We start from the raw sequence: 142,529 nt of genomic DNA on the forward strand, positions 1-142,529 counted from the left end.
TGAACTCACACCTAACCCCATGACCACACTGGGCAGACTAGAAATTGCCAACTGCTACTGCCTACCACATCTTATTGCTTTAGAAAGTGAGCCCCTGTAGCCAGCAGTTGTGCTCTAGTTACAGCTCAGCTGAAGTTTTCAAAGTTTTCTGGAAGAAAGCTTGGTTGCATTTGGCAGGCTCTGATAATAATAGATTGATCTCCAAGACCTCCCATATGCTTTCTAAAGAAGACACCTAAGCTGTCGAGTAGCTGCTGACAGGGCATTTCTAGGACATCTTACCCAATCTGGAGACAAAAATGTGCAATACAGACAGCTAATCCTGAACATTCAGTATGCATCCACCCAGCAACTACAAAAATGAGGAAAACAAGAGCATCTCTTGGAAGTGGCGAAAGGGTGTGGGAAGAGCAGCATCTGCAGCAATAAAGACAAGCTCTACAAAAGTAGGTAATTTAGTGGTTTTTCTAAGAACAGTCAGTCATTCTGGGACTCAGAAGAAGTGCTGCACCTTTGCCTGTACACATGCAAAAAGTGAGAACAAGATTTGCTCACCTCACAGCATCTACCTTCCTATCAGTCTGACACTGGCAACAGCATGTCCAGCAGACTGGAACTCAAAGAACAGAGTGAAAAGACAGAAGGCAATACAGTACAACTGCAGAAATTCAAGTAGAGGAATGAGATTGTGTTCAGAAACCCACAGCAGCAACAGCAGTATTCAAGATCAGTGGCAATAAGGAATGTTTCTGTAATGCGGGCTCTCTCTTTTTCTGCAGACCAAAGCACCAGGTCACAACGACAGCTCCTGGGTGGAACAGTTGCTTCCTCAGTCATGCTTCCCTGACTTCTCCCCACATCACTTTGTCTCACTGGTGCTGATGATCTGTCTGTCCTGTTGCTATCAGATAAAATGGTGTGTCCCTTTGGGGGAAACAAACACCAGTAGCTCCTCAGGAGTGGCTAAGAAAAACATAACACTGTAGTGAGATGGAACCAAGTTTATTAAGGACAGTAAGTTATAACTGCTTTCAAAGGCTTTAAAAAAAAAAAAATTACTCTGAGTCATGGCTGGCCTTTAACAGCAGATACCAAAGGATATGGAGGCTGCCTGATTCAGAGCCTGTCAGTGGGAGTTATCCAGAAGAGGATGAGGTAATGCTCAAAGACAGGAGGACAACAGGACAGTCTGAGGCAGCTGTGCAGCACCGGTGTGCCTACCACCAGCCTTCAGAGGAGAAAAACAAACAAACAAACCATGGCCAGCTAAAGCACAGAAAGGCAAAATGTGCAAGGGTTTATATATGCTCATAAGAGGCAAAGGACCTTAACAGGTCATCAGACCAGCTTTCTATCCATTTCCCAGAAGAAGGCAGCTTTGAAAGCAATGCATTCATCTTTCCTAGTCCATATCATTTTAAGAAACTCATCTGAGAAAGATGCTAGGATCTCAGAAAGAGATGCTACACACCCTCTGCCACTGTCTGACCAAAGCAGGAGCCAAGAGCTCGTAGCTTTCAGGACTGGTCCTGCAGATACTGAGAAAGGTCACATGACAAGCTATATTTATACAAAGTGCATAAAACTACCCAAGCCATGGTCAGGTTTGTAAGTTCACTATTATTAGTGAAGAAGAATTAATCAAAAATTCTAAGCTGGATGGAATCTGATTTAATTCTTCTTCCACTATTTGTGCTTTATTCCAAATTCTGCTCTCTTTTGTTCAGGTCAAAAGAGTCCATCTCGACTGATCCCAACACACACTTCTATTTTAAAACTTTTATTCCGTTGCTTCAAGAAAGCTTTGTGTTGCATGTAGAGCAACAAAGGGAGATGCATCTTTGTAGTAAGGATTTGTTCACTGGGGGTAAGCATTTACTCTGGAAAGTGTTCTCTCCAACTCTGAAGGGAATGGGACACGATCTTTCCATAATCACATGCATTTACCAATAAATAAGTTTGGATTAGACTGTATTAAAATGTATGCACAGATTTAAAGCACGGGAGTGTCACAGATTCTTACTCCACAGCTCATGCAAGTAAAAAGAATTAAAAGAAAACAAGAAAGAACAAAGCTTTAGGTAGGAATGGACCAAGAAGAATTATCTTAAAAGAAGTTTTGCACAAGTATACCAAAGCATTAATATTAGTGAGATCCCTAAATACGTTAGGTTACACTAAATTCCAGAGAAACAAAAGATTTAGCCACATCAGATATATGTTTTGATATTTTAAGTTAATATATAATTCATTCTTTGAATAATATTACTCACTTGGACCCAACATCCACACTGCTTTCATACATTTATACAGTTACACTCCATCCTTGCCTTAAGAGACTGATGTCCTAAGGTATGGCAGCGACCAAAGGCTCTACAACCCTTGTTTGTCAAATATAAAACTCCTTTCCCTTCAACACAAGGGTGGACAAGGAAGAAAGATGTTGGTAAAATACAGCAGCTCTCCCTGTGAGCTTGCTGATTCCAACCTCAAAGCAATGCAGGGAGATGGCTGAAAGCTTGCATAAAAAAAAAAAAATCCCTTGTTTTAAAAACAATTTCTTTTACTGTACAACAGATGCATAGAAAGTTGCCTCCTGCTTGATGGGTTTAGGCCTGTAGCTATATTTAGCTATGAAAATAAAGGAGATTGTTCTTGAGTGATGAGGAGAGAAAGACCATCTCAGGAATATTTGGCAGCTATTGAAGAGCTCATGACACGAAGAATAAACAGCATATCCACAGACTACAACGATGCAACTTTGTCCCATTGAATACACCAAGTTAAAAAAGTGTCCACTTGTTACTCAGGATCAAGAATACAGTAGAGATTCACAGCTCAACAGCTTTCAAACAGGTGGTTTAAAAGAAAACAGTCAGTGAGCAGCAGATTAAGTAGCCCACTCTTCTCTCCCCTTTCCCAAAGAAACACGAGTTCACTGCAATATCACAAACTTAGACTTGAGACTGCTTGGGAGAGAAGGCTTCCCTGTCACCCACGTCCATACAGCTTGGTGTCAGAGTGACACACTGGAGGTTTCAGAGGGTTTCATTTATCCAGTGTCTTCTTGTGGTTACTTCAGCAGTTTTACCAGCTGGCTCTGACAGCTTCAATGTCACTAACCAAATTCTGGGCTAAGCATATCCCAAATATCTGGAAGAGACAAGAGTTTATTCACCCGGAGCATCACACAACTCTTTTCACATAGGCAAACTCCTTAGGTTAGACAGAAATTTGGCAAGAAACGAAACAGAAAGCTAGAAATCAAATTAAGTGTTGGAAGAAGGAATAACATGGAAAAAATCCTATAATCCCAGGACTTTTATAGTACCACTGGGTTCCAAGGAAATTGAACAGTTCTTGCTTCACAATTGAACAGACTTGCTTCACAAAAGCAACTATAAAAGCTTTTCACTGCTCATTTAAGCACTACCAGAAACAGTAGCTCTCTACAGGCTTAAAAACCTCTATTTCATCTTTATCCAACACTCTGTTACTTTTGAACTGTAGATAGTTGAAAAGACACAGAAAACAAACAAAATCCCTACAGATAAAAAAATAAATATTCCCCTCACTAAAACCTACAAAGTTTGTATTTCTTAGTGCAACTGACACTGCATTTCTAGATCCTACACACAGTTCCCCCCCTCATGCAGCCTATTTATCTGCTGTTCTGTGTGACTAATGACAGAGAGCACAATGTTTACCTGCAGTAATGCTATCCCAATGAATATACCAGCAACTATGGTAAGATTGTCCTGCAACCATTTCTCAAACTGAGGGACACAGCCTTTAGTGTAGATAACAATCTGCTGATCAACTTCCTGCCAAGAAGAAGAGGGAAGAAAACAGATACAATTACATTTGATTTATCCCTTCAGTAGAAGAACCTGCTCTTGCAAGAGATTTGGATCCTTAAGATACCACATTAAATAAACAAGACAGCTTACTGGTTTTTGCCTTGCATCGTAGCCACACTGAGTATTAATAACATCTTCCTAGGAGAAAGAGAGACAGAAGAGAGGCAGTCAGTCAAGTGTCACCCAAACACCCTTGCCCAGCTCCCCAGCTTTGTCCTGTATATGATAACAATCCCCCTAACTTTGGTTACTATATTGCTTTTAAAAAACCCTTCCTTTTCCATTCACTATTTTTAATTGTTTGAAAGAAACAAAAGCAGTGTCACAAAACATCATCTGCCCTCAGGACAGCAAATTGGGAAAACTGGTCTTCCACCTGGGTGAACCCCACGTTTCATAGGCAAACATCCAGGGATTAGGGAACATCTATTTTAGAGTGAAAGAACCTTCTGCTGAAAAGGTTTTGTCTATACTGCAAACCATGCCAAGACTACTGTTAACATTTCCAGGGGTCAGTCTGTGCAGTATGAAGAGGCAAGAAGGGGCAATTTTGTTGCAGAAGGTGCAAGTTCCCACCAAGGATATCTCTAGAAATATACACAATATAATACCTAGAGTTCCTTTATAAAAGGTAGGGAGGAAAAAGAAGAAACAGAAATGTGTTCTTACTGCCTAGCCTTTCTTACAGCAGCTTTATAGCAATGGGAAAGGAGGGTTCCTTTGTGCTGCCTCTGCTTTAGTACTCCAGGAGCACAGGTAATAAAATAAGCTACGGCAGAATTTGGAAGCTGAAGATGCATTTATTCTGTATACTGAGTTATTTCAAGGCAATAAAATGAAGCAACTACTTCTGGTGTCAGCCACAATGGCAGCAAAATATTAAGTTACTGGCTCATATCGTAACAGTGAGCAGGAGGAGGAACTTACTCAAGGAAGTGAGAAAACCAGCTTATCCTTGCCAGGTGTACTGAACACCACAATTTAATCAAATTGTGGAAAGTGAGAAAGGCAGTAAGCAGAGAAATAGATTTTTAAAAACAGCAATACAAAGATATCTCCTGTCAGCAGTTAAAGCTCCTCCAAAGGCTTAATCACTTTGCAAAAAGTGCATCAACAGGTCGTATCCTGTCATTTGCCCAAATTGGATTCCTTCAACAGGCCTTTAAGATTTGAGCAATTTGCATCTTTAACTGAGATGAATGTTTCAGTTCCAGGATCTAAAAATAACAGTGCCATGTACTTCAAGGCTGTGAAAGTAGAAAAGATTCCGACAGAAGGATTTTAAGCTTTCTTCTAGGTGCTGAATGCCTGCTTGCTTTATCAGCACTGTCTCATGCCTTTAGTCTTGGAATTTGTCAACTGAAAGAAAGCAATAAGAATTACATAGAAATAAATCAACTTTTCTAGGCCTTGCCTATAAAGGAATTTGGAACATTTCAACCTGCTAAACTGTGGCAAAGTGAACTATAGGAGTTCAAATTAATTTTAAAGACTTAAATTTTGGCCTACCTTAAACTTACTGCTTCCTGGTTCAAGCCACACTAAAAGCTTAACAGTAAGTCCTGTTCAAAGCATCCAGTCAATCCAACACTGCATCCTAATTCCAAAAGGAACAACTTTGCTTTCCCACAGAATAAATCTGTGTTTATCACTCTGAGCCACTCACAGTTTGGTTACTATTATATCCATTACATGCATATTTCTAAAAATAATATTTTTAGAAATATTATTTTCAGTCTTTATTTTAAAGGCTTTCCTACAACAAATAGGAATTAGACTCATCTTGACATTTCTGGTTGCTGCATGAACCCTAAAAAACTGCATAACCATAAACACACAGAGAGATAACTTTAGCATGGATTATGTATTTATAGGATTACCTTGTACTGCTGTCACTGGTTTGGTTTTATAACATCAGTATTTTTAAAACTGGGTTGTGATGACCTCCCTGCGTGGGTAGGTGGGTAGACAGGCAAACAGTACGGGGAATCCTAAGCATAATATAACACTTGAGCCTAATTTACATTTTAATATTTCATTAAAACATTTTTCAGCACCGTTTGTGAGAAAGGTTCAAAGTACTGTGAAACCGTGTTCAGGGGGAGCGGAAGGCAGCTTGTGCAAGTGGCAGGAAGGAGGGAGAGAGCAGCACTGTGACTGGATGCCAGGAGCAGTGATTGCTGGTATATTAGCAAGGCAGGAAGCACCTGAGGTGCCTGTGGCAACTTGCCTAACTTTAGTCCATGCTACAGACTCATACATTCAGGGAACCGTAAGTCACTCCAGGTGGAGAAAAAGCCACAGCTGAACTGCTAGATGATGCAAGCACTCACAGGCTGATTCTTTTAAGCTCCATGAAAGTCATATGTATGCAGTGTTAGCCATGTAAGTTTCCAGGCATATCTATCCCTGTTCCAAGCCTTTCACTCTCAGTGAACTGCTTCCTTACACTTTACCCTTCATTCCTGATCACGTCCGTACTAGTAACGCATGGCTCCAACATTTTCTGCGTGATGATCCAGAACTGTAACTATTTAAAAAGACATGAAAATTTACCAAACAGCTGCTCCCTCAAACGACTCCTCAATTTTCAGTCTGATCTCAGGTGCCAGGAAGTTGAAGGGAATAAAACAGTGCATAAAGATGTCCATACCTAACTCAAGATTCTAATGAAAACATATGCCATTTCTTCAGGGCACAAACCATCATTCACTACTGTCCCCAGCACAAAATGGGTCACACTGGCCGCAGCCTCTGGACACTGCATTAAATAATGAGTAGTACCTGCTTCAGAGCATCTGATCTTAGAGCTGTTGTTCTTTCAGGCAGTGACAATATTAAATTGAAAGCTCATATCCTTCAACTCATTAAGAGCTTCTGCTTTTTTATCCTTGCTAAAATTAATATGCATGTTCAGCCAAGCCAATGGTTCTGTCATTCTAATGAAAAGCATCAAAAAACATAAAATGAAGACCTAAGTTGGCTCAGGATTTTTGCTGACTGCAGAAAAGTTAGAGCTGCAAGTGTGAAAAAATACAGGTTGGTGCAAAGGTAATGATGATGCACAATTTCCAGGGGGGAAAAAAAAAAAAAGAAAATCATCTAGAATAACTTAAAATTGGAATAGCAGAGTCATCCTAGCTCCTACTTACAGCAGGGTCTTTTGTGCAACAAGAGAATGGCACACCACAGCGCTCTCGGCTTGCATTGGAGTCTGTGCAGTTGAAGTAAATATTGAGGTTCCAGTCATCAGCTCCAAAAGCCCCACAGCACTGCCACTAGAACAGAGAAAGGAGAGCCTCCTGACTTTTAGAACAAACAAATGTCAGCATCAGTAATGTGTATCACTTTACCAGTTTCCCTCCAGCTTTCAAATCAAAAATCTGAAATTCCCCTTGGTTTCATTGAAGCTGGTGTGGTATGATGGTTGTGTTGTTTGGGGTGGATCGTTTTGTTTTGGGGTTGTTTGTTGTTGTGTGGTGGTTTTTTGTGGGGTTTTGTTTGGTTGTTTGGGGGGGGTGGCTTTTGGTTGTTTTGTTGTTTTGGTTTGTTTTTTTTTTTTTTAAAAAAAGGACTATTCCAAACCTGCAAGTTGTTCTGAAATTATCACGTGATTAAAGTTACATTCACACCCTGCAACACTGCTCTCTGCAGAGAAAGCCATGGAACAGACTGCTAAGCCTACACAACACCACCAAGCTGCAACAGGCCTGCAAGATGAAGCCCCAGAGAGAACAGAGCCAAGAACACAAATTTCTATCCAGTCTAACCTGCCCTGGGTTTTGAATAAAACTACTCAGCTCCGGCGGCTACACTGCTACAGCTACTCCTTTTGCCAGCTTGAGGGAATCTTTGTCAACTTAAAAATAAATTTTAAAACCCCCTACCTTTTTACAAGTGTCAGAACACAATTCTCTCTCTATAAATGTAGCACAGATCCATTTGTAATACCTGATTATGTTGCCTTCAAGTATTGTTTCTACTAGCTTAAAAAGTAGCTTGCTCTCCAGGCTCTGCTGTCCCTAACTTATCTGCTAACATTGCTAATCCAGTCAGAAAAGCAAGTTTCATGTAGTGCCTGCAAAACTGGACTGAAGCCTTTCATTTACATGCAAGCAGACCACTGCTTTCAGACTGTGGTGACCTCTGATCTTCCCTCAGCTGAACAAGATTCTAACCACTGGAAGGATCCACATCTGTAACTTACTTGTCATTCTTCCTCCAAGGCATATAGAAGCAAATGAAACACTGAATGAAATGATTGTAATTGCAGACTATACAAAAACTAGCAAACGTGATTTCAGCCAACACTCAACCATGTCATAGCTACACAGAGCCAAATTGTAAGAGGAGTTCATCAAAAAAGGCCTGAATTGAGTACTGGAGCAAGAAGGTACTCGCAAAATAACTCGTGTGCCCAAATCAATGCTAGACTGCTTTTCACACACTGTAAAACAACAGAGCTGGACTTGTACAAGTGTGTACCCTTCACCCTTTCCCTCCCAAGTGCAGATGTAGCCTTGTTTAGAGACTTCCTATGAGAACTTTGAGCTACCCATTTGATTAGGCTAATTGCATTCAGTCTACTTACAAAGAAGTAACATTATAGTTTCACTGCCACTGCAGTGTGGTGCAGCACCTCTAATGTTGATACAGCTACAGCAACATCCATCTCAGAATGAAATTAATCTTAGAAAAGGAGATGTGATCGCTTCTACAAAAAACACTTTGAACATCCCTCCCCCTGCCAAGAGCCCTGAAGTATCTTCATACACAGATGCAGTATGCTCCAAAAAGCTGAAAGCAGGACACTGCTGCTTTGCTTAACTTGGAGATCTGACATGCTAAGTCTTCAGGAATACGTCACCCCAGCTCTACACCTTGTTTTAGTCATACATCAATGAATAACCCACTTGTCACAGGTGCTGTGTGTTTGTAGAAGTTGTGTAAAGAGAAATATGCATGCATATATATATACACACACACAGACAAAAGTATTATATGCTATTATATTTCTGTTGTTCCTGGAAGAAACCAAACAGATGGGAAGTAAAAAAAGTAGAGTAGATTTTTCTTTAAAGTACACTCTAGAAAAAGAAATAAACATAGTCCAACTTACATATTCCTGTGTGAAGTCTATGAGGTTTTGCAAATCAATGTCATCTCGGTATGCTCTGATGTTGTTGTTTATAAAGAAATACAGCTGGTCCTTTATCCAGTCTTTGAAAACAAATGCTAGAACACCAGCAGTGAGCTCCAGGAAGAAAATAATTCCAAGAAACACAGAAAACTGGGGGGAGTGAAGAAAAAAGAAAAAAAAAATTAAAATTATACTGTTTGGTGACCTTATTTCTCAAGGCTCACAGTTATGTCCAGTGTTAGGACTTCATCTGTTTCAGTGCAAGTGCAAGCTATTCCAGCTCACAGGAAATTTTAAATTAAAAATACACCATTTCATTTGGGCTGTACAAGAATCTGAGTTCTATTCGAACAAATAATAAAAATGGGAACAAATTCAAACTTCGAACATCCCTTTAAATAAAAAATTGTATTTAAGAAAGACAAAGAAGTGTCAGAGTGTGTTCACAGAAGAGCAATGAGGTTTGTGAAAAGCCTGGAGCACATGGCCTATGAGGAACACCTGAGAGAGCTGGGGTTGTTCAGTCTAGAGAAGAGGAGGCTGAGGGGAGACCTCATCACTCTTCACGACTACCTTAAGGGATGCTGGAGTGAGGAGGCAGGCAACCTCTTCTTCCTTGTGGCAACCAACAGGATTAGAAGAAATGGTTTCAAGCTGTGCCACGGGAGGTTTACACTGGATATTCGGAAATACTTCTTCACAGAGAGGGGTTCTCAAACCCTGGAATGGTCTGCCCAGGGTGGTGGTGGAGCCACCAGCCCTGAAGGTGTTTAAGCACTGTGTGGACTTGGCACTCAGGGACATGGTTTAGTGGTGACCTTGCAGTGCTGGGTCAAAGATTGCACTGAATGATCTTGAAGGTCTCTTACAACCATAGATATTCTGAGATTAGGATTCTCAAAAACATCCATGAGAATTCACTAAATTTCAAGAGAGATGACTACTCACTACCTGTAGGGCCCTCTGAAAATTCACACTTCTGTGTAGGCACTTACACTTTCAAACAACAAACAGGCAATAGTGCCAGGGAAATGCTATATAAGTGACTTTTTCTTTAGACACTTTCCTTGGTAAAGCTTTGCCTAAGCAGACAAAGCAAAAATTGGTAACAGCAGAAATTAATTAGTGACTAAGTCAGAGCAGAATGTCTACTGAATGACTCACATCCACATTAAAACCAAATGAGGCCACTATGATTAATGCAAAGGCAATGGATGCCAAAAGCATTACTAATGATCTGCCACTTTATCTAAGCATCTCCACTGAGCCTACACTGCTATTAAAACACACAGGGGTCCTCATATACTGGAATTCCATCCCTTTTGCAAACATGCCTTTGAGTTTCAGTTTAATAAGCTCTCTGTTTGTTTGGATGCATTTAAAAAATTCTCCTACAGTTACTGCATAAGAAGCTATTTCTGGTACAGCAGATGGGCTCATTTTAGGCTAACTAAGGGAAGCAAGGAAGAAAAAGTGTAACAATAGCTCCATCTTCCCTCCTCCTCCTCCCCCCCCTTTTTTTTAAGCAAGACAAGGGCAAGCTAGAACTATCCCAAGCTGCTTGAATGCCTCAAGAATTGTAACTCTCAGCTGCCTCCTCCTCTTACACAACATGTTTGTGGGAGCTAAGTATGTCACTTGAAGAAAGTTGCTTCACTATAAGCCTTTTCATGTATGCATTAATAGTTAATACCTATGAAGACACAACTACTACTCCAGGCTGTGTTCTCCTCAGGTAGTTAGGGTGGTTGAGAAAAGAACCTTGGATTTTAATTATAAATCTTAAATTTATCTGAAATGGACATGATATTGTGATCCTCATCTTCAAAGCTCATAAGAGGAAGCCTTTCAAAAATCAGAACCATGCTACTTAGCTGAAGAAATTTTTAGTACTAAGGTATATTTTTATATCAGCAGCTGCTTCCTCAACCAGCAGTCCAGCCTAGAGTTCAAGACGAGAGTTCAAGTATTTTCTTTACTCGCCCTGGGCACATTTTCCTCTCTTGCTGACAGTAATTAACAAAGCCTATTCAGATTAACTAAATGGTACAGAATTGAGGATATCAGCGAGCAGCACCTCATAACAGCTCTACCTTCTTTGTACCATGTGAGACGCTTGCACATCAGAAATCACAGGTATGAGATTGAGCAGTGTATCTACACTCCCTGTGTTTCATAGGCAGCTTGTATGCACTCAAAGTACAACACGCAGAGTCTCAACAATTTCCTCTTTTTGTGACAGGAAAGCAAAATGTTAGGTTAAATCCATATGGAAAGCAATAGTTCCATGAGCTCCATGTTATAATTCTTACCATAAGAAAAAAAATTAAAACCCAAATTAAAAAAACAAATCAGTAAGCACCAGAGACTGAAGAACAGTAAAGCATTAACATTTAGCAGAAGCAATTCACAGACTATTACTCTCACAGCAGATAACAGGTTTTACAATCTTTATACAGTTCAGCAGGAACAGAGAACATGACTTATGCCAAGTAACTAATTAATGCCACAGTTGCAAAGGCTACTTACAAATTTGAGAAGAAAGGTATTTTCTCTCAAAGCTCCAATGCATCCTGCAAATCCCAAAATGAACATAACTCCTCCCACCACTAGGAAGAGCCAAACTGGATCAAAGCCTCCCAGGTCCGTGATTGAGGAGATATTGGACAACACTCCCTTGGAAAGAAAAAATGCCAAGAGATAATTATGTTCATCTTTCTGTTGTACAAATTCTGATTGCATTTTTCTTTTTTTAAAAGGTAGAAGACTACAGCAAATAAATGTTCTGCAGTACAGCAAGAAAATACAATTAAGAAAATCTTTGCACTCAAAAAGAGATAAAAAGGGCCATTATATACAATATTTCTGAATCAACATGTAGAATGAACAACAATAATATGCGCTTCTGGAGTCCTCTGTGAGAAATCCACAGGACATTTTGCTGCTTCTGTAGCTATGAGAATTAGTCTGCCAAAAAAAAAAAATCAGAATAGATATTTGAACTAAATTTAATTCAATCTTTTATTTCCCATGCTGAGATACATTTTAGCTATCATATACTTTGTTTATGTAAGCATACAGTTAGAAATCTTATGAGAGAGAGCAGTCAATAGCAAGAACATTGCCTTGAATTTAGCATTTATATTCACTATTTACAAGAATTGACAGAAAATACAAGTGACTCTCTTGGTTGAGCTATCTTCACAGAAACATTCAGGTTGGAAAAGACTCTCAGGATCACCAAGTCCAACCCACAACCTTAGTCTACAAGGTTTACCCCTAAACCATATCCCCAAGCACCACCTTTAAACACATTCAGGGTTGGTGACTCAACCACCTTCCTGGACAGCACATGACTCCTCTTTCCCTGAAAAAATTCTTCCTAATGTCCAGTCTAAACCTATCTAGTCATAGCTTGTAGCTATTCCCTCTTGTTCTGTCACTAATTACCTCTGAGAAGAGACCAGCACCAGCCCCTCCACAATGTCGTTTCAGGTAGTTGTAGACAGCAGTGAGGTCTCCCTTCAGCCTCCTCCTCTTCAAATTAAGCAGCCCCAGCAACAAGATATTTTATACCAATTTTGACAACCTTGATACCTGGCCAATTCAACTTCAGGCATCTCCAGTGTCAAAAAATTATTATATGAATAATCAATGGGGTGGGGGGGAGGGATAAAAACAATGTTAAGTCTCTTAGCAGGACATAAGGCAGTTGAAGGACTTGCCTTGGGAGATGGTTTACACTAACTTAGGTTAGACCTATCACATAGTAAAGAACATATGCTATGTTTTAGATATGACAGTCAGCAGTCTGCTTGCAATGCCGTTACCCTCTTAGAAGTAGAGCTTGAGTTGTGACGCCAGTAATCCTGAGGGGAGCTATTTTAACACATTTTAACCAGAGTTTGGCTGATGTTGAACAGATGGGTCATATCAAGAAGCCAGTACAAAGTCTTCCTTATTCCTGTGAGTTTGCACAGAAGTAGTTAGTTTCCTAAAACCTTTTGGAAGCAAAACAGCTGAGGCATCAGTATTTCTCCATTCACCTCCCCAGTGCTGTAGGTCAATGCAAAGCATGCTGCTGTAGCAGATATTTCTCCATGTATTTCTTCAAAGAATCCTGAATACAGGCCAAGCACTTGAGACTACTGCTTTTTCTACTAACTCTCGAATGACATTGCGGCTTGAAAAGCAGCAACACAGATCTTACTTGTAGAATTTTTAAGTTCTTAATCCTGTTCCTTTTTCCTGTTCATATCCCCTTTGTTTCTCTGAGACATTCCCATAAAAGTAATAATTTTGAAAGAAGTTATCAGAACTTCATTTCCCCTACTGTGGGTTTAGACTTGGGATTTTCTGGTTTTATGTACTCGATTTGGAGCACTCAGAACACACAGTCAACTAACCAGTATCTTTTAATACAGTAGTGTGTATAGTCTGCAACTACTTCCAGTTTCCCAAGCAAAACTGAATTGATTTTTTAAGAACTCCCCGCATTCATCACTTGCCTCCTACATTCCATAGAGTACCAGCCTCATTGTCATTCATTAAAAAGAGAAAAATAGACACAAGGCATGATATAAGACAAGGTTGCTCAGAGCTAGTATAGCTATCAAAGCAGACCAGTTGGCACATCCCTTTTTTGAACCAACTAGTTATGAGATGCTACGAGCCAGGATGAAATGAACACTTTCCTATCATTAACACTTGAATCAACTTGTGCATAAGCTTTCCACTACTTTTGCTTCATTACATATGTCTTTGGTTTCTTTTCTATGACAAAACTTTCTGGCTAAAAATGACATGCAAAACAAACAGCATAATCCAATAACACAAAAACCTTTGAAGAAGTCATGGCCTTGGCAATACACAAGTCAGGAAACATGAGCTCTACCCCAAGGGAAAAAGGCTGCTAAGATTACTTCTTCACAAAGTTTCTAAGTCCTTTCTATGTTTCCTTTCTGTGCCTATATAGCTAGCATAACATGAGAAGAAATTCTGCCTTAAAGCAAACACTACTTCTCATTTCTTTCAACATTTGCTGATTTTGGAATTAATGGACTGTAGTGCGGTGCAGGGAGAAAACAAGTCAGTGGAGAAAAAATGTTGCCTTTGTATTACAATTATTTTACTTAAAACAAAAACCAAGAAGGATGAACAGTCATTTAAGTCTTTCTTCATAAGACACTTTATCTTCCTTTAAAAAAAGAACAAAACACACCCAAACAACACAAACACACCACGCCACTAAACCAACACAACCAAAGCAACCCAACACAACCAAACCAAAGATACCCACTCCAAACACACTCCAAATTACTATGTTTAATCAAGTTCTTTCCATATGAAAGTAGGAAAATTCAAATGCAAGAAGAGATCCAAACGCAACTCAGCTTGCATTTGTGGACAGTGCTCTTGGAGAAGCTCACCAAAATCAAGAAATGTTGTTAGTGAGAAGAAATACCTCACTTGACATTTTGTCCCAAAGTAGATGACAATAGAATTTAGTGAATTGATTCTAAATTACTTTTCTGATCATGTCCTTTTCCACCTGACCTGATTCTTCTAGCATTGCCAGGCTCTTAGCACCCTAACATGCAACATACTGGCCAGCCACTAAACAAAAGTCAGTCCTGCAACTTCTGGTGTCCTCCAGACTCCAACTCCTCAGGATAACTATGATCTGACATGTACTGAAATAAAAGATCACAAGCTTTATCTGCCATTATTTACTGTCCTTGGAAAACACCTTTACACTCATCTTTTGCTAGTCCACATATGGCAATCATAAGACTAGCTTGGACCAACCCCAAATAATACATCCTGTCAGCACAAAGCACGTACTGCAAAATTCATGCTTGTACCCTGCGTGCTCTCTGCCCACGAATCCTCAGTTATCAGTATTCTGGAGAGACAGCTCAGGATATCCACTCTTCAGAATGGCTTTGGCAATAAAACAATCGCTAGCAGCAGAAATGACAAATAGGCAACGCTCCATGGTTACAGCTACAGATGCACAGAAGTAGTCTGATAGAAGATTGTTACTTACTGCTGAAATACGGTTTTCCAGTCTTGTTTTTCTGGACACTTAAACTCTCTTAAGAGACAGCAGTGTAATACTTTAAAGATAAGCATATTTTGCTTCAAGCAATAGGGCAATGGCTGGGGAATATTATCTCAATTTAGTATTATCTCTCTACTGTTAAGAAGCAGTAAACGTGCAGTCCTACAGACACACACTTTTCCTATCCCCTGCAAGTTTCTATAATGTCTGCTCTACCACAATATTCAGTATTTTTTGGCTGTAATGGCTGCTCCTGGGCAAACTTTGGCAGAGATGTACAAACACCTGGTAGTGATCAATCCTGATTTCATCCCATCTTTAGCCAAAACCAGAAGGGAATGTTTCCAGAGGTGCTTGAGAAAAGCATCAATAATCTTGTACTTGAACACTGCATCCTCCAGAGACACGCTCTGAATTCTCAGGGTGACCAGTCAGTCATATATTCTGTTTGTCAAGTGATCTCTTGCATCAGCACTAGACCTAAACAAGCCACCTGCAAATTCTTTAAAGTCAGCCTTTCTACAAATGCAAAGTATTTTTCTCAGCAGCACTGCTGCAGTAGTCTACTCCAATCTTTACTCCTGAATAGTTGCAAGTACTACTGATGCTTCAGCATGCGAAAAGAGGGAATGATTCTTTTTTCCTAAACCCACATTCTCATTTTGGAAGGATGGTTATTTTACTAGGGTACACACATATCACTTCCTTGATAATTTAGGCATGTGTGCAACCTTTATTTGGTAGTATACACTTTGTGCAAAGCTGTAGCCTCTAACGTTTTTCTTCTCATGACAGTGTTAATCCAGGCCTCTGTTGTAGTCTCACAAGGACAGCCAGGAGGACATGTTCCCTGGCTCATCTCCAGTTCATCTCTTTGTTCTGTTCCCCCACCCTTAGTTGCCTGTTATTCATAACAGTGTCCTATGTTATTACTTAACCTTTTAATCCACAAGTAGAATTTTATTTGGAGTAGTGAAGCAACAAAAGCATCATCCATAACTGAACTAAAATCACTAATGGAAAAGTTATGAAAAAATTCTGTGAAATGTACCCTACTTCCATCATTAGGATAGAATGATGCAGGCATGGAACAGAACAATTCTTACCCCATCCCAAATTCAGGAGGGGTAGTAAAGCAGAACAGTTGGACCTGCTCTTTAAAAGGATGGGGAGAAGAGGCAGTGATGGCGATTTGTGTCATACCAAGAAATGTGAGATAACTAAGACAGGTCTGCCAGAAGCTCCTGCAGAACTGGAATCATCCCTTAAGGAGCACAGGCAGTAAACCAGTCTTTGAGAGATACCTGAATCCAGAGACAGATCCTCTGTTGCCATGCCATTTTCTTCCCACGGCCAGACCCCTCTATGATGATACAACCTGAATTTCACACACAGATCAAAGGAAATCAAGGAAAAGGAAAAATGCTAGTCTTGAAGACAGCAACCTGAGAAGGCCTCTTCTGATATTACAGCTGCACAATTGTTTTCTTTATCCCATCAACAGAGAATAAGGAAGTAACAGTCACTTAGAGGTGAGAATGCACCCCTCACCCCTTCTCCATCTTGTATTCTTTAAGATTGTTAGGACAATTTGTACTACATGCAGGGACAAGCTCCCAACTCCAGCTCCCCTTTGGTGTGCATCCACATAAACATTTCAGAAGTCCATTTAAAGGGGTCACACACAAGTCATGCTTCAGTTCACACCAGCAAACAGTATCAGAGCACACAGACTAGGTGAGTTACAAATGAAGATGTCCCCTGGAACATAACTTCTGCTCTAACCACTAGCAGGACTTTTTCTCAGACCATGAGATTACACCAGTATGAGGCTGAAGAAAACTTAAACCTTTCACAATCTGTAGAGTGTGCAAGTTGGACCAACACCCTTTCCTTTCCTATTTGTCCACACTACTTGCATTTAGCAGAACCCAAAAATGTTCATTTCCCCAGAACGTACATATGCCAACACAGACATCTTGGTTGGCACAGTGTCCCAGTGTTGCCACACCTACATGATCTGATTGTGTTCCTGGCCAAACAGAAGGGAGTCATAAGTGCATTAACAAACTAGCAAGATTTCCAGATCATCTGTGGTTATGGTCAGTGTAGAGAATCTACTGCCACATTCAAGATTCAGAAGTGTTCCTCAAAGTTTGGTAGATCATTGCTTCTCTTCAGAGCAGCTGATTTCACAGGCACAGTAGCATACTGAAGGGCAAGAGAGAACAGCTTCAAGGGAGAACACTCTAGGCAGCAGCAATTTTTTAAAAGCTGCTCCAGTAATGAAAATTCAGGAGTCAAAGACAGCTTAGGAGAATCATTATCTGAGGGAACAAAGAGGTGATATGCTTTGAACATACATGGAATTTAGTCCTTGAGAGTGTGTGTAAAAGAAAAGGACTCAGCACAGCAGTTCTATTATAAACAATACTCCAGAGGGCCATAAAAAAGTAAAAAGAACTCGTCAACAGCAGTAGGATGGGAGAAATCAGATTTATTTTTCCATTTCCACCAAGACTTGGTGGGGAGTAATAATTTAAAAAAAAAAAAAAAAAAAAAAAAAAAACAACCACCAGAAAAAACAATCTTCTGTGCTGCAGAATCCCACTACTGGGGGGGCAGAGGGGGGGAATTCAAAGAAAAAGGAGACAGTCATAAAAAAAAAATCAACAGTACAAGATCTTCTGAAACAGAAGATTAGCCTTTCACAAGCTCGTCTGCAGGACTTAAAATCATTGGCAAACATGACGATGAGGGTGATGGGAATTAAAAGTATTTCCAAATGCGTGACTAAAGCACAAAAATGTCTCTCTACTTTGTAAGTCATGAAATCCCAGTTTCTCCATGCCATGAGCCTGAATGAACATGGGGAACAGAACAATAATCATTGAAACACACCAAATTTTGTCTCTGTCAACAAGAAACTATGTGGGGGATGTTTGCAAATCTTATTTCCTTAATTTTTGTTGGTTTTGCATTTCCCACAACAAACAGCAGCAGCAGCACCACTTTATTTTTCAAGTACCTAGTAAAGAAGAACTAGTCTAGCTTCCTTGTCTTGACAAAGCAGAGTTCAGTATGTGAATAACTGGCAGAAATACATGCAAGATACAGATTTTCAGATAGGTCAGGGTGTTGGAATGCTAGTAAAATGATTTAAGAGTCTGTTTAGATAATGCATGTTATGGACTAAAATTCAATTAAATGTAACAGCAAATATTGGCATCCCTGTCTCTTCCCCAATCCTCCAAAACACACACCCAGTTCTGCCTCAGCAGCAAGACACATGCTTTTCCTTTAGCCCATGAGGACCCACAGGATATGAACACAATTTCTTTGTCAGCAACTGTTTTGCAGAGAACCACACGACAGACACGTATGTACAAAAATGATGAATTACTAATGTATCACTCACACTGGGATGGTAAAACAAATGAGAATTTTTTCCTAAAACAGCTGTAGTTCTTCATTTCAGGGCAAGGAGAGACAGACTTGGTCTGGCAAACTGTGATTGTTTCCATGCAGGAACTTAAGCCTGTCCCAGAACATCAAAGCAGGCCTAACTCACCTTATGTCAATCTGTTAAGTCTAGCTTAAGCTTGAGCTCTAGATGTCGATCTCCTGCTTGCTAATACTGTGCTGGCACACATACTGGTGCTCTAACTGTGCACAACTTGATTTCTAGCTACACTGATTTAACAAACAAAGCCTAGAAACTAAACTTATGCACATAATCAACCTCTTTCTCTTCTCCCTCTTCACTTCAGTCAATCTCAGACATAAACTAAGTGTAACCAACAAATTTTGCAAGGATCTGCAGACTTTTTTCAACTCTTGATTGCTACCTTTACTATCTCCTACTTAAGGTATACCCCAAAACCACAGCTCTTTCATTCCAAAACTCCCTCACCATGGATAGTCTTACAAGGTCTCAGAAGACAACAGCAATTTATCACTTAGGCTCACTCTCTTTAATATACATCTCCTGCAGGTGGTGAGAGAGCCAGCAAGCTTATTTTCCCAAGTACCTACTGACATCATACCATGAACACTCCCATGCCTTAAGACCGCATTTTCTGATATATCCAAGGAGGAAGAGGGAGATTTTGTACAAGTCTAGCTTATTTTTTAAAAAAGTCAGCAGAAGAAATTACTGAACTGGTTTAAAAAAGCCAGTCAGGCATAAACATTTTTCCCCTGCTGCTGAGCAAAGGTAGCATTGCTTGGGCTTAGTAGACTACTTAGTACAGACTCTTTATGTAAACAATGTTCAAGTCACTGTTGGGGGTGGAGGGGTGGAAATCATCTGCCACACATTAACTTTTTTGTGGTGCAAGCCCAAGTCTAGTGTGCCTGAAAACACTGTGAGATTGTGAGCAATATAGTGCATCCATGTATAGCTAGCTTTATTCATTCCCCAAGTCTATTGCCCCACCTCGCCCACCAGCTCTCTTTCAGGTTCATGTCTCAGAATGCTAATTGCCCAGTTTTTGTTTAGGGCTGGCTGACTGGCTGTCAAGCCAATTCTATTGCCTATTTGACAAATGAGCTCTTTTACCTCCCTGCAAAGGCTGTAAAGGAAGGTCACGAGACTGTATAGTGTGATTTTTTTTTCTTCTTTACAATAAAGATTAAAGGGGACAATTCAAGGCAACTTAGCAAAAAAATAAAAAAAAAAAAAAGAAACAAGCCAGCATACCCACAAACTTACCCCAAACTTTTTTAGCTGGCAGCAAATGAGACTTCAATAAAATATGGATTGTTTCTTTACGTTCTGCATTTCTAATGTGGCATAGCATGCTACCTACTTACCTTAAAAAGATACTGCAAAGCAGCAAAAGTATATATAAGTTGATGGCCAGGTTATAAAACAACACAGCCAAATATAAAGTTAGATTCAAGACAGAAGTAAATCAAAAATCTCCCTCACCACCAAATCAATTTACAGTAGTGTCCTCCTGAAAACCCAGTCTTTTCATTTAGGAAGCTGCACCAGACCTGGTGGGTGCAGGGCTCAGAAACACCATGACCTTAGTGGATACATCACTCCCTGGTTGAGCTGGCCAAGCTTCAGTACTGTCCCTGCACAAACTGCCATGCCACGTTGTGACTGACACACCACACTGCCTGCCTGCTCTCCAGTCCCCTGGTGTTTCCCTGCCAAAGCAAAACCTCAGGAAATCCCCTGTGTAGAGACATCTCTGATGCTGACCAGAATGGTTCTGAAGCAGCTACTATCAGCTACTGGTTGGTACTTCCAGTTACAGTGTGTTTAAACCCTGTCACCTGCCCCACAAGAGCTGCTGGCTCCTGCCACGTCTCTCCATGCCCCTGGCATTTCCCTACCAAAGGAAAACCTGTGCATGCTCAGAGTATTAAATAATGTGGTTTTATAACTTTGCTGAATAGAAAAAAAATCTCACCATCTCTTTCCAAGCCTATTCAAACCATCCAACATGTGGTACATAAATACACCTCTACACGTGGATATATACAGTGTGAGTTGGATAATATCTCGTTACTGTTTGTACTTATCTACATCCAAGGCACACACACAGAGCAATTAGAATCTCAGTTAACAACTCACTTCTGAACTAGCAAAATTTGTCCTGTGCTTTTATGTGTCAAAACTCCAGTGTTTCCAACGTGCCACTTGTTCTGCTGCAAGCACCAGTCATTATGCCTTAGGTGAACATCAATTTCTAACTCACTCAATGTTTTCCATTAAAGAAGAAAAAAACCCAAACATTATGTAATTGAGTGTCATAACACTATTGTTACCAGATAGGTTTTGTTATTTTCAATCTTTTAAACAATAAAAGGAAGCTAGCTTTAATTTTAGCTGCTGTCTTCATGCAGTAATCCAACACATACTGACTTGGCTTTTTATACTGTGTCTTGATATTTAGCCTTTTCCCAGCTTTTGCAGCAAGCAAACTAAAACTTAGGGTCTGGTTCACAATTCTGTCACTCTCCTTCACCTCCCTTTCTTCCCATTTCCAAGCTGATTTCATAGTCTTGCAACAGAGAGCATCAGTGATTAGGTTTACTTGCACAAGAAAAAACAACAGCTATTTTCTGTCTCAGATTTGGCTTTGTTTTTGGGGTTCAGTTGGGTTTGGGCTTGTGAGGTTTGTTTTGTTTTGCTTGTTTAAGAGAAACAATAATCAGCATGCTATGCTACAGCAAAGCCAGGGCAGCTTATTTTCAGGAAGCTGCCCTCTGAGACTTGTAGGCTCCCTCTCCATTCCTGGGGCCACATGCTGCAAACACACTGCCAATACTTCTTTCAGTGGAGTCTTCTAGTATCTGAGCTGCAGTGTGAGTGTGTATGGATTGAAACAGTTATTTTACATGCAAGTGTCAGCCATGATTTCTTGCCAAGGCATTCTCGGGAAAGATGCCAAGGATCTTCCTCTAGGTGAGCCGAGCCAAGGTTTTGTTTGACAGAGTAACTCGATTTTGTTTCAGTAGAAACTGTGTGTGGACACATGAAATGTGCAGCATATTACTATTCAAATATTTCACTAGAAGAGAAAGAAACAGGAAAAACATGGAGTTTGGTGTTATTTCAACTTACCTTTTCATTCCATGCCCATAATCCAATCCCAAGAAATGCTATGCCAAGGAACTAAAGGGAAAAGAAAATACTATCAGAACAGGAACTATAAATTTATGCATTTATTTTTTTTAATATACATATTGATTCATCTTCTCTGCTGGATCATCAATTTCATCAGGGCTGTTGGGGCTTCCCAGGAGTTTTAAAATATGTATGTAGTTGTTTATTTTACAACTCCATCATTGTAACTGGACGAACAGAGCACAGAGCATTCAGGGCTACTCCACGTGGGAATAGTAGGTGCTGCAAATGTCATTTTCTCCGTATCAAGTAAGGTTCTTTTTGAGTTGGTCAGACTCAATGAAAACTCCACAGTCAAGCAACACATTATTTTACTGTTTTATTACTGCCACCTACACAAAGCGACTGTCCTCACAGCTCCTTCCCAGTGAAAGTGACTAAACTGGAATCCTAAATACACATGTACTATCAGTTTTAGCAATGCTGTCCACGGAAACTTATTATATTTAAACAGCTTTCTATAGCTCATTATTTCTGGGGAAAAAAAATACTGGTCTTAAAGACTGAGTTTTAAGAAACTGCAAAACTAGTATAATATAACCTTTCTGATTTGGAATGTTTTTGTACTTCATAAAGGTCCCTTCCTCCTCCAAGGAACTTTAAAGCACCAAAATCAAAAGATAAGCATTTTTTCCCCCACAATGGGAAAAAGAGCAGTCCCTGTGATTTGGTTTTATTCCTGTACTCTCTGTTCCACTAAATAATTGAGAGCACATAGTTTCTTCAAGTACTACAGAGTTTCCATACAAATCCCACACTGAGGACCAGTGAAATAAGCAGAACAAGCACTCTCTCCCCCCTCAACATCCCCACAGCACATTTTGCATGAGACAGTACCAATTACGTAGAATGTTTAAAAAAACAGAGTGGGTGTCTGAGCACATCTCTAAATGTCCATCTGTCCAATACTCCTCTCTGGTTTTTGAAACCTAAGTGATAGCTAAAAAGAAAAGTATATTCACTCTGCTTTTAGAGCATGTAACAGGACATTGTTCAAGTATCAAACTGGTTTTGTTTTTCCACACTGCAGGGCACAAATTTATTTTGGCATGTAGTACACTTTCTCATAAGATCTGTGTAAACAGTTAAGTATTCTAATGATTTTTCTTTTGCAAAACAGGACAAAAGTGTTTTTCTGTTCAGAAGTGGGAGGAGGAAGGAATATCAACTTAAAAGGCTTTCCCAGAAGTGATCTCAACAGCGTCAAAGCATGATTCCTTCTTCCTTATCTTCTTTTTTTTCCCCAAAGTGACAATTTTAGCTTTATAATACAGGAATATCTGTAAAGCCTGATCTCTGTATCGACTGGAATACTCTCATTGCAATACCCTGAAGTTCCCTAACGCTTGTTGCATCTTTGTGACTCTCTCCTCCAAGTGTCCTTTGCCAGCTGCCTAAAGGATCATGTGTGCTACCATCCAGCAAGCACACCCAGAAGCCCATTTGTACTAACTGGGAATGAAACTCTTGTTTTTGGCTTGAAAAGTCATGACTGTGAATTTAAACAATAGCACAAACCAGTAGTCTTCAGATGAAACTGTGGCAGGCTTGGCTATATTTTAATACAAGATAAATGGAGTTTTTTCCTAGATGGAAAAACAGAACTGCTAGTCAAGAAAGTCTATTCTTTCAGCAGCCTGACTGCCTTATAAAGTACAAGAAATGGATTAGAGAATGTCAGTACAGCCCCTGTCATACACCACGTAAACCTCTCTTAGAGGTCATCTTACTTGTACTGAGACTGCTCTTTCTCTATGGTTATAAAGCTTGCCGGAAGATAATCCTCCTGACTGCAGTGATTATTTGAAACTCGAGATAAAGCTGTACAAGTTTTCAAATCACTTTCAGACAAATACAGCAAAGTTCTTTTTTGCTGTAATAGGCTTTATTCCCTCTTTCTCACACAACCAAAAGTACCCATGTTGAAGGAACGGAAGGGGAAAAAAGCTATATTATAAAAATCCTTAAACTGCACTTGGAAGCAGCAAATTGTTATTTGCAGAGAGGTTCAAAATATTGTTTTGCAAATAGTTTATTATGGTTTTGAACAGAATAAACATGAAAAACTAAAACGAAGGAGTCTGAATGCATCCAAATGTAACTGAACAGCCATACACATCAGCTGCAAGTGTGGCTCAGATGTACTAGTTTTATAAATTTAATCCTGTCAAGCGTTCTCATCCCTCACCAGAATTCGAGACTTAAGGGTAAGATTACCTCATGGGTTTGCAAACGTGACTTAGAGTAGACTATACAGGTCTCAAGCCAGGTCAAACTCAGCTCAGTTTATGGACTGGTAATGAGACTATACTAATACTAAGCTGAAGCACCTAAAAAACCCAAGACTGGCAAGCTACTGGCAAGCCAGTTAAGAAAAAACAGGAAACTGAGTTGTCAGAGTTCTCAAGGGGATCAAAGAACTACATGCTGCTCTGTCTGCTCAATATCCCAAACCAGAAATTTCTGTTCAGCTGCCTTCCGAAGCAGCTGATGAAACAAGAGCAATGTACAAGATCCATTAGAAGAAAAAGGATCAGGATGGAATCACAAACTCTTTATCACAGGATGCCATGGAAACCAAAAGTGTAAAGCATTTGGAAGAAAAGATTAGATGAATTAATGGAGAATCTATAGCTCCCAAAAAGTGATTATGATACAACTTCTGGCTCAGGAAATTTTTACACTGCTGCTCACTGGGAAAAGATCACTGTATGCATGCTTTGTTGCTTAAATGACTCTTGCCTTGGATAAATGCCACTTGCATTACTTGAGATAAAATACTGAGCTAGGCAGACCACCGACCTTACTCCTTACAATCAAGGCCTCTAAAGGCCCACAGCTGCACAAAGACAACCTGCCACAGGAATGAAGCACACAGGAATCCTCACAGTAATCCCTGCTGGCAGAAATGTTCACAAGGAGACTTATGGGATCCTCTCACCAGGATTAACTTTGGATTTTACAGACAATTATGAAAGAAACTCCTGCATAATAAAAAAAAAAAAGCAAACCAACACAAACAGCTGAATGTGCTAAGCAAATCCTCCTCTGTATTTTGGCTGTTAGAACACATATCCTACTTAATCTTGCAGCCATTCTGCAGAAGTCTCCAAGGTAGTCTTCTTCTCCTTGCTTGTAACCAGAAAGAAAAATCTCTTCACATCTGAAGCATGTGGGGAGCCAGTGAGATGGCACACCCATCTCAGTTAAGTCTGGAAAATTTCATTTACATCCATTAAGTTATTTCAATGAGTAATAAAAAGGTGGCAGTTTGCCTCATTATCTGCAAAACACTCTACAGAGAATAACAACCTTAATTCTCCACAGACTTCTAGTAAGACTATTTAGTCTGAGTATAAATGGTCACCGGATCTGGAGCAGAGTTTGCAAACATGCTGATACTTCATTTTTTTAAACAGTAATGTCCAAGAGAGTATTTTAAACCAGTCCTCTGGAGTAGTACTTTCTCAGCCATCAGTTTTCTGTTCACAAATATCAAACAAGATGTGTTCAAGTTTTTCTTCTATAAGGATTATATGTAATTATGAGTAGAACACGTAGCAGTACTTGTATGGTCACCCTACTTGTAGAGCTCATATGCAGTTTTCAGATCAATAAAGTGTTTCAATTTGCATGTCTCTCATTCCCGGTTTTGCCTGCATGGTGGAAAATCATTCTTTGTTGCTAGGGATACAGCACATCATTTAGAGGGTGCTGGAGTAAATCTAACGCAAATACTAGAAAAAGTTTGAGAGAGATGAGCTTAATCGTGGAGTGATCAGATGCTACTTGACATCCTGAATTTTCCATCTCAGCTGACATTCATAAATAACTTGGCACCAGTTTTCAACCAAAAGGAGAGCCACAGGCCAAGCAGCAAAAGGCTGACAAACATGCCACATGCAAGAACCTGCGCATGTCCCTATGCGGATACCTTACAGACTTGTGTGAGATGGAACTACAGTGCAGCCACATAACTTCACCTTCACCACAACAATACAAACACACTGGCAGAGCTTGCTATTAGAGTTCAGAACCAGAGCTTCTTCATGAGAACTTTAGTTTTCTCTGGAGCCCTGTATTTAGCCAGCACAGCACCAGGAATGTAAGGTACAGTATTCTACTGACAAGCACATCAGTGATCAGAACAACATGAAGTGTAGTATTAGATATCCTGAAATACAATCAGGAAAACACAGGAGTTCTGAGCTTTGCACATACATAAAGCAGTGCTGACAAGTCCCTAAGTGACCCTAAAACCCCAGATGAACAGTTTTTCCCTAAGCAAAGCACTCTGCTCAGCCTCAAAGATACTCCAAAAATCAGAATTCTCACTGCTTTCCTTGAAGCATTTTATGCCTAATCAGTCTTTTTGCTTTTTAAGCCAGAGCAAAAAGGAGCTTAATGTCTGTGTCAGAGCACAAGGGATTTTGTTGGGGTTTTTTTTGTTTGGTTGGCTGGATTTTTTGCTTATTTTTAAGTAGCACTGACAGAGAAAGGGCACCAAACCAGAAATTAAAATGAAGCTTTACAGATATTTCTTCTTCCTTTCCAGCCACTGATGTGTACTCTGTTTTAAACACGTCAGTTAGCATTATTTCAAACAAAGTAAGTAGGACATCTTCTCAACCCTCCATCTTTTGTCTGGACCAGTATCACAGGGAAGGAAGGTAGCAGGAGTCTGCCCTGTTCCTTCCTCTATTCACCCTGGTTCCAATAACTTTTCTATTCTCAGCACAAACTGTTATAGCATTACATTTTCATGTGGCTAAACATACATGGTGACCATGGGAATTGGAAACTGCTCAAAGCATAAAACCCACATGTACATATTTGTGCTAATGCCTACACAAAGAATGAATTCTCCTAAAGCCCATTTCTTGTTTGCCCGGGGACATTATCAGCAGGAAAACGCCATGTACTACAGTCAGTGACTGAAGATGTTGCGTAGGTGACTAATTACCATTTTGGTTCACAGCAACATTCAGATATAGACTGAATATAGACCAAAAGACGTCAAATCTATTTCTACTTTATGTGCAGCTTCTAAAAAAACCCATTTCATTACATTTCACAGATAACTGCCTCAGTAATACCTTTTCCTTCTGGATACAAAACACACACATGTAGAAGAAAAAAAGATCCCAGTTACCACACATTTTGCTCAGCTGAATCAGAGATAACTCATTTTATAGAATCATCCAAAGGAGAAAAACAGACCTCAGTATACAACAAGAAAATATGTCTGCTCCATCTTGCAGGACTCTTAGTATGATGCTTTCTAATGATAAATTAAGCACATCTGACCCCAATTTTCAAAGCAAGATGCTGTGGCTGTGAATGTATTTTTCATTTTCACCAGTATGGGGCTTTCCTTTTTGTGTGACAAGTAAGCGAGATCTACACGCTCCCCACACCCACCCCAAAAGCACAGTCCGTTCCCATATTTTTCTTACTGCCTTCTCCAATTCTTTAATTGCAAAAGCATGACATCTGCTTTCTGTTACAGTTGCTTTGTATATTTATCTTATTGCATTCTGATGATGCAAAGTAAGCACTGCCAATCAGCTTGGAGCAAGAGTCCCTAAATACTGAAGTCACTCTCAATTTGTCCACAGAGACTGATTTACTGAAAAAGCAGGATGAATTAGACTCTATTTCCCCTGCTTCAACTTTTGAACAACTCCCTTCAGGCCTAGATAAATTTATCTCTTTCCAAGTTCACAATGAGACTTCTCCAAACTCGGGTCCTGCTGTCTAAAGAAAATACTCTATTTGAAGCTTCTTTTCTAAATTGTTTTTTAAACCACACAAAACTAAGACACAGCAGTCCCTTTGTAAAATTCTTCAATAAAAACTTTTAGGAGCCTAAAAAGTTCTTGTTTGTATGAGATCTAGCTGACTTCCAAAAACCAGTACCCTTTTCTCATGAAACTAAATAAATAAAAAATCCAAGACCGTTACGGTAAACACTGTACCACTACCACACAGAGACGTTTAAAAAGTCTACGAAGTTGAAGTAACATCTCTGTTCACTGTCACTTTAGTGCACCCCTCTTGCAAGGACCTTATCCCTTCTACTCTTCCTTGCACTCTCTGCTGTGTCTTTGTTTCACCACCTGCTCTCTCTGCTCTCCCTGAGCTCTGTGTGAAGACTAACAAATTCAGCTGTGCACATCTCTCCATGGGCTTCTTCCCTGCCTTCACTCTGAACTACATTAAGTACTTCACATCCCTCTCCTTTTCCTAACCAGCCTTGCTCTCTTCATCAATACCATTTCATCTCTGGCTCAGTCCTCCCCACTGCAGCTTCTCTGTCTGAAGTCAGTTTCTATTTTTAAAGCCATCAAAAAATTATGTAAGTAGTATGTAGCAGTATTGAAAACAGTATGGGCTTAAAACACAGCCACAAGCAGCAACAAAGTGCAAAATGAAACTAAGAGAATTAAAAAAACAAAACCCACCCGATGCCCAAGTTCCACATCCTGTATCAGTATGCTAAGCATTTCTCTTAGCCAATTTGACACTGCAAAGACACAAGCCTTCTCACTCTGGTTTATAGGTAAGAAAAAAGTATGACAGCAAAGCAAGCGTATTCTGCTTCAGGGCGAGGTGAAGCAAAGCATCTAGAAGCAATATTGCAAGTGGGTCACTTTACAGGTCAGCCTTGCTGCCCAGGGCTAGCAGCTTCTTACCCCAGAGGACACCAAGACCTCCCTCCAGTTGTTCTGTTTCTGCCACTGCTATCTCCTTCAGCCCAAACAACCCTACCTAGCTACAGGCTATTTTGGTGCAGCCCCAACATGACTGTTCCTCATTCTTTTTCTGAAGCTACAGTTCTATTTACATCTGACGTTTAAAATAAAAACCACAAAGCAAAAAACACCATGCAAAAAAACAACCCACCATGAAACACAGTATACATTAAATTCTCATTAGGAAACTGATACACAAGTGCTCACTTATTTTAGCTACAAGCAATGAAGTTGTAACATCCAATTCAGGCAATTAATACAGCAAACAGAAAGGACCTACACTAGTCTTTCTTTTCCCTTAGTAATGAACAGGCAATTACATTGCCTGTACAATTGATTTCAGTAGCTGAGAACATAAAGAGTGCAGAGGCAGGAAACACAAACAGGTAGGCTTGTCAACACAGCAGGATATTCTGAATGCTCAGCATTTCCTTTTGGGAAAGCAGTCTCAGCAACTAGCTGTGCTTGTATCCTACACAGAGGGAGCCCCGAAAATCTATCCCAGCTACACAAGCTGCCACATCCCAGGCTGTTTCAATGAACTACACTCAGAGATCCACTCTCTTGCTTCTCAGAGAAGCACACCCACGTGGAGAATAAGGAAGGGGTGAAAAGACTAAATGAGTCTGGATGACAGGTACACAGAGTGAACACAACCAGTTTTTACAAACTTGGGCCAAATTATTTAATCTTACTTTCCTTTTACTACAAAAAACAAGCACAGGAAAGAGTGAACTCCAAGCTAACAGTGAACATAAAACAAACCTGCAAATGAACACAGAACTTTTTCTGGGAAATTCTACAGAAGCTTTCTTGCCTTTTACCTTCACCAAATGCTAATTCCTGGTTCTTTTTTAAGAGTCACCCAGTCAGATGTCCAAAATAATTTACAAAGATACTAGTAGCACATATATGAAGAAATCATAGCTTGAAAAGGTACAAGCAATTCAGTGCAATTTAATAACATGCCAGAAACCAAACTAAGGTACCCAAAATCCTGGCCACAACATAATGTGATCGTATAGCCTGTCACACAAAGACCAAACACAACTCAGAACTATAAACTCTGTAACAGCAAATGCACATATATATGGCATGTGTTAACACATGAAATGAATCAACTTCTAACAGTCACAGTAGTGAGTGTTGAGGGGATAGAGGATAGAAAGGGACACAAGAAGGGCTGCAGTAGGTTTATTAAGAGTTATTTGACAGCCTAGTAAGTCTTCATTTTACAAAGGTGAAGCTGAGAGCATACAGAGACCAGTACTACTTTGTCAACACAAAAGCCTAACCTCAAAAGTCACACCAGCTGTGTCTATGCGTGCCTGCACAGATCTCCATTTTCCAGAGAGATGTGGGGGAAAGAAGCCAAACCACTAATTAGGCATCACATTTATTTTCCAATAAACACACACAATTACAATCAGCAATCCTGATGCACAAAGCCAAATCACAAAGGATGTGTCCCATAAATACTGAGCAAAACTCTTGCTTTGCATCTTATAGTCATTGCAGTAGAGGAAAACACCTCTAAAAGCAGTGTTTGCAGCCACAGCCAACCCTCAACATTTCCAGTGTACTATACAGTAACTACTGAGAACCAAAACTTTGAGATTATCAGTTAAAAATGATTCTGTGGATGAATCAGTGCAGCTTCCAGAAGCACTAGAAGATCTGCTAACCAGAGCTTTGAAAAATTCTGTTCTAGACAGTAGGTTCTGAATTGTGCCTTGCAATGTGTTGCTTCTGACTCTACAAGCTACTGTATTTGTTCCTGATGTAGCTTATTCATAAAATCAATCCCAATTTTTGCTCATGTCAGCATTAACTAATGCTTTGTTAGCTATTTTTATACTACAAGGTTCTTTCTAATTTCTAATAGAAGCAGAACTAGCAGAAGTTGACAGCAATCTCTCATTTCTACAAGACTTGGCAGGGGGCAAAGCAAACAAAACCCAGGACTGCCTTTTTTTAACAGAGGTGACAGAACAAACCAGAGACAACAAATGGTCACAAAGCTGTTTTCCTGAAGGTTTGATTCCTAGGCAAAAGTTACACGATCTAGCAGTAACAATAAGTAAATAAATAGGCAACCAGAAACCAGCTGTTTGTCTAAATGAAAGAGACTGCTGACCCCTTGTCTACTTTACAGACAGCATCAAAAGCACCTCTATTATTTGTCATTCTCAAAAGAGGCATCAGGGGCTTGACTAAATATGTAGGCAAAATACTCTTCACTTTTGTAAAAGTGCTCCTTCAAATCACAGTTGTTTAACATGATACAGCAGTCAGGGGAGGTTCTGCTGACACCACCTTTGCTGGAGACATATACAATGCTACTGCTCCAATTTCATTTGAGATTGTTAAACTCATTTTAAGAATAAACGCATTGGAAACAACACAACTAAGACTTCCAGTTCGTTATGACCAACAGTATCAGCAATATCACCTAGAACATGTAAAACACTGATTTGTTAATTGAAAAATTTCATCCCTCTTTTTACTGACACTTTGAACTGCATTATTTCTGTAAACTGCAGTTCCTGATGAATCCATTACCCTTTGCTTGTTACACTTCTCCGGTTTGCATAAACACTAGTAGTTGATCCCTCCTGCCATCCCTTACCAGGAAAACAAGGACTAGAAAATTACTTTTAAGGCATATGGAAATGTGGCTGTAGTACATACAGATGGCTCCATGAGAAAAAAGCTATAAAAATCAAGTGATGTTGCCTCACCAAGATCCTTCTGCTGCATAGCTGTGCTCTTGCAGTTAGTCATTCTTTGCTTACTGCTCTTCCAGGATGAAGGAGTTTTGGTACTGCAAAGATGACTTTTGGTATTGCAAGAGAGTGTATGTGCCAGCCAGATAATCTCATTTTCTCCCTTACTCATAAAAGCAGAGCAGCTGTTCTTCAGATCCCACCTTATTTACTTATATATAGTCATTACCCAGAAGAACAGTACCTCAACATCACTTTTAAAAAAGCCTTGGAAACACTGAAATGATCTTAAAAGTCTTGGTTTCACGCTTCAGTTTCCAGAGTCCCACCAAAAAAGGCCATAAACACACTATATATCACAAAAACTCCCCAATCAAAAACAAACCAAACCCACACACTCACACCACAAAAACAAAACAACAAAAACCACCACCGCCACAAAACACTAAATCATGCCACCAATCAATAACACACACTACAAAACCCCCAAAAAACTCACATAGAATTTGATTTGGTTTGACCTTCTGTATTTGCCCATCATTCTTAAGTTGGTCCAAAAACTGCAACAACTCCCTACGTAGGAAAAGTGTTTTCTTCAATTCTGCTCAGCCCCAGAAGGGTTTCAAGGCACAAAGTTTACAAGGAGCACAAAGTAGCAATTTAGTCATAAAAATTTGAATACTGGATAAGTTTTCTATGGCCAGCTGGACATTGTTTCCACTACTGAGTGCTAACAGTAAAACTTTGGCTGTTTCCCCATGGAACAGTCACCCTGCATAGAATCTCAAAAGGGACCCCTCCAATCCAGACTCAACTCCAGCCTTCCAGACAAAACCTACTACATTTGACTTGATAAGCTGGAAGGTAACACGACTGTGGAGAACTCTGCCTTTAAAGTCACTCAAGATCTTGTTGGAATAGTGTTACCTTGGGTATGTTACACAATAGCAACGCATTAGAGCGCACACTGAATGAAGCAGTTCTCCACGAGGCTGAGGGGCTCAGGAAGCTTCCTGACCATCCCTGATAGCAGACTTCTCATCAGCAATAATAAAGTAAAAGATAGAAGGAGATGAAGAAATGTTTGTTCTAACAAACCTGTGACAGAAACAAAGGGAAAAGCATAAAAAGGAAACTCTCAAAATTGCTTAAAAGGCTTCATCTTCCTTTAGAAGTTAAGAGTTGATTCTCATGATGCGTTTATTCAGCAAAGAAAGTGCATCTCAATTATCAAAGATGATTAATTCCTTTCAAAAACACCAGTGTAAAAAAAAAAGTATCCTGGTAGAACAGAGGTAAAAACTTGAGCCTAAGTGTAAAAAGAGAACATATGCAGCATCAAACTGCTAAAAAAAGTTCAATACCTCCCCTGCCTGCACTGGAATTTGAATCCAAGCTAGCAGAGAAAATAAATATTTTGCAGCACAGAAGTGCAAGCATAACACTTTGTAGGAAAAACAACTTATCTGGAAAACATTACCAAAGTTTTTTCCTTATCTGAAAAAACATTGCATAAGTTCTACACAAAGGCAAATGTCACAGTTTCGCTTTCCAGTCACTAACAAACAGGCAACAGGAGAAGATTATTTGGGAGGCAAAGGGATGCTTCCCAAGAGGAGGATTTGGAAAGGAAATCACTCATAATATAGCTTCTCCAACTTTTAGTCCCGCTTTTAAGAGCAAGTATACCTGAAAGTCACTTCTAGACTCAAGAAGTAAATGCAAACAAAACCAAGAACAACTAATTGAACAAGGAAAAACAGTATCAAACATCTTTTCTTCTTTTTCAATAATTTCATCTACTGATCTCTTTTTAAAACAACTGAAGTTATTTGTATCTTGACCAATATGCCCCAGAAAATCCAGAAGGCTCCACTTGCCTTCCCTTCCATTTCAAAACACTTCAGCCTGGGAAATTTCTCCATTGACCTGTGCTGTAGTTCATCCACTACAAGGACACAAGGAAACTTTTAAAGCATTACTTGTTTTTCTTTAATACTATTTGTATAATTTTACATTTTTCTTCGTTTGAGCTGAAACATTGGGAGAGAGAAAGAGTCCTTAAAATCTGGTTCTTCCCTGCTGCATGAACACTGCAATTAATTCTTCATTGAGCTACCCAGAGAAAGAGTGAAATAAAAGGTCTTCAGTAACACACAACTGTAAAAACTGTCACCATGCCTGTGGAGCTATCAACAAGAACCCTTCCCTAATACCTCATGTCCTTTCCTTCACATAGTGAAGAAAGGTGACCATAACAAACTGGAACAGTAGGAGGGTTGAACATATGGGAAATACAGATGGAATGGAATTTAACAATCCAAACACAGTATCATATACTTAAGGACTACAAAAATATCTGCTATAAACTGAAAATTTATTCACTGGAAGCATAAGAGAAGACAGCCTTGGAACTGCATGCATCAGTCTGCAAGCTAGTAAGCTGATGGAATATGCAGAAAGGCAAAGTAATATTTTTGTGACATTTAATGAAATATTCTCAGAAAAAGATGTAATTCCTTTCTCTAAGATTCCCACAATTCCATCTCTCTACAAAGGTTTAAAATGGCCAGCACCACTGGTATGGCTACAGCCCACTATATGATTGCAGGATCTTCATTCAAATGTCACATCAACACTGACAGCAACTGTGTGAGTTATTGCATGTATTGCAACTCCTGTACAAGACGTTGCTGCGCCCCATCAATACTCAGCAATGAAACTGGGCTCTTAGGATTTTTGTCCACAGACCCATAACAATCAGTACACAGCCAGACCTGCTCACATAAATCTATAGGTTCATTAACTAGACTTCACTCCCAAAGATGCTAGGGAGATGAGGTATTCCGGTTAGAATACACAATCACAGAATATGAGGGGCTGGAACGGATCTGGAGTGATTATCTAGTCCAACCCCCCTGCCAAAGCAGGATCACCTAGACCAGGTCACACAGGAAGTCATCCAGGAGGGTCTTGAATATCTCCAGAGAGGGAGACTCCACAACCCCCCTGGGCAGCCTGTTCCAGTGTTCTGTCACCCACACAGTAAAATAATTCTTCCTCCTGTTTCCATGGAATTTCCTATGCCTCAACTTCCACCCATTGTTCCTTATGTTGTCATTGGGCATTACCAAGAAGAGCCTGGCTCCCTCCTCTTGGCACTCACCTTTTTCGTATGGAGAAACCTATAAGATGACACCCCTAGGTCCTAAGGTTGTCAAGGTTTTTTAATAGGGAACATGTCTTCAACAGATCCTATTGTGACTGTTAAACTTCAGTTTCCCTGCTAGATCAATGCAAACAGCAAGTACAGGATTTTCTAGGATCAGGCCCACAATTGCTTTGCTCCAAATAAAGTCACTCTCCCCAATGCTCTTTCATTCCAACCATCATTCAACCATCCGTGGTCAGCCCTTCCCACCTGCCCTGAAAGCACTGTTCCACTTACACATGGGGTTTCTGTGTACCATTCAGATGTGTGTCCATAAAAATCACAAATTAATTCCATGACATTTGGTACAGCACTGACCCCTATTCACACAGATGCATGAAAGGAGCCCAGTGTAATGCAACTGCATTCCTGGCACTGTTGTGCTCCTCTGGCTGCACTCACACGACCTCTGCCTGGTTTCTGCCACTGTCAAACAGGCAGACAAGCAAGTGCAGGGTGGCGCGTCAGATCCGCTCTCCCCATGCACCGAATCAAGCAATTATGCTCCACAGCAGTCACCCTCAGGGCGTAAGAAGAGAAAAAGGGGAACAGTGTGCATGAAGGCCTAGGCACATCACCAATAGCTTTTCGCCTTTCTCTCAGCTGATACAGTAATTAGCACCACCAGCTCTTGCCTCAGGCAGAGCAGAAGAAAAAAAAAAAAAAAAACAGCTAATGTTGAAGTGATATGCCCCAAATTAAGGAGAGGGGTCGTCTCCCTGCCCTGCCATTGCAGTCAGTATGTATGGTGTTTATGTAACAGTGCAGGACAACAAATCTATCCCAACACTTTCTACATTTTCAGTGTAGTCTATCACCGACTTGTTCAGTGCTCCTACTCTTGCCTCTCCTACACAACTCCTGACAAGATGTGGATCTCTGAGAATGTGCTACAGGAACTTACAAGCCCCATTTTGTAAAATGAGCCCCTGCACTCTCAACTAACATAATTACATATATGCACAAACAAAAAGCTTCTGATCAGCCATGAGGCCGTGTGGAGGTTGGAGCTGTAAAAGAAGCAGCAGAAGGAAAAAACCCACACTCCACAATGTTTCCAGTGACTAAGAGAGATTGATTTTGGCTGCTGGCTGAGCCAACTGTCTGTCTCCATAAGACACTGCATCTATTATCAATCTAGAGGTATAAAACAAAATTTTAAAAAAGGTTGCAAAAATTATTTTTTTATAATATAGGAAAAAAATCTGGGATTATTCATTTTCCAGGAAAGGATGCACAACAATTTGGGTACACAAACATACTAAACTGTGGCATAATTCTTTCTGATTTCTCTTTTGACTTGAACAGCAGCTGAGAACTACTGGAAGCTTTTGAAAATTCTTACCCTAATTATTGCCAACGTCCACAGTAGCCAACTTAAGAGAATCGATTTCTTACCATAATGAGAAGTGGAAAAAAAGCCCAAAACATTAAACCACTAAGCTTTCCTTAATTCAGATGTCTTCCAATCATATCACAGAATCAGTAGGCTAAAATTAGTACCAACGTATTGGAAGCCAGCTGCTGCATCTCCTCTTTTAAAATAATTTTTAATAGGAAAGCTAAATTTTACTGAAAATACCTACCACCCTTAGCAGATTATCTGCTTTGTCACTTCAAAATGCAAGAAAATAGCCTTGTGACCGAGTTTCAGCTCTCTATCCACGAATAGGTACCTGTATTGTTGTACTCTCATAGAGTGCATCAGTCCAGTTAACTTTCTATCACACCTATCCCACTTGCAAAATACAGGCATCTTACAGATCTGCTTTCCTGGAGAAGGATGTATCATGTATATAGATTACCTTCTTTTCATCAGTTCAAGGATTGCCTCAATTCTTAGGCCCCAGCAAACATGAAACATACTTATCCAGTTTCAATCATAAGAAAATACTCATATATGCTTGTTAAACACAAATTTCCTTCTCAAATTCACTGACCAATGTAACACAAAGACCCTAGCGCTCTGCATGCTTCTGCCCTATGAACCAGCAATAACTGTAGGAGTGAAACCAAAGACCCCAAGCTCCTCACATGTGTCCTCCATACTCTAGTATAAAGAGAAAGAAGATTTTTTGCTACTTTGTTATACTGCTATGCAGCCTTTGCACAAGTCATGGCTGAAAACGATGGAAGATTGTACCCCAGGTAAGATCACAGTTACTCCGTGGGTCAGTCTCAACAGACAGAAGCAATACAATTAAGAGATCAACTTAAGCTCCGGCATATACTTTCTACTTAATTCACTCTTCCAAATCCTGTCACCAAGGGCTTTCTGAGTAATCCAGCTATCCCATTATTCCAGATATAGACAAGAATGGCAATAATACAGTTAATAAAATCATAATGCATAACTACATACTTATACAGGCATGTACATAGAACTTTGTACAAAAGTTCTCCTCCCCAGGATACAGTCTAAGTTAGGGAGAGGTGAATAAATGCAAAATAAGAAATATGGTACAATGAGATTTTTCATGCTCATGAGAGTATTTCTCTGGCTCTAAAAGACAAAATACAAAGACTAAAAAATACACTATTGCTACCTCAGACTCTTCTACTCCTTTCTTCCTCTTTTTTTTTTCTCTTTACAGTGTGCAGCTCTGAGTTAAACTCACAAATTGGGATTTTTTCTTCCTATGCTCAAAACTCACAAACTGGGATTTTATTTCCTGTGTTCAATGACCTTGAAAATTGCCCATCTGAAGAAGTCCCTGTGGAATTACACTAAACTACTGCTATTCTTAGCACATACAACACATGGTATGTAAGCTGCATGATAAGCATCCAGGTAAATTCTCATTAGCAAGGTACTTCATTTCATAATACAAGTTAGTATATAAGCCTGTCACAACTTGCCAAATGGAAACAAAAATACCTCAAAAAAAGGCAGTATTTGTTTGTAAAAGCTGAAAAGGTGATCTGTGTTCAGTGAGTGATTTCTACATTAAGACAGACTCAGAGCTTGGCCCTGTTCCTCACAAAACGATGTGCTTCCATTTTCTCACGGCTACGGTAGCGCTGTCAATGTCCGTCGCATGTGCTGCTCAAGACCAGTATGATGTGCTTCAAGTCCTGCACAACATCTGCCAGTTCTGAAGCAGTAACTTGAACGGCCTTTGTTTTTTTGCTTATAAGCAAGTCAAGTCAGGAAGGCACTGACTGCAGCACAGTCATCTCACGATTTACAATTTTTATTTTTATTTTAAAAGCACCCTTGTTGTGTCACAATTTCTACTTCCAGATTTTGATCCTGAATTTGCACATTAGAAAACTCTTTCATTCAATATTACAAGAATAAAAATCCAGAAACACTATCATGTTCTCAAACCCAATAGAGTTTAATCAGCAGTCCTTCCCCTAGCCTTTCCATGACTTTAAGAGGCACTGAGGAACACCTTATAGCCAAACTACCTGAATTGTTACCATTCAAATTGCAGAAAGAAAGCCATTTTTAATACTTTTGAATACTGATACCAGTGTTCATTTTGTACAGAAAAAAACCAAATTCCTTATGGAAGCAACTTTTTTTCAATCCAAGAACCAACATCAGTTAGGGTCTTCTACTGAAAAAGAAGCGCCATGAACGTTTATACAGAAGACTCAAGTTCTTGTCACCTTCACACAAAAGCAAGTTTTGCCAGAAGCATGTGTACAAGCTCAGTCACCAAAATGTTCTACACAAGACAAATTATCCCTGATCCACTCTTCAGTGACTACCCTTTGAACAACCTGTGTGTCACACAGCACAGATAAACTCATTTCCATTGCCATTTCCTAGCAATTGCTCAGTTCCAGTCCACAAAAGGAATGCTGCAACTTGGACAATACCCAAACATCATGTAATGTTTGAATTAGCAAAGGAAATTAATTATCTACTGAATTATTGAGTGAAGAGAACACATCCTTACATCAAATTATGAAAAATAAGACATACTTCAGTGAAATTATATGGGGTTTTAATCCCATAGACTTTCCACATAAAGAGGGGTTCCATTTCAGAGGAGAGAAAAAAATATCTTATGGTAATCAGATTTTAACTATTTCACAGTCTCACAGTATATCAGAGGTTGGAAGGGACCTTAATAGATCATCAGGTCCAACCCCCCTGCCAGAGCAGGATCACTTAGGATAGTCTGAACAGGAACACATCCAGGTGGGTTTTGAAAGTCTCCAGAGAAGGATACTCTGCAAACCCCCTGGGGAGCCTGTTCCAGGGCTCTGTCACCCTCACTGTAAAGAAGTTTCTCCTCGTGTTGAGGTGAAATCTTCTCTGTTCTAGTTTGAACCCATTGTTCCTTGGCTTACCACTGAGAACCACCGAAAAGAGCCTGGCCCCCTCCGCTTGACACTCAGAAGTCATACAAAAACACCTAAGTGTATTATTTGTTCTGAACAGTGACATGAAGCATAGCACTTAATAGATATATATTTCATTATGTACCACTTTTTTTATTCTATCACTGATTTTGTAACTCTGATGAGCCCTCTTTCAAAGTTACAGCCAAGGTTCTGATAAAACTGATGTGAAAGACAAAAATCACTATAACACAGAGCAGAGTTATCTAACCTATGTTTGGCTGAATGAAGAACAGAACTAAAAATGAGCCTATTTTGTATTCCCATGTTCCACTGAGAATGCTTTATGCAATATTAAGAAGTATTATCTATTGCTAGCAACTGGTAATCCTTTTCCATCATTAAAATTTTATCTGTCTACCAAAATTCAACTAACTGGGGATCAGGCCAATCAGTTGTAAACACTTCCCTTCAAAATAAGGGTAGAAGAGGCAACTCGGCACTTGCAACACATTTATACAACATGAGAAAAACTAAGCTTCCAGCTATTACTAATTTCTCCTGTAAATCCTGAGAGAATACTTAATACAAAAGGAGCACATTCAGTTCTGTTTGGTACGTTTTCTTTTCATGGGCAGTCACAGATATCTAGAAGCAAGGCTGTAGCTTTTTCTTTATGAGAGTTGTTTCCAACTATTTCTTTCAGTTTTCACTGTGGTATGCAAACCAGAATATGGCAGCCTCATAAGAACAAAAGACTGACATTGCAACTCCAGGGGATCTGTGGGTAAGTGTGGCTATCTGTATTTCTAATCTGCACCCAAACTACTTCGCTTCATGCAAAATCTAGGAGCTCCTTTCAGTTCTAAATTGAGTATCACAATCTACCTTATTCCCAAAGCACTGAGCTTAGCAGAAAATATCTGGTTTTAGAGAAGGTCTCTTAAGTTTCTCCAGTATAGGTGCTCTCATACTTTTAACTGGGAGAGCAGTTGAGCAGAAGGCATTTTGGTTTGATGTATAGATGAGGATTCTCTATTTTTATCTAAAACCACCTAACATATTACAAACCAAGAGCTACTCAGTTTTACACATACAAAGATGTACGCAGTTAAACTGCAACTTCTGTACAGTGCTTACACTGTACATAAAAAAAGTGTAACAGTTCACCACCACTAAACAAATGCTTGAGACTACACTCACACCGTTTAAATCCTTTTGTCAAAGGAACTTGGAACAGCATTGGAAGATGAAATCATCAAAAATGTATAGAAGCTGTTGCATGAATAGCAAAATTGAGTATTTGCAGCTGTGCAATGCTGTAGTTGTTGAAAAAAAGCCTTGGGCTTTAACTCTGAGGTACTGTTTTCTTCACCTTTCACTGACTTTACAATAAAAACAACTGCAAAACCACAAACTTTTTTTTTCTTTTTTAACAGTAGTAACCCAAACCAGGAACTTTTACTAGTGTTTCCTAAGGCCATGAACTTTTATTGACATACTAGACTGCTTGCCATGTAGTGTCAATAATCTGCTGATTAAAGGCCTCTGAAGTCCCGTAGACACTATAGACCATGACAGTTTAATTACCTGCTTATTACAGGCTGGTGTACAACACTTCTACAAATTAACATTTTCTCATTCACAATTAGTTGTCAAATTCATTAAGACATTTAGAAACAAGACTGAAAGACCTGAAGCTATATATTAGATGATGGACTGAAAGAAGAGATGAGAGCATCACCACCACAAAGCTGACAAGAAGCATGACCTTCAGAACACGTCTCAAGTTGATTATCTAGAGCACCTGGGAACTAACAGCCCACAGTCAGCGCTGTCTGACCAGGCAATGAGATAGCAGATACAACACCCAAGTTCTTACCATGGTTTTGCCACTGACCTGCAACAAGACCCCATACAGGTCATGTCCCTTCTGTGCCTCAGTTTTTCCCCATTCTCTTTTGTCTTGTCTAAATGGATTGAATTCTTCAGAACAAGGCCTGTCACAAAGCTGACAGGCCAGTACAATACCATCCCTATTGTATAGGCAAAAAACAGAGTAGTTTCTCAGGCTCAGCAAGGGTAAAAGTGTTGGTGAAACACTGGTTTCTTACTGTTCAACTAAACAAAGTTTCAAAGACTGGATCTGGGATTTTACAACAGATTATTGCTGGTTCACTTCCACTTCAACATACTGATCGTACAAGAAAGATGATTGTATGCAAAAAGGGATTTAGCTAAGGTTTTATTTTAAACAACACTAACACTCATTTGGGTTTAGCCATGTTATTACAATGGGTGACAAATCCATTGTTTGATAGATTTTAAGAAGTCTGAAAGACAATACTGAAGAAGGGAAAAAGGGAGATAAATGCAGCTGCAATGGAGGGGCACTGCTGTCATATGATAAAAATATCTAGAAAATATCCACAGCACATGCAAGAGACATGCAAAGGCTCATCTTTTCTAGTGGTCTGTCTTAAACCATTCACATCTGACAAACTTTCATCAGCATCAGGACATTAAAGGCTGTTTTGATACCTTTTAGGCACAGCAGATGGCTATACTTTAAAAGATGCAATTACCTTTTCTGACAAAAGCAGACTGGGTTTTTTTTCCCCTTAATAAAAGCCTGAGAGTCAAAGAACAGAAGCAAGAAAACTAAAGCAAAGAACATTAAAAGCAGGATAGAATGGGTTCGTGTGACTTGATGTCCAGTTCCTTTTCTCCTTGCCTGTCCCAATTAATGTACATTTGGGATCAACGCAATTAAGTCTAATAATGCCACAGATGATCCTGAGAGAGCAAGGGCACTAAGCTTGTTTGCTGCAAGCTGCATGCCCCTGCCCTTGCCTGAGTAATCTGAAGTGCTGACTAGACCTAGAGCTGCCCTTTGTGATATTTTCGTCACCATCAAACATTACAAATAAAAATCAGGGAACTCCAAGCATTTCTGGGAATCCATAGGAATAGTGGGGGGGGGGGGGGGGGGGAGGGGGGGTAAGGAAAGCTGCTGCTGCTGGTTTTCAGCTTACAGGAATAGACCAGAATCAACACGGGCTCCTCATGACCAGCTCTGTCATGTTTGCCATGTACCAAGGCATACCTTTGGTAAGCTATGCTTCACTTGAAAAAGAATCAGAATAACCTTTATCTCACATACTTATCAAGTTTCCAAAACCAATAATGATCTAAAGAAAACAAACCTCAAATAATCAATAGTAGCTTCTTTTCTTCCTTTCAGAGAACGACTAACATAACTAGCAAAACAAATAAATACAGACATGCATACATACGTCAGCTGCCATTTTTTCCTTATAAAATAGGCTTACTAAGATCTGTCAATTTTATTTTTATTATTTCATGCCCCAAGACTTCACTTCAGGTGCTCTTACAAGACTCCCACCACATTTTGATCAAAGACATTCCCCTGAGGACACAGGCACTGCAGCTGTGCAATGTGCAGTTGAAAGTATTTTGATTGAAGTCAACATACAAAGCAAAAATCTTACTCCTACAGCAATATCTGCCCATAATATCTTATTCCTACAGCAATATCTCAGCCCCATTACCCAGTCTGCAGTAAGACTACCTAGTTTTCAGCATTCTGCAGGAATTCGAACTAAGACACTCTATAATCGAGTTTGGGTTAAGTAATTTTAGTGACTCTACTAGGATGGCAGTGAAATGAAAAAGCTAAATAAGACAGCAATTACCAGTACTTAGACATGAAAATTTAGGACATGACAAATAAGCTTTCAGTTCCTATGTCTAGTATCATTCAGTATTTTTGTTAATGAACAGAATAAAGAAACACAGCACATTTATTAAGCCTTTCCATAACAGTTCAAATGAGACAAATCTGTTTTAACTGAGTACAAAAATCTAGAGAGAACAAAATAATCCGTTCAGTGGAAACAACATACAAGGAACTACTCAGAAGCTGACAGAGTCAAGTGCAAAGTGCAGTGCAAAGAACAGCTCAGTACATGGCAATTCCTCACAGAAAATGATCCAATACAGGATTACTCAAATAGTTTATCCTTTGTAAGATTCTCATGACAAGTAAATTCTGCCCAGACTTCAACCTCCCAGATATATACATATACACTTAAGCCATTCTCAGGAGGATGCCTCACTTTCCAAGGTTTTCCCCACTCCAGGACAGCAGCAGCAAAACACTGCTGCAACTTCTGCCACAACAATTATGTGCCTCTGTGACAAATCCAGAGTCAAAGAATCACAGAAAACATCCAGTTGGAAGAGACCTCAAAAGATCATCCAAGTCCAACCTTCAACCCAGCACTGAAGGATCAACACTTAACCATGCCCCTAAGAGCCAGGCCCACATGCTGCTTAAACACCTTCAGGAATGGTGACTCCACCACTGCCCTGGGCAGACTATTCCAATGTTTGAGAACCCTCTCTGTGAAGAAATATTTCATAGCATCCAGCCTGAACATTCCCTGATGCAGCTTGAAACCATACTATGCAATACTTCCTTACAAAGAGGGCATAATTTGAAAGTTCAAGATTAAAAATAATATGAAGTGTTTGTGAAGACTTGTGATAAATGGTAAGTTGAATGAACCAACACTGAAAAAGCTATTACACAACAAACCCACAAGCTTCATACAGGAGCAATATGAAGCACTATAGTCTGCAAAATACAGAGAGTAATCCTGCCTCTATATTTAGTCCCTGGAAGGCTTAGCCAGGTGTTACAGGTAGTTTTAGGCATTTAACTTCTACAAAGATATGAATCTTTTAGAGTATCTAAGAAAGCAAAGAAATGACTGCTGCCCTGAATAGAATGAAGAGGCTTAGGATATTTACAAACACCAAGGACAGCAGACTGGTAATAGCCCTTACCTGCTGCATAAACAAACTGGAATAATCTGTAATTTGTATTCACAACACAAATGGCAATAGGCTGGTATTTAATCAAGGAAGATTCAGATATCAAGTAAAACATTCAATTGAGGACAGTAAAATACTTCAGCTTCTCTGCTGAGTTCCTGTCCTATTGCCTTCCTCAGGCAGAAACTACACCCAGTGTTCAGTCTTCTCCCTATGAGCCGTTACTAAGTTGCCTCCCTCCTTATTCAACCACAGACCGGTATTTTCACTGAGCTTTCTTTTGCTACTGGTAAACTTCTAGGGGCCTTTCTTGTTAACCATTGTGTCCCCACCTAGCTTGCACTGCCCAAAAGCTGCACCTTCTGTCTTGCCTGTCCTTCCTTCTATTTCTTCCATACTCTTTTTAAGCCCATTCAAACGCCTTGCTTAGTTAAACATTCCTTTCCCTGAAATTCTTAGTCCTCCTCCTGCACAGTGGGATGACTTGTTCTCAACCTCACAATGAATTTTCTTTATGGACCTCAATCAAATCAAAATTCTACAGAATATAAGAAGTTGATTTGACTTAAAAAAAAAAAACTTTCTTATATTTTTTTAAGACGAAGTGACAAGCTACAAGATGGGGTTAAAAATTTTAAAAGGCAAATAGTACAGAAACTTGTAATGATAAGTTATAAGTGAAGCTACTACAGACCAGCTTACGAGCTGTCATTGTAATTATTTTGCCATTTCTCACTTTATCTCCCACGCCTTCAATGAATATTAATTCTTTGCTTTTGAGCTGAAAGCTTTTCTGTGTGGCAAGAACAAGTTGAATGTATTGGAAGGTTTTGTGAGTGAGACAAAATCATGCAAGGTGAAGACTGATGTAAGACCCCGAATTCAGCAGTATGCACTAAGGATAACAGTCCCTTACACCTCAACATTTCCAGTATTATAAAGGTTGCATAGCTCTTCCTCACTATCAAAGAAATTAAGTTCTACCATACCGTAAATGATCACTTTGAGAAACCTGGTGATACCGTTTTTGTTCCCAGGTTGGAATGGGAGCTAGTTCACCCCTCAATACTGGCATCCTCCTGATGATGCAAGTGTCTGTCATCCAACTGTGACAGACAAGAATCATGAGCACTGAAGGCCTAATATTGTTAAACAGATTTTCATGGTGTATAAATTCACATCCCAACTACTCGCCACTTACAAACTTTTCCTCATGAACCTTGTACCTTCCATACAATACCATAGTCTAGAATAAAAAAAAAAGTGCAGTTTGCTTTATAATAGCACTTATTTAATTTTAAAAATAAAGGAATAAACATCTAATTCCTACTGCTAAAGAGGCAAAGAAGTTGCACCAATGGGAAATTTGAGCGAATGCTATTGCAAAAGGCTGGCAACTGTCTCAGCACTAGAATATGAAAATCATCAAAACAGAGAGGCATCAACTCTTGAAGGTGTTTTATGGATCTCATAATAACTATGTTTTTCCACAAAGCTCTAGTGACTCATTATTGTTGGCTCTAGCTAATTTGTTATTCATTAGTTGAGATTCTCAGTTTTCCTTGGCTCATTAGCTTTTATAGACAAAGGAAAAAAAATAGTAGTCAAAAACTCTTATAATAACTCTTAAATTATGACTAAAAAAATACTAAAATCTCTTATCTTGGGGTGTCACTATTTTTCAAGGCTTGCCCTGACAACATCAGGTATCACCTTGCTGTGACTGTATTTTATCACTCCATCTTACTGTTGGTATTAACAGATAAGAAAACAATCTTCTCTTGAATGTGTATAGCTCATCTTAGGAAGGGAAAACAATTGCCACCAAAAAGGCCTGCCTCAGCATCACAAAGCTCTTTACAGGAATGAACAATAAACTAAATAATTAATAAGCATGCAATTACTGTTAAGCAGCAAGGGAACATGTGCAACTTCCATTTTGTGTTAAAAGGTCATTGACAAAAGCTATAACAGTAGAGATGTTCTGGGAAGTGGTTTCCTGGTTGCTGGATCCTAGTGATCCTCCTATTGCACTCTCAGGTCTTGCTGCATGGTCTGTAAAGTGACTCAGAAGAATAACAACAATTTCTGCTGATCAGGTGTCCTACTTCCAGCCCCCTGTCTCTCAGAGCAAACAAACTGCAACACATGACACTAAGACACTGAACAGTAATTTTGGAATTCTTTAGGGTGAAGAACCAAAACAAGTGTTTCAGCTGTTTCCAAAACCAAATAAGTCAACAAGCATTTGTGTAGTCTCACAAAGATAAACATTGTGCCTTTGCAACTTAAGTTATATGCAAATAGGAATTAAACAAGTTATAGAATGACCAACTGATCAAATCCAGAACAAAATACATCTCATTCCTAAATGAACCTCACATAAGATGTGCAGCAAACAAACGAGGACTGAGATTTCAATGCAAAATTTGTGTACTCATTCATCCAATGACAAGCCAGATCTCCGTATAAAAGGAGTAGACTTGAGAACACTGAAGTAATTTTAATAGGCTGAAATGAGGTAGTACATGAAAAAAAAGATCAAAAGCTGTTCTCCATTATAAAGGGAACGCAGTTATTCATAGCATTAGTTTAGAAATAATGATTTTGATCTTCCTGGAATACCACTAAACAGATGTTCAATAAAAATCTCTCAGTCCTAACAATCAACTGAGGGGAGAGAAAAAAAAAACAAAAAAAAACAAAAACAACAAACCACCAAAAAGCCCACCATACACACCAAAATCCAGGGAAAAAAAAAATTACATACAAAGTAATTGAGGCCTGAGACTGAAATCTCAATGTATTTCCACAGAAGAATGTTTTTAATCCTGCAGCAAGTGTATTAAACACCCAATACTGCTCACACTGTTTTTATTTGCATCTACTAAAAACAATTGACACAACAAACCATACAGAGTACTGAGAGCAAGGAAAGTCAGAGGGGGTTGAAGAACAGAGAAACTGAGACCTACCATGAGAAAATGCAATTTTATGGCCAGGAGCTCTCAAGCAAGAAGCTACTCTGTGCCAAGCTAGCATTTAGGGGGCTTCAAAGGCTTCCATTGTTCAACTGCGCTAAAATCAGCTATGGTGTTACACAGGTGAGCAAAGACAGCACCCTGCTTCTCTCTCAAGAGTAGCTAACTTTGCTGGTGCAGAATGATTCTACAGTTAACATTCAGGTTGTACACTGATAGAAAAAGACTGTTTAGAAATGAAGTCCTAGCAACTTTAAAAAAGTTTCCCATCCAGCTCAAGAAAGCAACATGCTTCTTTGATGGATGAGTTGTCACCACAGTAATGAAGAGTCTAGTTGCTTGGAAACTTGCTTAGGATGCTAGAGATCCTGTTCTGTTTAATTATTCAATTTAAGCTAAAGGCTGCATTTGATCTGAATCTCTTACACAAGACAGAGCAAGAAAACTAACCATGTTACTAACCAAGCAAAGTATTCTATATTGGAACAACAAGGAATTTAGGGAAATGCTTGCCCCTAAAAATAAATGAAAAGTAAAAATTAGACACTTTCTTGGTAAACTTCAACCAAAAGGCATTTTTTAATAGGTTGTCAATAAGTGGTTGACCTTAGAAAGACAAAATTTCTTTTATTACTACTAAAATTATTTAATTTGGTAATCTACAAACGTTATCAAAGAGCCTCTTTGCTTCCCCACACCAAAACCCCAGAGTACTCTCCCCATCTATGCTTTCACAGGTGGATGAACAGTTTCCAGGACCCTTGCCTGGACTGATACAGCCGCAGCAAGCAGAAGCTTTTGATCAGCTTCCAGCTGACTGTTGGAGAGCATTTGTTCAGTGCTCACGCTGTTGTGAAAAGCATGAAAGTCACTCTGTGTGCAGGGTCACATGAGACACTCGTTTTCAGAGTAATGACCTGGCTAACACAAGCTTCCCCTAGTACTCTGCAGTCTTGAGCTGCTCTTGCTGTAAGGAGCTTTCTTGTAACTTAACTCAAGTAAAACTGTCAAGGGCCAGACTGACTCATTCACCACAGAGCAAGTGTGGTGTCCCAAAGGAACTCAGTACTTCTACAGCTGAGAAACTGTAGTGGCATTTGCTGAAGTACTTTTGCTGCTCTATTTCCTATAATTACTTCTTCAAACTCTAATCTGTTTTGATTGGTATAGGTCCATAGCTAGCAAGGAAGCTATCAATGCTTCCTTTGGGGAAAGCCGGGATACAGCTTCACACAAAGAGGCTTTTAAGTAAGAAGTACACTTTCCAGACAAATTGGCTGGTGCTCAATATATGCTTCTATTTTTTGTTAGCACCACTTAAAATACTGTGTTAGCAGGATTCTGTCCCTCCCCACTTTAACATCTCCTTAATCTTGGCCAGGCTACTTAACATCATCTGTATCTGAAACCCTGCCCTGCATATTACTTTCACTAGAAAATGCAGGAATCAGCATGAACATGACGCAAGTAAAATGCTAGGAAAAAAGCTTCTCTCTGTCCCTTCCCCTTAGGATTATGCTAGTCAAGGAGCAACCTGTGGCTTGTATGGACCTGGCAAATTGCCCTTTGGACACAGAAAGCAGATGGGTTATAAGCTACAGGATACTGAAAGGCTTAGATAGAGAGGGAAGAAAGGACATTATTAAATCCACCCCTGAAAATCTTCAAAAGGCAACTGTCCTTGCTAGCAGGCAGTTCATTTTGATATTGAATCAATGACAGCCACTGGTGGTTCAAAGGCTGCTGCACTGATGCCTCATTACTTGTACCACTAATTTGCGGCCCTAAAAACTATCTTCCAGCAATTTGCACAACTTCCTAATTCACTCAAAAGTCATGTGAGTAACAGCCAAATGACAGCTGAAGAAATAGGGGTAAAATCATGGATGGAAGCCAGCAGTTCTTCCAAGGCAGACTACAGGGTAACATGCAGCAGCAAATTTCTTAGGGCAATATTAATCCCTTCAGACAGAGATTGAAGGAGTAAAACACAGGGAGTCTGTGGAAGCAAAGAAAATAAACCTGAAAGAGGCAGATGTAAGGGAGAGATGGCATTTTCAGCTTTATCTCACTTGATTGGACAGAAGCACACATCACTTGGACCTTTTGTCAAGAGTGAGGGAAGACTGAAGATGACAAGGCAAGTGAAAAAAGAAGAAGAAATTCACTCGAGAAATTGAGGCTAAACTAAATCCCTGCATTATTTCTGAAACAGAAAAAAGACATAAATGACTGGCTACTTATGAGTAATTATCACAGCTATTTTAAAAAGATTTGTTAAGAGAATTTTGGCTGTTATATAATTATCCTATGGGTCACCATCTGTCTAAGTCTTCACAAAATTAAACATATGCTGTTTTCACCAACTGCTATAGGAGATCCACATTCGCATCCTGCATACATGCTGCAACATAAGAAATCTATTCATATCATCTGGAATATGGCAGAGGCAAATATCAAGCAGTCCTCCACCAGCACTTTCTTTTGAAAGCCAGATCACCACCTCCCATGTTTGACTAATAACTCAAGGGTGTAAATCTCTCACTAACTTATACATAGCCTTGCCTGTTGCTTTGCCGCAGCTTTCTTTTGACAACAGAGTTATGTTCTGCAATATTAAGGGATGCTTTGGTTATTCTTAGCTTTCCCCTCCCCCCCTCTGTTTTTCAAGTTCTGTAAGAGGACAAAACTCAGAACTTTAACTGTTCAAAGAGCTTCTGTGTACAGAACAAGATTCTCTGTGACAGGTTCCTATTCCATTGCTTTGTACAAGGTGTTACTAGGGAGAACTCCCAACACTGCTCATAGTCAAAGGCATAGATTCATTTCCCACCCAATAAATATTGCAGATGAGAGCCAAAGGGTTTCAGAATTACTGGCAAAGAAGGAAAGGACAGCACATCTAGCACTTTGTCTTGTATTCATCAAGGAGGTCAGCAAAAGTTTGAAGATTACTGTTTGAGCAGTGGTACAAGAACCGTCACTCAAAAATGTCATCTTTCAGCCCACTGGGGGATAGAACATGACCAAGATTCTACACAATTCAATACATCCTTCCTCCCCCACAAAAAAGCCCTCACAACTTACGCTTGCTATTTACAGATGCTTTGCTATTTTGGAGGGGGAAGAGAAAAAAGCCAACCCAAAATTAGTGGTTCAATTGAAAACGATGCATGGAAGGCTTGGCTGAATTCTCCAGAAGCAGGATCACATACAATAAAAACATGAGATAGAATCCTTTACCCATATCTGCGTGTAGGTTTCAGCACAGAAGCCCTTAAAAACAGACTGCATCCAAGCATCAACTAACAGCGCTGCTGACAACTGCAAGTTAAAACCAAACCACATTTTACCAAATAAAGCCAGACCTTTGCAGCCGGTTTATATTAGTATTTCACTTTCCCCCCCTCTAAGTGAAGGGGAGTCAATACAATTTGTCATAGCCACAAGGACAGTGACAACGCAGTTAGCTGAAGTGGGCTGTGCCGCTTTTGACCTGCTTACAGAAGGAGCAATAACCTCAAACTGTACAACCAAAGTCGGCAGAGTGACCATTTTTTGAACTGATGACTGCCAATTAGAAAAACCTGCCAGATATAAAATAATCTTAATTAAAAATTGAATGAACTGTTGATTGGGCATGATACTTGAATCAATGTTAGAACTCCATACAGGTCCTCCAAATTTAAGTCTCAAAATTTGCTATCAGCTCTTAAACAAAAATGTGCACTAAAATGCACCAAAATTACATAAATTAGAAGAAACAGCAGCAACAACTGCAACACTAAAATTTTTAGGCAAGAATTACAGAATGTGTCTTATAAAGAGCCACATGCACTGACCAATACAGGGGGAAAATGATCTCCACCAGCCACCAGCTTCAGCTCTAAGAATTACGCTTTGTGTAGCCACATATGCGATTAAAGTAGCATTCTGCTCAACTGGGAACGAAGAACACATTGTCTGTAGCAACAGCAGTTTGGTCTTGTTTTGAAGGACCAGAAGGAAATTACAGGTGAAAAACTCAAAAATGGAACAGGAGGTGTCTGGGTACTGACCCTCTCCAGCTGCCTGTAGTGCTTTCCATCCAACACCAGTCACATCAAAATTCTAGCCTCCACTGGAGTTTCTATAACTGGCTCCAGGTGGCCTAATACGACACCATCTTTCCCACTGCAATCCAGCAAGTCTTGCCACATCAAATACAGAGCTCAGTGGTAAAGGGACCTACAGAGTGGCTCTTTTATCCTCCCCCACCTCTAAGATGTGGAGATGTGCTCCTTAATGGTAATTCCCAGACATAAGCCTGATTAAATCAGTCTGAGCTTCAGTGCTAGAACACTTGACCTCAGGTGACACTTTATTCAATGTAGCGTTGGGCAGCATGGAAAGGAACAACTGATCAGTCTGCTATCAGGAAATCTATTAAGATATACTTCTGGAAAATCTCAACCTATTCCTTCTTTCTTCTCAGATTGAAACAAGTTTGCAACTGGTTGGCATTTCACCACTCCAAGAGTGAGATAAACGGAAGGCAGCAGTTGTGGAAGATGTTTTTCAAACCCTCTCCAACCTTCAGCATTCCCTGGTTAGAGCTCTTCAGTATCTAATGGCAAAGTAGCCAGGTAGGATTTCAACATCCAAACTGATGACATATTATGTGCTTATGGTTCTCTCAATAGTAATGTGGCTGTGGAAGCAGGGGCAGTCAGAACAGATGTACATTCAGTGCACCCACAAACTCCTTCACAGCATCACAAGAACTCAGACACAAAGTAGACATTTTCAATGCTTTAAAATACTGTAGCATAAACTACTAAAATAATTCCACTTGCAAACGGGCTGCCTACTGACAAGGCAGGGGAAAAACAAAATCAACCAAAAAAAACCAAAAAACCAAGGTACACACACACACACAAAACCCCAGAGACAAAAGACAAAATCATCTGCAAACTGACACACCTTTGCTGTTAATGCTAAGCTTCCCCATGCTAATAGCTTTCTGAAAAGGCATCATTTCTAAGATACTCCTCTTTGGTTACTAGCCAAAATAAGAACCACAGCAGTAGACACCACCCAGAGCAAGAGCTATCTCTACTGAGAGCATCACATGCATTGTAATACCATTGAAGAAGTTTTTAAATTATTGAATGATTATCATAAACTTCTTGAACAACAGTTTTGCAAACCACATTCCTTGCAGGCCTCATTCTCAGTTACAATCACACATGAAGCAAAGCCTCTGGAACTGAAACTCTTAGGAAACTGAACAGAAACTATGATGAGAGGAGTTCAGGGAAGCCTATTCCCCTGCCTGCTGCTGCTACCTCTTCCAAGCCAAGGAGTCACCCTGGTAAAGCAAAGCAGCAGCACAGCAGTCCCGGGAGTGCCAGCTTGGGGCAGCTCCCGTCACAGCAGTCAGGATATGGGCACTGCATGACTTCTGCATTAAAAGCTCTGTCTTCAGTGTCAATACATAGAACTCTATCAATAAGCAAAGGACTGGGGCACAAAAGTGGTTTCAATGTGCAAATAAAATAATCTCAAATAAATGAATACCAGGGAACAACACTTAGACTCAGCAACAAATCCACTGTTAGAAAGAAATTATTTCTTTATCACTAGCTGCTATATTTTGATCAGCACCTGTTTGTTGATCTTCAGATTGCTTTGCTTCCCTACAGATTATTCAAAGTGGAAAACAATTTCTTTGAAATACAACCCAAGAAAAAAACCAACACATTACAACATTGAATCTCAGCTCCTGTGAACAGTTTTTAAACCACTCACCTAAATTCACTATTAAACTGTCATGTAAAATAGGCTTTCAACAGCCTCAGTGCCAGTACATCTCAAACAATGAAGTAATTTCTAGCAGACTCAGAAGTACAGCTTCTAGGAGAAAATATTAAGATAAGGTCTCACACACTCCAGCTGATCAGAACAACCCACTCACTATAAAAGCAAGAGTGCTGGCCTTTTCACATACAGGTAGTTCTGCTGCTCTTTTAAATGAAAAATGAGTTCTACCATATCAACTCCTCCCAACATTGCTGCTTCATTCCCTGAGATCTGCCAAAACCATGAGTGGAGCAGTAACAGTGGTTAGTGAGGGTGACAGCACAGCTTTGCGGGTAAAGAAAAGTACATCTAACCATATCTGAAGAGGAACTCAAGATTATGAACTAGAAACAAAAGAACCTTTGCAACAACAAGTTTTTAATCTACTCCTTCAAGAGCATAGGGTCATATTTCATTGCAGGCAGAGCACATGGCTAAGAGGAATGCAGTATTTGAAACTAGTCCAGGAACACTGGTGAGTGAGCACAAATATTAACCACCCTATGCTCAACATACAGGCAGAACTCAAAGATTGCACATTATCACCAGTAGGTTTGGGTGCCCCCATCCCATTCAAAGAGTTAACAGAAGTGCACGGGCTGTGTACCAGCTATGTAGAGTTTCTCTTGGTAATACATGTGCATTTAATAAATGTATTGCATACTTTCTCAGAACTGGTGATGAGGCAAACATTGGTACTGCTCAAGAATCAGCATTAACCTTCCGAGTTACTAGTAGACAACCATATTGCCACACTTAAATGTTGAAAACTGCCACCTAAACATCATACAGGTACATCTAGATTTCCAAACCCATCTTCTATTTGCTTCTTTCAGGGTGTGTGATCTCACAATTTGCAAGAGAATTCAAGGTAGGTTATTCTCAACTACTACATCTCTTTCTTTGCTACTATTGCAAAGCTATTGTTTATCATTAAGGGTAAGGAGACACTGGAGAAGGCTGTCCAGAGAAGCTGTGAATGCCTCATCGTTGGAAGGTGTCATTGCTCATGTCGGGGAGCGTTAAGCTAGATGGTCTTTAAAGGTCTCTTCAAAACTAAGCCATTCTTTGACTCTGTGATCATGGCTATGTGCCAACAATGTCATCTACACTGCAACAAATTCATAACACAAATTCTCTCTTGCCAAAGTTAATCTGGTATAGAGGTAGGAGGACCATCCTGCCCTATCCCACTCAGCATACATGCAGTAGTCACTGTGCAAGCTAAAGAAAAATCAAACAGTAATGAAATCCTAAAAAGAATGCCCCAGAAGTTTCAGGTCAAAGGCAACCCAAACCACATGCTACCCTGCAGGTCAATCACTCAACTCTATTTCTAAGCTATAAAGTAAAAATGCAGGTCACACTTGGCAAAAGTTCAAAGCTGGATGCAAAATAATGCTGAAGTGCAGAGATTTACAGGCTATGGAGAACTGCTGATGTACTGAAATGAAGCAACAAAATAAAAGCTCATTGTATAATTACACTAATACACAGCAATTTACTTAATAGAAAGGAACTATTATGTAGTCCTGCAGCAAGCAACTTGCATTAAAGAGAGGAAAACACAGCAGAGGACAAGCTGGAACTACAGGTAGCTAAAAAGCAGCTAAAGCAAAGTAGATTGGGTACTCCTGTTAAAAAACCACAATCTTCAATAAACTTGTCAAGCATACACCAGTTATCACATCTGCATGCAAAAGTGGTTGCTTTGAGTTTTTTGTTGGTTGTTCTTTGTTTTTCGTTGTTCTTTTGTTTGTTTTGGTTGTTTCTACCATTTCAAATTCATTGCACCACTGCATTGAGCTAGTAAGCAGAACACGGTGACAACAGAGCAACACTAAATTACCTGACATCGGATCAATCAATCCTGATTTTCCTTTCAGACATCACGTATGTGCACATACTGACGTCCTCTCTGGGTGGGATTTAAGCGGTGCTTTTGCAAATATTTTTTCACCAGCAACAAATCTTAGATCTCAGATGTTCCTTCCATTTCTCATTCCTGTTTCACCCCAGGGACAGAGGCTGCTTTTTCCTCAAGACACTAGCAGTACACTTTCCTCAGCTGTTCTCTAAACTGGAACTAGAAATGATGTCATTTTAAAAGGAAATTAATAAAGATATAAAAGCAAAAAAAGCTTTCTGTAGTTTTGCAACCTGTATAATTTCACCATTTCAGTTCAGAAAGCTGTCAAACCAACATTTGTGCCAGCACAATTAATAGTGTCACCTACCAGCAGATGGTGATTTTGCCACCAAGACAGTCAGTCACTTCTTATTACACCTAGCCAAGAGTCATTGAAATTTTTCTGAAAGTAAGGATTATCCTCAAACTAAATAGCCATCATTAAGGTGGACAGGATTTTCTATTTTGCTCTTCAAAGAGTTACTGAATGTGATTGGAAGCACTGGAAAAAACAGTATTACTATACAAAGATTTGTCCTAATACCAGAGCACTTCGAATTAAAGCAGCAGACATATTCACACCTCATAGCTGTCTTGTGCATCTATTCTGCAAAAGGCTAGAACACACTTGACAATGATCAGGATGCAACATGTAAGCATTCATTTTGCATACACAGCACTCTGCTCAATTAAAGTTCTGACCAACAGATTACAGTCATCAACACTAAAGAAAACAAAAAGAACTTGAGAAGGATCCTTATTTTCTACTCCTTACGCCACCACCATGTCTCAAAGTCCTTCAAGACCCCAGAGAGAAACTCATCAAGGAAAGTAATTTTTCCTAGTAGGCACCGCTACACACAACTCACTCCCTGCCATGGGACTCAACTGACACCAACAGCTATTGTGAGAATACATTCCCACATTGTCAGTGCCAGTTTACATCAATCTGGGTCAGCAGCAGCCATTACTTGACACTGCTCTTTTAGTTGGCCACCAGTTTCATTCCCTCAGAACACCAGGTTTCCAAAACCTTGGAGAAAAGCTAATTTTAACAGTGACGAGATACCTGTTAAGATTTCAGTATCTCCCTGTGATTAGGCTACAGTCCCATTTTCCAAAGTGCCCAGCTGGCTTCTCCATAGTATTTTCTCCACAGTCCCTATGGATGTAGGCTAAGAATACAGCTCATGGAAACAATCTGCAAAGTCTGTTTTGGTCTCCTTATCAAGCTACAGCAGATAACAAGCAGAAGGGGAAGTAAAGGGAAATCATCCTGCAATATCATCACCAAAGTAGAATGACATTTGGAGTGACTGCTTCTTTATGTACACATCTACTCCTCCTACTCAGAGACACAGCCAAGATCCTCAAAGCTGAACTTCTTTTAAAAAGGGGAGGAAGAAACCAGATAAAATTTCCTGTGCTCCTGTCATTAAATATGTAATGAAGAGCTGAGGAAAACTAAGTTTAACGATAAGTTTCATATAAGCCAGAAGTGTTCTAACACTGCATGAGAGCTGCTCTGGTATTTACACTGTGCCAGGAAACAGGATGATTCCAACATACAAGGGCAACTCTTCAAGTGTTTTTGGCTTTTATTCCAAGAACTGATTTGAATAACAATAACCAGATGCTCTAGTTATGTAATGAACTCTTAAAATATTCCCACATGCATTTTCTACAACAGTTGAGATCTGGCTCTAAGTGACACATTTGGCTGTCCCACAGCAGAGAGCGCCTTTACTTTGCATTCACATACACAATCAAATATTGCTTTACAGAAGCACCTCCAATACACCATACTTGGGAGTGTTTATAGTTGCATACAAATGCTCTGAGAGCATTAAAGGATGTGCATAACATACTACTCAGAAAGAAAACACAAAATATTAAAGATCCAACAGACAGGAATGCTTAATGCAGAGTCAGAAGTTACAGCCCAGTTTGCAATTGTCACTTTGGTCACCAGAACCTCCTTCTACTTTCTCTCAAAAAGTGACCAGGACAAAAGCAATAGAGTTTAGGGAGAGGAAAGTGTTAAGCACTTCTAGAGAAAGCAACTTTTAACAGCATTAACTCATTTACTTAAGGAATAGAGACTCTTCTTGTTGACAAGGTATGCTGCAAAATTTTCCACAGTCACTGTTCACAGGCCTAGTTCAATCCCAGCTGGAACAGCAAGAAAGATCTTCCCTGTCAGATGCTTGGCCTTTCCCATTTTTGCAGTTTTATCTGCTGCATCCATGGGTGTTAATAACTGAATAGCGAAGGCGGAGAGCTCTTCCCAGTAGTCTCCCACAGTGCATAAGGGAACAGCAAGTTAATCAGCAGTCCCTCATGAACAGTTTGTGCATTTGCATGTCAGGTATTTATCATACAAACGAAGGGTTCATTAGTAGATAACTGGTTTGGGCTATATAATCCACATGTTTACTAATTCAAGACATCTGTGACATCAAGATTTACTTTTTATCTCCCTCTCTCCAGTCCTTACAGTTGAAAAATTACTTTACATGTCTTAACTATGTGATAACTAGGGCTTTTAATATTTTGTGTTGAAACCTAAAGTTGTTTGCCTATTACAGAGTCTAGCTGTTAAGACTAGCTGATGTGCACAAACTCAGCCAATAAGATCAACAGTTCCACTAGCACACAGCTCTTGCAAGAGGTTGAGATCATATTAAGTACAGCTCCTTTTATAAGGATCTGAACCAGCTACTTGGAGGAATTCTATAGATAATGCTTATGTCTTTAAATCTGGTTTCATTTTGACCATGGTTCACTGGTAAGCAGAGGTCCAATGGCATAAAATACACTCAATTTAGAAAAGCTGCCATGTGAAGAGCTCAAAGACTTGTAAAGTCTTACATAATGAGCAGTCAGCTATCTTCATCAAGTACAAACAGGAACTCATGAGCAGCAGGGGATGGTGGTATTGAACATCCAGAGCAATGTCAGTTACCTACTTTGTTTCCACTCAGTAAAACCACTTCGTAAGTCACACAACCACCACCTGATTCATTTGCAGAACTCACCACACAGAATGTGACCTTCCCCTTAACCTCAAGAAGAGTTTTTTCTTAAGAAAAACAATAATTGTTTCCTTCAAAAATATGCTCTGTCTTAAGAGCCCACATGAAAGGACAGTCTAGATGTGGCACTTAGGGATATGGCTTAGTCTTGGATATGTCAGCATTAGGTTTATGGCTGGACTCAATGATATTAAATATCTTTTCTGACTTCATTGACTCCACGATTCTGTTACAATCTTGAATACCTTAGCTTTGTAAGGCAGTATGAAGATGCCTATATTCCTGTTTTCTCAACACCAACACTGTACTTGCTCAGAGCTAGACCAAAAGCACCTGCATACTCTGCATGACTGTGATAACCAGTAATAGGTGAGGCAGCAGCCACCACAGAGCAACTCCTTCCCTTGGCAAAGCTATGAAGAGCTCTCTACAGTGTCCAGTAGTCCCACATCACAGATTCATGGCTTTATGATCTAGAAGGCCTTGCCACTGCCAGAAGGATGGATGTGCTTCTAGACTGTTGGAGATGTACTTTGTTAGGACCTCAACTCTGCTCCACGCTCCCTTCACCTTCAGTTTTTACACTGAAGACAAGAGTCTTACTTTGAAAACTCCACAAGTTTATTAAAAACAAACAAAAAAACAACAAACAAAACCAACCAAACAAAACCCAAACTGCCACACTTCAGCAAGAGCTTTCCCTATAGTTTAGTTTCAGAAGGTGTTTAGCCTTTTGCAAGTTCTAACTCTTGGGGAAGGCAGTAAATATGCATTATACCTGCACCACTGGTAAACATGGACAAAGAATTACTTCTGCTGGATCCCAAACCCAAAAATAATAACAGATGAACTCAGCTTCATTCCCTAGCACATCTGCTTATTTGCTCATCTTTCTAGAAGACTCACAGTAATACACTGCTTCTGTTAGCTACCTGTCCTTTCCTCAGGAAGAAGCTAGATAAAGTCATGCAAATAAGGTTGAACACAGAAGTTTTCACCTCAACATGAGAAGAAGCTTCTTTACAGTGAGGGTGACAGAACACTGGAGCAGGCTGCCCAGAGAGGTTGTGGAGTCTCCTTCTCTGGAGACTTTCAAAACCTGCTTGGATGCATTCCTGTGTGGACTACCCTGGGTGATCCTGCTTTGGCAGGGGGTTGGACCCAATGATCTCTGGAGGTCCCTGCCAACCTCTTATGTACTGTAATATCTCACCCTGCCACTACTCACTTCTCATTGCACTGTGGAGTAAGAGAAAAAATGATCAGAAGAACAGCTATCAAGACCTGAAACAACATCAAGAAAGAAATGAAGCATCAAATTACGAAGATGCAACAAACCTTCATCTCCTTAAGCAACATGGGGGCAGGATCACCCACCCACAGCAAGCCCCACCCCAGAGCCACACAAGCCACACAGCTTGCACCACAACTCAGACATCAGTGACGTATGTACTCAAGAGACTGACACCACATGCTACACACTCAGTTCACATGATTTAGAAACAGAACAAATCATAACAGATACAGCTTTAAGTTACCTGCATCATTGATCATTGGTCCCTACATGACAGTTTTTGAAGGTCATGTAGGAGCCAAAGGGGAACTACACAGCACTTTGAAAGACACTCAGGTGTCTTCATCACACTACCAAATGCTCTCACATCCCCCTTGTTCTTTCTCCTCCTATTTGGTCAGTGTTCTCAAACATCAACATTACTCTTCCCAGCTTTCTCATTAGTTAACCAGACAGTTCAACCAGTGAGCCAGTTTCCGTGGAGTTTTATTTCACAATTCAGTAAGATTCAGCATTGCCAATCCCAAAACCACTCCCACTGCTGCAGCTTCAAAATTAACATTGCAACAATTAGACCTTTTAATGTTGCAACAACAAAAGAAACCCAAACCAGCTAAAACAAAAAAAACCACCAGACAACCACACAAAAAAAACCCACAACAGCATGACAAATGGAAAACAACTTCTACACCTAAAAAAAAAAGTTTTCCACTCCTGTCTTGACCTGCTCGACTAACAAATGCCGTTTCTTGAAGTTGACTTTAACCCCCAAGTCTGCATCACTGTTTCCATTTCAGATAATTAAAACACACTTAGAAATATGAGTCTGCATGGCGCTCTGCAAGGATGACATAATTATTTATTGATCATTCAGTTTCTTTTGGCCTTGAATGGGAGTATATATAGAAGTTTTAACAGATAAGCTATTACAACACAGATACTCCTACTGAGGAAAATATAAATACATTGAGGAGTTACACAGCAGTGTGAAACACAACCTTGTGCTATTTTGGTTAATAAAGATATTTTTGAGAACTCCAGCTCTTTCCCCTTTAAAGCCTTTCATCTACAAAAGAACAATGCTTCAGACAGGCAGCAGTCTCCATATAATAGCCTGTTCTGTACTATACCAGGGCATTTGTCTCCTAGGAAACAAGAAAAAAAAAGACAAAAAAGTATCCAGTACATTAAATATGCAAATAAACTAGGTCACACCAGTCATATTTCACTCAATGAAGCAAAGAATCCACAATTCATTATAATTTGGAATACAGGGCTAGTTTTTCAGTAACTGCTCTAAACTAAGTGATGTTTTTTCACAGGCACCTGTGAAGCAGACTGATTTTTATGAACAAATGCAACCTTCATGAAAACACACATTTTATTGCCCCCAAAAATACTCTTAATGCAAATGTATTCTAACCAGCTATCTGCACAGCCTAACAAATTCTGAGCAAAGCACTGCCAATAGTAAGTCACACTATTGTTCTAGTCCAAAACCTTACTAAATTCTAGGCAGGTTTCCACTGTGCTTGTCTATAGCCTGTAAGAGAGCTCCAGTCCCAGAGTAACTGGCTTCTTAACATACAGCCCAAGCCAAGCCCCACTGCAGTAGGAAGTAGAGGAAACAAAACAGAATAAACTATCCTTTTGAACAATACTTTTCAGTGTTCCTGAAGGCAATATATCATCAGTTGCTTCCCAAGCTCCATGAAAAAAAATGGAAAGGGTCCAAGGGAAGGGTGAACAGGTCAGTCTTAAAAAAAAAAAGAAAAACAAAAACCAAACAACAGTCAAAACCCCCAACAATTGCATGCCCCATTCTTTCTTAAATAGTCCCCCAATTCCCACTGGCTTCCAGGGAATTCTTATTTCACAGATGAAAAGCAAGGTGCATGAGCATAATGTAATATTGTTACTAACTTCCTCTTCATTAGTACACTTGGAATGACATTTTAAGAATATAGAATCATAGAATTGTCTGGGTTGGAAGCAACCTCAAAGACCATCATGTTCCAACCCCCCTGCCATGGGCAGGGACACCTCACACTACAGCAGGTTGCTCACAGCCACATCCAGCTTGGCTTTAAAAACCTCCCGGGATGAGGCTTCTACCACCTCTCTGGGCAACCTGTTCCAGTGCCTCACCACCCTCATGGTGAAAAACTCTTCCTAACAGCCAATCTGAATCTACCCATTTCTATTTTCTTTCCATTCCCCCTAGCCCTATCACTCCCTGACACCCTAAAAAGTCCCTCCCCAGATGTCTCTTCAGACACTGGAGACAGTAAGGTCTCTTTGGAGCCTTCCCCAGACTGGACAACCCCAACTCTCTCAGTCTATCTTCATAGGAGAGGTGCTCCAGCCCTCTTATCATCCTCATGGCTCTTCTGTGGACATGTTCCAGCCCCTCCATATCTTTCTTGTAATAGGGGCTCCAGAACCAGACACAGTATACTTGATCAGAAGTATAATTATTTCTGTTACTACAGCACTTGCACTAGCACCCACAGGAAATATAGGCCAGTGCAATCAGCCCAAGCGAAGCTTCACAAACTCAAAAATCTCATAATCAGCCTGTTTGAAAGCATGGCAATCACCTAGCACAATATTAGATGAACAAAGCAGCTTATGTCATGAAAGGGCCATGCTAGCAAGCTGAAAAACTGTCAGCTGAGTCATACCGATATCAGTTCACAGAATAATGAATTCTACACTGGTAGCTACGCATTCCCTCTCTGATACTGAGCTACTGCTAAGAGACTCTTCAGCTCACAGATAGGGATCTCTAACAGAAGTGCATTGATCATAACTAAGGGTGGAAAGAATATTGAATGAAAAAACACCAATGCTATTTATATTGCTTGTAGAGTCTTTGCAAATCACAGTGTAACAGCGGGCAATTACAGTCTGCCAAGTACTTCAGGTACTGTTCCTGTTTGCTGACTATCCAGCCCGCAGAACAGACTACCACGATCATCAAAGGTGCCCTCATGAACTCTTGGTATCTGTTTTGTTAGTTATGGTATTAAGTAGGAAGAGGATGTAGATATGCTGCTCAGTCCTCTTCCTCACCTTTAAAGGTTAACATAAACAAAGGTACGGCAGAAGTTCAGAGAAGTATTAATCAGCCAGGGAAAGACAGGGATGAGCTTCACACAAAAGCCCATCCTCCGAACCCACAGGCAAGTCAAGCAACAGAGGCTCACAAAAACACATTCAAGGATGACAATTTCAGAACTAAAAGAAGTGAGCGCTGACACAGCTGACAGGAATGCAACAACTCTTGCAACTAAATCAATGAGTTCTTAGCAACGTTTTTGGGTATGTCAACCTAGACTCGTTCTACCAAAATCATCTCAGACTGATCAGAATTAATCAAATATTTATATTCCTCCACATCACCACAACAGCAAAACAGCACACAGAGTACTTCTCATTTTGTCTGTAGAGGCTTACTGTGTAAAAAAAAAAAAAAATTAAAAAAATAGCAGGGGTGGGGAGGAATGGGGTGAATCAGACTGTTACAAAAGCAATTCTCCAAGAAGAACAGCCAACAAAGAAAAGATCATCTTAATTCAAGCACTAGTTGGTAAATTCACATCACAGACCTGCTGTAGTTTGTACCAGTTGGGGTGGGGTTACCAGGAAATTGCTATCAACAGCTACAGAAGTACCCTGCCACTGCTTCTCAGCAAGGATGCTGCGTGGACACTTGCTTTCCCACTCATCCTGCTGTAGGTGACAAATACAAGATGCCAGCTTACAGCACTGATTCAACTGGCACCTGCTAATAGCACTAAATTTACTGATGGAAAAAAAAAAACCACAAAACACAATCATTCACAATGTTTGCATTTGCTTTCTTTCACCTAACAGTTTACTTGTAGAATGTTGTCCTCCTGCCCCATCAACAAAGTAGCTTTCAGTTGCCTAATTAGTATGATAAAATGAGCAGCATGCACAAGCCCTTCTCTTTCCCTCTCCCCAAGTCTATAAAGTCAATTACATAAATCAAAACATTTTACTGTAACACAACTGTGAATATAAAGGTTCTAAGCTTAGGCATATTTTGGTTTTAGGTTTCCACAGTGTGGAATATTAAGTATGACAAAATGGGATAGCCTAAGTATTCATTCAAGAGAGTTTATTTGAACTACCATTTACATTTGTTCATTGATTGCAGATTTGGGGAATTAAACAAAGAAACACAGTTAACAGCTTGATCCTGAACACCATTCCGATCCCTCTGGTAAATATTCCCACACGCCCTGTAAGCAAAGTCCCATTATAGTCCTCACCTAACCCAACAACAGGGTAATTCTATTATGATCAATAGTTATTGAATATAAATTTTCATTACATAATAAGCAAAAACCACTGTAAGAGTAACTCATTGGTTAAAGGCTAAAGAAGAACTTTTTTCAGGGTGATTTTTTTTTTTAATTAGTAAGACAGTTCCCTGGGCAAGGAGGGGGCAGAAGGGAAGGAACAATTTTCCCACTGATTCTGGAAAAATATTCACCTGAATGTCAAGTTTGAAGAAGGGGACCTCTTGATCCTCTCTGTAACTATATAAGCACCACACATAAAAATGGCAATTAAAGATATGGGAACATTAGCCCTGATCCTTTTGCATCTCATTAGTGCATGCAATTGCATTAGGCATTACTGAAGATGGTCCAGATACTAAACACAGAGGGAAGAAAAAAAACAAGCCCCATGAAGTAGCTATCCCATTAGCATGCAGTCAGGCAAGGCCACAGTTTCATTAAGCAGCAAGGAAGCAGTTAAAGCACCTAGCAGCCAATTCCAGAGGTATTTCAATCAAAGACATTAAAATAAGTTTGATTATGAAGGTAGTAATGGCTTTCTGTTCTTAAGTCCATTGGTAGACAGAACAAGAATTTCATGGTTGGTCCCATGACTATTTCAAAACATTACCATATGCTGATACAGCTTCCATAATCACTATGATACTAACAAAAAAAAAACAACAAAAAAACCCAACTTAAACTGGGCAAGTTTTTAAAGAACATTTATGATTTAGAAACTTCTGATTAACATTCAACATGAACTTCAGTGTGCTGTATTAGCAATGAGCAATTCTTATCAGCCTTCATCAGTATGAAGTCACTTTTGATGACGGCCACGGCTTGCACTACTTCTGAAAGCTTTCTCAAATTCTCTTCCCTTTGCACTAAGCCTCTGCAAATTAGGATCCCTTTTTCACAGTACACAAAGGCAGTGTGCCACTGATTTCAAGTAAGACTCTAAGTGTTTGAAGTCTATCCTTGTTCAGCTAAAGTCTAAGTAGCTCATTACAAAAAAAAAAAAAATAGTTTGATGCTCACACTTAGGTTAATTAAAGAGTTCTGGAAAAACGCTGAGACTGTTCCCTCCAGAACCCACTCAGAAGATGCAGATAGTCAGATCAATACACTTATTAAATGCCCCAATGGCCCTGTGAGAACTTAGGACAGGGGAGAAAAAATCCATTCAACTTGAAAAGACTTCAGTTCTGAAGAAAGAAAATGAAACAGCTGCAAAAGCCTTCATGGCCTAACATGCTCTCCTGAAATTTAAGAGGATGCAAAATTCACATACAAAGGTACCAATACATTCACACTCAAATTATGATTTTTTTCAAAGAAATTTCCAAGACTAAACCAGATTAAACTGATTAAATCAGAAAGATGTTTCCATTGCTGCATAGGCTTGCATTTAAAGTCCAAACATATCTTTGTTAAAGAGATACTATTGAGAAATCATGGAGAAGCTCCATTATCCCTAATGTAGAGAGCAGTGGAACAGATAATTAGAGGATCAGACTAAAGCTGCATTGAGAAGTAGCTGACAAGTACATAAATAGCAATGCAAAGAAAGTTTCTCATGCCTTAATGGTTTTCAGGGACCAAAGATTAACTGTTTACTGAAATGCTTTTCCTAAGGCCTGTCTTCCAATTCTGACAATGCCCAGAAAAGAAATCCATGATAGAAGGCACAGCACAAGGGGATGAAAGTATAACACATTTTTCTATTCCATGGGGGACAAAAACAAAGAAAAGAAATAATTTAAAATAAAACTTTCAAGACAGATTTTAAAAGGGCAAACAACAAATGCTTAAAAGAATTCCTACAAGGACGCTGGAATTCAGCCTCTGGCAAAAAAAGTAAGCTAGAGAACAAGACTATCAAAAAAAACATGAGCAGTCTTCCTTACAGAAGGACATTCAACACCACTGGCATGAGCCAAAAGCTGCTAAACAATGTAAACCAAGTCAGGAAGAAGTAGAGAAGTAGCGAGCATAGTTGCTTTAATAAAAAGAATAATCGTAATCTTCATCACTACCACACATCACCTGTAAGGAGGGGGCCTCATATTCTTTGTCTCGATGTACTTATCTGCTATATCAGAGTCACACAGTGTAAGAACAAAACAACTTCCTCAAAAAAAGCACATACACAGTTGTGTCAGGAAACCTGCACAGCCCTAAACCTTCAGCAACCATAAAAAGCAAAAAAAGAAAATAGTCCCTCTTGAACCTCTGATGAAACCCACATTGCTAATTCTTTTCTCTGCAAACTGCTCCAGTCACTCAAGAACATAAAATATACAGAGTTATTGGACTGCTTCTTCCATTCAGCCAGTGGTAAAAGATTGTGACTGATACAAAAGCAGAACAAATTCTTGAGAAAAAGAAGAAAGTCAAGTGAAGATGATGTACGAAGGGTCTGCTCTGCCATTACACTGTCAGCCAAGAGTGGCCACAGGAGACTTTTGTATGTTAATTTATGCTCTCTCAGGCAGGCTGAGGAGCAGCAGCTGCTGCAGTAAGACCAGAGAAGGCATGGCTGTCAGCAGAGCACACAGGAGGGCAGTCCTTATGCCTGCTACCCTGTGGAGAGAAGAAAGATAGCAGGAAAAGATTCCCCAGCAGGGACCCCTCACTGCAAAAACAGATTCTGGCTGGCAAGAGCAAAGGCTGCCCTCTTCAAAAAGCCTCGGCAGTACTGGTACACAGTAGAAGCGTAAAAGCAGAAACAAATATAAATAATAAATATAGATATACACACACACAGAGAAACATACTTGCATATATATAAAAACTAACATCCTAATGCACATTGCATTATATTAATTCTAGTAGGAAATCACATTTCTAGCAATTACGTATTTGGGATTATACCTAGCCTAAAGCCTTACATCTATTTTGCAGCAGGGGTTTGTTTTTCATTCAGCATAATCTATCATATCAAAGATTGGGGTATTATGCAGAACACAATGCACAGCAAGCATCAAGGTGAGGGCAGAGAGGGAACAACTCTTTGCTGCTGCCCAGAAAACATGAATTAATCCAATTGCTCCATAAATATGCTATACACCTATATGTTTCTTAATATATATATTATTATTAGATATATAAAGAGCAAAATAACTCCCCAAAGAAAAAAACCAAACACACACAAAAAACTTAAAGAAAACCAAAACTATCAACCAAACAAAATAACATACCTCCAAATGCTAAACCTTCAAGTGTTTAAAGTGTTTTGTTCCATTGTCCAAGCTTTCATTGAAGTACTTCTAAAATAGATCCTTATGCAGCAAATAAAACAGATTTCAGGCCAAACCTCTACTGAACTTTTCTCAGGCCTTTGTTAGGTTTCTTTTTGTTGTTGTTCTGTGGTTTGTTTGCTTTTCTTTTCCCAATGGAACCAGATCATGGACCTGGGCCCTGGGAACAAGGACTCAAAGGCATTCAGAAGCATTCATTTATTATTTCTTAGTAAAACAAAAAGTCTTAGAACTCTGTACGCTTTTGTTTTGTTGTTGGGTTGTTTGTGGGTTTGTGGGATTTTTTGGGTTTTGTTTGTTTTTTTCCCAAGCCTAATAACCTACCTTAAATCTGACATCAGCCTCTACATTGTCAGTTAGACTCGAAGGATCTGATTTTTTTTTGGTCAGAATCATACCATTAGCTTCCGTTGCTAACTTGCCTCTCTCTTGTCTTCTTTGTCAGACAGTAAGTAGTAGTAGTTACCCACTGCTACTTAGGCTTTTCTCCCCACTTATGACTATTGCACAAGTAAACAAGAAAAGTCTCACGTTTTATTTATCAGACATCAAATGATATAATGTAAGATGACTCCTATAAATTTGCTTAGGGTACAACACAATCTTAGGGACTTGGGAACGTCATGCTTATACAGCACGGAACACTCCACCGCAGTGTCTTGGCCACTGATTCCTGTTACACAATTCCTCAGCCTCATACTCTTCGCACAACATTGGTTTCTTCTTCAGAGACAGCCTAAGCAGCAGGCAGCACTCCACAAAAAAGCCACAAATTTGCTTCCACACTTTCTCAAGGGCCAGATGAGCATGAAACTTTCCACCTTTCCTTCCAAAATAATGAATAAGTGCTCCAATTGAGCTTCTGTGTTAAACCTAACTACTACAGTCTTTCAAAACAGTAATCAAAGGAAGTAGTCTGGTGCCTGCCTGACCTTTCAGATTCACCTGCCCATCACAGAATTCTCATCCTTCATACTATTTTATTGCTGAATAATGATCTGCCATAACCAGTAGCAGATTTAAATAAGAATTTTGCAAGCGTAGGCTTGTTTGTTTCTTTCCTTTTGGGAGGCAAGGGGAAGAGAGGATAAAGGACAGAACCATGGGCAACTGCAATCCTATTAAAAAACTGCCCACTACATACATACTTACTGTTAAACATGGTCTGGGATGAAAATTGTTAATTCAGTAGAAGTGGAGGAGCTGTGTAAAGATCCAAGCAGGTCACTGGAAACTTAACACAGGCTCTTTCACCTGTGACATCCAGCTGGAGCTGGCCTGCACTGCAACACTTAACACCTCCAACATTTGTAATTCAACCATCTGTACTGCCAAAGAGGAAAGCATCCAAAATTTCTTCTTAATGGTATTGGGTGTCAAAGTCAGGGGGAGAGTATGGCAGGGAGCAGATAAAAAGTGTTTCAAACTACATTTTTCAGGTGCAAGATTTTCATTGTGGTTTCGCAGAAGGTAAGCAGATCAACATGAAAGTTAACTGACTAAGCTACAGAATGCTTTATTACATACCTGTTGGAACTCCACCTTTCCCAAAAGTGAGCCAAAACTAATTGGGAAAATGGAGAACTAGATAATGGCTGTCATGTATTTCAGGAAGTCAGAGATTCAAGGGCCAACCAAATTCACAAAAAAAAAAAAAAAAAATACATCTTGGGACACCAAGCACAGAGATCTTAATTCCGGCTCTGAAAGACTGACAATTCAGTGTGCATTCCCCAAGAATTATCACTTCCTACCTGCCTCATTCTTACATTTTTCACCAGCTGTCTACTATTGACCACTGTTCTAAGGATACCTACCTTAGACCTTTTTTCTGGTCCAACATGATCACTAATACATTCTCTTAGTTGCATTTCTGAAAAGGTTCTTTGAAGACTGCCTTACTTAAGTTCTGTTCTATATCGGGAAATGCTTCAACCCAAATGTAACACTGCATGTCAGGGAGAGAAGACGAGAAGCTCAACTAGAACGCCTCCCAGCATATCACCCATAAAAGCTACAAAGTAACTTTCCATCCAGCCCTGTGCAAGTTTTAATTCCTGTACTGTATCCAAATGAACAAATGTTCCATTTTATTTCAAATGCGAAATGCACCTTAGTAAAGGAAAACATTGTTATTTTAATAAGGAAGTCTAGAAGAATTAAAATATTCTTTTAAATTCAGGTATAATTAAACTAATAAACTGGTATCTTGAAAATTTCAGAGCCACTTTATTAAAGATCACAAAATCACTTCCAGTAATACTTTTGAAACTTAGACTATTACTCCTTTTGCTCACACTTTCTTTACTGTCATGGCTTATTTTGCTATGAGCATTTCACAAACAACAATTTCACAACCTCACCCTATTTTCATTCTGTACACTGAGAACTCATTTTGAAATTTCCTAACACTTTACAAAGGCCATGAAGTCCAGATTGTTGGCATAATCCCCGGTTAAGAAGGAAGAATTTTGATTAGACACAGTCACACCAAACCTTAAAGGAGAAAGAAAAGAGTACACCTTTGCCAGCCTTCAGTAAAGTCAGTAGAAACTCATACTGGGTCATACCAGACAACTTTTTCTGCATGAATGGCTTGGTTTCCATTACTTGTGTAGTAGCTATAGCTCTGCAGATTTCAACACACCTTTTCTAACTCAACCTGGAGCTGATTAAAGGTATTAGACCTTGAAAATACCAGGGGAATGACAACCCATCTACCAACTTAAGAGCTAATTAAAATTAAGTATTTCCAAAGGAGATTATTCAGTCTACAGTTTTTTTTTAGCTTTGGTCTGTCCATAGACATTATTAATTTCATGAAATATTAATTGCAGGGTTGATGTTTGACATGGACAGCACACACAGAAAAAACCCAACCACATAGTTTCAATTCAAAGCAGTTACATCAGTTAGGTGTTTTACTAGCAAGGTGGTCATCTGAGTTCCCCTGATCAAATTCTTACCCAAGAGGAGTAGTTTTCCTCCCATGTCACCCTTCACCATCCTCTCAATTAGTTTAGGAAGTCATATCTTACACTGCACACTGGCACACAAACTGTTTTAAATTGACTTTGCCAAAGCCACCATCTTGAAATACTCTTTAGACAAAAACCATCAAACCTCCAAACTACCTTTGGATTGCATGGGACTCCAGCTAGAACACAAAAAAAAAAAATCTTCAGAAAGATACCTTTTTATCACATCTTTCACACCATACAAAGCATACCCCATTACTTTTTATTAGAAAGTGTTCTAGGTATTTAAAATTTGTCAGCACACAACTGAGACTACACAGTCTTCAAAGAAACATTTTTCCTAAATATTAAAATCTATGGTCAACTTGTTTAACAATATAACTACAAGTATTGTAGATATATTGATACATTTTTCACACAGAGGAAAAAAAAGAGGAGGATTCCTTCCCTTAGGGAACTGCGCTGTACCAAATCCAGTCAAAAGGCAAGGCTCAGGACATCTCTTCCAAAACCTTGGAGCAATTTTTGGCTCTGTAGGTTAACATTTCATTTGAAGGTACACAACATTCTAGCAGATTAAGGATTCAATGCTCAAATAGCTCAAATGTGCTTCAGTTCTCTTGGTGGCACGATGAGTCTAAAAGCAGGGAATGTTAATCTTCCTTTGTTTTTTAAAGCTACCATAAGAATCAGATTTACATTTCTTTGAAGGCAAAAGGAAAGGTGACTTTTGATGTTTACTTTTCACAGTACAGAAATTACAGGTTTGAGCAGACTAAAACTATTAACTCATACTGTGTTACCACAAACTGCTGAAAGAATCGAACAGTAGAAATAAATGCAATATTCATCAAGTTCTGCATTTAGACTGCTATTGCCTCTTCTCTATCAATCACTGACACATAAACAAACTAGCCTGAGAAGTTCAGTTTCCATTCAGCTATAAACTGATTTTCTGCCTTGATTTATATACACAGCTTTTTATGCTTTGTTTATGGAAATTCTTTTATGTGCCACACCAGCTTACTCAGTAAGACACCATTAGCAATAATAGAACACATTTCATGCAGAAGCCATTATCTTCAGCCTAAGACGTTGTTAAAGTTCAGAAGCCATTAAAACGCAGTGATTTCTTACATGGCTAATGGCAGATCACATATGTAGAGGTACCTAACAGATGAGCATTAGTAACCCCACTGCACATAGATTTATCATTAAGTTGCTGCTATTACATGTGTGCCTAGCAAAAGCAGGATTAGTGCTCAATACAGTACTATGCATTGCTACTTATGAAAAATTATAGTGGTTGGTCAGCTTGTTGCCCAGACCAGCTGTAAGGTACACAGCCTGCAGAAACCACTCTTGAAGTGGTATTTCAGCACACATAAAGCTATCTCACACAAGCACACCGTTTACTCTACAACTAGAGAGAACACAGTTACAAGCATCTGCTGTGGAGGAACTCTGCTTCAACAGCTAAGTTCTCTCAGTGCTACAAGTATTAGAGTCACATGTAGCTCCTATTATTGAAGGGAAGCTTTCATTTAAATGATCAAAATGGTCAGACAGGATGCTTACTCCAAGATACAAATTAGCAGAAACACTGCCTGATAGGTTCCACTGTTCTCTGCCAAAGGTTTGTTTTATTTGTTTGGTTGGGGTTTTTTTGTTGTTGTTAGAATAGTGTATCACACTTTATCAGCTCTTAGCTACTTAGGCAACTGAAGTAATTGCTCTGGCTCTTTTTAAAGTCTTTTGATTACTTTGTTTGGGGACCTCTTTGAGCTTTCCCACTCCCACTCTTTTTTGCTCTTTGAAAAAAGACATTGCTTGAAAACCAATTACGCAGCTGCCACCAAGTGATTCCCATTGAAGTCAACAGGAGCTACACTTATGCAAGAGTCCAAGCATTTACAGTGCTGAAAGCCTCTGTCCTCTATACCCTAAGTGGATGGAGGCAAGCTTTGCAGGAGGCTCATTCAAAATTAATACTACATCAGGAAGTGGATGACAGAGGGGGAAGGCACTTAATAATTGATCCCCAGTTTGGTTTTTGTGAAGTCTGAATGCCTTAATGTGTACTTCTGGTTTGGTTTGCCTTTTCTGTGGTTTGTTTGTTTGCTTTTCAGGACTGTCTTCAACCTGAAGTTCTATTTAAGAGTAAAACAGTAAGAAAGCTCAAGTGACGCTTTGATAACAGCTGCAGAAAAAAACATCTAGCCAGAAGGCAACATAGAGATGGAATAGAAAGCAGGTTTTATTTAGACTAAGTATTACTACCTTCTCACTTTTAGATTACATTCTCAAAGTTAAACACTTTCTGCTTTATGAATAAAGGGTACATTTCACTCCTGCCCCTTCTGAGAGAAGTTACACATTTCTCTTCTCCACACCATTTACATAGAAATTCAGTCCTACCCCAGAATGCAGTCAAAGTCCATCCTTCCAACTTACAATGCCCTTCAAACTCAAGCTAAAAGTTCTAATCCCATTCACATGAACAATTTTGACAACACAACTACAACAAAATTGTTCTACCAAGCTCTATGATTATCGCCTGCAGTCATTTCAGAGACATGCTACAGGGTGGAACAAGGTAGCCTTTTAGAGTAAATAAGGATCTGACCCTCGTACACTAAGGAAAATTAAACAAAGTAGTACTCATTGAAGTCCAAGCAGCTCCCAACTTAAAACAGAACTTCACAGTATGCTTCTAACCAATAAAAGCAGCAGCAACAACCACCAGCCTCCTCAAATTCAGTGCTGTACTGCAGCCTCAACTACCATCACTGAGATCCTGTTCAGGAGCAACAGCCTTCCATGTGGTTCAAAGAGTAGACCCAGCACATCCCTCAAATCTCTGTTGACCATGCCAGTCTCTATCATAGCCCCATCTGTTCCACCTCAACTGATTTTACATGGCTTAAGTCCTGCAGCAATTGTTCATGAAGCTAAAATATTAAATTCTGTATATGAGTTGTATACAATTTTAATATTCACCAGTCTTATGGTTTGACACATTAATTAAAGGAGGATTATCTCTGCAGGTGGTCTTGCACTAACACTGAGGTTTGCTGTTTCAAAAGGAGATGCTTCCATGTTACATTGAGAAAAACATATGGAAAAACATTGTTTGTCAGGTATGAACAAATGCCTTATAAAATGCTACAAAAAAGCCAGTGTGTTTTTTTACTTCTGCTTCCAACTTCTCTGTGGACTGGTGGCTGGACTACAGTAAGAGAGCCAGCAGACTGCCCTGTAGAAAGTCCTCTCAGAGCATGGCAGTGAGAACACAGGGGCTCCTGTGGCCTAAGGGCACAGAATCCAGCTGAGTTTCCAACTCCAGATGACAGGAATAATAACAGTCACAAACAAGTAAGAAGCAAACAGTAAGAAACAAAAAGGACTACCTTGGACAAGGGAACAAGAGATAACAGCCTCTTTGCACTAGAGGAGAGCACAAACTGAAAGTACCACAAAACCAACAAGAATCAGGTATTTACAACAGGCATGGTAATTTATCTAGGCAGTAATCAGATGCTGTTGACATGAAAACCACAGCTGAGTATATCACAGCTGTGATTTAGTAAGCATGACACTTAAAATCATACATGAAACACTGGATGATAGCAAGTTCACCTGTTCTGGGATGGGGAAAACTGATGGCAAAAGCTACTGTCAGAGATCAGCACCTCTGCAGAACAGCTGATAGGGGGTCATGAATCTATGGAGGATAGAAAAGTACCTCCAAAAGGAAACAAAAATGGTCAGATGGATGTTACACGTGCTACAGTGACCAGAACTCTTCTGTATCAGTTTCATCAAAATTGGTATCTATTTTCTTTAATAGACAAAGCTATTAACCACATCTGCTCAGGAGCTACTTCTTTTCCCACAGGTATGAGAGTGGCTTAGGAAAAACGAAGGAGAGCAAAGGGTAGCAAGGATGCAACTACGTGAAAATGTAACTGGCTTGTGTTCTTGAGTCAAACACACTAATTACCTGCATGGAAAAAAACCTGCAGAATAAAACACTGGTTCCTAGATCACCACAAACCTTTAGACAACCTAGGCAGCAGTTTTGCCTATCTTCAAATTAACAGGACATCTTGTAAGAGGAAGGAAGAGTGCTTACATGAAGAAGAAACTGAACTCAGCTCCACGTAGCTGAAATGGTAACACTACTGGTGACTATGCCAGAGCTCCCAGCAACATCACAACAGCGGAATATAGCCAGAGGAAGATCAGTGCAAAAAGTCCTTCTTTGCAGGTAACAGTCAGATGGGTTTCCAGTCTCTTCAAGTCCTGCTTTTAAGTATGAAGGTCAATGAACCACTGCTCTAGCAAGTCAAGAATTATTTTTTAATACATTATTCTATATACAACTACGTGTGCATATACATTCATATAAAACATACGCATGCATTTTCAACATTAAATGCATACTAACCCTTTGTTTCCAACAAAGCCATCAAAAAGAATACTACTTTGGAATGGATAATCATGACAAACTCTTCAGAGAGACCATCTGCCACCCTTTCCAGTAGACCACTCCAATGAAGTACCTTATTACAGGGACTAGTGACATGGTGTTTGGAATAACGTGGATGGGAAGGAAAAGAAACCAGAGAGGTAGATAATAGAGCTCTTTGCTTAGAATTAAGTTCACATTACAATAAACTTGGTAGACAAGCATTGTTTGCTCTTTCTCAGGTGTCTCTGAACGATTAAGACAGGTAACAGCCAGAAATCTTACTGAAACAGAGAATATCAAAATGCACTGGAGGAACATTCCACGTAGCATGTATGTGGACATAATAGTCCTAAGACTGAGCAAATTAATAACACAGCATCATGCCTGATGCCTCTGTGTACTCCACAGTCCAAAACCACTTTGCCTGGAGTTGAAACATGCCATGCTTGTACAATCACTTTACACTGATCTATACAAGCAAGGGAGAAGTCAATCCTGACATCTTCCTACACTTCATTCTTGCAGCCAAACAGTAAGTCAATAGAAATTGACCCAGATGAGAGTTCTCAGTCAGATCTGGCAACCGACTGCTATCAGCCCTCTGAAGTTGTGTTTGCACATTTGGTTCTGCAGCCTTGTGCTAGCCTTCGCCACTTGTAGCCCCCTGCTCTCACTTTTACACCAGAATTTGCAAGGTAGTACACCAAAACCAGTCATAAACCCACTGTCATAAACAAGGCAGGAAGCAGCCCTGCAATGGAAATAGGTCCTGCCAATCATTCACAGAGGATAAAAGATTGAGTTAGACTCTTAAGAAAGTAGCAAGATTACACATCCTCCATGATTTCCACAGAAAGACAAAGAAACAAGATGATGATTGTGATATCAAGCAATATGGATCACAAACTAGACCTTAGTTATTTTTTTAACTACAATCATACATTTTTTATTTATATATGCACATTTTATAGCCTCCACACAAGTGAGATGGCTGAACTTTCCTCTACAAATTAATTACATAACTCCTTAAAAAACAGGGCTTCCAATTTCACAATTTTCCCCTCTTAATCATTTTAATTATATATTTAATTGTTATTGGACTGATTGAATTCACACATTCCTTTAGACATATACCTATGTAACTGGCACTCAGAAAGACAGCTTCTACAAAATGCTGTATTCTGCCTACATGGAGAAGGCAACCCCTTTGAGTTTATATTTCAGCAGCAAAAATGAAAATAAAAAAACTGAAACCCTTCTTTTGTGGAAAGTAGAATACCCCAGTACATTCCCAGTTGAAAGTGGCCTAAGATACTTGCAGCCTGGCAGGATTCAATGTTTTAAATTGTCACCCTTCCCAAATTCTGTTCTTTGTCCTGAAACACACTAACCACATGGCATTGCAAAATCAAACTCTTGAGTCCTCCCACAAAGTGACACAGCTAATTGAAGCATGATATGAAGCAAAAACACCTTTGTCATACATTTTCTGTAAACTCGTTGCCTCGGCCTCTCTGCTTTTGTATATAAACCATTTACAGCACATAGAGGTAATCCCCTTCAAGCTCTTTTCCATCACAGCTTAGTAGAAAACAGAACACAGCAGAAAAGATGCAATTCAGTGAGAGGCAAGCACAGAGAACCTAGCCTCACAGAGGTAAACATATGCCCCGTGCATGGGTACTATAAAGCCAAGGTGTCTGACCAGAAGAACCTGTGATGCAAGTTCTGACAAAACGACAGATAACAAGTGGATCTGCCATAGGTGACACCCCACACCGAGTGTTGCTGCGTCTTCGCTTGGGGTACCAGAAGTCAGTTGAGAGAGCCTGCCATCTTAATACAAAAGAAAGTCCTGACATTAAAAGAAAGTTCCACATCACAGAACAATTGCCCCTAAATCAGACTAAATTAAGACAGACTCTCATTAAATGTAAGCTATTAACCTAGTAGACTGAATCATTGCAAGTATCCTTGCACTCTCATTTGTATTATAATCATTATCCTATACCAGTAGCTTACTGGAGCTGACAGCAGATATACTCAAGGTTTTAACCCATGAACACCAAATTCAGGAAAGCAAAACAGAAGCCTCTATGAACCTCTAGTCTTCTTTTCATTCTTTCTTTGAATACAATACTACAAAGAATCACCAAGCACTTTTAGGCCATTGAGGAGGAAGAGAACATACTTTGGCCTGGATGAGGCATAATGATTTTGCCTAGTTCTTTGGGAAATTGACAGTTCATTCCTGAGATCCTCTGTGTGTGCTAAAATACTTATTCTGAATGCTGTCCAAAGGAAAGTGACTGGAAAGCTGAAACATTAGCTGAAGAGGTTGATGCATATTAAAATAAATACTGCTACTGCAGTATTTTACACAGCTAAAGGAGCGGGATCTGACTGGTTTTAGCATCTCCACAGTCAGGCCATCTGGAGGTTATGAGATCACTCTGAGTCAGAATTTGATACCAAATCAAGCATCCCTGACTAAAAGCCTCAGTGTGTTAGTGGCATTTCTAAATGCCAGTGTAAGGGGAAGGCTGGACTGCTCTAGATCTTTTGTATACCTTACAGAAGCAGCTATACAAATCATTGTACCAACAGTGACATCCACCCACAACAACAATTACATCTGTAAAAAAGTCCTGCTGAAATCAGTAAAAACCGATATTCATTGTGACCCATGAGGGAGGATAATCTTTGGCACGAGAGGCAACAGAATTAAATAAAAAAAAAAAAAGAGATGGTTTCCAAAGTCACACAATAATACAATGGAAAAGAAACAAATTAGGCCTTAAACCAATAATCTATGTTTTCCTGAATTCTGCACTGGAAAACTGTAGTGAAATGCAATTCAGTACATTGGTAAAAATCACTGAGCTTGTTTGTTTGAATTCTTTATTGAGTTACAACAACAGTTGCAATTTTTTAATGGGAAAAAAACAGAAAATGGTACAAGAGTACAAGTCACTATGACACGCTAGCTAATATGGTTAGATATTTAGAAGAGTTTTAAAAATTAGGATACTGGAACACATTTAAATGGTAACTGCTGACTGACGTCTGGGCCATCACTAACAGAGCTGGGTTACTTCAAGAGCTGTTCAGCTTCTTGCTCCTGCCTACATCAATAAAACAATTACAGGTTTGACAGGCTACTACCCACGCATTTGAGAAACACGCTGCTTATTTTGAGGAAAATATGAAAGCTGATTCTATCCTACAGAACTATGATTTAAGACTGGGTCAAAAATATTCTCTCTCACCTCCAGTTTTAATTGGAAGCAGAACGCTATACTCCAAATTGCTTATAGCAAATCTGCTCTTGGTTAATGGAGCATAAACTGCTGAAGTACCTAGACTGAGCATTCAGCAACGTATCAGCTTCTTGCTCCGATGGTGTAACTTCTAGCAGCCCTGGTGACACAGAGTTTAGAATGCATTTTCAACAAGAAGGCTATTTGTAGGAATGGGGTTTTAAAGAAAAGGAAGTGTTTTACTAACTGTAACCCAAGTTTCTTATCCTCTACTAATCATTGACTACTGTGTCTTAAAGAGTTTAAAGAATAAATTAAAGTTTGCTAAGTAGTACTCCAGGATTATTGTAATCTGTGGAAGTAGGTCTTTGAGAGTGTTCTTCGAGAGCATACTACATACGTGCTTTCTGTCCCCTTCAGTGGGCGGCAGTTCGAGAAGTTCCTTACATCTTCCTTTTTTCCACTCCCCATAAAAAAAAGCCAAAAAAAAAAAAATCAATAACAAAACCAAAAATGAAAACAAAACAAATTTTTAAAAAATAATTTGAAGAACTCAACAAAAAAAAAACCCACCAACAACACACAAACTAAACAGCCTTCTTCTCCACACTGTCAATTTGAAAATTACCCTACATCTATCCACTTTAAAAAAAAAAAAAGCATGTCTCCTGGGTTCCTATTTGGAACAATAACCTTTCATGCCCAGTATAGCTCATGCTTGCTTTTCCTGTGTGCTTATCACATCATACACTTTGGTTTATTTATTATGTATGTACATATTCAGCTAAAGAGTTTACCATGAAAAAACTGTCTGAATTAAGGTGGCATGTCCACCTTCAAATACCACAGAACACGAATCTGTTGCCTTTATTAAGAACACACTATCAACAAAGATGATGAAACTGGGACCAATGGCAACTTGTTTTTACGCACACAAATAGGTGCAGAAGTGTTCTTTTGGGGCTGCCCCTAATGTGAGTGCCATTCACATGCATCAGCTGGCACACTAAATCTTCAGAATTAACTCCTCGCGCTTCGAGATAGAAGTGCCACCAGGTAAAACTTACTATGACAATTCAATCAAGGTCGGAGACTCGTAAATACATTTACCACGTTCATTTTTAACATAGAAGATAAGCATGTAAGCTGCATTTGATAGTTTCAGTAACATTCACTTGAAGTATGTTGATACTAAGCATGAGAAGTCACACAGTTAATCACAATTAGTTTTCTCTAGTTCTTGTGCCCTTATGCTTCTTCCATCTTTTGTAACTAGAAACCTCAAAAGGCTTAAAACAATAACATACCGACAAACACCTTTTGGCAAAATAAAATACTTAGGATAAAGGAAACAGCTTCATTCACATTCATCTATTTCTTTCTTTCTTTATATAACCAATGACACAGCCTGCCACAAAGTTACAAGGGAAGGCAGAGCAAAGAATTTTTTTATTTCAAGAATGACCTCTACAAATATGAAACATACCCTGTGGAGCCAGTAGATTTACTGTACATTTGTATGCATTTGAAGGAGTGGGGCTACATCTGCTGAAAGAAACACTAAGGAATTCAAGAATCACAAGCTCACAACAATGAACCCATTTCATCAAAACATACATCACCACCTCACACTATTATAATACAGTTGCATATTTTCCCCAAACAGGCATTGTTCTGTTTCTGGCAGGACCACTTGTGAAATGTTCCCCAAGTTATCTAAGTTAAGAATTTTTTTTAAATAAATGAACTCTTAAAAAATTGAAGTCACTTGATCACAAAAGGGCAAGAAAAAGAGTGAACAGAATGCTTCCACTTCACTGCAAGGGCATCTTCCCAATGGCATTTTTAAAAGATCAAATGCTACAGAATACATTGTATTGATTTTATTTTTTTAAAACATTGTGGCAAGGGAAAATTACATAACCAAAGCTTCCTTGTGGATATCGGAAAAACCAGTTGACATAAGAAAAATTAACTTCTGCCTCTTTGAAAACTATCAACACTGTCCAAAATTTGATAAAAACCTATTTGTCCATTAAAGGTCAGGGTGCTTTTCCAACACTTTCCCAATAATACCTTATTCAGTTTTCTTTCCACTATATTCCTGTCATTCAGAACACTATTTAGACTCCCATATGACTACCATCAAAATTAGCAGATGCCAAGCAAATTAAAACACAAATTATGACTTGTAATATGCTGATGTATCAAAATGGCAGCACTTTCTCAGCTTAGAGTGAATCATCAGACAAAGCAAAGGTTTCTGAGGTATCAGTGCTTTTTATACATCTTTCCTGTTAGGCTAGAGTCAGTGGAATCAAGTGTAGATTGAAATTCCAAGTTAAGCAATATTGTATATTCAGTTTCCATAAAGTAAAACAAAGCACAAAATGCAATTTATAGCAGTTCTTGGAACTAAAAGTCAGCTTAACACTATCTTGCAAAGTATGACAGGAAAGAAGGGGAAATGGTTCTTGCCTTTTCAGAAGCATGGTGGCCTACTTTTTGCATTGTACCTTTGATATCATTCTACATGGAAATCCGAGGGGGAAGCAGGAGAGAAGGCATTGGGGTTTTAACTACAGAAAACTGTTTTCTGTCACCTTATATTAAGGCTGCAGTTCTCATCTAAATCAAGTTACATTATGGTTTACCCATATAAAGACATAAAGGCTCATTAAAAAACACTATCTGTTCAATCAGCCTAAAAAGGCAGCAATGTGGTGCTTTTACACAGGCATTATGCTAGTCAAGTTAAAGCTCAGTGTGCCCTAATGAACAACTAGGTGAAGAGTGGCAGCTCAGCAACAGAAAGGGAAGTATAATATTGGGTCGTAACTTTTGATTTAGATGTATTTGTGCCTATTTGGTCTCAGTTCCTAAATCTTACTTTGGCAATAGTCAAACGAGAGTGTTTTCCACAGGAGCACAGTACTCTCATTAAATAAGTTTCTCTGAACAAACATTTCCAGAGTATTTACCAACTTAAAAAGTGAATTTAAAAAAAAAAATAATCTTGCAAAAGACTTAGAACATGAATTATGTATAGACTCAGCAGACAATATTGTCTTCCACAGCAATAAGAAACATGTAATTAGACAATAACACATTATCTGGGGTGGTGCTCTATCTCCTAAATAGCATACAATAACATTTAATTACAACTACATGTAGAACATTAGAGTATAACTTTCCCATATTCAGTATTTTAATAATTCAGTTGTGTTTAAGATATAACAGACCAGCACAAAACCAATAAATTGACAATAAGGTCTGATAATTGGCCTCAATTTTTTTCTTATCTCTTCAATTTGAGTAGCATATACAATCATTTACCATGTATTTTCAGCAGATCTATGCTCTTCCTCTGCTCAAAGTACTGACAACTTTCTTCTAACTCAGTTCTCTTTGAGTCCATTGTTCTACAATGAAAATAAGAAGCATTTTCCCATTTACTTACATCAAAATTTTAACAGGCTGTGTTAAAAAAGCCTAAATAACAGTGCTCTGTAGAAGTTTTAACAATGGTGTTCTACGTATCCCCATGCTTGCAAGATCTCTGGAGAGCATCATAGAGTTACTACGTTGAGCTCTTCATCAGTTCAATCTATTCACAATTACTAAATTAGTGACTATTTTTGATTACCACTTTATGTGAACAGGCAATCAAACCTGCAATCTTCATTTACAGCTTTCCTGGCCCAGTTTCATGATACATTACTGAAGGGTTTGCTATTCTGTAAAAACAATGTTAAAACACATGCTATGAAAGCAACTGCCTATGTTTTCACTCCAAATCATGACAGACATGGTAAAACATGCAGGCTTCCTTATACAGAATTACAATATTCTGAAGAAACGCTAAACTCCTATAAAGTGCTTTCTTTGTGGATTTGAAAAAGTTTAGCCGAGGACACAAATGAGAGGATTAGCGTTTTGCAAAAGGGGAAACCTGTAAGTGCGTGCCACACGTCAAGCAAACGGCAGAGCAGGCGACATACTCAGGTTTTCAGATTAGCAGGATATAAAACTTCTTATAAACTGACAGTGCCTGAAGGCACAAGGTAAGGTACTTATGTGTATTTCACCATAATTTCCCTCTTTCAGTCAAAGGACGCGGCACAGTGCTCCTCATGCTACTCTGTCCCCTGCTGAAAAGCATCTGTGATCACAGCAACATGTGCCCAGGGCAATCAAAATGAAAAAGCAGACAAGCAAAAAGAAGCATGACAAACTCAGCCACTTAAAACCAAGAGAACAGTGCAATAAAAACAGCTACTGTAAGGTCAGTATACTACAAAGCTTGCAACTATTCATCTCCTCAGGTCGGCCAAGTAAACACTGACATAAAACCACAATCAACAGCACTCTAACAGCCTACCTTTTTGAGTATAAAAGTGTAATTAATCAAAACTCCCATCCTTCCAAAACACTCTCTTCAGGCATCTTTTTCAGGAACACAGACATGAGGCTAGCTATGAATACCTGCTAGCCATATAACCACTCTCCTCTATTCTCACCAAGGTGACAACTACAAAGCTCTGTACTGGTTAGGCAGCTTTCTCTCCTCTGTTTTTCCCCCACGTTCATCCATAAAACTTCAATGTCGGGTTTTACATTTTTTTGCCCGATTCATCTTTCTAGTCCAAAGAAGCCACTATACCGTTTATGTACTCAACATGCCCTCAAAATCCCTCAAAACCACATTCGACCTACCTGAGTTTGTGTACGTTTCTCATTGCTAAATGGAATAATGAAAAGAGGGAGGTTGTACATGTGAAAGCCTTCACCCAAGTTTAACATTCTATGCAGAAATAAAACCTCATTTATGTGAAAATGCTCTGTGTCTAAGAAATTCAGCATATACAGCCAAAGTCAGCTGCTTCTTTTTCAAGCCCAACATAGTGAGAAGATGCTAGAAATACTATTACATGCAGCTTACATTACACTATACAATTCTGCCTACTCTTCTAGCCAGTGCTAGAATGGTGCAACAAAATACAGTGCAGACAGGCGAACAAACAGCAGCACAGCCAGGAATCCCAGCAAATGCCCAACCAAGCTTCCCATGCGCTCACACTTTAAGGATGGGTGGAAATACTGCTTCCTCCCGTCCTCTACCCTATTAATACTACTATTACTACTACGTGGTAATTGCTAATCATAATACACCCGTGCCACACACAACCTCGTCACTGTGTAATCATTGTCTTAAACCGCACTGCCCAGAGAACATAAGCAACGATTTTTATGTGGTTTTCTTAATTATTTTTAGCGTCACAAAAAACCATACTGATCAATTCGTTCTCCAGGCCTGGGTGTCTAGCTGCTCCCTCCCCCACAAAGCAGAAGAGAGGGAAGGAAGAAGGGAGGAGGAAAAAGAGAAAAAGAAAAGCACCGACACCCTCTTTGCACCTACAACAAAAGCAGTTAGGAGGGCCGGAAAAGCAGAGGCGGCCGCAGGTTCGGAAGGTGCAGGAATGCAGCCACGCCAACTTGCCTCAGGAAGGGCTGCCCGGAGCTGACCGTGGAGACCGAGACGGCAGCAGCCCCAGACTCGCGCCCCCGACAGCCCCGCTCAAACCCCTCGTCACCGGCCTCGCGCCCAACTGTCACGCGCGAGCCGCGGCTCCGCTGCCGCACGTTCCCCGGTTTTCATTCCCGGCCGTGCCCAGCCCGGGAGCGGCGGCGGAGGAGGAGAAGGTGGCAGAAAAACACACGAAGCGCCGTGCGACCGGCCCACTTACCCAGAAAATGACATTGAAGCCGAAAATGAAGTATTTGATGCAACAACTGACTTCAGGCCCCTTGTAGTGCTTCCCGGACATCCTCTGTGCTCATGAAGACACTTTGCTCGCGGCCAGGATGAGAACCAAAGGTAGGGGGGAGAAATGGAGAAATGCAAAAATAGGAAAGGAAAAAAAAAAAATAGGAGGGGTGAAATAGATAGAATGGGGGCTGGGGGCGGCGCGGCGGAGAGAGCTCAGCGCCGGCTGCGCGCCGTGGGGAGATGCGGCAGGAGCAGCTCAGCGGCTTGTCGGCTCCGACTTGCCGGGCGCCGGGGACAGCCGGCGAGCAGCTCCCACCTCCTCCTCCTCTTCTCCCGCATGGAGGAGGCCTCGGCTACTCGCGGCGGGAGGGGGGAGAGAAAGGAGAGGGGCGGCCGCCGGAGAAGGAGATGGCGGGCAGAGGCGCGGAGCTCACCACAGCCTGGCGCTACCCTGACGGAGCCGCGAGCTGCCGCCACACGAGCCGAGCCCTCTCCCGCACTGCTCTTCAGCTTCGTCCCTCCCCTGCCCCCACACCGGCAACGGACACCGCGCACACCCTACCCGCGGGAGAGGAGGGCGGGGAAAAGCCGCCACTGGTCGGCCCGGCGGCGTGATTGGCATCACACCGCTCCAATCGCACTGCGTGGTTCCCGACCCTGGGCGCCCCCCTGGAGGCGGAGTAAGGGGGGCTCCGGGGCGCCCCCTTCTGCCGTGGCGAGGCCTCGGGGTGGGTTGCACGGCCCGGTGAAGGTGGAGAGAGCAGGGTTGGGCGAGTGGGACAGCTATGATGTGGCTCGCTTGAAGGCTGATGGCAAGGGGGCTGTGCCCGCCGGCCTTTGTCTGCGGTAATGAGGGCGGAGGGCGGCCTGGAGGCTGCCGCCGCCGCGGTCTAGGTTACGTAATGGGGCCAGCGGGCCTCAGGGTGGCCGTTGGATCGGCCGTGACGGGCAGCCCTGCCGTGGGGAGCCTGTCGGTGGGGTGGGTATCCGAGCCACACCTGTCAGTGCCGAGGTAAACGCAGCTCGTTTTGTGTTGGTGCCGGTGAGAAGTAACCATATCCGACGAGCCCGTGTCTTCGTTGGGGGCTTGCAAATCGAAGGTGAGGTTTCGTACATTCTTCCCGCGACACCTCCCTCGGCTAAGCCCCCGGCGAGCTGCCCCAGCCGCCCCGGCCTTGCCGAAACTCGGGAAATGCCAGGCCAGTAGGTTCTCTGTCTACTGGGGAATGACACGGACCAGCCGACGCCGTCGCTGTGAGGACAACGCTCCGTGGCATGCACGGGGAGAAGAGACAGGGGAGAAGCATAGTTGGAGGTTAGCTGATATAATGAGGAGGAGTAAGCCTATAATGGTACTGGGGAGGTTATTCTGAATGGGCGCCTCTGGCCTGAATTCACATGCACTACACAGAGCAACGCATGAAGTACTATTTTACAATGTTGCATAAGGTTTGGATAGATTGTACTGTGAATCTAATTGAACCTGCCCTTCATAAAGTTACACGGCTGAGGTGTATGTAGATACTGTTTGGGATTCAGAGTAGAGATGGTCTGGCACTAGCAGCATAATTAACAGATGATAAATATAATTTCCATGTTTCCAGGGTTAGAACTTCCTCGTCCAGTGATAAGTACAATACTTTTAATTCAAAAGAGGGAAGACTTCTTTGTAAAAAGGTATGTTTCCCCCCTCTACAGGACTGTGAGATAAACATACTTCAAAAGTATGATATCGTTAGAACTACAAAAGACAGGCTTTGGTTCAGGATGGTTTCATGTTAGTGATGAGGCCTTGGTCATGTGTCTCTCTAAAGAGAAAAGGAAAGTAGGTGTCAAGTCTGGTACATGTTAAGAAGAAAAATCATCTGCCAAAATAGAGCTATGAAAATAAGCAGTGTTACTGGTAAATGAATTAGTGCACAGTGTCTGTACAATTTCACTCTATATAACAATACATATGATTACCACATGAGTAATAGAGAGAGGGGTAGCACTCAAGTATTGCTAATACTGTGTCTTTGCAAGGCATCCATTGGAAGATGGTAGAACAGGGTGAACGATCAGTAAGAGCACATCACCACTTAGAGTAGGGTATGGTAATCATGTATTATGTTAGGGTGCTGTTTTTACAAGTGGCTTCAAATATTGGTGACAACCTGTACAAACATTTATAATATTACTGTCATAACACCCTTCTAATACCAAGTGTTGGCACCCTTTAGCATTTGAATGCTTCACAGGCAAGAGGAAAATATTGCAGAGCAATATTTATGATAAATTCAGTAACAATCTCAGATGCTGTACCTATCAATCCCTTCATACCCAATCGACAATTTAAAAAGAAACAACCCACCTCAGTAATAACTCATTACAGAACTTGACTTGCTTTCTCAATCAAGAATATTACCATTGTGAAGTGTCATTTTAAAATCAGAAACATTTAACATTGTCCCATCACCTGATCAGCTTAAGGATTATTTACTTGAAGAGGGTAATTGTGCTCCTCTTAATTCATTTTGTGTGTGCAGTTCCTGTACAGCCTCAGAAACAAGCATCCAGATAGCAAAGGCAGCAGAACAGCTTTGATGTAAGTAATTGATCTTTCAGAATGACAGGTGGAACAGTCTCTGTACCTGCAGCAGCCTCTCTCATTTACAAACATATTTTGTCTCCTCTCCTAAACAGAAGGATTAAAAAAAACAAACAAACAAAAAAAAAAACTTTGGTTTTGTGCTGTCTCATGGATCACTTCTTAGATGCTTTGGCCACCTAGGTCTGGAAGCTGATCAAAACAACTGTGACAGCACTTTAAATTCACTGTTAGTTACCAGTCAACACTAAGTTCCAGTGTGGTGATGTGGCACAAAAGCCTGAGGCAATACTAAGCAGGAACAATAGTACCTTTCCTTGCAGTATAGCAAGACAATTATTCAAATTCTGTTATTTTATAATTCATCTGACTAGTACTTCAACAACAAAGCAATGTTGGTAGTAGCACAGTGCTTCATAGCACTAGGCAATGCTTTGAATTAATGCTCACATCAGAGAGGTCCCATCCGAATGATTAAGCCTACTGCCTAGTTATAGATACTAATGGACTTCTAACCAAAGACTGCCCAAGTCTAATGCTTAGTAAGAGCAGGAACTTGGAGACATTCCTATCTTAAAAGGGGTATAGTTGCAGACTCTGAAATCTCTACTCACCAACTTAAGAACTCTCATCCCAGTTACTCAATCATTCCTTAGATCCAGCACCTCTGTCTTTGTGTCAGCTGCTGTTTTTTGATGTATGAATTCTTTAACATTTTCCAGGGACAAAGAAATGCAAGTCTGAGTGACTTGAGATGAGAAATGGCTAAGCAGCACATTGAAGACACTAGTTCAATGAGTTATCACATTGCTAATCTAACCATGTGACACACTGAGCGAAAGAATTGTAGTCTAAGAGAAATTCAGTGTTTGTACCTGTAAGGCTAGTTATTTCCTAGACACTTCATTTTAGTTGAAATTCATAGGATAGCAATATTTTTCCATGGGGAAACCATAGAATTTTCTGACATATAGCAATAATAGAGATTTTATCTACCTCCAAGTATTTTTCAGTCTAAATCTTGTATTAGCTTGTAATGCCATTTCTGTTCATTTGATAGTTTTGCAACCATGAAAACACTTTGGTTTCTGCTTAGAAAATGAATGACCACTGATGGGGGGGGCAATGGTTTTTAGGTTTAACAGGAGCTCAGAGGTAAGAATTTCATAGGACCAAACTCAAGTGGTAATACAGGTTGCATTGGCCTTGGAATTACATGCCATATGGAAGCTGTGAGCATGCCTTCAGCTTCCCACAAGAATTAACACACATCTTTTCAATTAATTCACAAGTGCAAGTACTGACTAATTACTGTTATGACTATAACTGGTTAGTGGCTTTCTGGGGAATATTAAGCTGCTTTTTCATATGAAACTTAGCTCTCAGTACTGGATAATAACATCCTCTTGCAGAACCAACCTACCATCATTATCATCTGCTAACAACAACATTGTTATGATGATTCACAAAGCATAAAGCGTATCTATAAAACTACAAAGTTAGAGCTAGAATCTGAAGTGAAGGCATAGCAAATGACTGATAACCAATTGCATTATGTCTGATTTTACTTTCTCAAGAGAATGTGTGCCTGAAAATTATTTTTCTTTCTTTAAATGCTGTACTTTTGGAGTAAGGATCCATTATTTCGTGTGTTCTGAAAGTAAGACTAAGTATGTAAAGAAACTGAAAGTTGTATTCACTCCAGTTCCCACCAGCACTGGGCAAAGGTGATGAGAGCTACTAACTGGTATGCAAGTTACAGAACGAGAACACCCAGTATCAGCAGTAATGGTCATAAAGCCTACTCAGCCAAGCTCTGCTGCTTGCCATCTGCAAGATGTTGTGTTCATAATAAGCCTAGACAAATCTTGCAGCAGACTAAGCAGATACCCATGAAGATGCAGGCTCAGAAGGCCCTTTGGAGCAAACATGCAGAATAAGATGCAGACTGTTAGTGCCAGAAATACTCCTTGGAAACTGTAGGAAAGAACAATACACCATTCTCTTTCTTTCCTGTGAGAGAAAAAAGAGGAGTTTCTGTGCCAGGCACCTTGAGCCAGGAGCTCCTACCTGGAGGGTGGGAGTGATGGCATGCTTCTGTCCTCATGCTGTGAAGTCAAAGGAGCCAGGCTGCAGCTGCACCATAGTGCTGTTTGGGGCAGGCATGCAGAAAGGCAGCTCTGTTCCTGCAGTGCAGTGTTTCAGCAAGCCTTTCTTCTGCATAGTTTTACAGAGCTCTTTGTTATTAAATTCCCTGATAAGTCTATGCAATGATGAAGCAGAAATAGTATGACATACTGACCCATAGCTCAAAAGTGTGGTTCCAAATGCTATTACATCCAAACTGGCTCCAAAGTGCATGAACTGTAAGGTGCATCTTACAAGCATTTTGTACACAGGACAGTAATAGGGCTTGAGATAAAACATGCACATTATTCTACAAAAGATTCAGATTTGCAGTCCTGAATTAGGCTACAAATGGGGAAGCTGTGGCCTTCCCAAATGCAGATTATTGCTTACATATACCTGAAAGTTCTGATGTAATTCTTCTGTCTAAAATGGCAACCAATTTTTATCCTATAATGAAGCATCATATCATTTTCTTTAAGTTGAGGTCCATTACGTTTTTCAAGGCCCTCTGAATTGCTTTCATCAAATAACACAGGACATCCTTGTTAATCCCTGAGCTGTGAAGCACCTGGTGTTCAATCTGCAATAGCACTCAGGAGAGTGAGGATTTTCTCTGAGTGTTTTTAATGGTGGTAAGATTTTCTGCAAATCCACCATTTCAAATAATCTTGGAGTATGCTTCCCTTTCAGGGTTTCCTTTACTCAGCCCTAACCCACCTGTGCTTCCCCCCACATCCCTCTTCCTGTGCAGATTTTTATTTTTTGCTGGGAGCCTGGATCAGAGTTGTCCACACAAACAATCCCTCAGGAATCAATCTGGCATCTCTTTCTAGGCAGATCTGTACATCTGTCAGAAGGTCAGGGAGTGGAAGCAGGAGGTAGGATGAGAGAGCACAGGACTACAAATCTGGTTGCTGAGGGCTTCAAATGCCAGTTGCAGTTGGAATGGTGGGTGGGGAAGCTACAAGACCAATTACTCTCAGAGACCAGCTTTAAGAAAAGCTTTCAGCCACAGCCTGGACAATAGTTGAGCTAAAAGGCATTGGAGTAGATGTTTGGTCAGCCTGGTCAAGAGTTCACCCCCAGCAGTGGCAAAAGGGCTGCCATCTTTGCTGTGACATGAGGTCTCCTGTCTGTCAGATTACAGAACAGAGTGCGCTCAGGGCCTCTAACACTTGATTAGGACTGCACAGGAGTTCTGCAAGTAATCCCAAAGTAGGCAGCTGATACATTAAACCTGATTTCCTCACACATTTGTTTCTGGTTCTTCAGACACACCTTCTACAGCCACACTGGGTAAGTTACCACATAAAGGTACCAGAGTTTCCATTACCTTTGGTATTGACACTTGATTTCTCAGAGCTGTCTCACACAAAGTCAGCTGCCACAAAGTACAACACTTTTAGTAGCACCAGTAAATAGGTATTTTACAGAAACAGTCTGTGTACTTTGTATTGGTAGACCTGCATAGGACCAGGGTAAATAATCCTTTTAAAACATTCCCAAAAGGCATAACGTAGCAGTACTAGAGTCATTACAAAACCATGCTGTATCATTTGGCATTTTTACTTCCCATAGTGTCATGGGAGGAATATACAAGGCCTGTGGTAACGCTAAATCTTTGGCATCATTTGTGACAGGATCAAGTAGCAGGAAAATAAGACTCAAGCTAGCCAAATGATTGTTCAACTTACTTGGGAACTCCAGTATTTTGAAGAGTTCAAAGAGTAAGTAAACCAAGTCCAGACTTTTTTTCTGGACTTTTTCCAAAGGTAGGTGCCCTTCAGGCACTTTTAAAAGGAAGGCACTTCCAGAAATATATACGATCTACTTGTTTGCAAGTCCAGTAAGTGGAAGTTTCCAAGCCTTTCTTATGCTCTCCTGTTCAATTAAGAAAACCAGAAACCTTCCTGCAGGTGAGAGCAGAGTAACCACCAATACTCTTACTGAGCTCAACAATTACTTTTGAAGACTTTTCTCAGAGGCTTGCCATTTGTTATATGCTTCACTACTTATGTTTCTCAGTCAGTTTCGATGGGTGGAGCTTATTTTCATTTCCTTCTCTTCCTCTACTGTACTAATTATACCATCAGCTTTTTTCTTTTTCATTTCCTGTCATGGATCTTTAAGAAAATGGAGCTGTGAGTAACTGATACCTGAAACAATATTTGGAAAAGAAATCCCACCCTAGACCTATTTCTAGATTAATCTCCATCTTACTATTTCATGTGTCACCATCTTTAGGCACATCTTCACATATTTTCAGCCCCTCACGAAGCAAAGTGACCTGAGATTGCCAGGTTTTACATTTTAGGTTATACTACTTGTTTCCTCCTTGTTCCTGCAAGTGGTGAGCACAAAATGCTAGTGTTGTGACAGCAAAACAGCCATTTTAATGTAAATATGTACCTTTCTGTTGTTTTGAACCCAAAGATAAAAATATATATCTATAAACACACACTGTAGACCCAGTAAATACAAATAAGGGACCTGAAAAGGTGAAGAAGAGACTGATAAGGGAAAAAACTTATCTTCAACAAACAGAAGCAGACTTTGTTGATTGCTCCTGTTTGCTTTCAGGCAGAAGAAATGCACCTTTTGAAGTAGGCCTCCTTGCTTCTGCAGTCCACAGGAAAGCTGACTTTTTTCACCCAGAAGCATTAACCTTTTCAAAGAGACTGGCCAGGAGCAAAATACCTTTTCTGAAAGGAAAGCTAATTTTGCTGAAGACAAACATTTCTTCCCCAAATCAAGGCTTCATGAAGCGTGACATAAATGTCACTGTCTAAAGTTTTAGCAATTTTACATCACCAAATCCAGCAGATCAAAATATGTGGCTGCTATGTTACAACTTCTTAGGAATTTGTATCCTGGTCTGAGTGATGAACTCTGCAATGTGTCACAGTTATACATATACCTATGAAATAAAAGACTCGAGGAAAGTTGTATTACATGTGTAATGCAATGGAAAAAAGAAGAGTAGTGGGGTTTTTTTTGTTTGTTTTGCCAAATGTCTATAATTTTAAAATTTAGCACAGCTCTTTACAAACAGATTGAAAGTTTCAACTATTCATCGTAAATTTGCTAAAAGCATCAGCTGCTGAAAAACGTTAAGCTGAAAAGAAGATGGGCAGAGAGCTTACAACGACTTCATTGTTCTGCTCTAAGTCACTCTGAGCTTAGAACAAAACCAGGAGCTGGACAAAAAGGAGGTCCAGCCATCTAGTGGTAAATCATGCTGGTGTGCAGACTGCTGATGTCTGCCTTTCAGGGGGATGTTCAGAGGACCTCCATGTGCTCGTACTCCACAGAGGAATAAATGGAGTATTTCCCACATTTTGAAAGGTGCAGAACTCAGCAGCACTGAGGCATCTAGGCAGCAAGCTCAACGCATTGGACCTTGCAGCCAAACTGGGAGAACGGTTGGTAGGAGAATAAACCACATCAACTACAACGTCAGCTTTTGCTAGGTTCACAGAAAGCCAGGGGCTAGAAGGGACCTCAAAAGCTCATCCAGTCCAACCCCCCTGCCAGAGCAGGATCAACTACACCACACCACACAGGAACGCATCCAGGCAGGTTTTGAATATGTCCAGAAAGGGGTTCCCCACAACCCCCCTGGGTAGCCTATTCCAGTGTTCTGTTACCTTCACAGGGAAAAAAGTTTTCCTCATGTTTCCATGGAACTTCCTATGCCTCAATTTCCATCCACTGCCTCTTGTCCTGTTGTGGCAGTTTAGGCTGGGTGCCCCCTGCCACTGCTGCATGAGATACACCTCTGGTGTCCCAGGTACCCACCCACTAGGGGTGGACACAGGAAATGACGTATTTCTACCCATAAATCCTGCGCCCTATAAAGCCATCTGCAGAGTCATCCTCATCCTCTTTCTTCCCTCTCTGCTCCCATGGGAGATGTCCTCTCTTATCGGGTAATGCCGGGGGAGTATCCTCAAGGCCTCTTAGGCCTGACTAGGCCTAATGCCAGGAGGAGAATGGAGGGGGGGCAGTCTCAGACCTGGCCAGCCTCAGACTTGCCTAGCAGTGGGAGGGGGGGGGAAGGAAGAGCCCTGAGGGATTGGGTAGACCCTCAGGTGGGAGGAAGGGAGGATTGGGAAGCTTTTGGGAATTCTGTGAGGGGGTTCTATATGCTTTAGGATGTTCTTTTCCACTATGCTTTGTAGTTTGTAGTTTTCTGTAGCTTCACCAATTTGCTTTTCCATTTAAACTTTTCCATCACTCTCCAATCCGTTTGCGTGTGTCATTCTTTTGTCCCTTTCGGGGCAAGAGATGTTCTGGCTGGCCTCAAACCAGCACACCTGTCATTGGGCATCACCGAGCAGAGCCTGGCTCCATCCTCTCAACACTCACGCTGCACATCTCTATAAACATGGAGGTCGCCTCTCAGTCTCCTCCTCTCCAAGCTGAAGAGCCCCAGCTCCCTCAGTCTCTCCTCATAAGGAAGATGTTCCACTCCCCTAATCATTTTTGTGGCTCTGCACTGGACTCTTTCAAGCAGTTCCCTGAGGTCCTTGAACTGAGGGGCCAAGAACTGAACACAATATTCCAGATACAGCCTCACCAGGGTAGAGTAGAAGGGGAGGAGAACCTTTCTCAACCTACTAACCACAGCCCTTCTAATCCATGCCAGAATGGCATTGCTTTTCTTGGCCACAAAAGCACATTGCTGGCTCATGGTCAACCTCCCATCCACCAGGACCCCCAGGTCCGTCTTGCCTTCACTGCTCTCCAATAGGTCCTGGGGTATCAGTACAGGTTGACAGGGAAGAGCCCACAGTCAGTGTTCTGTACACCTGCTTACAGTGCTTATTCAGACAGTCTTTTTTTTAGACTATAACCGTGTGCTTGCACTTGCCACCCTGGCTGCATCTGTACAACAGTAATCAGGGGAAATATTGGGCAGTTTCCCACTGTTTGATAGCAGAGAACAGCATATCCAGAGGATACGCACAACAGAACATCACAATGTGCTCAGGTCCCACTTCACACCAGGACAAGAGAGCTGTAAGCCAAATTGCCATGCTTCCAACAAGAATGATGCAATCAAGCATCTACACAAAGCAAGCCATGTTTAGTCCAAGCGAGGGTAAAACACTCACCTACCAAACGTATTGAGGGAACTGTTTCACATTTTCCATATGGTTACAAACTTAGAGAAAAGCCTTCATTTTGGCAAGGCCTGAAGAGCCACCAAAATCGTAAGCCAGGAAATACTTAAAGGAGAGAATAGAAACCATACAACATGTATGCCTGAATACCTCTTGGTATTCAATCCAACATGCCACAGCTCCCATTCTTGAAGCGACCTTAGCACTCAGAAGTCCCTGTCTCCTTGAAAGTAGCCAGATGCAAGTCCTGCAGAGCCTAGCATACAGCTTGCTTAGGCACAGACAAGAGACATCCAGTGGGATAGACTAAGCACTAAGGACATAATGATCGTAAGTTTCAATGTGAAGTGAACCCCAGTAAAAACTAAGCCAATTACCTGTTTACCCAACTATAAGATGTAAATGCTTTATTTACAGCAACTAAGATGAAAAGTACCGCCTGTCTTACATAGTGATAAGCAACTTATCTCCATCTGCCTATTAACTTATGGAATAACAGCATGATATTCAATTCCCTGTTGCTACCTTTTACTCCAAGCTCTTTTGGCTATGACTGAATTCTTCTGAAATATCAAGTTTTGCCCAAAGCACATCCCCTTCTTGGCTTACACAGTCATGAAACTGCATTGCAGGTTGTACTCAGCTGCAAGACACTAGCCAAGGTATACAGTCATGGCTAAAAACTTGGGACAGCCAGGTATAAGTAGGGAATAATTCTGCCAAACACCAAATAGTTACTTTGTGCTGTGAGAATTTTGTAACTGAAAACAAAGTTTTGTTCCAGGTAATTACTACAGCATGAACTGATTTTGGCAGACATTTGTATGTGCACTGGAGGGAGTACAGAGGATAATGCTTCCTGTGAGGTATGGGGTATCTGAAGGCAGCTCAAGCTGTCAGTGTTACTTGTTGATAGCCACTAGTGTAGAAATGAAATACAGCTGTTTCCTATTACAGTGGTATCAGCTACTACTTCTCAAACTCACTGCTGTGTGTGTAACCTTCTTCCATTACCTGCAGAGGATAAAAAAGCAGGAGGGACGCATCTCATTCCTACTTTGAGGTGGTGTTTGCCATTGATTCTCCTACTAAAAACTGTAAAGTAGATAGGGATGCAAATTCCTCAGGAACGTTTTGTCCGAGTTCTCTCGTAAGGAGTGTTTGGCTACAGAGACCTTGAATGTCCCAGTGAGGAATTATGCTAATTTTTCATATGTTCTTTACCAAACATGCTTTCTCACCTGGCTAACAGGAGAAATTAACTGTCCAGAACCTGCAATGTTGTGTTCCCTGGTGGGATGGCTGCCTTATGCCATCTGGCTATGCATCTCTCATTTCATCGATGGCTCACACCAGATATTTGCATTGAATCCTACAGCAAATCACTTTCAGAGATGTCTGAAACCACAGACTTTATAATGAGACAGTCCAATTCTTAATTCACAGAGACAGTCCTGGTGGTGAGGAGGTCACAATGTGAGGGTGATGGAGTACTGAACAGGCTGCCCAGAGAGGTTGTGGAGTCTCCTCTGGAGACCTTCAAAACCTACCTGGATGTGTTCCTCTGTGGCCTGACCTAAGTAATCCTGCTCTGTCAGGGGAGTTAGACTAGATGATCTCTAGAGGTCTCTTCCAACCCCTAACATTCTCTGACTGTGTTAGAATGAGAACAAGCAGAAAAGCCATACTTTTTACTTCTGTTTTACTCACTGGGAAACTAAGGCAACAGGTAGTCTGCAATGGACTTTCTCACAGCATTTCAGTAAGTCAGTAGCCAGGTTTGCTACCTGTCCCTGTACTTGGCAGTCAGAGTCTTGGACAGAATACTGGACATGAGTGTTCTGCTTCAAAATCTCTGTTTTTCTTTTACACGTGAACAGAGTTTCATCTTTGGGATGGAGCAGTATCCCAGCCTGCATTCCTCTGCCATACGTTTTGGACGTTCATTGAAACAGAGTTATTTTTTGAAGACTTGAAACTGGAGTTTAAAAGCTGCTGACTTAAGGAGTCAGGAAGGAGTGCAACAGAGAAGGGATCCATCTTCCAGGACAGAAAGTCTGGAAACAGCACCTCCTTCAATTTGTAAAACACACATGGGGTCAGGGTGGGGTGGTTTGGCAAATGAGTACAAATGTACACCATCATGCAGCCATTTGGGGCTATCTGCACTTGGAGCACCACTGCTGTCTTTCTACTGCTCTGCAGGTTGCCTGCTGTGCTCTGCAAACATATTCCTCTCCTGTGGATATTTTTGATGCAGCTCCTTAAAACAGATGTCCTCATATATGTCTCTTTCCCACTACATCCATAACAGTTTGTCTCATGCTCCTGCCACCCTTTTGAACTAAATTAAAAAGGAGGGGGAAAGAAGAATATCTCTTCCCATTGGTGATTTCTGTTGTAGTTTGTGGCACTGTCACTCCAGGGCATGTGTTGCCTTCATGCCCTTACAGTCAGCTACAAAGACTTTTTTCCCTTCTAATAATCTTTCTTGCCCCTCCTAGGATTTTCCCCCTCTTTTCTTCCTTTCTAACTCTCTCTCACTTCTTCTTTGACTTCTAGAAGCACTGCAAACACCATGTCTCAAACAAACTTCCTCTCGAGTAATACTACCAATGTAGAATCCACACCGATCACAATTTGTCCTCCTTTCATAGTCTTCCCACAGCTAGCAGAACCATTGATTGCCACCAGGCATCCCAGGCTCTTCCCTTGGATGGAATCACTCTTGCTAATCCCTTTGTCCTTCACTGACATCGGTATATATCTAAAGAAACAAGTTGAATGTGTGCAGAAAGAGATGGTCTGACATGCACGGATGCTGACATATTCCTGTCAACCTGATAGAACCAAGCCTCAACAAAAAAATCTGATGACATCACTGAAAAGAGGAGGCATGGTAGTTTAGTTCACCTCTAGTCTCTGTTTGGACACCAAGTGTGGCAGACCCTTGCAGCTCTCAACTTTCCCACAAAGCAGCAAGCCCCAACTTGGGCTTCTAACTTCCAATAACATGCAAAGAGCAGTGCTTTAGCTCCAAGATTATGGAACTTTCAAGCATTTATTTTTAGGTGTTGAATCTAGGGGAATCAATCAGCCTGCCCACTCCAGTGATTAAAGTATGAGCTCAAGTGTGGAAAACCAAATTAAGTTGAATACCCTTGATAGAGTACTTGGCCTAAATGTAATTATCTGGTGTCTTCTACATGCACAGGGACTGATTCTGGTAGCCTTGCTCACAGGGTAGCCAAGGAAGCATCCTTGTAGGTTTAAATGAGGTAATTCTAAGAAGTGAAGTAAGCAAGCATAAGCCAGGGGAGGCAGAGGTCTGTGAACTTTGAGCCCACACATGAAATCCCAGCTCCAAGCAAATCAATAGGAGTTTTGTGACTTCGTCTGGGGGTGGAGAGATTTTGCCACACGACTTATTGAGCAACAGTCCTAACAAAGCACAAAACAAAACTTATCTGCAGAGCCAAGGGCTTAGAACAAGAGAAGGATATTTTCCTCTGTAGTTAAGGCCCTGTGTACAATCACCAGTGACAGCAGTGGAAGCTAAAACAGGTGAGCAGTCTGTAGAACTGCAATATCTCAGAGACAGTCCTGGTGGTGTAATAGCATCCCTGAATGGCTCCTGTGGCACTGTTGTCAACTAGGCCTCTGGAATGCCAAACAAGATTTTAACAACTACTAATGTCATGCAGTTAGACTTGCTTCTTTCTAGGTGACCAAAAAACTGTCAGATTACTGTCCACTTCCATGTCTCTTCTTAGCCTGATGTCTCTGAGAATAAGATCCTACAGTCTTGGATGTCTGCAGAAGCTTTGTTACTTGTGGCACAGGGATTATAAACAGATCATAATATAAGGACAGGGTTTAAACTAGACTCAAAGTTCAGAACTTCTAGTCTCTTAACAGCTGTGCTCCCTCTAATGTTAGAAAAAGAAAACAGCCTTCTACTATTGAGATGTTTCACACAGACAAGCCTTCCACTCCCTGGGGAGGTTTTTAGCCTTACCTTGCATCTCCCCTGCATGACTTGGCCAACAAATGAAACCAAGAATACAAGCATCATCTGCTAGTCACAGCTGTGCTACACTGTAAACCATTGTACAGCTGCTGTTTTAACATGGAAAATGGATCTCAGTTGTGGTATCAGGAGGTGGTCACTGGCACAGCAGCTCAATGGTGGGAAAGAGAAAAGTTTAACTGCTGCTCCCCGACAAGGGAAATAAATTAATAAACCCCACCAACCCCAAATCTGGTGTGAGAAGAGCCTGCAGATACATAGTAAGTTACACCACAGGGTTCCAGGTAGTAAGTGTGTTAAACATCCCCACCCCACAACTAAACATAAAAACAAACTAAACCAAGGTAATTAGAAGACAAAGTAAGAATATGAACATCCTCAGCCCCAGAGGAGCTGTGTTGGAGCACACAAACTCCAGGCTACTTTTGCTGGCATATGGAGCCCAGGTGCAGTTATATGAACACAGAGCTAGAAGGACACACTGACAAAGGGTCAGCTCCTGTAACATGAACACAATTCCCCATTATGGGTTTGTGGGGTAAGAGTGAGCTGCCAGTACAAGCTTCAGAATGACTGAGAAATAGTACAGCATCCTCAGCTTAACAGTTGAGTGAAGGAAGTGAAGGCAATGAAGGTCTCTGTGTCCTTACCCACTGCAATAAGCCAAGGCATGAAATCCCAAATATACCTCTCTCAATTACGACTCCAAATAAACAGCTGACTGCCAGCATGGTATAGGAGAGGGGAGGAGAGTGTCTACAGAATGTTCCTTTTAGGGGAACAGGAGAAGGACAGTGGACAGCAGCACAGGACACCTTCTGTTACTGGTCCTCCATCAAATCTAGTACATGCTTTCACATCCCCACCAGGATGGCATTTCTCCCTCACTTCCACCACAGCTCAGACTTCACCTCTCTCATGCTAGCAGCCAGGAGGTTTGGCCCAGAAAACTCATCTAGGGTAGATATGGCACCATGTCTCTGGCAATGGAAAGAGACTGCTGCAGGTCATTTGTCTTCATCTTACCACAAAAGCCTTAGCTACCTCCTCCAGACACCTTATAAACCCTACTACCACCAGATGAAAGGGGAAAAAAATAAAATACCAAAACTACCAACCAAAAAACCCAAACCAAAACAAAGAACTAGTGCTTTAGTTAATTTTTAACCAGTGAAAGCAGATTACTGCTTATCGACCCTAATCCATGCCTGCTCTCTAAATAGAAAGGGAAATGTATGTTTTCCATTACATGGTAAAGAACAGCAGACTAGGACAAGAATGTCTTTAATAATTATAAATCAGAGGACTTGAGAGCTGTCTAGTGGATCTTTTTTCTTTCAAACTTCAATTCAGCCAGGAGTTGAAATTCTGCTGTGCTAAACCTCTCAGCACAGCATGGTCAGCTTTGTGCTATCAACACTCCTATCCTGCAGGTTCACTCACACATTGGAAAAAAAATATTCCTGCATGTCAGAAGCAGTAAATTTCAAGTGCCTTTGAAATTTACTGCTTCTGACATGCAGGAATATTTTTGGAATTATGGAAGCTTAGGTTGCCCACAACAGCTGGCACACAGGTTCAGCAATACATGACATGCTGACTGCATCTAAACATGGGCAGCAGATGTACCTTAACACCAAAATCTTCTTTCTTTACATTTAGATGTATTAACTGAGTAAGCACTCCTTCCCACATACCTATTTTCTATCTCACTCAATGCATGGCCCTCCACAGAGCAAAATACATTCACCACCTTCTTCAGGTCACAGAACTCCTCCAGCCATGCTTGAAGCTAAGCAGTCTCCCAGCTGCCTCCAGTTGAGTGTCACATCAGGTGAAGCTGATTTAAAGGCAGCAGATATCAAAGTCCCCTCAAACAAAACTGATGCTTTCCTCCCACAAAAATTACACAGGGAAAGCCAAGGACATGAAATAACAGTCCACAGATTGTCTAAAACAATTGTGTGAGGAGTAGAGCTGCACTGAAATGAAAGCAATGCAAGAAGGTGGCTAGGTTGCCCACATCCCCTGGAGATAGGGGAAGGTAAAAGCTTCATCTGCAACCATTACCTGTCTTGGCCCTCTGGCAAGAGAGCCAGAAAGAAAAGAGCAATACCTGCACTCTGATTCTGCTTCTCTCTTTCTGGAGACAGAAAATAAATTTCAGACTGGTTTTATGCCTCCCCATGCTGCTTTGCAGCAAATATGTGAGACATGCAAAACTTGTATTTGACCTGTTCTGAGCTGTCTCCTCCTAGATCCATATCCTCCCTCCTAGATCCATATCCTCCCTTCAGTCTCTTGTGTTTGGTTGCTTTTGCTATTCTATGGTCATGTCTGCTGGGAGATGAAGGTGTTGCTCTACTTACCTCCCCAAAGTGGTGAAACCCAACAGGTTTACCCTAAAGCCATAGCTTCTCTATTGCTGTCATTGGAATGAGAAAGAGATCTCTCCTCTTCTCAAGGTTTTCATTACAGATGCATAGCAGATAAACACAGCCCACCTGCACAAGAGTGAATGACAGACTTGAGTCCCTTCAAATTTGATCTACAATACAGTTAAGTAGCATGAATACTAGCAAAATGGCACCAGCATGGCCTCATAGGTCTATTCAATTCCTATATTAAAAAAACCCTTCTATTAACCCTGCAAGGCCTAAAATCAGTTTGTGATACAGACTGAAGAGAGTTTACGGAACCAGCAGCTCCATGGATCCAGTTGCACTGGGTTCTAATGCTTTGTACTAGAGCTGGACAGCTTTTCTAGTACAGGCAAGACCTATACTTTTAACCTTCTGAACAGCATGACCCAGACTAGTCTGGAAGGAGCTCAGTATCATTCAGTTTGTTTTGATGAGCCATGGAAAGTTCATTGCAGGCTTGCAATCAAAGCAGTGATTCTCATGAGAACGCAATAATGAGCTTGATGACATACAGTGACAGTGGGAAAACTGTGGATGGGTGCCACTGTCAGTAGCAAGATGTCATAAAAGAGTACAGCCACACGCCTGAGCAGCACTGATCTGCCACTGAAAGCCTTGTTTCACAGACATCTTCTAATCACCTTCAGTGCAGTTGCTTTATCATTATCAGCAGGGCCCACAAAATTGTCTGCAGAGCAGCAGGCTGGTCAGGTTATCTGGCAGCATTAAAGCTGTCTCCTTCTGACAAATACCACATGTACTGTTCCAGCAAGGGGCTAACCCTTACTCAGAACAGCAGAACAAGCCTAATGGTAAATAAAGCTGGAGTGAGAGCCAATGAATACATCCAAAAGGAAGCCTGGTTGTGTCAGCAGGTGAGTTTGAAACAGACTTCCACAAAATACTGACAGCAGCTGCATGTCAGATCTGTTATCCATGTGGCCCCAGACTGGCAGGAGCCACACACACTGTAAAAGCAGGCCTTGCCTTTGGTTGTGAGAAAAGCTGTGATCTTAGTTTATATCATTTAAGGCAGGATAACTGATGCAAGGCAGGTGAGATAGCAAGCCAGCTGTATTAACAAGAGCTAACAGGATGAAACAACAGCTTGGCACCCTGCAGTGTTTAGTTCACTGACTCATACCAAAAGAGCAAACTGCCCTTCATTGATAGGGTATGACCTATCACATAATAGTGATTACCCCAACCAAATGTATGTCCAGAACATCACATCCATAACAGGATGCACATCCTTCCTCCCTTGGGTAAACCCACCCAAAGACAGGGAGCATATGTTACCATGTAATTTTTCTGTGGAGCCATTTCCTATGACAGATACACATCTCCAGGCAGCCACCCTGTGATAGATTACCACAAACAATTGAGTAGAGAAAACATTTTTGTCCTGTGATTTTATGTCCCTTTCCCATTGCCTTTCCATGAGCATGACTCAGTTTCAACCTGACTGGTTGCAAGAAGAAAATAAGTTCATCCATACACAGTACACTCACATTGAAGTAGTATATTGTATGTCTTTCAAGACAATGCCTAAGCACATCTAGGGGAAACTACAGAGTAACAAGCAGCCATGCACTTTGGCCACAATCCCTGAAGTCTGAAAATTTTGAATCAAAAGATGCCCTGTTCCGCTTTGAACCTTTATTAAAGCTCCCCAGGCTGAGCTATCAGCATGAGCCAGCAGCACTCACATCCAGTTCTCACATTTAGCTTTTGAATCTTGTGTGCAGTTTACTGCCACATTGCAGGTCTCTCTTAAGAAACATTATCTAAAGACAATAAATACAGCCTATGTGCATAACACAAGAGAGTTCTCAGTTAAATCTCAGGATTGAACTAAAATACAAACTTGGTGTTTCTATAAATCTTACATTTTCCCCTCCTACTTTTTTCAAATGAAGGTAGATTATATCTGACATTTTCTCTTATCGGAACTTCTATCATTTCTTGAAAGATCTCTACCCCCTTAGCCTTGGAATGTAAAAAAAAATTAAAGAATCTATTATATGCAATAGCTGGTATTTTTGTAAGCTTAATATTTTATTAACAGACTAGAGCAGAGATGTGTGAAAGTCAATTTTATGGAGGCAAGATGAGGGATATTCATTAACCCACTACTGGTGACACTTGTGCAGAAAGAAAACACAACTGGCTTTGACAGTATTTGTCTTCAACTAAATTTGTCTAGGAAGGAGTTAAGTTTTTCAGGAGATGACAGGATACATCAAAATTTAGTAAGACTATAGAATCCTAGAATGGCTCAGGCTGGAAGCGACCCTAGAGATCATCTACTCCAACCTCCCTGCCATGGGCAGAAATGCCTCTCAACTAGACTTGACTACTCAAGGCCTCATCCCCCAGGCAGGAGGCATCCACAGCCTTCCTGGGTAACCTACCCTAGAGTCTCATCACCCTCATACTAAAGAGCTTCTTCCCAAGATTCAGTCTAAACCTACTCTCCCTCAGCTTAAAAGCATTCCCCCTAGTCCTATTGTTAAGACACCCTTATGAAAAGCCCCTCTGCAACCTTCCTGCAGGATCCTTTCAGGTATTGGAAGGCAGCTATAAGGTCCCCCTCAGAGTCTTCTCTAGGGTGAACAACCCCAGCTCTCTCAGCCTATCCTTATAGCAGAGATGTTCTACCCGTTGGATCATCTTTGTGGCCCTCCTCTGGCCTTCCTCCAACAGCTGTGTCCTTCTTATGATGGGGTCACTGTATTCAAGGTATTTAAGCAAAGAATAAGTAACAGTTCTGCATAGGAGAACTGTAGCATTTACACCAGGGTCAGGCTTTTACTTCTTTGCATGGAGAAATTCTTTCAAACATGAAAACTATGCACATGAAATTCAGGATCCAGTAACAGGTCAGATTCCCTGTGAGATTCTGTGAGAAACTGAGGGGTTCATACATATTTGTATCTACCAGTAACACTAGTGCCTTCCTTTTTTGCAAACTTCACCAGGAATTAATTTATTTTAGAACAATCCAAGAGAAAAAAGGTCCCCTCAAGCAGATCCAATTTTAACACCTGTGAATTCACACTTCCACTGCATTTTCAAGTCTGCCATCCAGGATAAACAAGATCAATTTGGGATGTAAAAGAGCAAGCAGAAGATACATGAATCAATAAAAATCAGAACATCATCAAACATGCCTCCTAAATTAGTCTTTCTTCATGTGGCACAACATAGACAAAGCAGGATCCAGCTGACAGCATTTATTCCTTTGAAGGTCAGCTTTAAAACAAAGGAGCTACCATAGCTACCTCAAAAGCTTGTGAAGCATTTTTTTTTTAATGGAGGACAGCACCTGAACTCTGGAATAAGGCAGCATGAAGACACAGTCATGTGCTCCCCTATGGAGCTACCCTCATGGAAACACGCCTCATGCTTCCAAGTGAACCTTCTCTGCACCTCAGGGCCCTGCTGATCAATTTGGTGCAAGTTCCCAGCCTGCAGAAGCCAGAGAGAGAGAGAACATAAAGCTCCCTTGTCAGGATGAAGCAAGATGAGTTTACATGACAATGAGTCATCTCTCTGGTACTACTTCTGTTTGACAGAGTTGAGTCAGTGAATGCTGACTTGCAATGGCGAAATGCCCAGTGTGAAGAAAGGAAGCTGACTTTGTTTATGGTTGTTTCATTTATTAGGTCACAAGGTTCTTGAAGGCATCAAGAACCCACGGGATTGCTTGAAAATAACACAACAGGTACAAGCACAGAAGAATTTGCTTATTTTTAACTGAAAGAGGACTTAAAGCAGCAGCAAAGTGAAAAGCACACAGTAACTATGGACAGTTCTGCCTAGTGAAATCTAGAATTAATGATCCAACTATTACCCAGGTCAAAAACTAAGGCTTGCATTTGAAACAAACCTGATCCTCTTTAAGACATGAGATGGACTTGGAGGGGGGCAGCGGGTACTATTTGGGGAAAAAGCTCTGCTAATTATCAGAAATAGTTGCTTCTTTTAATTCAAAATCAGATTTTCTGCTTCTGCAGTTCCATTCTTTTTAAAGGCACAGTGTGCTCAACTGCAAGACTCATTTACATGCTGTAACTATAGTTTGCATTGCTCTACATAGCAGAAATTAAGTTGTTGAGCAGATTTCCAGTGCTCAGGAACTGAAAAAAAACAACAGAAGAAGAGATGCAAAGTGCACTGCAAATAGGATTGGTAGGGGGCATAGTCAAAAACACCCAACCACCTCAAGCAAAGATCTGTATCTCCACCTTCGTTTGTTAAGTGGTGGTTGTGGCATGTCTGCCACCAAACTGAATTGGAAGGGGAAGCTTAATCTGACACAGGATTGCTTGTGGGAAGCTGCTGGAGAAGATAATACAGGTAGAACTGCCTTCTCAAGATGCATTGCTATGCTGGAAATTCAATTGCTATGAAAACATCTGAAGGCCAATACTATACATTCATTGAGAAAGGGACTCACCAAATTAATGGAGACAATCCATCAGTAGCTATTAAGCATAATGGTCTAGGTGCAGGCATTTTTACCTGAAGTTGACAAGATATCCCAGAGGGAAGATCACACTTTGATTTCTTAAGCTGTTTCTAAGAACACCCAGATAGGTCAGTATTTTAACCACACCAGTAGATTTCCTTTGCTGTCAGCCCCATGTGTAAAATAAGCACAGTCAAGAATACAGTCTGTGCCAAAGGAAAGCAAACATCAGAGCCGCTGGCTCCCAAGTGAGTCAGAAAAGTAATTTTCTGCATGGAATGCTCTACTAGCAGTAATGAAACTCCTTTATTTGGGGGATTGTGGGGTTTCAGTTTGGTTTTGTTGCATTTTTTGGTGGTTTTCTTTGGTTGTTTATTTTTTTTCAAACTGTCTCCAAAGAATAAACAGGGCCTGGAACACCTCCCTTATGAGGGGAGACTGAGGGAGCTGGGTCTCTTTAGTTTGGAGGAGACTGAAGGGGGAACCTCAATGATTTATAAATACATAAAGGGTGAGCACCAAGAGGATGGAGTCAGGCTCTGCTCAGTGATGCCCAATAACAGGACAAGGGGCAATGGGTGGAAGTTGAGGAGTAGGGAAGTTCCATGAAAACAGGAGGAAAACTTTTTTCCCTGTGAGGGTGACAGCACACTGGAACAGGCTGCCCAGGGGGTTTGTGGAGTCTCCCTCTCTGGAGATATTCAAGACCTGCCTGGATGCATCCCTGTGTGATCTGCTCTAGGTGATCCTGCTCTGGCAGGGGGGTTGGACTGGATGAGCTTTTGAGGTCCCTTCTGGCCCCTAACATTCTGCGATTCACCACACAGAAAAATAAAGTACATTCCCTTTTTAGTGACATTTTACCCTATGGGACATAAGTTAAATGAGAGAAAAGTCCTGTCAGCCCAGCAGTGTTATAGTTACAGATAGTTCATTTTTCCTACTTGCACCACAACTCGTAGTACATAGGAACAATCACTTTGTGAACTGAAGGAAGAGCAACAGTCAAATCAAATTGAACTGAAAACCACTATCAATGCTTTCAAAAACATCCACCATGGTTTAACAGCTACCTTTCTAATCAGGACAGCCATGGAGAAGTACAGTCTTTCCTGCTTTGGCCTGTGGCAAAACCCGAGAACAAGTGCTTTCCTCTTGCACATCTCATGGCACTAGATAAAAGAAACAAGCTCTGACAGACTCAGTGCAAAAGCCACCTTGTGCCACATCCTCCTGCAGCTGGAATCTACTGATTTTTCCAAATGTGTCAAGTCCCTCTTCCTGGGACAGATGAACAGGAAAACACAGCAAAGGTTATATGTGACCCTGAACAGATGAACACACCACCAGCTTTTGGGAAAAGCAAGGCACTGTTGGTTTCTACTTTGCTTCATCTGTGCTTTATTTAGTGTAGCTCCATTTGGGACATCCTGCCTCCTGCCATAGTGCAAAATGTCTACCTCCACACCTCTTTACTACTTAAAATAGTAACCTCAAAAATTTCATTACTGATTGATAGCAGATGGCAGCTGGAAGCCAGCACCTTGAAAATGTGCTCTTGCAAGTATGTGAATTACCATCCAATCATTTCAGCCAGAAGGGTGGTGTGAACAGGCCAAGCTGTTAAGCTTTTCCAAAGCATATTTGGAAATGATACATGCACCTGGTGAAGCCCTCAAACATTCCTTTGTGTGCAATCCACAGCCTGCTGCAGGGAAATACATGGCCACACTCCCTCAGCAGCTCAGCTCTATGCATGGGAAGGGAGGATGTCCAAAAATAGAGATTGCATTAGAGTTGAGAGGGAGCTTGCAGCCAAGCTGCACTGGAGCTATTCTAACCCATGCCACTGCCATGCAGTCTCCCTGAGGGAACATATCATCCTGCTGGATCTTCCTTTTACCTATCAGTTTTGTGCCACTGAAGTTCCTTTAACCCAGGAAATTCCTGTCCCTGCCCCTTTTCATAGACTCCACAGCAAAATCTAGACCACAAACTATCCTCATGTTGCTTCGTGACAAGGCACAAAAGAAACTTTCCTGAATAAGAAAAAAAATAAACATAAAATTAAAACCAAAACAAAACACACAAAAAAACCAACAATCAACAGCCTTAAGTTTAAGCCATCAATGACTGTTGTCTGCATGGGTAACAATGTGGTAAGCACAAAACAGACCAAATTAACTTGGAGCCAAAGGGCTGAAATTACTGGAAAACAGGAATTCACCTTTGAGTGTTCACTGATGCTTGCAAAAAAACAATCACCAGATCTCACTAAATGACCAAACCAGGTTTAAGTAGCAGCTTTTCTGAATTTTTTTCCCCTTCTACAAGATTTCTAATTCAATGACATTCTCCCTCTGTAGAATATCACAAGGACACAAACAGAAGAGAGGTAGGGAAGCCTATGCATTGCATTTTCTATTTGAGCTCTCCTCACACAGATATGAAGACCTGGATGGATTTGGGTACACTATGGGGAAGAAACCTGTTTTTCTCTGCCTTTCCTACTTATGTGTCACCTCAGAGCCATCTGTTGACACCTGAGGGGCACACTGGATTGATGTTGGGGCAAGCTCTGTCAAGACAGCAAAAGCCTCTCTCTTTTTTGATTGCATACTGATGCTTACACAGGAACTTGACTGCACTGAACTGCAAGTTCAGTTAGTCTTCTGCAGTTAAAAGGCCTGGTACAGTCAATTGTCTCAAGCTCAAGGGAGAGCTAGGACCACAATCTGGAAGACATAAACTGTCCAACAAAACTGTTTCAAAAATTCTCATTCTTCTGGCTTTAATAAGGGAGCAGCATGGGATAAATCAGAAAAGCCTGTAACACCACAACTGATGAAACTGTTACATGCACAATACTCACCTGAGCAGCTGCTGTATCAAAAGAACTTGGTGCTGGATTAAGGATGAGCTGTAAAGCTTGTTCCATCTCCATCATGTCTGATTTCAGGTTCAGCATCTGCCCAAGGAAATGCTTCAGCTCAGGTTCCTTCAATTTGTCTTCACCACCATCATTAATACTTCTTTCCTGGAATTATGTGGGGATGATGCTTGCTGAGTAGTCTGCCACAAAACCAACAGGATGAGTCATCCATCACCTAATGCATTACAAGGTCTGGCACAGCTCACACAAGCTATACCTCTGAGCTGTTTTGAAACATGACATCCAGCTAAGGACTGTTTATTGCTTACAGCCCAACAGCTGCATTGGAACTAAACAAAGGACTCACCTGAAGAGAGAGTGCCCAGCAAAGACAGCTGGGAAGAAGTCAGTGCTTGTGGTGCTCTGGCTGACATGACCACGCTCTACAGGCAGCTCTCCTTGCGTGAGTCAGCACCAGGCTGCTGCCCATCTCACACAAACACTTCCTTTGCTGCTTCAGCAAATTTGTGCCAACTGTAAAACACAGCTTATAGCAGCCTCTGCAACATGCAGAGCAAGAGAGGAAATGTTTTCTTGAAAGATTAAGGTTCTGAGGTAATTAGGCTCAGACCTATAGAAAGGAAGAATTACAATATTTAGGGACAAAAATCTACAGATTTTAATAGTACTTTGGGTGTATCTCTTTAGATCCAGCAGGAGCTGTTCCACTGCCCCAGCAGCTCAGTTTCTAAGTAATAGTTTTACTGTCTGCTAGCACACTCCTGTCAGCCACCTCCTCCATCTGCTGTTCCTGTTTCCCAGGAGGCATTAATGGGCACAAAAGAAAGGCTATCATAACTATGTGCATTCTCCATTTTAACATCACAGTTCAGTCTTGGAATAAAACCCCTGAACAGGCACACTAGGCAGCTAGGAATCTCTTCTTTCCAAGCATGCCAACCCCAGCTGTAGCCAGCCTAGCTTGCATGCAGGTGCACTAAGCAACTCGCTGTGCAAGAACTGTTCAAACATTTTAGTGCTGTGGTGTTGCCAAACCAATTATCATTCAGCACAGGTCAACAATGCTGGGCAAATCCTTAGAACACAAAACAGGCAAAAATAAAGCCCTTCAAAATTGACACAAGATAGGCCAGAAATCATGCTTGATAAGCCAGATGTCTGTACAATCTCCTTGCAAATGCCAGGCCCAGCATTGCAAGGCACAGCAGCTGGGAAGAGGACAGCTGCAAACAGCTCACACTGCCAAAGCATTTTGTTCCCTCCCTGACATATGCCAAGACTGCTGCAAATTCCAGCAAGTGCTTCCCTTAGCGGGCAGAAAGGCAGATCCAGGCTACAGTTTATATACTTACCTATATTATAATGAATGTATGCAAACACCACAGTGTTGCAGATAAGCCAGGTCTCTGCTCTTCCTAGAGAATACCATAAAACAAAGACAAGGAGCAGGACTGAGCTGCCTCATGGTAATTCTCCTACAGATGACCCTTAACTGTACTTGAGTGAGCTTAATGAGGCAAGGTTGTTGGGGTTGTGTTCAGTTCAGAATGAATCATTTTCAGACTGAACATCTAGAATTTCACATGAATACTCAATCCTGGATTGTATCACAATATTAAAAACTATGCAAGTCCCAGGGTTAGAGTAAGAACATTGGGTGCACTATAATCAGGAGCATGTAATACAAACATAGTTGCAGGAGAAAACTTCAGAAGGCAGAAGTGAAAACCTCATCTCTTAGTCCTGAAGCTCACTGAAGAATGCACCTGTAGAATCATAGAATCAAGAAGGCTGGAAAAGACCTCAAAGATAGAGTCCAACCTGTCACCCTACACCTCATGCCTATCTAAACCATGGCACCAAGTGCCACGTCCAATCCCCTCTTGAACACCTCCAGGGATGGTGACTCCACCACCTCCCTGGGCAGCACATTCCAATGGCCAACCACTCTCTCTGGGAAGAACTTTCTCCTCACCTCCAGCCTAAACCTCCCCTGGCGCAGCTTGAGACTGTGTCCTCTTGTTCTGGTGCTGGTTGCCTGGGAGAAGAGACCAACCCCCACCTGGCTACAACCTCCCTTCAGGTAGTTGTAGACAGCAATGAGGTCTCCCCTGAGCCTCCTCTTCTCCAGGCTAAACACCCCCAGCTCCCTCAGCCTCTCCTCATAGGGCTTGTGCTCAAGGCCTCTCCCCAGCCTTGTTGCCCTTCTCTGGACATGCTCCAGCAATTCAACATCTTTCCTAAACTGAGGGGCCCAGAACTGGACACAGTACTCAAGGTGTGGCCTAACCAGTGCTGTGTCCAGGGGTACAATGACCTCCCTGCTCCTGCTGGCCACACTATGCCTGATGCAGGCATAGTGTAGCAAAACCCTATAAAATACAACCAGCCTGCAGATGATGAAAGCTGCCTTAAGGTATCCCCTCCACAATGACCACCACTCCCACTGCTGCACAGCTGGAGAACAATGTCTGAACAAGAAAAAGCATCAAAACTGATAGAAAATCTAAATTCTTCCTTTTTCATCATTTTCACAGTTCACTCAACTGTGATAGAATCATCTGCTGGTTAAGAAGTCATCCATAATCCAAACCAGAGGATGTTTTTTGCAGTACATTCCCAAACCAACTCACTACTGTTGCAACTTATGACTTGTCTGCACGACTACAAACCCCAGAAGTAATGGTAAACCTCCAGATTAATGAAAGTAAAATGAGACAAACTATATGAACCCAAGACACATTCACAAACTGGAGAGCATTTGAGGATTTGGGGCTACTTTTGCAACAGTTAAATACCAGTTCCTTGCAACAAAGTGAATTGACCTTAAAATCACATTGCTCTCCAGCTAAACCTGTTGGTGCTTGAATCTCGCCTTCAATTTTTACTTCTCTTCAGAATACCTTGCAATAACCTTCATGGCCTGAGGAAAAACACAAACAAATCTCAGTTCTGCACTTTATTGCCCACCTTGCCTCCCATTCCATTTCTAAATACAAGGAAGATACACCTCTACTGATGAATTAAGACTTAAGAGGCATGAAGCTTTGGGTTTATTTTTTTACCTCAACCAATCTCAAATGCATCTGTACCCAGACAGCACCCTCCATACGTTTCTCCCGTGCCTTTAGCGAATTAAGGATAAAATTTTCCAGGTCCAGAGAAGCTATGAAGCAGCATCTTCACCTCTGGAAGTCAATTCCTCACTGCACAGGAACACTCTGATTTCAAATGCGTGAGGTTAACTAAGACCATGTAGTGCAATCAGTTTACAGCAGTCAAATATCTACTCTTTTACAAAAGACCTCCAGTACTAAGTGCAGAGCTGTACTATGATACAGCCCCAGAGTTCCTTTCTGGCCCCAAGTCCATAACAGGCCGCGTAGATTAAATGCTTCCTGCAAGTTCAAGGTAGTTTCCAGCTGTTAAACACCAATGGCGTGGCACAGCTGGAATGCAGTTGCTCCTATCTGGAGATCATCTGCAACCCTCTGCTAGCTGGTACCACTACACAGACACTACTCATTCCTACTGGGGAAGCTGAGGTAAACAAGGGAAGAGCAGCCAGCAGTATTTTTGCAATCGTTACACAAGTTTTGTTGAGAACAAAGCTGATCCGTAGGGGAGCTAGACAGGCTCCAAAGAGAGCAAACCCACATTTCAAAGCAGTGCCTTACTCATTTCTCTTTGATTTGCATTTCTCTACATCCCAGAGAGTCAAGAAGCTGAGACATTCAGTTCCTTTGAAGCTTTATTTTCATTCAAGCTACAGAAATGAAGTAGTACCTTCCAATTTCCCATTGGACTTTCTGCACATTTGTATGGCTCAGGGTCAGATGCACTAAGATCACTACCCTGTACATATGGAGGAAGATAAGGCTCAAAAACTAGCTTTACTTCAAAAGAATGCCCAACCTTACCTATGAGGTTGGCTCCAATACCTCGAGATAACATTAACAGGCACAACGTAAGTAAAAAGAGATTGATCTAAACTACCTATTGTAAGCAAAAAAAAAAAAAAAAAGTAATTCATTACAGAAAGTCATCCAAAGAAACCTTTTTGAAATAACAAAACAGTTGTTTTCTACTTTGAAAAAATAGATGAGTAATTTTTGCTTTATATATGATATATTCACACACATACTTTCAAGTATAATTTTCACTATTATCATACTTACATGGCTAGAGATAAAAAAAAAAGTGAAAATCCCATAAGCAGATTATGTCAAAGAAGAATAACACACAGTCAATATCTGAGATCAGCAACACCTGGAATTCTCCATGGTATCACAGTGACCACAAAAAGCAGTGACTAGACTCAGTGTTCTTTTTCCCCCCTTTATTCAACACGTCTTAATAAGGCTTTTAAAGTATCAGGATTTAGGAAAATGAAGATGGGAAAAGCACAGGCAGTCCTAAACCTCACAAATTCATAGCTAAGCTTGTCACACACCGGGTACTAGCAGGAAATTAAAATAACATTAAAAAAACCAAACTCTGAGTTCTGTTTGGTTAGCAGGCAAACCATCACCAACTGACTGACCTCAGCAAGGATGTTTTTATATTTAAGGCATCACACAAAATAAGTTAATGCTGGGAAGCATAACAATCATCCTGTGCTCAGCCACAATTCACACTTAGCTCTGCACACCAAAACCTGCGTTATTTCAGAATAGGAAGGCTAGTAGGGCATCCCAGAGTCATTTGGGAAAGTGCCAGGCAAGCCACCAAGCAAAGAGCAGAAATGACTGTGGTTTTTATCACAGGGGAAGGATTTTAAGTGCTTCTTTGAAAGGCTTTGCTGCAGTGCCAGAGCTGGACGCCTGCAAACAAATTCTGGTGGAATACAAAATTAAGAGCCAAAAGGCAGAAAGTCTCTTCAAGCAGCTACAGTAATGTGTCCTGCAAAGCGATCAAAATGGAAACTCTTCAAGATTTAACAGCTTCTGGAGCATTGAAATGAAGAGGGTCAGCAGATGCATTTGACAGACAGGACTGAGACTGTTTCCACACCTGTTGCTAACATGCTCTGCACTCCTGCTCTCCAAGTTTAGTTTGGATAGACAGGTATGAAATGTCTTAAAGTGTACAAACTACTTCCTTACTGGTGATGTAACTCATGTCTGTTTCTTGGCCAATATGAAAAAGGCACAAATTCTGCATAAATTGTTGAAAGACTACAAAAACCTTCTCAAAAAGTGACAGAAACTACTGACTGTTCTTAAGAGGGCAATGCCACCTAAAAGCTAAGTGCTGAAAGCTCTACTGGTTTAACTGTTAAGCTCAACTGTTTGGGTTAGTAGCCCATTGCAGGATATTTTTAAAATCCGGTTTTAAAACCAAAAGGCTTGGCCCTAAATCTTCTTGAAAACCAAGGGGTCATATATATTAAAGGGAAGATCCAGTCACTTTACTAGGCTGAAATGCAGTCGTTTTTTGGTTTTAGTAAGGGTTCCAGGGAGCCGAGAATGTTTTTTTTTTCCAAGCATTTATGTAGGAAATTGTTCCTTTAGACAGGATGGAAGTTTTAAGCTCAGTCCAAGCTTTGCTAAAAGCTACTGTTCCAAGTTCCTAGAATTTGGGTTACATTAAAAGTTAAATTTCCTGAGCTAGAGAGAGCCTGAAACACAAGACAGTGACAACATGACAGAACAAAGTGACAATGGAAAGCATTGCACAGCCTGAGATCTACAGTACATCCAGAAGCTGTTAATTCACAACTATTCCTCATCTGTGAACCCTTCTTCCCAGGCCACATTTTGACACATCCTTACTCCTCCTTGAGCACAGCAAGCTTCTGCTTTCTTTCCTTGCTCAGCTGGTTTTGTAACAAAAACTGCTTCCGAATGGATGCTTCAGATTTTAGTGTTCTCAGGCTTACTAAAACACCACATTGACAATGGCTACCTATTCAGCTGGCAGTTGGACACTAAGTATTTTGTAACAAAACTACTTGAATTTAAACATTTACTGTTTTTTCCTCTTCTGAGCCTGTGACAGTTCTGTTAATATGCAGTATAGAGAACTCTCAGCTTTCTCCCATAGTAGAACTAGGAACACAAACTACACTATTTCAATCAGAAGAACATCAGTACGCAGCACAAAGTCATCTGCAAATTGGAGTAAACCAGGTTATGGTCACTTGCTTCTTCAAGCTGTGAATTAAAGACATAGGCTTTATACTTGATACAGCAAGTATGTCTTAACTTTTACTAACGTCTTCCAGAAGCATAGCAATTTTGATTTGAGAGCCTCAAATCACCTACTTGAAGTTTTCATATTACAATGCAAGTCAGTTAGCTGCTTAAATGGGCTCAAAACCCTGAGACCATACCAGAAACTTTGAATCACTTCGCTAGATGAACAAAATGCTGCCATACCCTGAACAATATTCCAGTCATTCGTGTAGCGAAGTTAAACAAAACCAAAACTATGCACTTCTTACAACAGCACTTGGGTTAATCTCAGTGTTCACTTTAGTGAACCTTCCCCTAGTGCTCCCAAATTACATATACAAAGACAGTCCCCACACAGGAAACTGATTCATTTTTACCTTTCCATACATACAAGCATTACTGGTTTACTCAGAAATATCAAAGCCTTTGTAAACATTACTCAGCTTGAGGTTGGTGTGAGTTCAAAAAGTTTACTTTAATTGTGAAGATGATTAGCTGAAGCAGTAAGCTGGGAGACAGGCATGGACTGCTATATCCTGCTATGAATGGGCCTATTAAACAAACCCAACTTGCCCTGCATGCCTGCAGAGTCAGGGCAGGCGACCAGTTACAGAGTCCAGAGAAACCAGCACACAACCAACCTAATAGCTCTCTCCATATCCACTGACCAAAAGCATAGTATCCTTAAATATAGATGCCTATTGTAAATGTTTCTATTAGACATAATAATGATCCAGAAATTAACATAATACCTTTTTGGTATAGCCTGGTATACTATTTACAACACATTTGTTATAAAATGTGCAAGGAAGTGTTCAAGTCTTAGCACACAGGAACACTTCAGTGCCTTAATCAGGCAGATTTAAAAGCCTGATTCAGCTGAAGCTTCACTGCACAGTGACTAAACCTGTTTCCAGGATTTATCACAGAAGATCAAAACCCCAGTAAGCATTTGCCTTTACATGTAGTTGAAGAAAGGCTATATAGCCATGGCAAGATCTTAAAAGCATATCACACTAAGACATAACAAATTAGCAATAAAGCATTGATTTTGCTACATGCTCTACTTTTCAAAGAGTGGAAAGAAAAAGCCTCTCATGTTGTGCTCAAAACAAGAAGTTAAGTCAATGACCTTCAAAATTTTCCTCCAATCCTGCAAGTCAAGTAAGCTTACAGCTTCCAGAGTAACTTTAAAGCCAATGAAAATTTCATTTCCTTCTAAGACATTACATAATATAGCAGGCTACCTAGATCCTCACATACTTTTATTTTGTAGCCATGTCCCTAATGTACTTCGCTTGCTGTTCTTAGAGGAATTCTATCTTTAAAGTACAATCACTCACTTGAGCACTCTTAGTGCAGCTCCTACCTGGATTCTAGGCAACTTTCTCTGTACCTCTGACTTTCTTGGTTGGCATAAGCAAAAGTCAAAAGAGAAGCAACATAACCCATCATCAGTTAGACCAACTGCTAAGGAAAAATAAAAATATTAGCCACATCAATATAGTTTCACTTTGACTTAAGAGTGCTAATCTAACAGATTTATTAAAAGCTTCAACAGACTCAACTCCAGACTTCATCTTTCTTGCATGACACTACAATAGAAACCACAGCAGACTGCCTTGTCACAAGAGGTACAAAATACTTGCTGTATAGATGGAGAAATAAAAAGGACAAATCTAGTTGTCTAAAAGACAATTCACTGTACACATTTTATTTACAGTTTTGTACACTGTCTTAATAGGAACGGGACCGCTTTTCTACTTGAGCCATTTTAACCAAAGCAAAATAACCTAAGTAATACAAAGTGTTAAAATACAGCATAAGATAAAAAACAGACATACTATTTCTAGTAAGGAATGTAAATTATGGTGTTACATTAAAAAAAAAAAAAAATCCACAATTATGTTTAGGAAATCACACAAACAGATCACTGATTTGACTGAAATGCATAAATTTGTACCAAAGCTTTTGATGTTACAAAAAACCAAAAAATTACCAAAAAGAATGCACAAAATTAATGTTTATTCCACCTTTGTCATATTCCCAGATTCTTCACCAAATGTTACATGAGCAAAAAAAAAAAAAAAACAGAGATCAAAATATCACTAATGTTATCAAATAGGGAAAACAAATAAATTAATCTAGCAGCCACCAGCATAGGTTTACAGCAAAGATGATGCTGTATAAAAAAATTGCTAGAAAACTGTATGCACCATACTCATTTCCAAACCAGCAAAATGTTACTGCATACAATGCAAATGTAAAACAGAGCAATTTCCTGCAAGTACAGAAATGGAACTTTTCTGAATACTGTGGACAAACAATTTATTTTTTTTCTCCTCTTAATAGTAAATGTTTCTATCAAGCTATTACAGAGTGGGCCAGAAAAGCATTTATGGATTCATAGGGTGAACTGTACTAAAGTTCTGATTGGTAATGGTTACTTCAGCCAAAATAGAAAAAAAAAAATTGAACACGGAAGTACAAGACAAAGGCGAATAAGACTTCTCACAAATCTTAGCAACGCTTAGATGGAAATCAAATTTAAATGTAGTCCACTCTGCTTTTGAAGAGGCTTTGGTTCAGCTCCCAAATCTCGATTGCTCGACGCAGTCTCCTAAGAAAGAATACTCAGAAGGTGTCTTCTTAAACAACAAACCTATTTTTAGTGGTGGAGCCGCTCTTAGTAGCTGTGTCTGCGTGGGACTGATAACCAATCACTATCTTTGGAGGAAGTCCTAATCTTTCCTTGTATACTCTCCTAGAGAAAAGAAATAAGAACAGTTTAAGCAAAGCCCTTAGGAAGGAATTAGTATCAGGATGAGGGTTCTCAAGCACTGCAGTAGACTGCCGAGGGCAGTGGTGGAGTCACTGTCCCCAGGGGCATTTAACAGATGTGAGGCTTTGGTGCTTAAAGACATGGTTTAGTGGGTGGCCCTGGCAGTGTTATGTTAATGGTTGGACTCAATCTTAAGGGTCTTTACCAACCAAAATGATTGACTCTATAACACCAGCTTTTAAAATCTGCTGACATCTTCATGAAAAATAGTTGCCTGTTTAGAAACAATTTCTCATGGTATTAGTAAAAGACTTATTCTTTTTCTGATTTATTGCATCTAAAAATCAGCTTGTAGTTCTGTATCGGTAACGATATAAAACAGGACAAGCTCTTGCCAAAAAAGAAGTTAACAGGCCTACATAAATATAGAGCATAGGTATTCTACTTCATTAATATAAGTATCATGAATATCAGCAAGCTATACTAGCACTTATGAAAACAAAACAGCTATGAAGAAGTCATGGTCCACAATTCCAGAACTACTGAGACAATAAAGTCTTTTGAACCAAATAAAACAGCAGGCCCTGAACCAGTCAGTCTATTCTTACTACTACACACATCAGCTGCACAGACTTCTTGTCTTTAACTACAGATAGAAAGCAGACCCCATCCCCTGAATTCATTATGGTACTGGTCACAGGCAGCTGTCCAACTGATGGTCTAAGAAAACTCAGCTTGGATTTTACCCCTTAAGAAAGAGCAGTACCTGCCCTACACACCATGTTCCTTAGCATACAGTGAGATGCAAACCACTAGTGGCACTAGGCTACAAGCTGTGACTAAACCACAAAACAAGCCTGTCCAATTGCACTTCTTAACTACATAAACCTGGGGGTTTAACTTAATCATAATGGAGAAGTTTACAGGACTGCAGCCTGTCTCCATTATAACTGTTAAATAAAAGGCTGATGAAAGTCTTTGGAGTTATGGCAATAACACAGATACCTGCTGTCAACATAACTTTCCTCAATCATTGTGTTAGTTTGCAAAAATCTTAACTTTTCTACAGTTATCTAATGGATCCATCTTACCTCCTTAGTTATTGGTTAATACCATTCTAAAAATGCTCTCTGATGCATACTAGGTTTGATGTAAGGTTGTTTTCTACTAGCAGATGTGTACCAACGTTCTATTTATTGTTAAACACCTTTCAAGTCTGAGCATGACTGTGTAATAAAATTGCTAATGTAAGGTAGACCACATCAGATTCTTAAAGGCCCAAATGAGGAATATCAAGAAAGCCACCCAGTAAGCATAAAAAATGTTAGCAAGCTACTATGCCTGACAGTTAAATTTGACCTCAGACATGCTAAGCTTGGAAGATAAGCAATATAAATATATGTGGCCTACAATGACTGAATTTAACAGCAAGCAATTTTGAAGAACCTATACTGCTTCAGCATAAAGGACTCACCATCTGCAGCAATACTTGCTGAAAGGCAGAGCATGACATGCATTTGCCATGGGATAGACCCATGAAAATCTGAGATGACTGGCATTCCTTACTAGAGTGGAGACTACAACATGCTACTATGTACATCATCTAATCAGCATTATTTTGATCAGTACTTGGGAGACAGAAAGGTGGCAAAACATCTCTAGAGTTTCACAGCACATCACTGTCCAGTTTTTTCAAGTATATGAGCTGTCTTCAAGCTCACTCCTGTGAGTTTAAGATTTGCAGTGCCTTTCCTCTTATTTGTAAGCATCACTCTCTTGATAAAAGTCTTACTAATGCTCTACTCTTACTAGTTGCCTGCCTTTATAAACCGGCATGCTGCAACAATATAATCCACAGGTGTGGTAGTTTCAGGCTATGCCTTTAAAATTTTTTCACAGATCTCGAACAGAAAGTAGGCAAATGTAAATAAATGTAAAAAAACGTAACGTTGAGGGGGAATTTACAACCCACCACAACAGGTAATAATTACAATGCCTCACTGTGAAATTAAAAACTTCTGCCAACATTTGTATTCAATTTTTCTGTTATTTCTAAGCTGCAGCAATATGAAGAAGTTACTAACAGAAGCTCATAAAAATACTACACAATGCTGCAAATAATTTGGCATTGAATACCTCAAACCCAGCATACAGCTCTGCACAGGCCGCATTTGGCTGAAGCACAGTCTCCCTCAACTTAATCAGCTTTAAGTACATTGTTACACTGCATATAATCAAGACACCACCCACGTTACTTACCCTATATGCGTAACAGCATCCCTGTTTTCACATTCAGTTGTCCATATTGCTATTTTATCACCCTTAGTTCTAACATTAACAACAGCACCACATACATCATCACTGTAGTCATCGAACGACTCCCCAATAAGGCACAGCAGCTACAAAACAGAGAGTAACCATTAGAAGTGGCAGTTCAAAGGCAAACATTCAGCACACAAAGGACACAAATACTACATTTTACTGGCTACAGCCCCATGCCATATAATTTTCTGTTTATTGCAGTACCTTCTTGAACTTCCAAATGTTACAAGTGAATGTAAAGTCAGTAAGAGTTTTCCATCTCTTCTCTTGTCCCAGCAGCTGTAAGTTGTGACAATTACCTGCTTCTCCCACCCTATCCTCCAATCCAAAACCAGTTAAGAATTAAAGAAATTTATTCTTCTTTTGCAAGTACATTTATCACAGCTGGACCAATCTGAAAGTTTTTGCATTAAGTATCTAGAAGAACCCGTGAAGAACCATTTGGGCAATATGTCAACATAAGGTCCAACTTCAATTCTGAAGTACGATTCAATGTCAAATTAAAGACTGCAGCTTAGATGAAAAGTGATCTGATGAAGTGTTACTTCCTTATCACCACACTCAGGAAGCTTCAGAGTTCCTACAGACTCTGAATCACAGAATGGTCTAAATTGGAAGGGACCTCCAAAGGTCATCTAGTCCAACCCCACCCCCTCTGCAGCAAGCAGGAGCATCCCCAACTAGATCAGCCTGTCCAGAACCCTTGATTATATCCAGGGACAGTGCCCCAACCACATCCCCAGGCAACCTGTTCCAGCGTTCCACTAGCCTCTTGGTAAAGAGCTTGTTCCTAACATCCAATCTAAATCTGCCCTTCTCTAGTCTGAAGCCATTGCACCTCATCCTGTGACTACAGGCCTTCGCAAACAGTCTCTCTCCATCCTTCTTGTAGGCCCCTTCAGGCACTGGAAGGTCACAATTAGGTCTCCCAAGAGCCTTCTCTTCTCCAGGCTGAACAATCCCATCTCCCTCAGCCTGAACAGTGTGTAACGCAGGTGCAACAATACCAGCGTACAAGATTCTTCCCACAAAGATTTTTAATGGTGAAACTGGAACTGGTGAAGCAGCATACTTCAGGAATGTTAGATCCAGTTAGGTCACATCTCCTTAAAACATGCTGTGAAAGTGATATTTAAAAATCTCCAACCTTTAAGCCAAGCAATTCTCAGAAATTTGAAACTGAGAATTTCTTGTGATTAAGAGAGATCCTTCTAGTCCATGCTGAATTAAAGAAATCCTTCTGCACACTGAATAAGTATTAGTCTCCAAATGGATGCTGGATGCACAGTACCATAAGTACACTGTCATTATATTAGCTTTCCAGAATCACTTATGACATTTGGAAATCAACTTTGAGCAAAGCAGGTCTTTCAGTACTCCTGAGAGCTGCAAAGACTGAATTAAGGACATGCAAAAAGGACACACTGTGCTATTGAGTACATGAGGTATAACTACACATACTTTGAATGTTACGCCCAATTGCAGGCTGCACACAGTCATTAACAAAAGCTGTAAATAAGTTTAAACCACAGGCAAACATTCAAAATACTGATCAACAGTACAAACACAAGCAAAGATGACTACCACGCTCAAAAAACTAGTCAGGTACATTCTTCATGCACGCTGCACAACATGTGAAAAGAGTCTTCACAAACGAAGTTCAGTTCACAATTAACAAAACTCAAGATAACCAGATCATAAAAACAATTTGTTCCAAAGAGGAGTGATAAAGGAAGAGCCTTTGATTTTTACTGGAGAAATTTGGTTAAAAATAATTACTGGAGATTGTTTTAGAGCATGTATCCTAGTCACTGGGGTATTTGGGCTCTGTGTGACTGCTTCTTGCTGGACAGAATGCAGAGCCCTACCCATATGTAAGGCCTGCTAAGAATCAGGACCCCTCATACAGGAGGCATTTGGGTGGAGAGGTTAAATGCACACAGTAAGACCCGTGTGCAATTTTGTATGTCCTATAGGTATAATGCTCACAATCCTTTCTTCAAATCTCTCCTACAATGATCAGAAAGGTCCTATTAGCTCTGGTACTTTGCACACATCTGCTTTGATCTTGAAGGCCATTTCTTCCTGTCAAAGGGGTGCAATACTTCTTGCCTCTCACACAAGTAGAGAAAGAGAGCAGAGATTGGGTAAGATTCTTCTGCATTGTACTGTTTGCCATCTATGGCCCTAAAATCCAGGCTACACTAGACTATTTAAGGCTATTCAGAGTCAGTTTCTAGACAGTAACTATATCCTTTTCTACAACACATTTACCTCAACCCACCATCTCTAGAAGTATATTTACTGTTCAAAAAAAGAGATAACAGCCATGGAAAAAAAACATGTATCTTTACAGCATACATATTAGGAAGACTATGCTTTTACTGGCCTACCCTACATAGCATTAAGTACAGGGAAAAAAAACCTGAAAACTTTTTTCAGAAGACCAAAACATTAGAACTACTCACCTGTAAGAGTATTCAAAAAAAAAAAAATTGTTACATTTAAGCAGTTAAATTTGGGAACTGCATTCAAGACACATTACTACTTTTCCCAGCAGCTCAACAGCTATTCTGTGTATTTCACAAGAAAGGTTAACCTGTCCTGTATTGCTGTCCAATTTAAGGAAGTATTCAACAGAATACAACTACCTTGAGCGCCACTATTGAAGAAAATCATGCTTCAAATACAGCCTGTCAATAAAAGCTTAAAAGGACACTACTTCCTGGAAGTTAGAAGTCTAGCATGGTACACAAAAACCTATCAGCTAACGTATTAAAAATTAATGCAAGATTATTCAGTTGTAGTTTGTAAGGCCATAGTGCTTACTGTCTCTAGCCAGAAGCGATCGAGGTCACTTCGTCTCTGCTGTTTGTTTAGTGTAATTAACCATCGTCCTCCTCGCTTGTTTTTCTCATCTTCCCACATGGGCTCAATCCCATCCTGTAAAAAATGGCCAGAAGTTAAACCAGATTTGATCTGTAATTTTTCCTTAATAATCAAAAGGTCAGTGAAAACTGAAATAGCAACTAAGGGAAGAAGTGCAAAGTTTAAGATATGTACCTGTCTAAAAATACTGTCTCACACCCAAGTTCCAAAACAGTTTGCCAAAGGTACTTTCATTTCTACAGAATAATCACAGCTCAGGCAAGTCTTGGGTATACAACATTACATTAAAAAAAATCCTGTGGGAACAGGCAACACCAACCATCTATTTTGTCCAGTGGGAAACCAGTTAAAATTAGCAGCTACATTCTGGAACCCTTATTTTAAGTGTTGGACTCAGTGCAGCATTGGCAGAGTGCTTTGCTTATGCATAAGGATTACTTTTGCTGAAATAGACACTCTGGCAGTCCCACTCACTGACTTCCTGCACACACAAGGTGAGAGTAAGAGGGTTTTAATTATCAGTGCCACAAAAATCAACACATTTAGAAACCAGCTGCATTCTGATTCACCCTTTACCAATAGCCCTGCATTGAAACAAATGACCCTGGGCACACTGACACAGCCAAACAGCCAGCTGCCAACTCCCCTACCCACTAGCCATGCTGCACTTCAGGAAAGTCAGTCATTAAAAAAGTAGGTAACTGTCAAGACAAATTCAGTTAAGAACTGTCTATTAAAAGTCACACTACAGAACTTTGTCTGAAAACTAATTAAGTGTTCAACATGCAGGACAGAGTGGTGTCAGTTCACTTTAAATTTAACACCCTTATGGCAGCTGCAAAGCTCAAACTACTTAATCACCTTTAAGAGGCACTCTTAGGAGGTCACCATTGAAGGACAACAGCAGGAGACTGCTCAGATATCTGAAACAATTGCCAATTCTGTACCTGTTTCATGTATTCTAATTATTGCTGACCGAAAAGCAGACAGAACATAGACATACTTCCAACACAAATTTAGGATCCATGCACAAATAAGCATGACCCCCAGACATCCTAACCTCTGACTGGCCTACAGCTATTTAAAAAAATTTACTAGTAAGGTTTCTCAGTCACCTGTCATTACCTTCCCAAACATAAGCATCACCACCTCTCTCCCCTACCTTAAGGTGCTGGGGTTTACAAACCATATACACAGTCTACTGAAGAGTCCCAGCCAGTAACTATGTTTTATAAGCAAAGAAACCAAGCATCAGTACTTAATGGACTACTTAAGTATTTGAATCCAGAAAGGAAGCTGTATGTTAGAAGCACTTTGGAGAGATTAGGATTTAATTTAGAGCTCCAGTCCAGATTGCCACTCCGGCTGGGAGAATTTCATGTACACTTTCATCAGCATTTCCTGTTCACTAGTTTGAACAATTCCTCATCATGCTTTGTGTGTCAGTGTTGTGTACAATTTTCTATTTTATACATAAGCAACACAGCATTTCATTGGTGGTGTAAAAAACAGTTGTACAAGCACTGTACATCTGCCTAGTTAGTAGTCCTCAAAGAATACTGAAGAACACTGCAGCCTCCCACAGAACTTGGACATTTTAACTCGTTTCACATCACACCAAATGGCAGAGATGGAAAAATCTTCCCGTTATAAAAATTAAGGCTAGTACTTGCACAAAGATCTCAAGCACAGAATGAAGGCAAACATAGTAACATATTAAAACATACTGTCTGCGAACTGTGTTAAAGCAAGGACTTGCATTTTCAGAACTAGAAACAACCTCACTTTGAGGACATGTGCTTGGGACTTGCTAAAGAACAAAATTAACACCTTTAGGACATTTCCAACCATGTTCCTAAATACCCAAAATGAAATAATTGGGCAGTGTCTTGCTTAGTCAGGAAACTATCAACATCCATAACTGAAGAAAAAAAAATGTTATCAAGCATACCTTAAAGAGCGAGTAGTCACACCCAGGCATTAAATTACTAGAGAGCTGGATATGGTTGTATAAACTATTGGAGGGAAAAAAGCAGGATTAAAAACTAAACATTACTTTGAGGTATAAAATTCTGGAAGAATTTAAGACATATGACCAAAATAAAAAAAATTAAAAAGCATTAAAGTTCTTTCAGAAGCAATCCTATTTAAAAAATATTTTCAGCAGTATCAAAACATTAGCTTTAAGATGTTCAGGTCTTAAAGGAGCAGAATAGAAATTGGTTTATGAACACTTGCAGGGTTCCTACACCAATGCTTCTTTTATATCTAGTTCTAACAGTTATTAAAAACAGAATTCACTGAACTCTTCATGGCAACATGGTCTGGGTGCATATGAATTCTGTACATAAACATATATGGAAGAAGGATAACGGTGTATATTTCTAAGGCTGTTCCCTCTGCAGAAAGAGGTTTTAGGGGAGATATTCAACTTCTCTATTTAATATAATATTTCAGGGATGATGGTATAAAGTCTGAGACTTCAAATTGAAATAAGGACTCAAAAGGCAAGAACAGATCTCAAACAAAATATAAAATACACACTCCAAACTGAATTTACCAATACACAATTCAGAGCAAGAAAATAAAAATGAAACATGTACACACTGTCTCCTCCTCTAGCAAGAGAGATTTTTTTTTTCCACACTGTTATGGTCAGACTTCAGAGAAGGCCTGCACATACCACTAACCTGTAGTCCAAGACCAACTAACATCGGCTGGTCCATCATTGAAAATGAAAGGAATTACTGCCATGTTCTAACAATTAGAAATTGAGTATAAGAATTTAGAAAGCCAGGTACAGGTTTACCCACTTCCCTCCATTAAATTTACCTTAATACATCTTACCAGAATAACACACCTATTTCCATCTGGACCACAACAGAGACATAACTTCTCAATTGCTTGTGACTGATTTTATACCTACACTGCATACATCTGGGTTAACCATTAATTACCCAGACCATCCTGTTTATAGGAGCTGAACACAATTTGGCCTCCCATTACACACACAGACTGGAAACTACTGTACAGTCATTGGTCACCCCTACATTAAGAATGGGGATTACACTGATAAAATACTTCAACAGTATCTTTTTATCTTCTCCATTGGTGCTAATGGGTCTCTGACGGGTCTCATTTTCACTGATGAAGGTACACACCAAAACCCCTAAGAAACCTCTCAATGCAGCACATAACACTAAGAAACAAAGATCAACTATACAATGCAGCTTTTTTCCCCACTCTTAATCTCATGCCACTTGCCATGTCCTCCATATTTCATTATTATGGCAGGCAAAAATCTTCCAAGTAACCTTCTTGAATTCAACCAAAGTGTTTGGAAAATACAAGCCTTCAAAAAGGCTTTTTTCTTGTTTGAACTGAACTGCTTTTGCAGACCTTCCTTTCAGAAGGTAGTTTCCTTTATAACCTCTAATGAACTTCTTTCAAGGCTGTCACTAACCTGCATCAATGACCTAAGTACTTTGCTTCAGATTCACAGTCTTGCACATCTGAGTAGGTCAGCTCTCAGATTTAATCAAATAGCAAAATTTGAGGCTGCCGAAGTGGCAATCAGCTGACTCCAAGAATTTACAAATTCATGTTACTACAAGATAGCTACTGCACAAATACAATTTCCTAGTTGCACGTCACATACACATAAGCAGTGTTTCAGTGTTAACAGCAAGACAATGTGTATTCAAAGGATGAAGAACTTATCCAACCACACTCTCTTCAAAGGTTACATGCCACTACTACATTCTGAAAAATGAGGTAGACCTCACCTTTAATTCTACAAACATTTTCAGATTACATTCAAGAAGTTGCAAAACACTTTTTTTTTTTACTTCAGCACTAACTCTGCCAAGATATGCCAGGATTATCATGGAGACTGCAAAAATCTTTTACTTACGCCCAAAAATCTTCAACAGTATCAAACTTTGAGATAAGACGAAGATTTGCTTGCCAAGTTTTGCTCTTGTCATTTTTAAAAAACCAGAGTGCCCATCTAAAGGAAAACAAAAGAATAGCATATAGAATTTACAGTATATTAAAAATAGAATTAGAGGTATTGTTACATCCAAGCTAATTGCAAACCTTACAGTGTTATTAGCATGTAAGTCAGTTTTCATCCATAAGACATCCATCCCCCCCAGTAGCAGAGACTGGCCCAAAAAGATTGAGGAAGATCCATGAGATTAATTGCGGGCTTCCAGCCTGGTGCCAGCAGCAGAACTTTGTTTTTTTGATCATGAGTCGATTTACATGATGCCAGGCCTGCTGGCAGCAAATGGGGCACACCTCACCCTAAAGGGGAGAAGGGTTTTATCATGGGAGTTGCCTGGGCTCATTGACAGGGCTTTAAACTAAATTGGCAGAGAGAAAGGGGAAGGAGCAGGCTCGCTGGAGACAAGCTTGGAACACCTGTGGGATGGTGTGATGGCTCCACTGCATTCTCAGGGGAGGCAGGGGATTTTGAGCCATGAGGTAAGGAAGATGCAAGGACCATTGATGAGCTAGGACTCATAGCAGTGCCTGGGACCCATCAAGCAGGGAGTAGCTCCCTACCCCAGAAAAAGACAACCCAACTGAAGTCTGTCTGTGCCAATGCACAGAGCATGGGGAACAAGCAAGAAGAGCTCAAAGCTATCATCCAGCAGAAAAACTATGATATTATTGCCCTGATGGAAACATGGTGGGATGAATCCCAGATCTGGAATGCTGTGTTGAATGGCTATAGGCTCTTCAGAAAGGACAGGCCCAGAAGGAGAAGTGGTGGAGTGGTCCTGTATGTCAGGGAAGGCCTCAACTGTCACAAACATGACTATGACAGTGATGATAGGGTTGAATGCAGAAAGGCCAACAAGGCACACATGATGGGAGTGGAATTGAGTGCACCCTCAGTGCAGATAACTACAAGCTGCGTGGCTGTATCAATCTGCTAGAGGGCAGGGAAGCTTTACAACAGATCAATGAGCCAAGACAAATTGTATGAAGTTCAACAAGGCCAAGTGCCAGGTCCTCCACCTGGGTCACAACAACCCCACTTAAGGGTTACAGACTTAAGGATGGTGAGGCCACAGCTCCAGTACTGTGTTCAGTTCTGGGCACCTCACAGGGTGAAAGACATTGAGGTGCTGGAACATGGCCAGAGAAGGGCAATGAGGCTGATGAAAGGCCTGGAGCACCTGGCCTACGAGGAGCATCTGAGGGAGCTGGGACTGTTCAGTTTGGAGAAGAGGAGACTGATGGGAGACCTCATCACTCTCTATAGATACCTGAAGGGAGGTTGGAGTGAGGAGGGGGAACCTTCTTCTCCTTGGTGTCAAGCAACAGGAAATGGTTTCAAGCTGTGACAGGGGAGATTTACACTGTATATTAGGAAATACTTCTTCACAGAGAGGGTTCTCAAACTTTGGAATGGTCTGCCCAGGGCAGTGTTGGAGTCACCATCCCTGGAGGTGTTTAAGCAGCATGTGGACCTGGTGCTTGGGGATATGGTTTAGTGTTGATCCTTCAGTGCTGGGTTGAGAGTTGGACTGGATGAGCTTTGAGGTCTCTTTCAACTGATTGCATTCTATGATACATGAGAAACTTAGTTTTCAAATCCAACTCTTTGCAGATCAGCATTTATGTTCCCATTACAAGAACCACAGCAGACACGATCAATCCATTTAAATATTTCAAATACTTTCCAATCATTTCTAAGACTCTAAACCCTAAATTTCAGATGTTTCTCCTTGCTGCCACTGCTAAGCTGCAATTCCCTACCACAAATGACTGCTTATGGACTAAAACACCAACTATTCTAGCTAGAAGCACAGCTCCCTTTCCAGTAACTTCCTTGTAAGTGTTACAAAAGCTGATTATATCAATCCAGAGCTACACGATATGAAAACTTCCCAAGCACTTGCATTTTAAAAAGAAAGCTGCTTTAAGCTTACAAATGGCAACAATCTTTTACAAAACACCAACTAACTGCTTCAGGGTTTTAAATCTGTGTAGAATCATAGAATCAACCAGGTTGGAAGAGACCTCCAAGATCATCCAGTCCAACCAACCATGTATATATGAAAAGCATGTAGATATGAAAACAAAAAGACCAAATGAAAAGTTTTCAATGCAAGTGCCTTCATCATCTCCACTAAGCACATCTCATCTTTCTGGATCTAAAAAACACTGTTTAAACTGATGAACAGGACATCTGATGAGGCATTTCACAAAACAGCCCCACTGCCACTTGTACAGGAGTGTCAGCACTGACTTAAAGCATTAGAGGAAAGGTGGAGGCAGAAAGGGAAAATGGGATGCACATAGCATCTACAGTGCAGAGTGGTTTTCCACACTTGCTCAAAAGAAAGACAAAAAGACCAAGGTGCAACTTGGTAAAAGATTCACTTTGGGGCAGTACCTACCTACCAATATTAAGCACTGAGCACTCAAACTCTCCAGTCACTTGGAGAAAATTACTTCCTAGTTGCAATTTTTTCAGTATATGTATACTGCTGCAGTAACTTGTGTGCACTTAAAGAAATTCAATACTATCTTTAGTGCAGGAAGGTAGTTCCAGTGAAGACTTTCAAGTACAAAGCTTCCTGGTAACATCCTCATTGTCTCTATAGCTCAGGAAAGTTTAGTAGCTTTAAAAGCTACTATGTGTTTCTGCACATCGAACACAGAACTCATTGAGAGGCTTTTGATTTTTTTGTAACTTAACTATATTACTGTTCCATGTTTTTTCTCATCAAACAAGAAAATCTAAGTGCCTTACAGTGTTTTCTCTGAGTGACACGCTGGTACAAATATGTGCATTTGCACTTTACAGGATTTCTTCTGCTGTGTTTCCTACAGACAAAGGAAACAGCACTACTGTAGATAGCAATCATGTCATTAAGTCAAACTCTTGGGCTGATTAATGAAGCTTCTACAACTTTCAGTTCCAAATAAGAGAGGAAAAAACATAAGATACAAAGAAGATTGATAAAAAGGTGCCAGTGAATTCTTAATTGCCCAAAGTACAAGGCAGAATGGAAGGTCCTTCAGTTCTGCTTGGCAGAAACTTGATCTCAGTGTCAATATCTTAAAACACACCAAAGCAGTAAAAGCTGTTTGCCTCTGATTACAAGCAATTATCTGGCAGCATAATGAAAAGTTGCAAAGATTTACAACTTCACTATGTGAAAAGCCTCTGAACTGCAATAGGATCCAATTCCATTTCCTCTGCAATCTCACTGCAAAAATCCTCAAACAACAGAACTTTCAAAATGCTGCTAGAAAACATAATGTACCCAAGAACTGTAAAGCCACAAGCATTCTTCTACCTTTGGCAAAATACAATCATGCTTCTGCAGTATTTACCTGTTTTGTAGTGGATGCTTAATATATTGCTCAGGGCTGGCAACCTCCTGACTAGGTGCTGGCTCGGTTTTTTCCTCTTCTGAAGGCTGAGGGTTGGGAGTGGTTTCCTGTTTGAAGAAAAGAGTTATTAATAGGTACCCTCTCAATTTTTACTGAAGTTATTTAGCTCTTTGAAGTAGCTTCAAGAAGCCTGAGCAAAGAGTTCCTCTAATTCATCTTGGATTGGGGGCCCAAAACACATCATGGAAGCACAAACTGTGTCCCTTTGTTCTTCAACACCTGAGCAGGTCCTACAAGAAATACTAACTGCAGGAAGTCACATCCTGCTGTTCAGTGATTTGCTTCCCGTGTCATTTGTTTCCAGAATGCCTTACTTAACATGTATGTCTTAGTTTGAAACAGTTCTGAGAGTTAGGAAATATACCATATGTTATGTTATCTAGAATATGCACACCTAAAAATTAACTGCCAGAGTAATAATTTCAGAATCACAAAAGAAAAATTTTCAAGAATCAGTTTCTGACAATCTCATTGGAAACAGATGTAATAACAGATTTTCCTAAATACACAAGTAGGAGACATGCCTACAGTTCCCAGGTCTCGAATTGGCAGTTAGAAACCAAACCAGTAAGTAGTTAAATGTGCAACATCACTGCCTAAACTTCAGGCACCAAACAGCAGTATTTAAACTCATGCCCATTCTCAAATTCCAAACTAAATGTAATTACACATTTTCCACAGATTAGACTGATTCCAAGTATTCTGTCAAATCATCTACAGAGGTCAAATATACTTAAACACAAAGAAGGGAAATAATATATTCCCCTTGAATGCAAACCCCCTCAAGATAGCCGTTCAATTTGAGAAGCCACTGTGTCAGGTTTGAAATTCTAATGTCATTCCCTCAAACCAGGGAATACAAAGCTTTATTATGAGGCCAAGTGTCCCCACCAGTTACCACTGCCTTTCCCTAATCTGCAATCCATGCTAGAATACTAGAGCAACATGGAAAAAGAACTACAGCTCATTCTCTAAAATTTACAGAAACACACAGAGAGCTGATCCCACGAAAGAAAAAGCACTTCAGTAATATAAACAAATACTAACTTAAGCAGATCCAAAGATTCAAGACATTGCTATATGCAGCAATACAAAGTACTACTTAAATATTAAACATTGTAGTCTTCAGGGAACTGTGGGGGGTGTGGATTAAGTATAGTAAGTCATCTAAATAATGAAACATTTTACTCCAGACTTCCACTTTACTCAGTTTATCATCACCAAAGCTGTGGAAAATTGGAATGGATTTAAAGTGATAACACACACTGTTCAACCTTCATAGCCCCAGCTGGCATGCTTCAGGTAACACCTAAAGATCTTAATAGATCTTTATAGGTCTTAATAGATACTATCTTTTCATTATCAATGTGTTTAGCATTATTAAGCATTTATGCTTGGAAACAATTAATTTAACAGCTCACCTAAAATCTTTATATTCTGGAAGTAAACTAAGCACTAGGTTTTGTGATAAAGCTTGCCCTCAATCACAAGATTCCACAGTTGAAATGTAATGCATACAAATGATTTGCAAATGATATTACACTAAAGATTTTTACCTTCAGATAGACTCACTTGAGAAATGCAGAGTATCTTCCAAAAGAATTTAATTTGAGAATATCATTCATGTTTGCTCAGAAAATCACTTTCAATATACAAAGATCTAATTCTAAAGTCTCCCTGGGCAGTCTTCCAGGAATACCATAACTACAACTGGAAGAATCAATGCAAAACTATTGACCACATGCAGGGCTATGCCATTTCATAACTTATAACAGAAGACAACAGCAGAAAGGATTAAGGTTGCACTTCCAGACATTAAAACAATGTAATAAGCCTCAATGCCTGCCCACTACACCAATGGCTAAACTTCACATTAACTACATCAAAGTCCATTTTTGGGCAAACAAAAGATATCTGACTCCGCACTGTTTTAGTTAAGCAGCCATAATAACAAGTTCCTTAAGATACTGAAAACTACCTAGCATCAATAAAACTCAGACTAACCATTATTTCAAGCTCTTGTCCAAAGCAATACCTGAAAACTCAACTCCAAGGCCCAGCTAACTATGACCTTGACCCAGAATTATGCCACCCCTCTCGAAAACTAACCCAACCAGAAGAGTTGGGTTGGGTTTTTTGTTTTGTTCTGTTTTCCAGCATCAGGCTGCCCATCGAGGATAGGCACAGCTGTAAACACCAGAATAAACCCAGAAAAGGTATGAAGTTGGAAGCAGAGCTTATTACCACAAAAGTTTTTTCACTGGTCTTAGAAGCCTAAAGCAGCTTGTTTTCACTACCTTTTATTTCTGATTTCCACCAAGGAAAACAGGAAAAGGACTATTTTAATTTTTGGCTAGTTGATCCTATCAACTCCTATTTTTATTCATCTTACCTTTATCTCACTATTCTGACCATCAAGCTAAAGCATTTGTGTACCAAAGCACTTTTCAATGGCATGCTGTGATAGGACAAGGAGCAAGGGATACAAACTTGAACACAGGAAGTTCCACCTTAACATGAGCTTCTTTACTGTGAAGGTGACAGACCACCGGACAGGCTGCCCAGAAAGATGTGAAGTCTCCTTCTCTAGAGACTTTTAAGACCCATCTGTATGTGTTCCTGTGTGGCCTGCCCTAAGTGATGCTGGTTTTGGCAAGGAGGTTGGACTCACCTTCGGAGGTCCCATCCAGCCCCTACCAATCTACAATTCTATGATTTTTCATTATTAGTCAAATACCAAGTATCCAAGTTTACTAATTTGTATTCCAACTCTATTTTTTGCATGCAACTTCTATCCAGATACTGAAATTCTACTCTGGAGCACCAGCATGTAGGTTTCAGATGATTATAAACACAACACCAGTTAAAGTAATATTGTCCTCATTTTACCAATTCACATCCTGAAATCTTGCAACTGCAACATGATTAACTTACTGAAGTCTGATTATCTCCACCAGCAGTTTTTGGACTAAACTGAAAATCCTTCATCATACTTCACTATCACTCATAATTAGTATGTTCTTTAACCTAGAATTGACTTTGTGTCAATTTAACTAAGCCATCAGTGGTTTTGCTGCTTTTAAAATAGATGTAATAAAATAGGGCAGTATTACCAGATAAACTGGAAAACTTTATATGGCCGATCCTATTCCTCATACACAAGACAGCAGGTAATTAAAAGTGACATTTATTCACTACCCACATTTTTGATGTAGGAATCAGCTTGCAGAAGTCCATGAAACATTTGCCTACTCAGCATTTAATGACTGTGCACATCTGCATATTGCTTGCTGACATTTATAGATTTAATTGGTGTTATTTATTCTTTCTTCACCACACATAATGACCAACATAAAGGAAGGTGTGCATGTCACCAGGACAGGAAACAAACAGCACTTACAGTAAAAACTGCTTCATCAGGTTTGTCTGTTGAAGAGAACAAGCAGCTTGACTAGGTTTCACTGAGTGTTTTCAGGTGCAGCCCAGACCACATTCACATCATCTAATTGTGTGCAGAACTTGTTTAGGAAGTCCAGTTGGGGAGCATGCAACGCTGCTCTGAAAAGTCTGAAAAGACTATAACCTAGCACTGCTACACAATCTTGGTCAAAGTTAAAAGAATTAGTAGAAGTGGCTTCCAAAGGATTCTTGTAAAATAAGCTATACTTGAGTTTCCACCTTTCTGTTCAGGGTTTCCAAAAGAATGAGAAAACTGCATGATCCAGTTCTTGGATGTCTAGGGAAACAGCATGTCAACTATCTGCTGGTCTTTATGCTTCTTGCAGATAAATCCTACTACATTACAGTTAGGACTCACAAGGCACAAAAAGAAACATTTATTTCTGGACTAAAAAAAGAATTAAGCCTAGCCACAAGCTAGTATTAGGTGCTATTAACAAAAAAAAAAAAAAGGACAAAGTGATAAACTGATACGCAACTGAGGAATGAACACAAGTAAAAATTGTATGTAGTATGTGCAATACCAACTGGAAAAGAGGTACCAACAGCCACCTGTTACCAATCAGCATTAAAGTTTTCCAGACACCAGGACAGAAAAATTTTCTGGACATGACATAAAGCTTAATACAGAGTAACCATCCTAACTGCATACATTATTACTTAGAACATCACAGGATTTTAGAAAGGCATTCACTATCACAACACAAACATGGGGCAGGATTTTGAACTGAGTGATATCCCACCAAATTAGAAGTGCAACACATGTACAGGAAGACAGGAACAAAAGACTGAAGTGGATGAGCCACACACTTCAAGGGTCAGAGAAGTACATTTGGTTTGGTATATTTAATCTCAACATTTAAAAGATGCAAAGAATATTCACAGCCCTTTTAAATCCTGGAAAATGGGTCACATACACTTGAAAGTACCCATTAGATTTTCACCATTTAACTCAAAGGTATAACTGGAATTAGCAAACAGGTTACAAGGTATATGAAAATGTTTCAGTATCTTTGTGGTTTGTGTCTAGCTGCCCACAAAGGCTGGTCTTGTGCTGCCACTTTTCACCATGGTCTGCCCTCCACTGTTGCCTTTGCTACTGGAACACGAATCTACCTGTGACATAAGATGACTTTTTACATCTGACATTGTTAGTTCTAGGGCACTTGGACAAGTAAACAGACTTCCCAAAATTGCTGAGGGCAGTTCAGATGATGCAAGGAACATAACAACTCTGACCTCCCTGCACACTTCTACAAAATCGACACAAGAACACTTATACTGAGCCAGTCGTGCAACCAAGGATAGAATTTGTTGTTGAAAAGTGAAGACACATTCAATCTTCAGAAAACAATTTAAAGCAGAAGTGTACAACGTATGGATATGCAAGATGCTAGTCTTCAACCAAAAAGATAAAGTCCTTGGACATACTACTCGTATGCCCAATTACTGTAAAGCATGCAACATATACAAGCTACTTTGATAAACAGCACTGAACATGAGGGAAAACTTACCACCATTTAGAAGATTAATTGATGCAACCGCTCTGCATATTTAGAAAAAAAACTTTTACGCAGTTGAAATTTTTCTGCCTTACGTCCACTGTGTAAGAACCACCACCACTTGCTGTCAGCTTACTGAATGTTCATTGTGCACAGTTGAATCTGTAGATCACACTTAGTACCTCCCTAAGGTGAACATTTTAAAGAGGTATAGGTTTTAGGACTTTAAGAACTGAGTGACTGTTTCAAGTTTCTAGGTTTAAAATAGTCTTTACACATTTTAAGTTATACATAACTGAGGTTTTATTGATGTATCTTAAAACGTGACACTAAATTCACAGGAATTGCATTTGTGCAAGCATAATAGCTGTCATGAAGTATAAAAAAAAAACCACGTGTGATGCCTGTTTCCCATTTGAATGATGAGGGATTGGATGCTCACATCTAAGCTACTTTCTTCCATGTGATATTATACAGGTGTAGAAATGCTTTATGTGGCTGTATTTTCAAGTCAACTTTGGTAAACTACTGTTTACTAAAGCATTACTGTTGATTTTGTTGTTGACACCGTGGACTTTTGCACAGTGTTTTCTGATTACATTTAATTCTCAAACGCTGCAGTACGAGCACACTAATAGAATAGAACACACTTCTACATTAATTTGTGAGAATATGCAGAACATTCTTAAAATAGCATCAATCTAGCTAGGACAAAAAAAAAAAAACGGAGATCTTTAACTGTCTGTGCTGCAGAGGGTTAAGTTTTTCCTGCAATGAAGAAGTAGAACACTGTACAACAGGTCTGTATTTACTTAGAATCTTACTCTTCTTAGCAACTTCCATGAAACTCTTTACAAAACTCTAAACTGAAGTTTCAATATTCCTAAAGAGTTTCAAGCATTTTTTTCCAGCCTCTTAATTCTTAAAATGTACATTACCTTTTAGAACACAAAGTACTAGAAACATCACTGATTTTAGTAGAAGTCCTCATTAAGAAGAAAATGGCACATTAAGTCAGGTTTTGCATTTCCTGAGGCACATTTTCACAGTAGGAAAGCATCATAGATGACACCTCTACAAACCTAGGCCCAGATTTTTGAAGTCAGCAACAGAAAGCCTTCCCTGTAATAAACATGTAACCTAATCCTTAACCACACATACAATTAAATTGTTCAATTGAAAAGCATGCAGTATTTCCACAAAATTAAGAATCTATGACCTCAGTCATTACACAAGTGACGGTGTAGTCAGAAACATGATCCATCTTAAAGGACAAACAAAAAATTTACTATTTAAATAAATCTGAAAATAAGTAAGCATAGCGGATTTTTTTTCTGAAGTCAAGCACACTTCAACTATGGCAGAAGAATCAAGCAACCACCAAAGCCAGGACCACAGCCAAGGTGCCACAAAACCATGCCTTTAGAGTCATTTTAATTTCCAATCACCCCCAGTACGATAACTAACTTCTTACGACCCCTGCTAAGCTCCACAGTCATCACCAACACCGAGTTGACAAGAAGCTCTTACCCTCAGATATGTGGTCTACAGCTCAGAAAGATCACCTTCTGCACAGGGGGAAAAAAGTGTGGATGGAGAACATGGGATGGGTGCTTCTGGTGGTCCAGCTCACTATCTTAACAACTTACATTCTTCCTGTTCTAGAACTGCTACAGATCAAGTAATCGATAAATGCTTAACAGTTTCAATCTCCGTCTTGTAAGTAAAGGTATGTTAATAGTTTTGCTGTCGTTCGTGGAAGAAAATCTTCAGAGGACAATCAATGTCCCTTACACAAAAGGGTAAGAGGAATCCTTATTTAAAAACAGCAAAGTGATTCTCAAACTTAAACATTTTGTCTTAATGTTACAAAGTCTCTCCAAAGTGCATATCGATCATTTACTCAGTTGTCAAGCAGAAACAAGAAACCAGCCTTTAAGTGCCTCACTTCCTTAAAGCTAAAATACAATCTTCTGCTGTCCACCCCTCATGATACACAAGCACGCAAGATCAGAATAACAATTACACTTGGACCACTTCCAGCTAATTTAGTTCTTTATGGAAATGAAGGCTGAGGCAGTTTATACAACAGAGCACAATACAGTAAAGAAAGTAATGCCTAAAAAAACCGAGAAAAAAATATTTAATTATCATGGAAAAACTATTCTTAAAAACTTTTACTAAAAATACCATTTCGATCCAGAAAGATGATGTAACCGGAAAAAGCCAATTTGGTCTGCAACACGCCTCGAGTCTTACCAGTCACACTGTTTTCTTGTTTCAGCTGCCAAACTCCCGAGCAGCAACTGCTAACTTAGAGATCCTCATCCCGGGTTAGTGACTCCCCGCCTCCTAGTCTCAAAGCCTCCCTCACCGCAGGCTCTCGGGCAGCCCATCTGCCTTGAAACTAGACTTTCACGGCTCTCCGCCTGCCAGGAGGGCGCTCGCCGGCCAGGGAGGAAGAGCCACCTCTTAGGTGACCGGCAAATCTAATCCACCGGCCTCTCCAGGCGGAAAGCAACATGGCCACCTCCACCGCGCCACATGCGCCGAAGAGCCCACCGCCAGGCGGCCGGGCCAGCTCGCCGCGCTGCCGCTGAGGGCTCTTCCTCCTCGCCGCGCCTTCCGGCCCCGTCGTCCCCCTTGCCACCGTGCCGCGAGGGCGGCGGGGGCCGCAGGTGGGGCGCGGCACAATGGGCGCCGCGGCGGCAGGCAGCGACGCCGGCCCTCAGGCCTCCCTCCCGCTCGCTCGGCGGGCCCTGCTCCCCCCCACCTCTCTCGCAGCCAGCCCGGCGCCCCCCGCAGCCGTGTGGCGAGCGGAGGTACCGGCACAGCCCTCAGGCCCCCGCCTCTCCCTCCCCCCGCGCAGGCCGGCGCCTCCCGCTCCCCCTCCCCCAGCTCCGTCCCCCTGCGTGCGTGCGCTCCTCGCCGGCCTCGCCGCCCGCGCCCATCAACCTCCCGCCCGGCCTAGCGCCCCCTGCCCCTTCACTCGCTGCAGCCGAGCGAGCCGCGGCTCTAAAAGGAGACGGTGGCGGCAGGCACGTAAGAAAGAAGGAGGAAAAGCAGACGGGAGAAGGGAATGAAACACTCACCGGTTCCACCGTCGCCATCTTAGATCGATCTGATCGCAGAAGTGCTCCGGGGCGGAGAAGGGGCGGGTAAGAAATCCAGGTTCGAACGCAGTTGGCCGCTCGGCGGTCACGTGGGCCCGGCAGCCGTTTGGGCAGGAGGAGGGGAGGTGTCGGCCCTCGGGCGGTGCGCGGTGCCTACCGGGAGCTAGAGTCGCGGGCGACGCCGGGACGTAGGGAGAGAGAGAAGGGCAGCGCCGAGGGGGTGCGGACCTCTGGCGGCCGTAGCGGAGAGGTGCCGCCTGCCCAGGGTGCCGCGTAGGGCGTGTGAGCACCGGGAGGATACCGGGCGGCTTGTAGCTCGTTTTTCACCCCGGACGTCGGTCTTGGGGCCTGTTTAGTTCGTCCGTCCAGGAGGAGGCGGCTCAAGAGAGGAGGTTTCAGCTGGCTGCCGTTCCTCAAGGAAAAGCTGCCGGCGACTGAGTACCGCTGAAACGCGTCACGTCACGGCTGACAATGACCGCAGGCGAGTCCACTGTGTCAGATCACGCGCTTTATTGGTTTCGTTTAGCTTATCTTTTGCCTAACCCACATTTAAATGGCTCGGCGCTCAGACTGGACTGACACACAGCCGGTGATCTGGGATCACCAAGCAAGAAAAGGCAATCACGGAGCAACCTGCTGCTTCTCGGCCCCGATGGCCAGCAGGCAGCTGTCGCGAACGCCCGCGCATCCAGAACGTCAGATTGCCGGGGTCTGGCTATGGGCACGCTCCTTGCGAGCAGGTATGGGACAGCGAGCGAAGCCAGGAGGTGGGAAGCCTTCCGTGCATAGGGAGGACTAACAGTAGGGTATGAGAAAAGTGAGAGGCGTTTCCCATCTCTTCCCTTCACTTGTCCAAGGCTTCTGTCAGCAGAGTTATGCCCAGCCCATCATAAGACTGCCTTTTTCTTGTGAAGGAATGCAAACATGGAAACCCATGCTAACCTCAGCCACCACATCTGATTTCTACTGTCAACAGAGCTTGTTTGAGGCATCTAGGAGAAGGGAGAGGTGCTCTCCAGACAAAGAAAGATTAGGCAGGTTTGATGATTAAGGGTGCTGAAGCTTTGAATGTTATGAGCGAACTGCCAAGCCCTGGAGATCTGGTCCAGTCATCTCTGTCAGAAGCTTGGTTAAAATGTGCTGTAGAGCACTCTTAGTGCTTGGGCCCAAATTTCCTTCTTGTACCATGGAAAGCAGAGAAGGTAATGCTTGGCCAGACCACTTCCCAGCACGGAAATGCAACATCACCAGTGTGCACAGCCTGACCAGGCACACAGCCCTACCAGGCACATACGCTGGTTGCTGGCAAACAACTGTATTCCTAAGCCTATCTGGCAGTTAGGCTGCAAATCTCACCTGGGCACACTGTCCTCTAGCCACAACACTCCTAATTTACAAAAAGGGTCTGAAAATTAAGCAAAGCTATTTTAAGAAATAAGATCTTGTGTCGGTGTGAGCTGAAATTCCCCCCCCACCGACAATAACCAGGCTAGCCCAGTCTGGAAGCAAATGAAAAGCTGTATTTACAAAGCAGAATCTACAACCTATGATGAAATGCAATGAATATGTACAAATATACAAAATTCACAACATTTACAAATATATACAATCAACAGAAAAGCACAACCAATCTCCTTTTGCTTCCCCCCCAAAGGGGACCCTTCCCAAAGGGGCCTCCCTCTCCCAGGAGCTTCCCCCCAGACCCCCCTTGGACAGAAAGCAGAGTTAGTTAGAGCAGAAAGTTGTTAACTTAGCTGCCAAGGTCAGTACGTGTTATCTTCAGCCAGAAGAGAAGAAGAAGAAAACAGCAGCCAGACAGCCCAGCAACTGCCCCCACTGCAGAACGCAGAATATGCAGAGTGCCCCACTTTGTTTTGGGTAATAGTTCTTAAACATTTCTATCTATCCAATGGAAGTGTTTAGAACAATCAGTATTTTGCTTTCTTATACCCAATAGTGGCTTATTTACACTCTTTCACTTTCTCTGTTCTGAACTTTGCAAGGAAAAATTAAAAAGACAGTTTCAAACCATCACAGATCTTTAAGCAGTATAGAAGAGCTGGTAGCAGTGTAGCAGTATGCATCAGCTTTAAGCCAGTTTCAAGAGAAAAGGCTGTAGCAGTGCAGAATTCCTTACAGAATGTTAAATGAAAGTACATTAATTAATAAGCCTTCCTATTTATCTGCCTAATATGCTCACATACAGATCTGATACTGCATTTTATTTCTTTGGCAACCATGCACATTCTTGGACTGCCTGCTTTACTCCTGCCTTTAAATCTCTTAACATAAATAAAGATAATCCTTTTCCTCTCTGATCAATTTATCTTCAGCTTCTTCTGTGTTTAACTTTTCATTTTTATTCTGAATGAGCCAAGTGTGCACACCTACATTTTAGAGCTTTAAAGGTCATTTTACTGAGAGGAACTGTAAGTGCTAACACCAAAAGATACTGAATGTTATATAGCATTTGGCTCAATTCTCATTTTTCTTGTGCAGCATAGGGATAATTTCATAAAGTCCCACGTAAAATGTGTGTATTTACTCTAACATGAACATATTATATCTGAGTTCTGAGCATGGCTTACCTTATTACTGCACAAATAGGAATTAAGCATGTGTTGTGATTTGGTACATATTGCTCTTTGATTTGTTGAGTTACAGAGGCACAAAGCCTCTAAAGATGACATCAGAAGTTATCCAACAATTTATAATAGCAATGAGAGGATTATGAGCTATGGTAATCTTTTCTTTGAGTCATTGACAGGTAAGAAGAATTCTCAGAAATTATGTGGCTGCCTTGGACATGACATCATCTTCAAACCATCTAAAAAGAAAATCAAGAGAGAAAGAAAAGAGGTATCATTGATATATCCACAAAACTACAGCTTTCAAAATTATAGTGGGGGGAAAAAAGAGGGATATGAAGTAAAGAAATGATGAATATCTCATCTTCAGTAATCCTTGCAAGCTTTAGAGCTCAGTTTTCAGTGTGAATTTAAGATGATGTTAGGAACATCTTTCATTCTGTGAAGTGCAGCATCAAAGTCAGAGATGTGCAAGTATAAGATCTAATTGATCTGCACAACTGCATCTCACTGAATTGAGGGGAAAAGAAACAGATTGTTCACATCAGTGACAGAACATTTAGAATCACTGTGCTTTATGCAATTAAAAAGTCTCATCATCTTAGTTTGATTTTGAGCCCTGGCAACAAAACACTGTTAGTATTTTACTAGTAGGAAGTCCATTTTTATTATGGCCTTTGCTGACAAAAACTGCGTGAAATCCCTGTTGATATCAGTAACATTCCCATGGAATTCCCTGGGCCAGAAATTCACTCTGTTGACTTTTATTGTGGCTCCACAGTAAATAAGTTTTTTTTCACTTTAAGACACATACATGGATTCTTTCAAATATTACTATGGAGTTTCTCTCTTTAAAGTTTGCAACTTGCTGGTTAAATAGAATATATATATATATATATATATGTATTAAAAAAACATCACTTTGTTTAAAAAAGCATGCAGCTTGTTTTCCTTTGTTCTTGTCCCACAATGAACAACCAGTTTCATATGCATATATTGGAAAACACTAAGATTTTTGGGTACTGGAAGAGTGTTCTTGCATCCAGAGAGAATTGTGCTTAAATCATAGCAGAAATTTTGATCCACTGTATCAAGACATATGCTGCAGGAGGCAGTGCAGCTTGAACAAGCAAAACAAAATCAAAGAATGTGCAGGATCTTCCTTTCTACCACAACTAGAGAAAGCATGCTTGGAACTAGGTCTGAGTAAGCCTGCTCCAGTCTATGGCTCCTGTGGCTTTATCAGGCTTTTCAGGTAGTTTAGTTTGTGTGTCCACCTATGGAAGGAGTAAGAGTGATGCGAGGGGCTTGCAATATATTGCAACCTCTTTTCTCACAAAATTAGAAAGACTTTGAAATCTCATGTCTTTTCTTTTTAAGAAAAAAATTGAGACATATGTTTCTTTAATGCAACTCTGCTCATTTACAAAGAATGTTTATAAAGTCTTTTTTTTTTCCCCTTTTTTCCACCCCCCCTCTTTTTTCCTCTGGCCATAATAAGACTATTTTGCTTTGACCACAGGTTTGTCTTTTTTTCTGGGTACTGTTTCCTACAAGGGCTCTCTTTCACTCTTATTTTTAAGATCATGCTATTTTGTGTGTGTGTGTGGCCACGTTTGATATGTTTGTCTTTGTCTACATTTGTGATGGTTTTGTAGTTTCCCTTTTTTACATGCAGATACAGACACACAATCTATGTAACTGTTGCATTTGGTATGAGAATCTCAGAATCTTGCCCTGTACCATCTGGCCATGCCATAATAGTGCACATTTGCATGTGGTCCAGCTCCTGGGTGGTATTTTTGCATTGTTTCAGCTATCGCTAAACAAAGAGACATTTAATTGTGTCTTCAATGAGCCTGAACAGAAGACAGCTACTATATCCAAGGGCTTCACTGGGAAAGTGTGATTGCTTGACCCCCACTGCTGCAATATACAGAAGAAAAGAAAGGAGAGGTAACATGAGCTAAGGCACACTCTTAATTAAGTAATGTCAAATTCAGTGGCCATTTTCTTCCTAAACAGCAGCTGCCTTAGCTGCCAGCTGCTGTAGCCTTTTTTGCAGCAGCAGCTATCTGACCCATGAGACACTGCTAATCTCACACACTCCCAGCCTTGCATCATTTTGGAGAAGTTGGGAGGACAGCAGGAACACAGCATTGACATAAATCAAGGATCATGAATGGGCTATAAAATTTCTGACTCATGTGACTCTGTGTGCATTTGTCTGTGACACAAGAGGACGGGCAGCTAGAAAGTGACATGAAAAGCCTGACAGAGAAAAAAGAGCTCTGCTCAGGGAAGGTCACAGCAAAGGTCAGTGAACTTCCCTGGTGAGCATGATTGAGCCACCAGATAATGGGAAATGGCAGTGGATGGACCTCCAGGAGGTGTGAATTAGTTCACTTATCAAATAAGAAAATCAAGGCCAAATTGGAAAACATAAACATTGAAATACCACAGAATACGTAACATTTTTACTATGTGGATGATAACATAGGGCTGTTTAAAAGTGAAAACCATCACAACAACAAAAAAATAATCTTAGGTCAAATCCTGTAGTTTGTTTCTAGGTTGATCCACAAATGCAGTCTGTGTGGTTTCCAAACACTGAGGACAAGCACATTTGTTAATTCCTCAATTGGAAGGCTTACTGTAAGTTACATGTATTTTTAAACTGTTTAATATACGCATCATTTGCTTCTCCAAGTAAGCATGGAAACAGTGTGGGTTTATTTTGCACTTCAGAAATGGAGCAAATAAACAAAACTGAGTAGCAGAAGGAACCCTGTCATCTAGTTAGATTGGAAGTCCTCTTTTTTCTGGCCTGCATCATTGTCAACACTACAAAATGAGCACAAATATACACCAGTGTTGTCCCAGTAAGGATACTGAAAAATACACAGAGGAATAAATTGTAAAGTTATACTCAGACATGAAATTAAATGTGAATTAAATACTCATAACATTTAGTAAAGTATCCTAAGTTATTAATGATGACTATTCTGAAATCTCATCAAGAAGCAGATGATGACATTTGAGCAGAAGATACCAGGCTAGATCAAGCAGTATGCTTCAGGGTTTGTTATACCATGGCAGTGACACCAAATACTTTGTAAATTCTGCTTAACCAGGTAAACAATGCCTACAACTCCTTATGATTCTTTAAATGTCACAAAGCAGCAGCTAAAGTGTATGAAGGTACCTGTCCTATTTTGCTTGATAACTTGATTTGTTGGTTACTTAGAAAAGGAGCAGATTTTTCATGAGCTGGACACAGCGCAATACCTGCTAGCAACATGAATCATTCAAGACTGATTCTGCCCATTTGCTAACATTTTGTTTAAGAAGGTTAAACCAAGCCTTTAATAATCACTTGGATTTGGAATAATGTAAAATCACAGTCTGTAAATTTTATAGTCTTCTAAAGATATTTCACAATGCTGGCTGGCAATTGGTTGCCTGTCTTCAGAATTTTGACCTAAATGCTGTCACAGTATCAGGTGCATGAATCAGTACGTTGCTATTTCCACTCATTGAAGAAAACAGTATTTGTAATCTTTGTATTTTCCAAGCATTGTAAAAACACTTCCTAATTCACTCTCACAGTGTTCTCTTTCTATGAACAATAGGTGGATTCAAGTGTCATTAACACTAGAGAAATGTCAGACAGGTACCCACATGCAATGGCACTTCATCAAATTCCTTTGGTTGTTTGACCCTGCTAGTAAAAGTCTTAATTACACAGGAAAACAGGACCAGATACTTTGTCATCTGTTTCCTTGGCCCCATAATCACCTGGGCTACTCAGTTTTTACCGACTATATTGTCAGAAGATAGTTATGAGAATGTACGTGGTGTTAGTCTGACAAGAATAGAGTTTATACTTTTTTGTTCTGGAGCTAGTAAATGGAAATTTTCACTGAACATCTAA

At 40.5% G+C, this 142,529-nt stretch overlaps 2 protein-coding genes across 2 annotated transcripts; both read right to left on the reverse strand.

Annotated features, from left to right (window-relative positions):
* Window positions 1-3,024: 3,024 nt before the first annotated feature.
* On the reverse strand, window positions 3,025-82,737 carry TSPAN5 (tetraspanin 5). Its single transcript, XM_054383004.1, has 8 exons — window positions 82,657-82,737; window positions 21,648-21,698; window positions 11,530-11,676; window positions 8,980-9,150; window positions 7,013-7,138; window positions 3,951-3,998; window positions 3,708-3,824; window positions 3,025-3,153 (listed from the first exon to the last, which is right to left on the reverse strand). Exons 1-8 carry the CDS (start codon window positions 82,735-82,737, stop codon window positions 3,088-3,090), a joined length of 807 nt encoding a protein of 268 aa, XP_054238979.1. The 3' UTR covers window positions 3,025-3,087.
* Window positions 82,738-114,640: 31,903 nt separating this feature from the next.
* Window positions 114,641-136,014, reverse strand: EIF4E (eukaryotic translation initiation factor 4E). The gene is made up of 7 exons (XM_054383027.1): window positions 135,987-136,014; window positions 127,874-127,980; window positions 124,428-124,523; window positions 122,466-122,529; window positions 120,455-120,568; window positions 117,563-117,702; window positions 114,641-115,285 (listed from the first exon to the last, which is right to left on the reverse strand). Exons 1-7 carry the CDS (start codon window positions 136,002-136,004, stop codon window positions 115,171-115,173), a joined length of 654 nt encoding a protein of 217 aa, XP_054239002.1. The 5' UTR covers window positions 136,005-136,014; the 3' UTR covers window positions 114,641-115,170.
* Between the last annotated feature and the right edge of the window lie 6,515 nt (window positions 136,015-142,529).

The sequence above is a fragment of the Indicator indicator genome, chromosome 8, assembly GCF_027791375.1.
Source record: "Indicator indicator isolate 239-I01 chromosome 8, UM_Iind_1.1, whole genome shotgun sequence".
NCBI classification, from domain to species: domain Eukaryota; kingdom Metazoa; phylum Chordata; class Aves; order Piciformes; family Indicatoridae; genus Indicator; species Indicator indicator.

Coding starts and splice junctions, on each gene's coding strand:
- TSPAN5 (XM_054383004.1), bottom strand. CDS start 82,737: ATGTCCGGGAAGCACTACAAGGGGCCTGAAGTCAGTTGTTGCATCAAA. Junction 21,699..82,656: donor GCTTCAATGTCATTTTCTGG/GTAAGTGGGCCG, acceptor TTTTCCCTTTAG/TTCCTTGGCATAGCATTTCT. Junction 9,151..11,529: donor ATACCTTTCTTCTCAAATTT/GTAAGTAGCCTT, acceptor CACTCCCCCCAG/TTTTCTGTGTTTCTTGGAAT.
- EIF4E (XM_054383027.1), bottom strand. Junction 124,524..127,873: donor AAGCATCCACTACAAAACAG/GTAAATACTGCA, acceptor GTTTTCCTTTAG/ATGGGCACTCTGGTTTTTTA. Junction 120,569..122,465: donor GTGACTACTCGCTCTTTAAG/GTATGCTTGATA, acceptor CATTTTTTACAG/GATGGGATTGAGCCCATGTG.